Genomic DNA, 144179 nt, shown 5'->3' with positions numbered 1-144179 from the left:
GGAAAATTTGCCTTACCCTAGGAATGGTGCCTACGTCGCTCCCACGACAAATTTGCTCCAATAAAAATGTCAGTGGCGGAGTTAGGAATCCAACGACACTTTTCATTTCCATGATCAGTCGAATATCCTTTGAGAAACGAGGGGAGAGGGAGAGGAGACGGAGGAGTGGATGACTGAGACAGAGAGAGAAGGAGAGAGTTCTGGAGAGGTGCTGAGAGAGACGTAGGTTCAAGGTAAATTTTCTTTATCCTTTTTTTTTTTCCTTTTTACTTACTTTATTATATGATAATAATAATATTATATGTATATATATACACTTTTACCATTACATATGTAATGACCTCAAATTCCTTAACATAAAATGTAACATAATAAATGGAAAAGTCAACCCGAACTCGTGGGTAACGGGGACACCTGTCAATCACAGCGGAAACTTAAGCAGCAGTAAGCATAAAATATCAACCAGCCAACCATAAAACATAATACCAGAGTTTACTACAACATCATAATATTGTGTTTATATACATCCTCCAAAACATCAAAATAACTCTAGGATCAAACACAAAATAATCCTGATCCTAGTACAAAATCTTACCCTCCTAACGGGATAATATCACTGACTCAACGGCGGCCACGACCCGCCGGTCACTCAGGCTCTCTTGAAAAATTAATTACTGTTGGGGGTGAGACACATATCAGTAAGGGCAAATAAACTAAATACAGTTGTGTGACGACATGAACATTTAATGTCATTATACATATATAGTACATTTCATATATCTATAGACATTTATCATAACATACTGAATAATCATATACTTTCATACTTGCTAATAAATCATATCGTACGTAAATCATATGTTATACTGATAATACTGAAAACATACCTAGGATGAATAGCTAGCTAATATCGAGTTGTGCAGCCTGACGGCGGGACCTGACAATGGCTGGCCGACCACTGCCAAGTCAAATATGTTTGTAAGTACGATGGGCCTGCCACACCCTGGTCTAGACAGCCAGGTGGACGTCCACACTCTACTGAAAGCCACATCGACTATCCATCTCCCACCCCCTCGTGGAGTGGTTAGCACTAATTTGAACATAGATATCTGATCTATATAGCTACGGTACCGAGCTCCTGAACTGAACTAAACTAACATCCGGTTTCTGATAACATATAATATAGTATCTTTCATAATTTCATAAATACGGTCTCGCGTCGAACATTTCATAAATACGGCTTGGTGCCGATCGTCTCATAAATACGGTCTCGTGCCGATCGTCTTATAAATATGACCTCGCGCCGAAATCATACATAAATATGGCCTTGTGCCGAAATCATACATAAATATGGCCTCGTGTCGAAATCATACATAAATGTATATCATTCTGAAAATAATCAATCTATTATGTATTTTCAACATCATAAGGTACCATATTCTTTCATAATTTCTCAAAACATATTCCATTCGTATCATTGTCATATCATGATATTCTTCCATGTAAAATAATATTCATGCCACAGATTTGTTGTATAAAACCATACATTGCATTTTAAAATCATATTTTATGGCATCTCATACATACATATATATATATATATATATATATACATTTCAACATATTAATAGTAATTTTTTCTCAAACGTACATTTCCTTCGTAATCTATAAATACATGCTTTCTAGAAAATAAATTTTCTCATAAATAATAATAATAATTTACATGAAAATGACTGCTTTAGTTTATTTTCTTACCTGGCTACTAAGAAAAGCCACTATAAATTCTGATCTCACACTCACAGGATTTCCTAATCAATACCCTGAAAATGAAAATTTCAAGTATTAAACTTCAGTATTTTCACGCGTACATCATTTCCTATAACTATCGTAAGATCAAATTTAGCTTAAAAAGTCTTACCTCAACTTAGGGATGATTTCCAACTTACTTTCACCAACAATCCGCTCTGGCAGATTTAGAGAGAACTTCCCCAGGAGCGTCGTGGTGGCTTCGGATTGTTGAACAGGCGTAAATTCAGCCCAAAATCGAAGAGAGAGAGAGAGAGAGAACCGAACGGAAGAGAGATTGCTTAATGGTGAAGTTAAAAATTCAGATTTTGGTATTTATAGAACAGGGGATTCGTCGACGAGCCACGTCATTCGTCGACGAATCCTTTAATAATTTCGTCGACGAAATTTAGTCCTCGTCGATGAAATTCAGTCGGCTCAAAACCTCTCTCGGTATTTCCTCGTCGACGAATCCTGTCTTCGTCAACGAATTTTCTTATACCCTCGTCGACGAATGTCTTCGTCGACGAGTCCTCTGGTAATTTTCTTTCCTCTTTATTATTTAAATTTCATTTTTATTCGGGTTGTCACAACATATATATATATATAATATTATTTATTCAATAAATCAAATTTAACAATACTTAATTAATTAATTGATTAATAATAAATAATTTTCATTTAATTTAATTTAATTTTTTATTCCTTTTATTTGCTTATTTAATACATTAATTTAATAATGTTTAATTTATTTATTTATTAATAATTTTAATTTATTTATTTTTTAAAATTTTTTCCCCAGTTATTACATTCTTCCCTCTTTTAAGAAATTTCGTCCTCAAAATTTTGCTAGCTAATCAATCATTTCCTTAACCTCTAAAATCAACTAATCTAATCAAGTTCAAATCCTAAGTTCTAATTTCTCTATTCGGAAACACCACCATCGATGGATTTACCATGATTTTCTGAAGCTAGCTACTTCTTCAGAAAAATACAGAAGACCATCAAGGGATTTCTGACCCAAGCTTACGAAACACAACTGAGAATTCCTAACAGTATCTTAATCTACCCATTTCTACCCTTATCGCAACTCAATCCTATACTCTAGTATAAATTATTCCTAACCTAATACTCTAATATTTCCTTAACCAAGCGATGTGAATCTAATCATACTTCCAAGTAGGTTTCCTCTGCCCTAGTACATTATGCAGCTACTACCATATCTGAAGCTACTAGCGCACTCGGATTTCTCAACAAGCCCTCAGGCGAAGAGTACATCTCACCCAATCATAACATGTCCTACGTACATAAGTACTTCTAGTATCATTTTACATTATCCTTTTTGTCATTATTCAATCATACACATCTATTCATGTTCATAACGTATACATTTCATTGCATTTCACTTTACGTGATCTTCTACATTACGTCGTTCACATTTGTCATTTCATTTTATTGTCATTGCATAACATTTTCATTTCATTTCCTTCATACTACAGCTAGTCTTTAGCCATCATCAGTTAGTCTACAACTCATTTTAGCTGTCATTACTACAGCTCCTTTTAACTGTTATCAGTTAGTCTACGTAGAAACGTGTTAGATCTGCTAACATGGCTGTCTTTCAGCTGTCTTACATTTACATGGTTGCATTTAATATACACAGGCAACATAGTCCATATCATGTTTTATTCACAATACTTTACTTACTTAATCTGCATCTTATACATTTAACATAGATTTTCACAGAATCTCATGCCACACAGTTTAGCAATAAAATTCATACATTGCCTGCAAAATAAGTCAACTAACATTTAACATTTATATACCAAAAATACCTTTCATTTCTTAGATAATTATCTTGAAAATATTTTTCACTTTCATCAGTTCATTTTCGCATATACGTATCTAATAAACAGCCCTAAACTCAGAAAAACATAATTTAAATGGTTGGCATTTTAAACCCATACCGAAACTTATACACGTATATATAACACAATTCATTTTTCATTAAATTAAAAAAAATTCTGATTTAATATGTATTTTTTCCCTTACTTGATTTCTTGAATTATGCCAACAAGAATCTCGAAAAATACCTACGGCGCTCACCCGAATCCTAAATCAAAAATCCTAATTTCATTAAATTAATTCTAAATAAAATACTATTTTAATATTTCCTAAGCCCTTAAATACCAAATAAACAGTTATACCCTTAAATATAACCAATTTGTCAAATTTTTTAAATCTCACTCTCGCTTTGGAGTGGGGCTTAGAAAATCCCAATTGGAAATTTACTCATATCAAAATGATGACGATCACGAATAGGACCTCGTGGTGGTGCTTGATCGTCAATTTAACAGCAAATTTAACGAGAAATTGAGAAATTAGGGAAAAACTACCTTACCCCTAAAATGGTGCCTACGCCACTCCCACAACAAATCCACTCCAGTAGAAATGTCGGTGGCGGAGTTAAGAATCCAACGACACTTTTCATTTCCTGGTCGATTGAATATCCATCGAGAAATAAGGGGAGAGTGAGAGGAGACGAAGGAGTGGACAACTGAAACAGAGAGAGAATGAAAGAGTTCTGGAGAGGCGCTGAGAGAGATGCAGGTTCAAGGTAAGTTTTCCTTATCCTTTTTTTCTTCCTTTTTACTAACTTTATCATATGATAATAATAATATTATATATATATATATATCATATTATTTATTCAATAAATCAAATTTAAAAATACTTAATTAATTAATTGATTAATAATAAATAATTTTAATTTAATTTATTTTATTTATTCCTTTTATTTGCTTATTTAATACATTAATTTAATAATGTTTAATTAATTAATTGATTAATAATTTTAATTTATTAATTTTTTAAAAAAATTTTCTTGGATTATTATAGTTTGAGCTGCTACAAGGATGGCCATCTCATATAATTTCCTACGTAGGTAAGTTGGAGCTTGTGAATTTTGTAATTCAAAGTGTTGAATGCTATTGGCTTGCCATTTTCCCAATCCAAAAATCTGTTATGGACCATGTGATTAGACTATGTAGGACCTTTTCTTGGAGTGATAGGAAGAATCCCCCTATTGCGTATAAGGAGATGTGTTCCCTAAAAAGGAAGGGGGTTTGGGGATATTTGATCTTAGCTCTTGGAATAAAGCTCTACTCTTTGAGCTCACTGGAATATCCAAAGTAAAAAAGACTCTCTCTGGGCTAAATGGATACACCAAATCTATTTAAAGGAATCAAATTTCTGGGATGCAGTGGCTAAACATGATGATTCTCCTATATGGAAAAGATAGTAGAACTAAAAGACCAGCTTGTGCAGAATTTTGGGGGTAACATGGCAGTTGAATGTTTGTTAAAGCAATGGGTGGTTGATGGGCAAATTTCTTCATCATTGGCTTATGAACACTAGAGGATTAAGGGGAGAACTGTCCTATGGCACAAAGAAGTATAGAAATGTGGAAGCATCCCTAAACATGCTTTCATTTTATGGATGGGGTTAAAAGGAAGGCTACACACGAATGATAAATTATTTGGTGATGGCATAAACCGGAATTGTGTATTGTGTAATTCAGAGGTGGAGTCCAATAAGCATCTCTTTTTCTCATGTCAATTCACAAGAGAGGTTTGGGGTCAGATCAGGGCTTGGTTAGGCATATCAAGAGAAATGTCCACTATCAAATCTGCACTAAAATGGTTACATAAAGAAGCTATAGGTACTGGGGTCCAACCTAGAAGGAAGAAGGTATGCCTGGCAGGTATTGTGTATATGATATGGCACTTCAGGAATAGGAGAAAGTTCGAGGGAAAAACCATATCCCCACCAGAGATGGTTGAAGTGATCCAAAGGTACACGTTTAGAATAGTTTTTGATAAATTCAATATGTTTCATATTTCATAAATGATGTCATTTATTTTGAAGTTTGTTACTCATGCTGATAGCTAGGCAGGTCTTATGAGCTATCCTACTTTTGTGTATGTTATGATAGTTTTTTTATGAATCTTGTGTATGCCCAGTGTAGTTGTATATTCTCAAGTTTGATCAATACATTTACTTTTTACTGATAAAAAAAAAAAACAACCACCCTTAAGTCCACTAGATGGAGTCGGCTACGTGAATCTTTTTTGTCTATTTATCTAATCAAGAGTGTTTTTGCAACAACTCCAAAAATATATGTACATGATTAATGTAATAAATCGTAAAAAAAATAAACTAAAATTAAATTAAATTAAATTCAAATTCAAAATTAAAATATTAATTAATTGAATAAAAATAAATAAAAATTTAATTTATAATTAAATAATTAAAGAAATAAATAATATAAAATAATATTATATATATAATATAATTTTATTATATAGCATATGGATAGATTCCTTGAAGATCAAATTGAATTTCAAAATTCAATCTAATCCACCCTCTCTCTCTCTCTCTCTCTCTCTCTCTCTCTCTCTCTCTCTCTCTCTCTCTCTCTCTCTCTCTCTCTCTCTCTTTTCCATTAATTAATTAATTAATTAATTTCATTTTTTAATCCTTAAGAAATCTATGAAATTATGAAAATACCCTTTCCTCAATTCCCTATAAATAGAAGATTTTCAGTTCATTTTTTATAGAAAATTTCAAAGAAGAAATTGAAAGAAAAGTGTGGAAAAAGATTTTGTGGTAGACAGAAAATTTTTTTGTACTTAAAATTCTCACTCTTTCACTTTTTCCCAACTCATTTTAGGAATTCATTATTTTATCGAGTTAGCGGAATAGATTAAGGTAAGTGGGTTAGATTATGTCAGATTTTTATAAAATGTATATATATCCAAGCTTATTTGTAAGTGTGGTAGATTATGTCAGATTTTTCATAAATATACCCAATTTAAATTAAGTACGTGAATTTAATTATATCTATTTTATTTAAATATATTCCTGAGTTAAATTAAACTACGTGGATTTGATCATATCCACTCTTTATTTAAATATATCTGAATTAAATTAAAACACGTGGATTTTATCATATCCGTTTTTTATATAAATATACCTAAGTATATTTTGTTAAGAAATATTATAAACTTTCTTAGGTAATTTATTAAATTATAATAATGATTAGCGCATAAATCGTGTGACATGAGCTTATCTTATTGCATAAATGAGAAAGTATGAGATTTTTACGGTGTTATATTTATTACATGTTTTATTACGAATAATGACGAGATTTTAATACAAGTTTTATATTAAGAAATGATGAGATTTTTATAATACTGTTTTTATTACATAAATTATAATTGTATGTTTTAAGAATTCTGATGGCTCGAATGTTATGAATGCTTAGTACCGTAACTTAGAGAGGATTATGCAACCACACTGTTGTGTAAGTGTTAGTAGATAACAATGGATTTCTCCTGATTGCACACTTGGTTTCGGATCAACACTTAATAAGAAAAATCTCACTTACAGATATAGTTTAATTTAGTTTGGTCGGCCAACCAATTGTCGCGACGTCTCGGACCAAACAAACCTGCACGAGTGCGGCTGCGAACTGGGAAAAAAGGTGAATTTTGAAAAGAATGTTTTCATGGAAAATATGGTATAATAGAGTCGTCACTAACCTTTTGAAGTGTGGTTAGAACACTTGATTACTACCCAATTAAGGGTAGAATAGGTATGCATTGCCAAAGTCGGGATCGGAAGTACGATTATACGAAGGGAAGGTACTAGCACCCCCTACACGCCCGTTCTTACGAATAGTATCAGATTAATCGAAAATTATCCCTTAAACTAAATTTAATAAGTTTTTAATATTACTCTTTTCCAAAAATCGAAAAAATGAAAATACTATATAGGTATTCCCTCATAAACGGGGCATATCGTACTGTGAAGAGTTCATGCCTCCCTTTGAAATCATCGGGAATGGAAAATCGAGAAAATAAGATACTAAATACTCTCCCGAGATTTTTGAAATTTGTAGGATTTGTTTAAGTATGGAAATAATATTCCAGAAGGTTTTCAGACTCCTTCGAGACAACACAAATCTCAGGATCTCAAAAATATTTTTTATGGTTTTCCTAAGACTTTTCTAGATTTTTTTGTGATTTTTTCAAGTACAAAGACACTTTGGAAATTTTTTATTTTTGTGATTTTTCAATATTTTTCCTAAAGTAATTAAATACAAAAAAAGAATTAGGGCAAAATCAATGAAAATTGAAATTAAAAGTCTTTTTTTGACTTTTGTGATTTTTTTTGAAATTGTTAAATATAAGATAACATAAAAAGTTAAACCCGTTTCATATCAGTTCAAAGGACCCAAACTGGCTCGAGAGTGAGCTGATCAAAAGTGGGGTTCATAGGCCCGATCAAGGCCAACAAGTCAACACGCGGTGATTTTCCTAAGAGTGCGTGTATTGGGACAAAAGATACCAGAAAGAATCTTCATGCTTCAAAAACATTCTTCCTGATCTTTTTTTTTTTTTTTTTTAAGTCTTTTCTAGCTTCTAGAACCCACTTATTTATACACCATGGAAAAGGTAAATTTCATTTGGGTTGTTTACTCCAATTTCAATGCATAAAGAGTAGCCCTGCATTCAGTAGAGCACATTATAGGTTGCAACTACTTTCAACGTAATTTTATTATTTTTCAAATATGAGAGGGTAATTGTTCTGCAGGGCTATTTCCTGCTTCCGGAAAGAGCTGAGTCTCGACATAACATTCGGACTGTTAACATCAGCATTTCAGCTCGGCATTCTTGCTTTGGGAACAGGTTGATTGCTGTGGTTTGGTCTTGAAAGTGATTGCATCATTTTTCCCTAGTACTATACATTTACAATAATTTACTTCTGCTCTACACTTTGGTGTTTATTTGGATATCATTCTGAATTATTGATTTTCCTGGATTTTACGTGCATGCAATCTGGAATTTGGGCACAAATGAAATATCTTGATAGTGGTTATAATTTGGGTGTTTGGCTGTATTTTATATGATTAAAACAGCTAGACCAATGACATGCTGGAGATAAAATCCTGCTCCTCCACGTTGAATTTCCAAAACTTGTTTCTCAGTGCTTCTATGGGATTATTAAATTTTATGCCTGAACTGTAGTTGTCTTTATTTATTTTATGGGGTTGAGGGGTTTGGCTTGTGTAACTACTAGTATTTCTCACAATCTGACATAAAGGTGCTGGTCAAATTACAAAGGCATTTTTCTTGATATGATCCAATCTTGATGAATAGTTTGCTGAATTCTCCTCGTCAAGGTGGAGTTTTGCAGATGCAGAGCAATGCATGCACACCCCACCCCCCCCCCCCCCAACACACACACACACACACACACACACAATCAAATATATGTTATTATTGTGGTTTGAGAGTTTCTTTTGACCTTTTGATAAACATGCAATTGTTATTTTTCTGGTCACCTGTGCATTGATTTTTGCCAGTGTATGCCTGGCTGGCACAAAATCATGCTAGTCCTTGATCTATCTGTTCATCCATACGCTTTCATTGCTAGCCCTGTCTTCCTTATACATTCGTTTTGAGTGAAGTCCTTCTAACTGGAAAATATCTCTTTTCATTCTTGCCTTTCAAATCTTATTACAACAACCGCATTTTATGTGATGCTGGAGCAAGTGGCATTTGATTTTCAGTTAGATGAGCTCTGTTTTTTTGTTTTTGGTTTTTTTTTTTCTGGGATAGAAAAATAAGATGTTTATTAGAGAAGGAATAATATACAAGAAGGAGAACAAGAAATCCCAACACCTAAGTGAGGCAAAATAATGAATCTGCTCCCATAAAAAAGACAAATTCAGGTTTTTCCACGTAAATATATGAGCATGTAGTTCAAGCCATAAACCCCACAAAACTGCAAAAGCCACACAAATCCTTGAAGCATGTGCATATTTTCTTCTGAAGGACCAAAAAGTTTGTTCCAAACATTCCAAGCAAACGAGTTGTGCAGGAACAGGTGAGACACTGTTTCATTATCACAAAACATGTTCATAGCTTTCCTTATCTTGTAAATTATATGAGCCATAGGTCTGTATTCTGCTTGAGCACCGGATCTTGCCACAGTTTTCAAATTGACAAGATGATCACCGACAAAGTAGTAAATATTTTATCTTCAATCAAACCGGACCAGTCTGCATCAGAGTACCCCACAATAGCAGACATCCAATTATATTTGTACACCAGCCCTTTGCGCCAGCTTTTGAGGTACCGAAGAGTCATACAACAGCATCCTCATGTGGCTTCCTAGGATTCTCCATAAATTGATTAAGAATCCCAAGTGCAGAAGATATGTCAGGCCTGCTGACAATAGCTATATAATCCTTCCAAACAACTTCCTATATCATTGCTGGCCAAAATTGACTATGTTATTTTATAAGCAGCTAAACTACCCAAATTCATCTTAAGCCCTCAAACAAACTAAAAAATCTATAGAATAGTGAGAATGTTGCAAAAAAGAAGTCATATTATCTATAAGAAAAGGTTCCATCACCAGAAAAGAATAAAATAGTGTCATCGTTAAACCCCAAATGTAAGAGTCAACTACAGTGTCCCCTTCGTACAGCTATATGCCCTACTAGTAGCCATTTCAATCATCCTGATCAAAACATTCACGATCAATATAAAGAGAAAAAGTTGGTACAGGATCCCTTCTCTCATGCCCTTAAAAGTAAGAAAAAAGAGACTTGAGTTTTCCATTAAAGACAACCCCTAAGCCAGTCCCTCCATCAAGAGCCAAAACGCTTCCCATCCAACACACTATTCAAAAAATTCGAATTCACCCTAACATAAGTTATCAAAATCAAGCTTAAACATTGAACTGTTCTTCTTGCTCCTCCTACCATCCTTCAAATTCTTATTAGCCACCACAAAAACATCCATTAGGTGGTAATCCTTGTTCAAAGAAAAAAAAAAATTGGAATATGGTCATTGCTAAGGCATCCAAACACTTTGATGGGTAGAAAGGAGCTCTATTTATTTATTTATTGTTGGGGTGGGGGGGGGGGGGGGGGCATTACTTTAGTCCAGGCACTTCTTTCCTTTATTGCCTTTTATTTTTTATGTTTGTTTAAAGGTTCTAGTGGGGATAGCTAATAGGTTGGAGAGGATCATGAGATCTTGTCTTTGGTCCGGGGTTGTTGCAAGGAGGGATTGTCATGTTAGTTGGGAGGCAAATTGGTAGGCCTGAGGATGAGAAGGGCTTGGGTCTTGATAATTTGGTTCTCTAAATACGTTGTTCTCTTGGGTAAGTGGTTAAAATGTTTTGATTTGGAAACTAATTCACTTGCACATGGTTATCAACCCAGTGTTTGGAAGCATGAAAGTGGGACCTTGGATTTGGATTTGTGAGGATTTGGATAAAATAGCACAAAATTGTATTTACTTTCTTCAAAATCCAACCCAAATTCAAGCCCTGAAGTCGATGTTCCCAAACACTTGTTAGGAAGAAGGGGATGAATACAGCAATATAAACACAACACACAATCACGAACACAAAAAAAATACGTGGTTTGGCCAAACTCGGCCTACGTCCACAGGAGAGAGGGAAACACACTGTATGATCAATACGAGAGATACAAAAGAGGAGGAGTAATACAACTCAACTCAACTCTCGGCACTAATCTCTCTACCACACACACTTAGCTCACTCCGTTCTGCTCTCTGTATATTTTTACACACACTCCCAGCTTTACAAAAACCATTCACGCCCAGATCATTCTTAGAACAAGGAAAGTTTAAACAATTGGCAAGAAAAAGAACATAAGCATTATAAATAATATGAGCAAATTGAAAGTATTCTCAGATTTAAGGGATGACTAATGGTCTGCTAGAGGGACGTGCTATTATGTCAGAATAACTGGCCGAGCCAGGCTTGACTGACAACCCTTGAGCAATCTTGAGAAAATAAATCTAAAACAATTTTTCTGATGCACAAGATCGAACAAAGTCGCAAAGGCAAAGCATACTTAAGAAAAGCTTTGAAATAATAATAATACTCACAAATTTTTATTAAAATCTTAAATATTTTACATAGAAAAAATGACTTACAGAAGAGAGAGATAGAAGAGGGAGAAAAGAGAAGTTGAGTGGAGCTCGAAGACTTTGGCTTTCCCTACTGGAAATTAAACCCTCAACTTGGTGTGAGTTGTGAAGAAGGCAGACTACCTTATTTATAGATGGAAGGGCTCGGACTTGAAAATGTTTGGAATCCGGGGAAATTAGTGTGGGTGCTCAATGAGCCCCATCGACCACTAAAGACCTCACAGGTTCCTTACAAGACACTCGAGCCGACACAAACGACAACAGAAAAGTAGGGTTACTGCAGATGGACAGCAGCATTTCAGAGGCAGAGCCACAACCCCAACTTTAACTGATCAGACATAAATAATTATAATAATTACAACCCTGGCCGAAAGGTGGATAGGTGTAAAAGGAAATACAAAGCTGGGCCAAGTGGCTAGACAGCTGTAAAACTTACATGACAAGCTTTGAGAAGATGACAGAAAGATATTTGACAATTTTGAATAAATCGCAACTTTTGACAAGTTTGCAAACTGACAATCTTTATGCTTCTTTTGAGGAGCTTTCAGCTGGATCATGAATAAATTTATACCAGGCATCAATAACTGAATCTAGTAGATTGAGCTTTGGGGCAACTGGTGAGTTGGGCTCGGAACCAGAATCATCCGAGTTGAGCTGAGCAATCATCTTAAGTAATTTCGATTTTGTTGAAGATTTTGATTTTCTTGATGATACTGTTGACATAGTATCATCCTCTTCAAAGGTTTTCTTCTTATCCTTTTGAGCTTGACAAGGAACATCTGGACTGAGGAACTGAGAAAGCCATGCACGGACTTTTCCTTCTGGCATGGAGAATTTATCCCACCATCGGACTTTAAAAATTCTTTGTAATGTTTTCGAGTGTCTAAAAGAACTTTCAGGTGGAGAAACCAGAACATAGTCCCAACAGAAGATCCAAGTAACCATAAAAATTGAACAAAAGAAGAGAAGACTGGTTGAATCTTCTACTCCTTTTGAAAAACCAGGAGGAAGCTTGAAATTCTTTTTGAATAAATCAAAATCATTTCGAATTTGTTCTTGGAACAAATCAACTTCAGGTTCGAAGAAATTGAACCATGTAAGAAAGCATTTTGGAAAATGTTTGATAATTTTTTTATCAAAGTGAATAAACCATGAGTGGATAAAGTTTCTTACAAACAAAGCGTAAAACCAAGCCTTTTGATAATTTTGATAATCATAGGTTTGAGGAACATAAATTCTTTTAAATTTTTTTTAAGTTTGAGGATGTTGACCCCATTCAGAAGGAGAAATAATTTTTAAAATCTTAATTTTTGTGAAATTAATTTTCGTGGCATCTTGAAGATCATAAGTATAATCAATGGCAACAGAATGAGTTTCAATAAGAATTAATTCGTAAAATCGTCTATCTTTGAGAATGTCAGGAGTATCAAAATGACATCCCCTGAAAAAGCATTTTTTGATAATTTCAAAAGGTTGAGATGTCTCCCATTCGGGTTCGACGGGGAACAAATCTTCACATAGATTTTTGGTAAAGTATCCTTTTGATGTAGGTTTTGAAGGATGAGGGGAAGAAACTTGTCCTTCCATAATCTCTCTGAAACTACGGGTTTGAGGTCTTGAAGGTCTAGTGAGGGGAGAATACTTGTTCGAAACAGGAATTCCTTCTGAAGGTTTTGAAGAAGGAGCTTTTGAATAAAAGTCACTGGTGGTTTGTCTTCTGGCCATGATAACCCTGTAAGAATTCTCTTGTTAAAAAATCTGGGATTGAATTTGATGTTCCTTTTATAAATTAAATTTGAAAATCGAAAACTGAAAGTATTGCTTGCCATCTTACAAAAATCTGTTTTGAAATAAGATTTTTAACATCTTTTTCAATAATATTTTTCGTGCTTGCACAATCAATTCAAAGTAAAAATTCTTTATTAATTAAATCATCTTGAAACTTTTGAATGCATAAAACAATTGAAAGCATTTCTTTTTTAATAGTTGAATAATTAATTTGAGGGCTAGACCATGCTCCCGAATGAAACCTAATCAGGGTTTCTTTTGAATCGATTCTTTGTTTGAGGATGCCTCCAAATCCAATATCAAAAGCATCTGTTTCTACTATCACAAAGGCTTTAGGATCTGGAAGACTAAGGCAAGGAAGAGTTTTGACTAAAACTTTGATTTTAATGATAATTTGAGTACATTCATCATTCCAGGTTGGAGGACTCTTTCTAAGTCTTTTAAATAATGGTTTGATTAAAATTCTGATGTTTGGGATGAAATCGGCAACATAGTTGAGACACCCCAAAAATCTTTGTAATTGATTTTTATTGGTAATTTCATTTGGGAATTTATCAGCGAATTCAATAAGTCTTTGTATTGGGGTGATCTTGTTTTGATAAATTTGATGACCAAGAAATCTGATATTGGTTTGAAATAATTTAATTTTGGGTTTAGAAACAACCAAACCATTTTTCTTTACAATATTGTAAAAAATATTAAGATGTTTAAAATGTTGATTAATTAACTCAGAGTATACAAGGACATCGTCAATGTATACAATGGTAAAATTTGTATAATTATTAAAAATTTCATTCATAATATTTTGAAATTCTGAAGGGGCATTTTTAAGTCCAAAAGGCATTACATTCCATTCGTAGTGACCAAATGGCACTGTAAAAGCAGTTTTGTATTTATCCTCTTCAGCAATCTGTATTTGCCAAAATCCAAATTTCATATCAAATTTTGAATATATTGAAGCAGTATTAAGTCTGTTGAGTAAATCTCTTTTATTTGGTATTGGATACCTAATCCATTGCAAAGTTTTATTTAAAGGTTTGTAATTGATAATAAGTCTTAGAGCACCTCTTTCTATTTCAGTTTTATTCTGAACATAAAAAGCAGTACAACTCCAGGGAGATTTACTTTTCCTAATAAGCTTTTTATTGAGTAATTCTTGAATTTCTTTTTTACAATATTCAAGTAGTTCTTTATTCATTTGTATTAGTCTTGCTTTTGTAGGTATTTTTTCTTCATTAAATCTTTTGTATAAGGTAATTTAACAGAATGTCTTTTTCTATCCCAAAAAGCATTTGATAACTCTGAGCACACTTCTTTTTCAAGTTTTTCTTTAAATAAATTAATTTGTTTTTTGATTGCTAGAGTTTGAATTTGTTCTTCTATTTTCTTATGATAAATTTCTCTTGATAGAGATTTAACATGTTTTAGTTTATTTTGGATAAGATTTATTTTACTTATTCCAAGATTTTTGAGTAAATTGATTTCCTTTTCTTGCATTTTAGCAATAAATTCAAACGTAATATCTTGATTACCAATCGAAGTATGAATACCACTTTCATTTACTGTGAAATGGTAGATCATTGTAAAAAAGGGTGTTCCAAGTATGATTTCCTACTGCATATTTTTAACGAGTACTAAAGTAGTTTTGAGATAGATATCTTGTTTGCAAATATGAGCATTCGAAATTTTGTATTGTATTTTAAGCGTAGAATTTGTTGCACTAAATAATTGTACTTTGGTTTTTTCGTAATAACAGGAGGGTATGAGACCTTCTTGGATACAATTAAGATCTGCTCTTGTGTCAAGAAGAGCGCAGGCTTTGAGAACAAAATTTTTATTGATAACAATCTTGATTTCTGAATACCATTATGGATGTTTACTTTGGATAAATAATGAAGAAATCCTTGATTAATTTTAAAATCATCTTCATTATCAGAATTAATTTTCTCCTTTCCTTTATAATTAATTTTATCAATTTTTGAATTTAATTGAAGTATTCCTTGCTTAAATTCTTGACTTTGTTCCTTTTACCTTTTGATTTCTTCTTTAGTTTGATTAACTTCTCTTTGTAGATCTTGAATACTTAATTTTTCTTTTGGTAGAGATTCTTTATCTTTAAATCTATTAAAGATTTCTTCAAGATTGTAACCTTCGTTAATTTTGGGAAATTTTTCTTTTTCTAAATTATTTTTTAATTTTTGCAAGTATTTATTTTTAATTTTTGGTTCTTGAATATGTTCGATCATTTTGAACATAATTTTATTTTCTTTTGAGATAACATTAATAGTTTTTGAACATTTATTGCATGAACAAAATCCTAAGTCTTCTTGGCAAGATTCTTCTGAAGAAATACTTTGTTCTGAAGATTCAAAGTTTGCATCAATTTTATTGATAAATTCTTTATCAGAAGATGAAGATAAGCTTGAATCTTCAGACTCTTCTGATTCACTATTTATGATTAAATTAAGCATTTGCCTTTTTAATTTCTTTCCAATATTAAATTCTTTAATTTCTTGCTTAACTCTGCAGTCTCTTGCATAATGACCTTTCTTTCCACATTTGAAGTAAGTTTTTTGATTTTTAAATTTTTTACGTTTTGAGATTTTTTTCAGATTTCTCTTTCTTATAATGTTTTTTGTTATATTTTTTGTAATAACCTTTCGAAGGTTTATGTTTTTTATTAATTTTCTTTTGATGTTTTCTTGAAGGTGTTTGAATCTTTTCATAACCATATTGGGCACAAAAGTCACCAAATTCACCTTTATTCTTCTTAAATTCAGGTTTCATTTGAGACTGAATATTAAGTTCATTACATAATTTTAATCCTTCATGATTAATTATACAGACAATTTGACCATATGTGATAGATTCGTAATTTGTTCCTAATGTTTCCTTAACACGATCTCTAACCCTTTGAGCAAAACTTTTAGGTAATCCACTAATAAATTTTTCTTTCCAAAAGCCAGATCTTCCATTTGGTCTGCTCATAACTTTAGTAATAAAAACTTCTTTGTACCATTGAAAATCTGATAGTTTTGGACAAGTAAGATTAAGAAGGATAACACTATTTTTCTCATGTTGACTACTTTGTTCTCTAATAAATTGTCTAAAGATTGGCTAAATAAGTGCTGCAACAACATCACTTTCTTGAGTAGGAATTCCATTTTCTTCTTTAACTTTTTTGGATTCGTAAATTTGTCTTTTTTCAAAGGGAGTGAGGTAATGATCCCACCATTCTCTTAGAGTTCCAGTAAACCCATGAATAAGAAGAGAAACAATCTGTTCTTCACTAACTTTGTTTGAATGAAGTTTATAGGCAGTTGCTGCCATAGCCATTTGATGTAAAAATGAATGAAGTTGGTGTTCAGTTAAACCGTCAATTCTCTATTCATGAATTTCATTACCTTGAAAATTTCTTTGTGGAAGTAAATCATTTGATTCTTCTGATAAAAGGCTTGGAGGTGAGGGTTTTTGGTAATAAGTTCTTTGACTTTGACTCTTTCAATCTTTAATCTTATTAATGTCAAAACTTTCTTCTATAAAGTTTGACTCAAGAGTATTAATTGCTTCTTTTGTTATTGTGTTAATTTTGAGATTTGAAGTTTGACTAACTAGTTCATCAATTTTCTTAATGAGTAATTCATTTTGCTTGTCAAAATTAAAATTCTTTAAGTTATGATCTAATATGTTAAATTTAATAGGTTCTTCAAGTGTTTCTTTTAGATTTGCTTGATTCACCTCTCTCATAAGTGCTGTTCTTTTTAATTTCAAGAAGATTTTCAAGTTGTTCTTCAATCCTTGTTGATTGAGTGGCCATTGATCTTAACATTTTATTTGAATAATTATTTTGGCTAATTAATTGATCAATATCTGTTTTTCCTTTTGATTCTTTGAAATGAGAAGCTAAAATTTCTGTTACTTTGTAATTAAACTTTATTGAATTTTCTAGAGGATGAACTGATTTAACAAAATAATTGTCAGTAGTTTTCCAGTTTTTAGAAGGGTCTTGAATAACATTAACCGTTCTTCTTTCTTTGACAAATTTGAAGAAAGGAATATTTTCTTTTAATTGTTCCATCTTTTTAAACCATTCTGATTTAATCTATTCTCTTTCCTCACAACTAAATTTTTTGAGAAATAATTTTCTATTTTTCTCTTTAAGTTTATGATAATAATATCTTTTAATCATTTCCATGTTTGGTATAAATTCCTTACTAATTACTATAATGTTTTTCCTTTGATTTTCTTCATAAAGATTTTCTCTTTGTTCTTCTATTAAAATTTGTGATTCAGATGGAGAGTTTGATTCAGGAATTTCTTAATAATATCCTTGAGGTATTTCAGGACCAAAGTCAACTCCTTTAAGTTTAAGATTTGGTTGATTAGGTTCAATATAAGTGTAGAGACTTGAAATACTTTTTCTTCCTAAATCAATTGATTATTTTGAAGTCTGTCCTAGACTATGACTTCTTGTGAGTAAATGTTGAAAGTTAATTTTAACATTTCCTTCTTGATCTTGAATAACTTTTGTGGCAACTGTTTTTTGTATTTCAGGAATAATTTGATGATCTGTTTCGTTTAAATTTGTGAATTCCCAATCTCCCCCGGCCTGAATCTCATACTATAAAAGTTTCTTGGGATGAGATACAAAGGATTTTCTATTATAATTAGCTTGCAACATAAGAGTTTCTCCTTTTTCACATGTTTGAATTGAATTTGGTAAGATTGTTGAAGTTGTTGCTTTGTCATATTATCTATAAGAAAAGGTTTCATCACCAGAAAAGAATAAAATAGTGTCATCGTTAAACCCCAAATGTAGGAGTCAACTACAGTGTCCCCTTCGTACAGCTATATGCCCTACTAGTAGCCATTTCAATCATGAAGAGACTCGAGTTTTCCATTAAAGACAACCCCTAAGCTAGTCCCTCCATCAAGAGCCAAAACGCTTCCCATCTAACACACTATTTAGAAAATTTGAATTCACCCTAACATAAGTTATCAAAATCAAGCTTAAAAATTGAACTATTCTTCTTGCTCCTCCTATCATCCTTCAAATTCTTATTAGCCACCACAAACATCCATTAGGTGGTAATCCTTGTTCAAAGAAAAAAAAAATTGGAATATGGTCATTGCTAAGGTATCCAAACACTTTGATGGGTAGAAAGGAGCTCTATTTATTTATTTATTGTTGGGGGGGGGGCATTACTTTAGTCCAGGCACTTCTTTCCTTTATTGCCTTTTATTTTTTATGTTTGTTTAAAGGTTCTAGTGGGGATAGCTAATAGGTTGGAGAGGATCATGAGATCTTGTCTTTGGTTCGGGGTTGTTGCAAGGAGGGATTGTCATGTTAGTTGGGAGGCAAATTGGTAGGCCTGAGGATGAGAAGGGCTTGGGTCTTGATAATTTGGTTCTCTAAATACGTTGTTCTCTTGGGTAAGTGGTTAAGATGTTTTGATTTGGAAACTAATTCACTTGCACATGGTTATTATCCCAGCATTTGGAAGCATGAAAGTGAGACCTTGGATTTGGATTTGTGAGGATTTTTATAAAATAGCACAAAATTGTATTTACTTTCTTTAAAATCCAACCTAGATTCAAGCCCTGAAGTCCATGTTCCCAGACACTTGTTAGGAAGAAGGGGATGAATACAGCAATACAAACACAACACACAATCACGAACACAAAAAAAACACGTGGTTTGGCCAAACTCGGCCTACGTCCACAGGAGAGAGGGAAACACACTGTATGATCAATAAGGGAGATACAAAAGAGGAGGAGTAACACAACTCAACTCAACTCTCGGCACTAATCTCTCTGCCACACACACTCATCTCACTCTGTTCTAATCTCTGTATATTTTTACACACACTCTCAGCTTTACAAAGCAGTGTACAAATATATATATATATATATATATATATATATATATTAGAGAGGAGCGTTGAGATGGAGCAACAATAAAGAAAAAATGCATGCTCGAGGTTGCGCATGCTGCACGAGCTACAACTTTCCAAGCAGAAAAATAAATGCACCCACATGGGTGGATCAACAAATTACCCCCTCCAAACATGTGGGGGCAACCGACTGTCCGCTACACTGATATTGCAACACCATGACCTCAACCTAGACTCAAGATGTCTGCACCCCTTCGAAAGAGTGCCCGCACCCCCTTGCTAAGGTGCACATGTAGGGATCAACTTCTGGATGATTTTAGTAGATCTAGGAGACCACTGAATCTGAGCATAACTCCAATTTCTCTCTAGTCACTGTCTTTGTCAACATATCTGCTGGGTTTTGACTACCAAGGATCTTCTTAACTGCTAATACCCCTTCGTCTATAAGAGATCTAATGAAATGATAGTGGAGTCCAATGTGCTTGGTCTTTGAGTGGAATGCTGAATTCTTCACCAAGTGTATAGCGCTCTAGCTATCACTATGCAAAACACTTTTCACCTGCTTGAAACCCAACTTTGTCAACAAACCCTGTAACCAAGTCATTTCTTTGCTAGCTTCTGTCATGGCTACATACTCTGCCTCTATAGTGGATAAAGCAAAAAAAATTTGTATCTGTGATACCCAACTAACAGCAATAGCACCTACTGTGAATACATATCTAGTAGTGCTTCTTCTGTGATCTATCTTACCAGCAAAGTCTGCACCTACGTATCCCTGCAATGTCATATCACTTTTTCCAAAGCATAAACATTTTTTAATTGCACCTCGGAGATATTGAAATATCCATTTTACCGCTTCCCAGTGGATTTTTCCTAGATTCGACATGAATCTACTAATGGTTTCCACTGCATGACTGAGATCTTGTAGAGACCTGGGAAAATGAAATAATAAAAATAATTGGAAAAAATGGATTTTTGGTTGGGGAAAGAGAAAATCGGCGATGGTTTTTTGGAGAGGAAGAAAACTGGCAACGGTCTAGAATTACCACGGGTCAATGACTGGGTAAACGGTAAAATAGCCAGTTAAAGAGAAAATTGGCAATGGTTTTCTGCGTAGAGGGGATATTAAGGAAAGTCCTGTGAGCAGTTTTCAAAGAGAAATCAATTTCTCTCTTTTTCTCTTCGAAACCCTATGGTCCCCCACCCTTCCATCTTCTATTATCGCTCCGTTAAGCCTCGTTTTGACGATCAGGAACCACCACGGGGTTCCTAGGAAAATTCTCTACAACCTACGCAAAGCAGATTTTCAATTTGAGGTTCCGGGGCACCATAATCAAGGCAAGTAGGGTATTTTTAAGTTTTATTCTTAATAGGGAGTATATAGGACCTAGGGAATAATAAAATAACATTTTATTGAAGTTTGGGTTGATAAACTTGGGTTTATGAATTAGGATTCGGGTGAGTGCCGCAGGCGACATTTCGGGGTTTTCGCGAGCGTAATTTAAGAAAATAGGTAAGAGGAATTAATTATAATAGGTTTTTATTAAATTTTAAACCGGTTAATTTGGGTATACAAAATATATATATTCAGGTATGATTTATTTAAACAATGGGCATTTGGAAAATATTGACCTTGAATATAATTTATATATATATATATATATATATATATGGAAAAGAAATTATGTAGCAGGAATACAACTTTTACAATTTAATTGGTTGATGTGAGTACAGAATGATGAAATTTGCTGTTGGATTGTGACCATTGGTTAGCTGTGAGTACAGTTATTGGTGAATACTGATTGTTTGTGAATACTGGCTGCTTGAGATTGTTGTGTGACAAATAATGTGATGTGTGTATATGGGTCATTTTGTGTGGTTATTCTTGTGTATCACAATATAACGTTGGCAGGCTTGAGGAGTTCGTTATATTGCCTAGATGTAATCACGATATACGTTGGCAGGCCTGAAGAGTTCATATATTATCATTATATATTGGGATAGAGCATTAGCAAGCTTGAGGAGGTTGTTCTAATGATATACTACAGGTAAGTCGTAGGATTGGTATAGGTGGTTAGTGGTGCTTGTGTAGGCCACAATATATTTTTTTGTAATGATTAGTCTTGTGTGGACCAGTCTTGTGCGGACAGGGTATTCTGTGAAGATGTTAGTCCTGTGTGGACCATGTATTTCTATGTGGTATTAGTCATGTGTGGACCAGTCTTGTGTGGACTGTGTAATTTGTATGGTTGAGAGTCCTGTGTGGACAGTGTTCTCCTGGGTGGATAATTTATGTGGACTGTAATCTGACAAGATAAATGATATGTGAATTTAATTATATGTATATTTATGGCAAGGTAAAATTTTCTGCCAAAACCTTGCTGAGAAAGGCGAGTGCCCTAGTATTTCCTGTTTGGTACCAAAGTAAAGGGAAGCTACTTGTATGGGCGGGTAACGTTCCCTATTCTTTGAGACTTTGCCTATATACATAACCCGAGGGCTTAACGAGTAAAGTGAGTGCCCTGATATTGGTATTAGAGTAGAGGAAAGCTGCTTGTATGGGTGGGTAATCTTCCCTATTCTTGGGTATTATTATTAAAAGATATTTATGAATGTGTGTATGTTATCAGATGATGGTTTTGTTGTTAATGATGCATTTTCTTAGCTGGTGATGATAGTGTATTACAAATGAATATATGTTAATGCATTACTTAAACTCTCTGCCACACAGTATTATGATTAGTTCTTCCTTATTGAGATGTGTCTCACTCTAGTGGATGATCATATTTTCAGGTCCATTAGGAGATCAAGCTTAGGGCTCTGGCAGGGTAGTGTTTTGGTAATTTTGGGGGAGTTTGTAAAAAACAGCTCATATATAGTTTATGTTTTTTTTTTAATACTGATATAAACAGCTGTTGTTATTTTCGGGGTTTATGGGTATACTCTAGTATTTATTTGAGGTTGTTTATCTTATTTCTACTGCATAATTGTGGTGTTTGGTATTAGAAACAGGTGATTGAAACACGTAACCTTCGAACCCCACTTGGCAGGTTTGGAGCGTTACGGTTGGTATCAGAGCCTAATGGTCTTGCAGACTTTAAGGATTAACTTGGGGCATGTAAGTTTGAACGATAGGTCGGTTGAGCACGTGGTTGTGTTGGTGTTATGATTTTGTAGTAAGACGGAATGAATGAATTGTGGATTAGAACTTATATGTCATAGTAACTTTTCATGTTAAAACTTGTTTTAGATATGATAAATGAGGAATTATATGCTTATTTTTTATTCTATCTTCAGGATGGATCCTAGGGGGAAGGATGTTGATACTAGAGGAGATATACATGTGGATACCTCCAGTGAGGATGACATTGATGTTTCGGCAATGAAATTACTTAACATAGTAAATAGACTCTTCATATTTGGGAAACCAATATTATTATAACATTATTATATTTAAAAACCTTTCATATTACTTAAATAAATATAATCATAATTTTATTTGAGACAACTTATTTATGTCTTACATTCTCCCACTTGGTTAAAGTGAAATTACTTAACATTGTTGATCATAACGCGCATACATTTGTTATCATTAATGTGTAGAAAACTTGTAGGAGTCATGGCGGTTCTATATCATCTTTATTAACATAGTTTCTTCCATGCACTACAATACAAGTTCCACTACATATAATGATTTTTTAGCTGAGAGGCATACATTAGGTCCAACTTTAATCTTGTTATCATTATTCCAAAACAATTATGTATACAAAATGGAAAACAGAAACTACAAAAGCATTTTCATTATCGAGCTCAAATATTAATTGAACAACATACATTAAGATTCAATAATGCCCATCTTTTCAACATGACCAATAAATGTTTTGGGCGGCAATCCTTTTGTCAAAGGATTTGCTATCATACAATCGGTGCTAATATGTTCAATTGACACTTTTTGTTTTTATACGTCTTCTTTAACAGCAAAGTATTTCAATTCCATATGCTTAGCACCCTTGGAATACTTATCATTCTTAGAGAAGAAGACAATTGCGGAATTATCATAATAAATTTTCAGCGGCTTGGCGATACTATCAACTATTCCAAGTTCTGATATAAAGTTCTGCAACCAATTAGCATTTTTTGTAGCCTTAAAGCAAGCTACAAATCCAGCTTCCATAGTGGATGTAGCAATTATTGACTACTTTGCACTCTTCCATGAAATTGCTCCTATGGCTAGCAAGTATACATAACCAAATGTGGACTTTCTTGTAGTCCCACACCCAGAAAAATCAGAATCTGAATATCCAACCACCTCAAGATGATTAGACCTTCGATACATAAGCTTGTAATCTTTCGTTCCTTGTAAGTATCTTAGAACTTTCTTTGTAGCCTTCTAGTGAATCATTCCTGGATTACTTTGATATCTTTTGAGCATTCCAACTGCAAAGCTAATGTCAAGCCTTATGTACGGTTAAGCATACATCAAGCTCCCAACAACAGATGCATAAGGTACATCCTTCATTTGCCTTCGTTCCAGATCATTTTTAGGACGCATAAGACTGGACTTATCTCCTTTCTGAATTGGAATGGGTGATACTGAGCATTTGTTCATGTTAAATCTCTCTAAAACTTTATTTATATAACATTTCAGAGACAAACCAACCAGTCCTTAGGACCGATCTTGAAATATTTCTATTCTGATCACATATTTCACCTCTCCCATATCTTTCATTTCAAAGTTTTTAGAGAGAAATTTTTTAGTCTCATGTAACAGACCAAGATCATTAGTTGCAAGCAAAATGTCATCAATATACAGAATCAGGAATATAAACTTTCTCCCACTAATCTTCAGATATATACACCGATCAATAGTATTTTCTTTAAATCCAAAGGAACCAATGGTATTATTAAACTTAAGATACCATTGTCGGGAAGCTTGTTTAAGTCTGTATATTAACTTCTTAAGTTTACTTTTCCCTTCAATTGTAAAACCCAATGGTTGATCCATATAAACATCTTCATCTAAATATCCATGTAGAAAGGCAGTTTTCACATCCATTTGATGTAACTCTAAATCGTAATGAGCTACTAAAGCCATAAGGATTCTGAAAGAATCTTTCTTAGAGACCGGTGAAAAGGTCTCTTTATAATCAATACCATATTTATGAGTAAAGCCTTTGGCAACAAGTCTGGCCTTGTAACGTTCAAGGTTACCACGAGAATCTCATTTGGTTTTAAAAACCCATTTACATCCAACTCTCTTGCAACCTTTTGGCAATTCTACAAGATCCCAGACTTCATTTTGTTCCATAGACTTCAACTCTTCTTTCATGGCATCCATCCATATATGAGAATTATCATAGCTAATGGCTTGTGAAAACAAAACTAGATCAGCTTTAATTCCTAAGTTAAAATCTGAATCTTGAAGATAAACCACATAATCATCTGAGATAGCAGATCTCTTTTCTTTTTGAGATCACTTTAACGCAACCTCTTGTGGTTTTTCTATAATAGGTTTACTTTGAATAGCGGGAGTTGTAGTTTCCTTAATTTCCATATTTAATGGAACCATACTCCCACTAGTTTCATCATTCTCAATGAACTTAGCATTTCCAGTTTCAACTATTCTTGTGACATGATTAGGACAATAAAATATATACCCTTTTTATTTTTCTGGATAACCAATGAAATTATCACTAATTTTTCTTGCATTCAGCTTCTTTTTTTATGGATTATAAACTTTAATTTCTGCTTGACAACCCCAAACATGCAGGTGTCGCAAACTTGGTTTCCTACCGATCCAAAGCTCAAATGGTGTCTTTGGAATTGCCTTTCTAGGAACACGGTTTAATACATACATGGCAGTTTTTAAAGCATACATCCACAATGAATTGGGCAAAGTCTTTCTACTTATCATGCTCCTAACAATATCTATCAAAGTCATATTACTCCTTTCTGATACACCATTCTATTCTGGTGTACCTGGCATTGTGTATTGAGCACAAATACCATGCTTTTCAAGGAATTTAGCAAATGGACTAGGTAGTTGTCCAATTTCGTTATACCTTCCATAATATTCACCTATTCTATTAGATCTAACAATCTTCACCTTTCTGTCTAATTGCCTTTCAACTTCATTTACATAAATCTCCAAAGCGTTTACCGCTTGAGATTTATCATGTAGCAAGTAGACATATCTGTAACGTGAAAAATCATCGATAAAAGTGATGAAATATCTATTGTTATTGAAGGCATTACATCAAAGGGTCCACATATATCAGTGTGTATAATTTCTAGAAGTTGAGTGCTCCTTGTGGCTCTTTTCTTTGCGTGTCTTGTCTGCTTTCCTCTAATACAATCTACAAAAATGTCAAAGTTAGTGAAATCCAAATCTAGAAGTATTTCACTCTTTACCAATCTTTCCAGTCTTTCTTTGGAAATATGACCTAATCTTTTATGTCACAAGTAAGCAAATCGTTCATTCACTAAACTTTGTTTAGTGCCAATACTATGATGCGAGGTTAAAAGAGTTTCAGCATAATGATTGTAACGACCTGCTATTATTATTTTATTTATTTATTTTTATCAAAAATATACACACACATATACTAAAATTTACACTGCTATGATATCTACTAATTTAAATCTAACCATCCACCTAAGCAGCATGAAGCTGAATACATAAAAGCATATCCACACATATATTACAAAACCTGAGTGTCAGAGCATTCCTCAAACTGTACATACCCAACTGTTCTCCAAAAATACTCCGTACTGAAGCTAGGGACATACAAAATAACTTCCGAGAATACTCACCCTTAGAAAGGGCAGTACTTAGCCCCCTACCTATGAGCCTGATTTGCTCGCCTAACTGGATCACCTAAAAAATATTAAATTACTGGGATGAGACAACGCTCAGTATGGAAAAATATGCTATCACTAGTGTATGGCAAATGAGTTACAATTCTGTAAATATCTGATTTAAAAAAAATATCATGAATAACTAAATTTGATAATATAGGTATAAATGCATACAATATAGCTTCTATCTACGTTGCTTAACATATCTATCTTTATAATTTTCCATTCATAATACTTCTAAGATACGTAGATACATCCACTATAATTGTAAATCTGTATATACATATAATAACTGAGAAAACTTCCCTGTATGGCTGTTTGTTATGATTTAACCCCTTATGACAGGGTTGTGCGGCCCGCAGGCGGGACTTATCACTGGCTGCCCTACGAGGATAAATCACTATTCTACGAAACTCCGACTGGCCTCCTCAACCCTAACTGACGAGGAGTCTTTCCACTTCATAGGCACGATCGACTGCTATAAATCCACATATTATCTAAGTTATGTGGTTGCACTCTAAACTGTAAATAGCTACGGTACCGTGCTTTGTAACCTCATATGTAATGGTCCATCAGGGTATGATACTATATAATACATTTCTATATACAATCTATCTGTTTTACCATAATTCTATATTAACTATATTAACCATGACGCTGTAATAAACTATATCTATACCAACTGTATTTCTGAAATAAATTGTAAATTTGTATGTCATGATACTATAAAACTATATAATCATGGTATTATGAAAAACTGTAAAAGCATTTCCCTGTCTGTATATTTTATAAAACATGATCCTGAAAATACTGTAAAACATGTTTCTGTATACATATTGTAAAACATGATTCTGTACTATATCCATATTCTCATGCCACACAATAATTAAAACATATGAAACATAATTTATAAACTATATAAATTCCTGCTTTGAATAATAATCTAGTAAAAACATATAATTTATACTGAAATCATACTAAGATTTTCTAGCATAACATATTTCTCTTACCTGATATATGCAGAAATCCCCTATTGTGCCTAGTCCTACTCCCGCAAGGTTCCCCACACCCTGAAAACAATATCTTCCAGAATAAAATATCATTATTTCCTTGACTACTACATTTTTTACAACTACTGAAATTCCAAATATTGAATAAAAGGTCTTATCCTGAATTTGAGATGAAGTTCAACTCAGTCCCACCAACGATTCGCTTCGGCAAACTTGGGGAGAACTTTCCCAGGAGCGTCGTGTTGGTTTCAGATCGTCAATCTGGGAAAAAATGGCGAGATTGAAGAGAGAAGAGGGAAGAACCGTAGAAGAGAGAGAGAGAGAAAAGATTTTGCTGATATTTCTGCGTAAAAATCTGAGTTTAAGACTATTTATACTCTAGGCTTCATCGATGAGCTACATCACCTCGTCGGCGAGGCCACGAAGGACATTCGTTGACGAATATCTACTCCTCGTCGACGAATTTTAGGAACTAACATATAGTCTCTTGGTATCTTCTCATCGACGAAACACGTCCTCGTCGACGAGCTCCTCATGTGTTCTCGTCGAGGAACTCGACAAATTCCCTGTGTTCGTCGATGAGACCCTGTTATATTCTTTCTTAAATCCTTCTTTCCTCTCTTCCTTCTATTATTAAATTATGATAATTATTCGGGTCTCTACATTCTCCTCTCTTTATAAAATTTCATCCTTAAAATTTGTTATTTATATGATTTATCATCCTTAAAGATAAATGGTCTACTTATTTTATTACTTGCCCTCACTTATGGTAGAGGAATACCGTGGTTACATAGGTAGTTTTGAGAGATTACAATTATAAAATAAAATTCCCTAAAAACTAAAATACTACCTATCCTATACTCTACATTATAATTACACTGTACAAACAAAATAAAATTATTATTACCTTAACTTATACATCATTGTTGTAGTTCACTAAACAAGTGGGGGTATTTCTGTCTGATTTCATCTTCAAGTTCCCAAGAAGCTTCTTCTATCGCGTGATTCCTCCACAGGACTTTCACTAGTGGTATCTTTTTACTGCGCAATTCCTGTTCTTTTCTATCTAAGACCTGCACTGGAGCTTCCTCATATGCTAAAACATCATTGAGTTCTAATTCTGCGTAGCTGATAATATGAGAAGGATCTGGGACGTATTTCCTTAACATAGAAACATGAAATACATCATGAATTCTAAATAGAGATGGTAGTAAAGATAGCCAATAGGCAATTGACCCAATCTCCTTGAGTATCTCAAATGGGCCAATAAACCTAAGGCTTAACTTACCCTTCTTTCCAAACCTCATGATTCCCTTCAGTGGTGCTATTTTCAGAAATACATGGTCACCCACTTCAAATTTCAATTCCCGGCTGTGAGTATCCGCTTAACTTTTCTGCCGACTCTGTGCAGCGCTGATTCTATTTCGAATAAGTTAGAATTTATCGTATGCTTGCTGTATTATTTCTGACCCCAAAACTCACCTCTCGCCAAGCTCACGCCAGTATAAAGGAGAACGACACCTCCTACCGTAAAACGCTTCATAAGGTGTCATGCCTATGCTAGACTGATAGCTATTATTGTAGGCAAACTCTACTAGTGGCAAATATTGGGTCTAGCTACCCCCAAAATCCAACACACACTCTCGTAGCATATCCTCAAGTACCTGGATTTTTCTCTTTGTCTAACCATTTGTCTGAGGATGAAAAGCGGTGCTGAATGCTAACTGAGTTCCTAAAGCCTCCTGCAAGCTCTTCCAAAAGCATGATGTAAAACGTGGATCATGGTCTGAAACTATAGATATCGGCACTCCATAGGATCGAATAATCTCCTGAATGTAAATCTCTGTCAATCTGTTTATGGGGTAGCTAACTTTAATGGGTAGAAAGTGAGCTGTTTTCGTCAACCTATCAATAACTACCTATATGGCATTCTGACCATACGACGCTGGCGATAGCCCAATAAAAAAATCCATGGATATGTGGTCCCACTTCCACTCAGGGATGAAGAGTGGTTGTAACTGTTCTGCTGCCTTTTGGTGCTCAGCCTTAACCTGCTGGCACGTCAAACACTACTGCACAAATTCTGCAATCTCCCTTTTCATGCCACTCCATCAGAAATACTCTCGCAAATCTCTATACATTTTCATATTGCCAAGATGAACTATGTATAGAGATCTATGAGCCTCTCCTAGAATCGTTCTCCTAATATCATCATCCACAGGCACGCACAATCTAGTGCGAAACCTCAGAGCTCGGTCATCTGAAATGCCGAATTCCTCTCCTTGACCATCTTGTATTCTGGCTATCACTTCTGCTAATTCTAGATCATCTCCTTGAGCAACTTTAATCCTTTCATATAATGTAGGTTGTTCAACCAAGCTGGCAATAAATGCCTGAGGATCATCCTCCACTTACTCCACACCAAGCCTTTCTAAGTCCATATGAATTGAGTGCCGAATTTCTACTGCTAATTACAATGTATCCTCTGATTTATGGCTCAGTGCATCAACCACCACATTTGCTTTACCTAGGTGGTAACTGATGGTGCAATCGTAATCCTTGATGAGTTCTAACCATCTCCTTTGCCGCATATTCAACTCTTTTTGCGTAAAGAAATACTTTAAACTTTTGTCGTTAGAAAATATTTCACATCTCTCACCATGTAAATAATGCCTCCAAATCTTCAGTGCATGTACCATTGCAACCAATTCCAGATCGTGTGTAGGGTAGTTCTTCTCATATTCTTTCAACTTCCTGGAAGCATATGCTACTACCCTACCACGCTGTATCAGTACACAACTAAGTCCTTTCAAAGATGTGTCACTGTAAATTACATGATCATCACCTCTTAATAGAATCGTCAGCACTGGTGCAGTGACGAGCCGCTGCTTTAATTCATGAAAACTTCACTCGAATTCTTCATCCCATACAAATCTGGAATTTTTCCTAGTCAAACGTGTGAGAGGCCCTCATAAGGCTGAAAACCCCTCAACGAACCGACGGTAATAACTTGTCAATCCCAAGAAACTCCTGACTTCCTGCACATTTTTCGGCTTGGCCCAATTTACCATCGCATCAATCTTGCTGGAACCCACTTAAATACCATCTCCCGAGATCACATGGCCCAAAAATGCAACATTCTCAAGCTAGAACTCACACTTTCTAAACTTGGCATAGAACTATTTCTCCCTGAGCGTCTGCAGTACCTATCTCAAATGCACCTTATGATCCTCAAAACTCCTCGAGTAAACCAGTATATCATCAATAAAAACCACTACAAATTGATCTAGATACTGGTGAAAGACTCTATTCATCAAGTCCATGAACACAGCTGGGGCATTCGTTAGACCAAAAGGTATAACGAGGAATTCATAGTGCCCAAAACATCATTTACTTTTACCCTTACTTGATGATAACTTGATCTGAGGTTGATCTTGGAATACACTCGTGTACCCTGGAGCTAATCAAATAGATCGTCTATATGGAGTATAGGATATCTGTTCTTAATAGTAACCTTGTTTATCTCTCTGTAATCAATACACATCCTCATAGACTCGTCTTTATTCTTTACGAATAACACCGGAGCTCCCCACGGCGATACACTGGGTCGTATAAATCCCTTATCCAGAAAGTCTTGCAACTGATATTTTAATTCTCTTAATTCAGCTGGAGTCATACGGTAAGGAATCTTAGAGATTGGCGTTGTCCTTGGAGGTAAATCTATAGAAAAATCCACCTCACGTTCGAGAGGCAACCCAAGTAGCTCCTCTAGAATAACATCTAAAAATTCTCGTACTACTGGTGTACTGTCAAGCTTTGATTCATTTCCTGAAACTTCCTTTACAAAAGCCACAAACCCCTGACTTCCATCCATGAGCAATCTGCTCGCTTGCACGATTGACACTAACTGCTTCGGAGCACGTGCACGTGAACCGACAAACCTGAATTCCTGCTCATCAGGGGGTCTGAAAATTAGTTCTTTCTGATGACAATCAATACTGGTGTGATTAGCTGTCAACCAATCCATACCCAGTATAACATCAAACTCACACATAGCTAACATGATCAGGTCAGCTGGTAGTACCCTCCCTTAAATTTCTATTAGATAGCCTTTGAGTACCCTTTGACACCTCATCACTGACCTTGACGGTGTAGCTACTAACAGTTCTATATCTAATGACTGGGTCTCACTTCCAGATAATTTGACATAGGACACAGAGATAAAGGAATGAGTAGCACCTGAATCAAATAAAACAATAACTGGACATGATAGAACAGTAAAGTACCCATCACCACATCCACGACAGTCTCACCATCACCCGACATCAAAACATAAACTTTTGTTGGGGCTGTATTCCTCTACAGGCCTCCATGAGCCACCTGATAACCTCCCCGATAGGGTTTAGGAGCTAGTTCATGAATCGGTAATCCTGGGCATGCTCGTGCCATGTGGTCGGGTCTCCCACAATGATAGCATACATCTTTCCCTATCTGGCACTCCCCCAAATGTCGTCTCCCCCATGTCTGACATACCGGGTAGGTTTGCATACCCTGATTCTCACAAGGTCTATGTTCTACCTCTGATCTCCCCTATCACGGCCTCCTCTCCATGGGCCTCGACTGGAGCCTGCCTAAAAACCCTAAGGTGCGGATCTCTTCCTCTAACTCTAAGCTGCTATACCTCTCTGTATGCCACTATCAATAACTGAAGCCTTATCTATGACCTCCGCAAATGTCTGAGCCCTAAAACCAATCACTTGCTCAAACAAGTTCTGCCTTAGACCCTCTTCAAACTTTCTTGCCCTTTTATCTTCATATGGTGCCAAATGTGGGGAAAAATGCGACAACTCAATAAATCAAACTACGTATTGAGATACTGTCATCTACCCCTGTACTAGGTGCATAAACTCTACTACCTTCACGCTCCGAATGATAGTAGGGAAATATCGCTCGAAGAATAGCTTATTGAATCAGTCCTACATCACTAGCACTGGAATGGGCCTCTGCTCCTCAATCAGTCGCACTAATCTCCACCAACGTTTCGCCTCTCCTATTAGTTTAAATGCCGCAAATACCACCTTCTGTTCATCCGTACATGGAAGCACAGCCAGCGTCTCCTCAATGTTCCATACCCAATTTTCAGCTATAACCGAGTCATTTCCTCTAGCAAAGGATGGGGGCTTTATCCGCATAAACTGCTCAATCGTGCAGCTACGCTCCCCTGAGCTCCTGGCCATCTCAACCATCACCTGCTGGGTGACGCTGCGCAGTACTGAATCAGTATCTCCACCTCCCATATAGAAAGGTCCTAGCCTATCTTCCCCTTGCCACTACTTCCTGGGTCCATCTTGAAAGACAAGGAACACACTTTAAGGATCGTATCTCCTATACAACCTAATCTATTTCATTCAACTGAAATCCCATATTCACACTTTACTATCTCCCCTGTTCTATATTAAAAATCAGATCCTGTAAACCAGACACATGCCCCGAAAATAGTTTACTATGGCTTTCCTAAAATCGTCACCCAAGAAAGACACAGAAACCACCACAGAAATCCTGTACGCAGACCATAGAACAAAACGTCAATCCTTTCCTATACTCTGGTATTGCTTTCGCTGCATTCTAAAGTCTATAGAACCTAGCAACCTAGGCTCTAATACCAAACTGTAACGACCTGCTATTATTATTTTATTTTATTTTATTTTTATCAAAAATATACATACACATATACTAAAATTTACACTGCTCTAATATCTACTAATTTAAATCTAACCATCCACCTAAGCAGCATGAAGCTAAATACATAAAAGCATATCCACACATATATTACAATACTAGAGTGTCAGAGTATTCCTCAAACTATACATACCCAAATGTTCGCCAAAAATACTCCATACTGAAGCTAGGGACATACAAAATAACTTCCAAGAATACTCACCCTTAGAAAGGGCAGTACTGTTGTCCCTCTACCTGCGAGCCTGATCTGCTCGCCTAGTTGGATCACTTGAAAAATATTAAATCACTGGGATGAGACAACGCTCAGTATGACGAAATATGCTATCTCTAGTGTGTGTGGCAAATAAGTTACAATTCTATAAACATCTGATTTAAAAAAATATCATGAATAACTGAATTTGAGAATACAGGTATAAATGCATACAATATAGCTTCTATCTACGTTGCTTAACATATTTGTCTTTATAATTTTCTATTCATAATACTTCTAAGATACGTAGATACATCCACTGTAATTGTAAATCTGTATATACATATAATAACTGAGAAAACTTCCTTCGATGGTTGTATGTCATGATTTAACCCCTCATGACAGGGTTATGCGGCCCGCGGGGCGGGACTTATCACTGGCTAGCCTACCAGAATAAATCACTATTCTACGAAACTCTGATCGGCCTCCTCAACCCTAATTGACAGAGAGCCTGTCCACTTCATAGGCATGATCGACTACTATAAATCCACATACTATCTAAGTTATGTGGTTACACTCTCAACTGTAAATAGCTACGGTACCATGCTCTGTAACCTGATTTATAATGGTCCATCAGGGTCTGATACTATATAATACATTTCTATATACAATCTTTTTGTTTTACCGTGATTCTATATTAACTGTATTAACCATGACGCTGTAATAAACTATATTTGTATCAACTGTATTTCTGAAATAAACTATAAATCTGTATGTCATGGTACGGTAAAACTGTATAATCATGGTATTATGAAAATCTGTAAAAGCATTTCCCTGTCTGTATATTCTATAAAACATGATCTTGAAAGTACTTTAAAACGTTATTCTGTATACATATTGTAAAACATGATTATGTACTATATCCATATTCTCATGCCACACAATAATTAAAACATCTTAAACATAATTTATAAACTATATAAATTCGTGCTTTGAATAATAATCTGGTAAAAATATATAATTTATACTGAAATCATACTAAGATTTTCTAGCATAGCATATTTCCCTTACCTGATTTTTGCAGAAATCCCCTACTCCGCCTAGTCCTACTCCCGTAGGGTTCCCCACTCAACACCCTGAAAACAACATCTTCCAGAAAAAAATATCATTATTTCCTCGACTACTACATGTTCTACAATTGCTGAAAAGCCAAATATTGAATAAAAGGTCTTACTTTGAATTTGGGATGAAGTTCAACTCAGTCTCACCAACAATCTACTCTAGCAAACTTTGAGAGAACTTTCCCAAGAGTGTCGTGGTGGCTTCAGATCGTCGATCTAGCGAAAAACAGGGTCGAGATCGAAGAGAGAAGAGGTAGGAACCGTAGAGAAGAGAGAGAGAGAGAGAGAGAGAGAGAGAGAGAGAGAGAGAAGATTTTGCTAATATTTCTGTGTAAAAATCCAAGTTTAAGACTATTTATACTCTGGGCTTCGTTGAAGAGCCACGTCACCTCGTCGATGAGGCCACGAAGGACGTTCGTCAACGAATATCTACTCCTCGTCGACGAAGTTCAGGAACTGAAATATAGTCTCTCGGTATCTTCTCATTGATGAAACCCATCCTCGTTGACGAGCTCCTCACGTGTTCTCGTTGACGAATCCCCTATGTTCGTCGACAAGACCCTGTTATATTCTTTCTTAAATATTTCTTTCCTCTCTTCCTTCTGTTATTAAATTATGATAATTATTCGGGTCTCTACAATGATTATCAAGTTTTAACTTATATAATCCATCACAATGCATACCACAACCAACCATACAAGTATCCTTAAATAAACTGAAAAAACCTTTATTAAAATTACAAGTGTACCCGGAAACATTCAATTTAGATAATGAAACTAAATTCCTAGAAATATTAGGAACATTAAAAGTCTCATATAAATCCAAACAATAACCAGTGTCTAGGATTAAATGATAAGTCCCAACAGTTTTAACTAGCACTTTTATTCTGTTCCCCATGAAGATAAACTTCTCATTTAGGTTTATGCTCAAGATTGTAAGAAATCCTTGCATCATATTAGAAACTTGAGTTGTACATCCAGAATCAATCCACCAAGTATTATAAGGAACTTCAGCTAAATTTGATTCGAAACATACATAAGCACTAGGCTTACCCTTCCTTTCGAACCAAGCTTTCTGTTTCAAGCAGTATTTCTGGTAATGTCTAGGTTTTCCACAGAAACGACATTTGTCCTTACTTGATACCTTCTTCTGGATATGAGAAGAAGATTCATTATCATTTAAAGATCCTTTCCCCTTTCCATGGTTCTTTACTTTCTTTTCAGCTCCTTGATTGTTCACATAATGAATAAAGTGAATTCCTTTATTGTTCAGTCGTGTTTCCTCTTGAACTAGCATATTGTGCAACTCATGCACATTCCATTTATCTTTCATGGTGTTATAGTTCATTTGAAATGGTCCATACTTAGTTGGTAATGAGTTTAAAATGAACTGAGCAAGAAAATTTTCATTCACATCCATTCCCAAAGTCTTAAGTTTTGCTGCAATATTTGTCATTTCAATATTATGCTCATGCATAGTACATGAACCATCAAAGTTCATGGTGGTTAACGTACCCATTAATGTCCTAGCAAGAGACTCTACTATTTGGGAACGCTCTCCCACAAACTTTAAAAACTCTTTAGCACTAACAGTTTTGGGAATAACTGTCTTGATGTTATTTACAACACTCATTCGCATAAACATCAAACTTAACTTGTTTGATCTTTCCCAATTATTGTCATAGGTTATTTCTTTAGCACTGCTAGAATCAGTAATAGCAGTAGGCTGGTCACTTAAGAGTGCCAAATCAAGATCCAATACACCGAGGTGAAATTGAACTTTTTCACTCCAATCAGCAAAATTCAACCCATTAAACATTGGAACAAATGAAGTATGCAAGTGTAACGATCCAGGCATAAGTATTGCAAAAATTAACCATACTTAATACTTTGAATGAAACATTTATAAGATCACAAACATAAATATATTAATATTTTCCTTTGGGAAAAACACTAATGAAAGAGCTTTGAAATGATGCTAATTAAATTTTTAATTTTAACATTACTTTGGTAACATTATATGCACTCATTATAAGTATTTATTATCTTTGGAAAAATAGATAAAATAATAATAATAATATTATCAAAACATTATGCTTATATTATAAAAACAATTAATCAACCTTTGGGTGATTCTTGATATCTTATAATAATTTAATATCATTCTAACATCAAACATATGAGTACTTTACTTAATGATTTAATCACTTTGGTGATTAAAATCAAAAACACTTTATAACATTAAAATGTTAAAATATTGTGAGTAACGTAAACATGTTGTCAAAATACTTATATAGACTTATATTAGCATGCATTAACATATATATATTTGCTATCATATCAGACATTCTGAGCCATCATAATTTTTTTTTTAAGAAGTATCATGTAGAACAATTAAACACAGTGCACATAAAATAAATTTGTAGACGTGTTGTATTGTGAAATTTTATTAACCATAAACTAAAATTTAATGAAACATGAACCTTTAATCATAATAAAAAATCATGAGTTTCTAAAACCTAAGCTCTGATACCACATGTAAGTTTAATATAAACATGATTTAATCATTGGATATTTGAAACTCATAATTTTATATAACAAATAAGAAACTCAGACCTTGATCCATGCTTCCTAGTGAGTATCCTTGGACTTGATCCATGCTTCCTAATGAATATCCTTGGCATGTGTTTCTATCTTACAACCTTACGTTTCCTTGTGCTTTTCTTAATTTGATGGAAAAGTAGCACAAGCATCTCAGGATGAGATAGGACCAACCCCAACCACCTTTATATACTAATAACTTCTATCAAGTGATTAATTAATATTCGTAACTTATCATAATTATGACTCCTCAAATTCTGAGAAGTCATTAGAAATCATTATTGTAAATAGACTCTTCATATTTGGGAAACCAATATTATTATAACATTATTATATTTAAAAACCTTTCATATTACTTAAATAAATATAATCATAATTTTATTTGAGGCAATTTATTTATGTCTTACATTTCTATCTTTACTTGCTTCATTACATCCTCGTAAGGATCACGATGGTCCCTTAGGTCATCAACATCATAGTCCTCATCATCCCAATGTTGGGCATATGGCTCATGACGTAGGGGTATCCTAGCAATGCCATCTTGGCAACTCACACGCCTTTGTAGGGGGAGGGAAGGTCTTTCTCTAGGAGTCATAAGTGGTTCTCTCTCAACATGAATCCTACAAATAAGGTGATCTTGGTGTCAAAAGAAAGCTAAGAAAATTTTTCACAACTTTTGTGTTTAACGTTTTTGAAGACGGGAAGGCTTGGATAGTGAAAATTGCACATCAATTTGGTAGATGGAAAATGAAGATGTTGGGACTTAGAGGGTTCACCTAATTCGAACTAGGCTCTGATACCAGGAATGGTCGACCTATGTCCTATGATTCAACCCTCACACAAGCACATAGACTTAAACACTTTAATTTAGTAATTTAATTATTTGAACATAAACACAATAAATCATGTTTTATTTCACATGTTCAAGGATTTTGAAAAGGTGTATGACTTGTCCAGCAATTAAGTCCCAATTGGTTCTTTCACAAAGGAATCAAGTTATATGCTGAAAAATTGTTATTTCAAAGATTCAAGAATAAAAGTTTTATGTTAGTAAACTAATATTCATACAATTGATTTTAACTAACAAGTACCAATATTGCAATCTGTGGATCAAATGGGTTATTCAAAGATGTGAGTTTAATCTACTAGCAAAGGTTCAAAATATATAGCAAAGGATTCAAACACAAGTACTGAAGTTACCAAGGGATTGATTTGGATGACTTGACGTTGTTCCACAAGTAGTTAGGTCACACTGTAGGTCCTTCGTACAAGCTTTGAATCATAAGATAAATGTAGCAATGAAGTGTAGATGATGATCGTCGTGTGGGTGTATGAAGTTGTTGGCTGTGTGGTGTTGATGAGGGCCGTGAGAGTATTAGATGGAGGAGGGGTTGATAGAGTTGTTGGGTAGTTTAGTGGTCTTTCAACACTTGATCTCCGGAGAGAACGCCACATCCTCACACTACTCACTCACAAGGACAGGGACAAACTTTAGAAGTTCAAGTAAAGAAATGTTTCTTCTATATTTAACTTCAACTTCATGTCTTATTCTTACAATAAGAATGCTATTTATAGGCATAGCCTGGGAGACAAAGCATTAAACACTCAACAACTTTCAACAACAACTCTTAATAACTTTCAACAACAACTTTCAACAACTATTAACCTAACACAATTAATACTCACTAAAAACAAAGAACTCCAACTCATAAGCACACAAGTCAAGCTTAGTTGTCTTGCATTATTACAATTCAAATTTGAAATTTAAACACATTCCAAAAGGAAGGCAAAAATCGTGTGGGGCCCACATGAATCTTAGACTCAAACTTGCTTTGACATATGAATTGGGTTTTCATGCACCGAAGGTCCCCAAGTAGTCTTCGAACAACCAATTTGTGTGGTACCCATAAAGTCTTGTGGGGCCCACAAGACTATGTGGGGCCCACATGGGTCTTAAGTTGGACTTTACTTCAATACTTTACATGGGTCTTGCAATAACATATCCAAGAAAATTTATAAAGTCAACATAATAATAACGAAGTTTTCTAGTCTTCCATCCAAATAGTTAGATGGTCTTCAAGTAAGATCTTCAATTAACCTTATATGTTCCTGGAAAACAGATATAAACAATAGTGGACATCTGGAGGTCGTTCATGTGCCACCATGTTAGCAAAGGAATGAACATCGAGAGGTCGTCCATGTGTCACCAAATCAGCAAAAGAAAGGGGTATGACATATTGATCCCCATCATTGCACATTTATCAACAACAAAAGAAGAAACAAGGATGTTGAAAGAAGCTTTGATTAGTAGTAAAGATGAGTTGTAGGCTTCAAGAAACATGTGTATGAAGATGGCTAAGAAAATAAAGCGCGTAGATGAACTTATTTGGTAGCGAAACAAATATTAGCTCTTTGATTGCCACAACAAATGCATCCGACAATAGAGCTTAACCTTTTTTTTTTATTTTTTTTTTTTCAGGAAATAGGGAAATCTAGTAGTTTTCTTATGCTAAGTCTTAAAAGTTAAAAATCATTTATCATACATAAATTTGTTGAAGTTCAGGAGAAGGCTTGTTGTTATAATATATATTTTTATATATTGCTTATTTATTTTATTTTTATCTTAAGTATAATTTTCATTCTAAATTCAAGTCCCAACAACTAAAATCGATAACGCCCAAATCAACTTTATTATTATAATAATATAAATAAACATTTCTTATAGTGTCAACTCCCAACAACTCTATTATTATAATAATATAAATATATTTATGATATTATTTATTTAATTTTTAGTTTTTATCAATAGAGACTCGCTAATATTCCATTTTCTTCCCCTTCTATTCTTTACTTATTTCAAGCCACAACTCTCTATCTAAATTTAGTTGCAGACTTTGCAATTTGTAGATTGCTATGTGATGGTAGGATTATTTGCTGCAGCTCTCTTTCTCTCTCTCTCTCTCTCTCATCTTAATTGTAGACATTGCAATTTTAGAGATTGCCATGTGACAACTTATTTGTTTTAATCTCTCTCTCTCTCTCTCTCCAAACTTTCGCTATAAAAAAATAAAAAAAGATGAATTCTCAAGAATCTGGTCATTTTTAGTTTGCTTGGTTGATTGGTTCATTTGGTTTTTCCGTTTTTGACTAAGTTATTAACTTCTCCAAACTTTGATAAAAGTCAAACCGAATGAGAGTGAGGTCCCAGCTTAATCAGTTTGATTGACTGATCTAACATAATTTTCAAAATACTACTTTTTACTAAGAGAGTTTACATTTAAAAGTCACCCAGCAACTTCTTAAATCTAATACTCCCATAAACACTAGAATTGACAATTTACAGAAAATACCATCTTAGTCAAGACCACACTAAATTACATTTATTAAATGTTGGACTTTTGCCTTGAAAGTTTTTCCTTTAGTGCAATTCAAAATTAAATGTTTCAATTTTTTTTATTATTATAAAAAAATATTAGAAAATACTGTTACACATTGCATTGCATTGCATACCACCATTTTAAGTTGTAAGAGCAATCTTTTTTGGTATTAGATTTTTCATGAAAATAAAATTTTATATTAGGAGCAATGACAAGAATTTTCACCTCTAATTTAACATGGATTAAAATATTTTGAAGAATTGGATAATAATTAATTATTTTCAGAAAAATTAGAGAGAAGAAGTCACTTATGTGACGAAACCTATAAAATCTTTTTTTATTAAAGTTACTTCGTGATAAAAGATTGGCACGGCTAAAATTCGATGCAGACAGGTCCTTCACTTCGACGATTTCTTGTTTCAGGAGCTTTGACCCTTTGAAAATTCACGCCGGGCTAGTTGCAGAAAATCCCTGATTCCATTTCGGAACCTCAGCGCAAATGATTTTCCAAAATAATACGGAGAAAGAGGGGGAGAGGGAGAATTCATGCTGAATTAACCTGAATGAGAGAGAGAGAGAGAGAGAAAGAGAGGGAGGAGGGTGATGTCTCATTGAATTTTCCTTGGTTCTTTCGGGGTATGAAAAGAAAACCCTAGAGTGGGAGAGTGATGGATCCGGAGCAGACCTTCATTCGCGTGCAGGAACGGTTTTCGCAGATGCTGACGCCGAGAGTCCGAGCTTCTCTCGAGTATATCTATCTCTTCATAGCTATCACTTTGTTCTGTATTCTCGTTGTCATGCACGCCAATTACGTTCAACAGGTATTCTGTATCCGCAGTACTCTCCGAGTTTTCCTGTTGAGCTTCTTTTGGGGCGTTCCTTCAAGTTCAAAGTTCTGCGCAAACTGTTTTTGATATTTCAATTTATTTTTTATTTGTATAATAAAAATATAGGAGTATTGTATTCATAAAATCTGATGAGATGCGTGCAGCTTGCTCATCACAAACTGTTTTGGAAATTTCAATTTGTTTTTTATTTCTGTAACTAAAACAAAGGAGTATTGTATTCATAAAATCTGAAGAGCTGCGCGCAGCTTGGTCATCAGCTGGGGTGATGAACAGACAATAATTCATGGCTGCTTTTAGAAGCTATGCACTGCCTGGTAGCAGTCATATGTTTATATGGTTGAGATTCTTTGGTTAGGCCCGTTAAGGGTGTGGCGGCGGCGGCGGTTATTCTTCTGCTAAAAGTAGTTTGATTTTTCTGTAAATTAATCACAAGTCCTTGAAGTTTCACTGAATTGCATTTCAAACTCCCTTGAAGTTTAAAATATAACAGTTTATTTATTTATTTATTTATTTTGATAAACAAAGAACTTTAGTAGAGAGACAATAGGGAAAGAAATACGACAAAAGAAGGGCAAGATCGCACATGAACAGGGTATCCTCCAACATAAGTCAGTCAAACCAACAAATGCAAAAAAAGAAGAAGAAAGGAAACTACAATGCAACTCTAATGAATCAGAGAACTACATTCTCTCTACAACTCTTGTAGAGAAGCCTTCTAAATAGCCATTAGCAGAGCACCGTAGCAACCCAAGAAAGACTACTATGCTCCAAACGAAATGATGAGACGTACCAACACCCTAAAAAGTTTGCATTCCTGTCTAACCAAGCACACCAAATGTAGCAAGAATAATGTTTCACCACAAAATTGTGAGAATTTAATTCATTTCATATTCAAGCAAGTTTAAATCCTTGTTTAGGGATGTCTTCAAAATTGAAATTGAAACTTTCAGGATCATAGTCTTACAAAGTACTACAATTGAAATTTTAGGTAGTGAAGTGCAATTCAGTTAAACTTAAGAGACTTATGATGTAATTACCTTTTATTTTTGAGACAATGAATTCCTAAAAGAGTTTTTATATGTGCTTTTGCTTTTCCTTCATGCATTCTCGCCATAGTTGCAAAGAAGTCATTAAAGCAGGCAATTCCACAATCCTAGAGAGCACTTAAGAAAAAAATCATAAAAATCATGTATGAAAGGTTAAAAACTATTCTAAGTTTCTCAGTGGAAAACTTTTTCCCTTTTCCTTTTGTGATTGTAAGATTAGAGTAAGGGTTGCATGCTTGACTGTGGCCCTCCATATGCTTAGTGAGGTTTATTTAGCTTAATTGTTTGATGCACAAATGTTCTTAATTTATGGTCTTTGCAACTTTTTACTCTTTTTTTTTTTTGATTTGGTATTCCAATTTCCTTTTTTTTTTTGGTTCCATTATCTATTTTTTATTTATATTTTGCTCACATTTTGTGAAATTTCTGTTAAAAATTGATCCTTTCTTTTTTTAATGTGAAGCCTGGATGTTCAAGTGAGCTGTCTGGTGTTGAAACAACAGAAGCGCAACTTATTCAAATTAAGGTATATAATCTTTTTGTTGGTGTTGTAATTTTAGCTTTATTTCTGCTAACTTGCTAGCTGGTTACATAACTCTATAAGTGTGGTTCCTTTGCATTAGGTCAAGTTATCTTGTAGGACCCTCATTTGCTAGCGGATTTGTTACTCATCTGGTAAGTAGTTGAATTTGAAAGCCAGTGGGTATGTTGCTTTGGGTAGAAAGGCAAGCTTTGGATGTTGCACAAGGCCATTTACAGTCTAAAGCAGTCCCTAGGGTCTGGTTTTACAAATTCAATGTAGTGGTATTTTGGTTTCATACATTGTTATGTTAGTTACTGTGTTCTTTGTTTAGTGAAGTGAGACGTGTGGTGCTTTGTTGATGATATCATCCTTACACGTGGTGATCTTACGGATATAAGCATTGGCTGCATGAGCAGTTCAAAATTGAGGATCAAGGGACACTTCACTACTTCCTTGGTATTGAGGATATTAGGATTTGAAGAAGGTTTTAGTATGTGGCAATGTAGGTATACTTTTGACTTACCGATGGGGATTTTGAACAAAAGCATCTGTATGCAAGTTTGGAAAACTAATGTGTGATTGTGACTAGGCTTGACTTATCTTTTGATACTGGGACTTTTAGTCAGTTTGTGGAGGCTCCCAAGTGACCACACTGACTGAGGTGTTGTTTTTAGAATTCTTTAGTTCATGAGCTCTCCAATATAGGGCCAATGCACAAGTTTAATTGCAGCTTTGGTATTATGTGATGCTTTGGGTGTAGGCTTGGCTAGTTTGGTTGAAGATAGGAGTTCGACTAGCAGGTATTGTACCTTGTTAGGTAGTAATCTTGTTACTTGGAGAAGCAAGAAACAAACTACTGTAGCATGTTCTGAAGCACAATACCAAGCTATGGCTCAAACAGTTAACGAATTATTGTTGTTGAGATCTCTTATGTTATAGGAAGGTTTTCTGATGATGAAAATTGATGAATGTGTTTTGTATAATCAGTTTCTGTCTTGTAAGTTATTCTATGTTCCATGAGAGGATCTAACATATTGAGGTCGACTTTCATTTTGTGAGAAATGTTGAGACAATGAAGGTTGTAGCTACAGGGTAAGCTGTGACCAGTCAGGAGATATCGTCACAAAAGGGCTTGCTTAGACCTGCTTACCAAGGTGGGATTGGGTGATATTTATACACCCCGTGTTAGTAGGGAATGTTGGAGTGGTGGCAGCATATGGTTTAGGATATTATTATCTTATCGTTTGTAGGGACAGTTTTGTCATGAGTATTTCATATATAAGATCATTGGATGATTTGTGAGAATTATTCTCTCCAGAGCCAGACCAAACTTTTCTCTTCTCTTCTGTTTTTTAACTCTAATCCAAATTCTCATAATCAAGTTATATCTTTTCAGGGTTGCAACATATACAACCTGTTTGCACTTTGTAGTTGAGTGTAACCCTTTTGTTAATAATTGGATGGAAATGGTTCCTTTGTGATCTCAAGACGGCTATGCTTGGGGTTTCATCTTTCAAGAATTCTGTGGCCCTGTACTAATTTGATTGGATGCCTTGGTATACTTTTGGTCTTAGGGGTTATATTCTCCCATGCTTTCATTCATGTCAGGTCTGGCTACTGCATCATATACTTTATTTATCGGCTGATCTTTGATTTAGGACAAAAATGTGATAAGGGTTGAGTGTACTGTAGTTTACCGTTTTAGTGCTTTGTTCTCTGTTTCCCTTCCTTTTCTTCTTGTGAGCAGGTTGAAGTTGAAGCCAGACTCTGATTGTGCATTGTGGGTCAATTTATTGAATATAGGCTACTTCAAAATGAATGTGGTTGCAACAAAATGGTTTTTTGTGTTAGCATTTACCTTCTTTGGGTGGCTTCTTGCCCCAAATTTCAGATTTATTTTACGTTGGATCATGGTCAATCTTAGTGCTGAAATTCCTTTGATTGATTTGTTAGCATTTAATAGTTATATTATGAATCTGTGATGATCTTGCATGTATCTGGATAGTTTTGGTTGTATTCTATCAGTTTTAGATTTATTTTGGTGTTCTTCTGTGCAGGATGCTTCGGCTAACTTAGAAGTTGCTTAGATTATCATGATTCATGATAGGCGATCTGAAATATGATCATATTTGTGCTTTCCTTTTAAGAACCTGGGTGATTTATCTTCGGAATTGATGTGCATTTTGTTGGAAATTCAGAAGTTCTCGTGGGAACTAAACTGTGAGTAATGTGCCTAATTTTGTCTTTTGCTGTAGATAACAAGTGCTGGTCTTTGGTCACAGAATGAATCTGGATCTAATGTGATAGATATTCCTGAAAAGGGTAGTCTGGCTGAAAATTTTGAAGTTCGAAATGCAGATGGTGATGAATTGACATTCTTGGCTGCAAAGTTTTGGTTGAATTGGATTGGTTCAGGTGCCAGGAGGGGCAAATTGGTATTTAAATTGTGGAAAACTGATAATGAAGTTCTTGAGTCCCAAGCAGAGAGCTCTATCAGTGGCAAAAGCTCTAAGTCAGCAGTTGATGAAGCAGTTGTTAAAATTGATAAAGAGGAGCTGCGGACTGCTTTCCCTATATTGGCCAAGAAATCTTTTAAAGCAGCAATTTTCCATTTTTTCAGCAAGTGGTATAAGCGATTAATGTTTTTCTGGAGACATGCAAAGCAGATCTTTAGTAGTTTCCAGAAGTTGTGGGTGAGTGAATCAGGAAGAAGCTCTTTCGTGTAGTTATTATGGTTGGTTTTATTTATTTTACACAACTGCTCATTTTGCTTACTTTCTACCTTTGCTTTCTAGTGGACTAATTAATATCATGTGATTTGTGTATGATATTTTAGGTCCTCTTGGAGAATATGTTAACCGTTCTATGATTTAGTAACCCTGTTCATGTTCAAATCATATCATTATTATCTTCTTGATGTCATGAGATTATTATGAAACTAGGCAGTTGTGCTGCAGATGCTTAGTCAATGGCTTAGCACACTATTGACTATTGCATCTGGATTTATTGTAGGTTTGCCCCTTGTTTGCTTGCGAACACAATGTGGATTGCTTAGTGTCATTGTGCTGTATAATAGCAGAATGTCTCAACGTATAGAGCTGAATATGAAATACAAACATGGCAATATGGCAGTTCTTGAAATAGTGAGGTACAAATGATAAAAGAAGATATCATTAATAGAAAAAAGAATTTACAAGAGTGAGAATGAGATTTCTCCTGAGACAAACTGAGACACTCCAAGAGAAAACAAAGCATTATAAGTACCCAAGATAAAAAGAGATTATTAGGTCAATGTGTTCCTCCAATCTCTTTGAAACTCCTGAAAGCTCGTCTCTTTAAAAAATCCATAACTGACACACCACGGAGAGGCCAAGTACTTAATTTTTTCCCAAACCAGCATCTGGTTCAATTTTTTCCCAGAAAATATCTGAGTATTATGTTCCATTCATATGCCCCATTATACTGAGAAAAAGCCACGCTTCCATAAAATTGCCCTATCCTTTCTTCTACCAAAGTGAGCAAAGGATATTAGTAAGAAATTTCCACTGAGGGAGGACAAACCCAGCTTTCTTCCATAATGTCAAAAAGCATATTCCATATACTTCAAGCAAATTGAGCTCATATGATTAATAATCCACCTTTTTTAGGAAGAATTAAGCTCATATGTTAATCAAATTGGACTAGGCAAATCAGCCTTTGAAAGCTTTTTTGATAACGAAAGAATTTTATTACTAGAATAGAACGCACAAGAAGGAGAGATTAAAGCATCTCCTTCCAAGGACCAAGAACGACTGTCAGCTTCCAAAGAGACTTGACAATTATTCAGCAAGACTAACAAGGAGGATAAGTCCTCCATCTCCCTATCATTCAATGGTCTCCTAAAATGAAAATACCAAGAAGTAAAAGGACCACCCTTAGATCCATCTTGTTCTAAGCTTAATCGAAATAGGCGAGGAAAAGAGGTGGACAAAACAACATTCCCCGATCATAGTTCTTTCCAAAAGTGAATATTATACCCCCTACCTAGTATAAATTTAGTATGGGGAGTAAAGAGGGAATACATATGAGAAATGGCTTTCCAAGGACTCTCTGAAGAACATCCAAGTCCTGAATTGGCATCCCACCCATTCCCATCAAGTCGAAATTTGCTTTTTATAACTTTAAGCCACAATGAAGAGACCTTTAAAGGAAACCGCCAAAGCCACTTGGCCAAGTGAGTCATGTTTTTAGACACCATCAAGACCCAATCCGCCTTCTTGTTTAGGCCTATAGACCACCCCCCAACTCATCAAATGATCCCTAACATCTCCCACCCCTAACCAAAGGAAATCTCTCATGATTCTCTCAATCCTACTAGCCACACCCGTAGATATTTTGAAAATAGACAAAAAATATAGCGGGATACTAGAAAGACAAGCTTGAATGAGAGTAATCGTACCTCCTAAAGAAAAAAGCGCATCCTTCCAACCATCTAATTAGCCACTCTCTTGATAACAAGGTCCCAAAAGCTAGTGTATCTAGGATTACCCCCTCCCCCCAAAAGGCACTTCTATATAAGATAACGACCAATCCAAAGCAACACAACCTACCCTCCGAGGCTAACACCCTACCTTGCTCCTCCAAAAAATTAATAGTCGCAATATGGCTCTTCCCAAAATTGATTTTAGGCCCTGAAACCCTTTCAAAAATATGAAGAATTCCCAGATATTCTAAATAGATGACCTATGATCCTCTAAGAAGAAGATAGTATCGTTAGCAAACTGAAGATGCAGAACCATGACCTCCGCCCTCCCCACTTGCAAGCCTTTCACTAAACCTCTAGCCATAGATCTATCAACCATCCTACTTAAGGCATCATCCACGAGGACGAACAAAAAATGAGAAAGAGGGTCTCCTTGTCTAATCCCTCTCTTAGTTCTAAACCAAGATTTAGGTTCCTCGTTTACTAACACCGAATAAAACACATCAGACATGCAACCTTTCATCCATCTCTGCCATCTCTCACCAAAACCCTTCTTCATAAAAATCTTGTCCAACAAATTCCAACTCACCCTATCATAGGCTTTCTCAAAATCCAACTTAAATATTAATCTCTTCTTCTTCCTTCTACTAGTATCCTCAACCACTTCATTTGCGATCAAAATTGTGCCCACTATTGTATCCCCCCCATGAAAGCGCTTTGGGCCTTAGTAATAGTCTTATCAAGAACCACAGTCAACCTTGTCGCTAGTACTTAAGTGATTATTTTATAAACATTGGATACTAAACTTATAGGTCTATAATTGGAAATCTTGATAGACCTGCTTTTCTTAGGCACCAAAGTTATGAAGGTAGAGTTAATACTCTTGCATAAAATTCTGTTACAATGAAATTCATTAAAGACCTTCATCAAGTGATCCTTAACCACTGCCCAGCAATCTTTAATAAAAGGCAAATTAAAGCCATCCAGCCCTGGATCTTTATCCCTATTATTGCAAAGACGGTAGATCTTTCTTCCTCTTCCTTGAAAGGTCTCTCTAACCAAGCTAGCTTATCACTAGACAAAGGGTCCCACTCTAGGTCTTCCACCATCGTTCTATAATCGTCTTTCTTAGAAAACTGATTACAATAAGAAACAGTGATCTCCGAAGCTATCCTATTATTATCCGAGATAATTTGCCCCACAACCAACTCTGACTCCGTAATAGAATTTCTCATCAAATTCCTTCTTGCTAACCTATGAAAAAGTCTAGTGTTGCAATTGCCCTCTCTTACCCATTTACGCCTTGTCTTTTGCCTCCAACATCCCATTTCCTTAAAAATCACATTTTCCAACTCTTTCTTTAGGGATATTCTTTTCAGCTCCTCCTCCCTCAAAAGATTAAAAGCTTCTTCCCTACCATCTAGCTTAGCTAGCTCACCTAAAATACGGGTCCTTTTAAGCCTAATGTCCCCGAACAACTCCCTATCCACCTTTTCAATTTTTCTTCAGCCTCTTCAGTTTCCTCATGAATCCGAAACCTTCCCAGCCCTCATCACTCGAAGACTCCTTCACCATAGATTAAAATGTTTCGTCATCCATCCACATATTTTCAAATCTAAAGGGGGTAGGGCCCCAAGACACCTTCCTAGATTCCAACAGAATAGGAAAATGGTTAGAAGTGGCTCTAGGAAGAGTGACTTGTGAAAGATTAGGGAACTCATCCTCCCACTCATTGGAGAAATGGAACCTATCAAGTCTACTAGCCATAGCCCTTGCCCTGCTCACCAACCAAGTAAAGTTTGCGTTACTCAAAGGAATACCCCTCAACCCAATCTCTCTAATAAATAGATCAAAATTATGCATTGTTGGAGTAACCCTACTTTCCCCCTTCTTTTCCCTAGGAAATCTCACTGCATTAAAATCGCCCCCCTCTATCCACTAAGGGGAACAAAAACCTGAGACAAAATATGGCTTGTCCCAAAAGGAGCTCCTTAGAGAAGGCCCAGAAGGACCATAGACTGAAGAAACCCACCGTTGGCCTTGATCCCTCACCTCTAACAAGACAAAAAGAGAAAAGAAACCTGTGAGGCTGTCCACTATGGATATGGTATGGGTATCCCACACCACTAGAATGCCCCTCGCCGATCCACGAGAGGTTAAAAAGACCCAGTCCTTATTGCGCCATTCCCAAATCCCCCTAGCGACCTTCCCATCGACCGATTAAGGCTTAGTCTCCTGAATCAAACAATGTGAGGAGAACTCCTAAGCAAAACCTCCCTAACCTTGCTTCTCTTCCTAACATCCCCCAGAACCCTAACGTGCCAACTTACAAATTTCATAATTAAACTCATTCACCCCCTCTCCCTCTCCCTGTTCCCTTTCCACCCTCAATAATTGATAGAAGAAATCAGATTTTTTAGTTCTTTTTGAACTTTCTTCTTCCTCCTTTCATAAGTTTTAGGACTCAAACCCAATCTAACCTCAAAACGACCAGGACTCACAAGTTTCAAACCCAGGTCATATAGTAGTTTGTTTGGATCTTTGCAGTCTCTCTCACTACCCCCTAGACTGAAAAGCAGAGGCGTTGCCCCTAGCGAGACCTTCCTTGTGGCAAACAACATCAAAAGAAAGAGAGGACTGAGAGGGAAGGGGAAGGTTATCTTTTCTTGATTTGGATGAATTTTGATAGCGTGAAGGAATAACTACCTCTTCATTAATACCCCTCCTAGCATTGTGAAGATTTTCAACTAGGTCCACCTTTTCAAGAGTATGCTCAGGAGTAGGGGGCAAAGGGCCCTTTTCAGTCAACGCCTGCTCTGGTCTAGCTTGTGCTTTATAGTATTAACACCCTCTTGCTCAGTGTCAGAAGAAAAATGAAGTCTCATCTCCTAGATGCTTAGTGTCTTGTGAAGGCAATAAACTTATCTTTGGTTGCTCGTCATCTTCAGTAGAAAAAGTTCTCTCTGAGAATTGGTCCCAATCACACTCTCCTTCCATATCTAAAGCAGTCCGCAGCTGTTCGGCTAACAAACCATTTTCAAAGTCACCGAAACTGCTCAGATCATCCTCTGAATTTGATAACTTTTCCTGAACTTCGTCATCTCCTACTTCTTTTGCTACCTCACGCATGGATGGAAGGAGAAAGCTTGCGGCAACACCACCCTCAAATCCCTTACTGTAGTGTACAACCTCTTCTGGTTGGTTGCTGTCTACCATAAGATCCTTCACTGCCTCTTTCTCTTTGGAATCCCAATCCCCACATGAAGTTGGGAACTCTGTCAAGTTGACCTTTTCATTATGTGGATGGTTCTTCAGGAAACTGTTTAGTTGGTCATCTCCTTCCTTGTCTGCAGCGACTGAAGGAGATGAAGCGTCAATTCTATTCCGACACATTGTTTCTCGCTGGGCTAAGAGTTAGTGGGCCCCCTACCTTAAATCCAGTGGGAGTCTGAGATTCCTTTTTAGTAGTAGTGGGCCCAGTCCCCATATTTTGTTTAACAACTCATTTCGCCATAGTTTTGGGTGATCGGCTGTACCTGCTCCTGAACATTTCCTTCCCATGCCCAAAATTAGAATTAAAGTTCGAACTAGGAAAGGAAGCTGTCTTTTTGCCCCAGAAATCACGGGAATCACCTCTCTCAGTAAATCTCCTCCCCTTCTCTGGTGCTGTTTTGACGATGTCACGAAGGTCAGTTTTTCCGATAAATGCTGTTCCTGACTCCACATCTTTAGATGTGACTCATGACCGATGAGGTTCAAAGAGCTATATTCTGTGCACCGGAATGCAGCTCCCTCAGTAGGTTCAGTCGTAAGCTTCAGAATAGATTTGAAGAATTTTCTCCACCCTTCACTGTTATTACCTTCTGGTATACGTAGTTCTTGACGTCTTTCACCTATTATCCCCTTATCCATCTGTAGTTCTTGTTATGTTGCAGCTCAAAAGATCCTTCCCCCCCCTCCCCCCTTTCCTTTTGCTGAGATTAAGACCTCCTCGAGTGATCTCTTCGGCTTCTCATGAACCCTTGCAGATCACCCCCAGGACCTTAATGATCGATGAGAACTCCTCAATCTTTAGAAGAATGTAAGAGAGGCGTCTTCCAGAGAATTTCGATATCCTGACAGTCAAGGGGTTGAGACGATTAGCGCAGAAGGTTTTGCGCTCCACCTTGACAGCGAATGACCTCCCCACATGAACTCTGGCATTAACTCAAACTTCGCCTGTGCCCCTGTGGTCAGTGCTAGGTACTTTGTACTCCATAGAAGGAAGTCGATTGCACCATGATGACTTAGGATGGCTTCCTGTGTGTGGGTGAGAGATTCTGATACGGAAGGACAACATTGTTTGACAGGAAGATCTGTTCGTTGAGCAAGGTAAGGTTCGTTTCTTACTGGCTTGCTGCAGGTTTTGAGAAAACTATAAAGCCAAGAATGATTTGCCACAGATGCTGCAAGGGTCTGTACAGGGGAGCGCCAGATCTAACTGATGGAAATATGATAAAAAACTAAGGAGGTCTTGATCGGTTACAGGTCTAGGTTAACATAGAAAAATGGCTTTGGCTAGAAGTTTTGGGAGAAAGGTGTTTGGAGGTGCTAGCCTTGCTCCCTGTTGTGAAGGAGGGCGATGCTGATTTAGGTTAACCAAGAAGATTGGTTTCGGCTAACAGATTTGGGGGACTGGTGTTCAGAGGTGCTTGCCATTGCTGTCCTCTCTCCTTTGAAAGTTACAATAGAAAATTTTGATTTCCTCCAGTTTTAGAGTTTATTGTTATTCTTTGTATCAGCTTTATTAGATTGCTCTTTGGTCTCAAGTTGTATTTATTTTGTTTTCTACTGTAAATCTCTCCTTTGAAAGTTACAATAGAAGGTTTTGAATTCCTCCAGTTTTAGATTTTATTGTTATTCTTTGTATCAGCTTTATTAGATTACTCTTTGGTCTCAAGTTGCATTTATGTTGTTTTCTATTGTAAAATCAAAACCTTTGTGCCCTATACATGCAATCTTCACATCCTCCACAGCTTTACCAGTTAACATATTAGGATAAATTTCTGTACCTTTGAAAATTAAGGAATTCCTGGTTATCGAAGAATGATAAACTGCAGCAGTCCGCACCATCTTACAGGCAATAGCTTTCTTTGAATTTTCCATGGCAGCTAGCCTTGCTAAATTTTCATCCCAGTTCATCAATGCTCCTTGTAACTTCAGTTGGTTATTAATTTTTTGATATACCTGCATCATCACAGTGCACTCAAAAAATAAATGATTTCTTGTCTCAGAAGGGCTTCCACAGATTTTACAACTTGGATCAGAGCTTCTTCCCCTAGTTACTACTTTAACCATAGTATTTAGTCTGTTCTACTCTGCTAACCATGCTACAGCTGCATGCTTCAGAATACTATATTTGGTCCAGACAATTTTAGTCCAGAAAACAGCATTTTTCTTCTCTCTTATACGTCCCTATAAAGACTGAAAAGTAAAATATCGCTTGTTTGATAGATCCCAGCTTACTTTATCTTCCTGATCAGGATTTGGAATAAAATTAAGTCACCCCTTGATATCATTTACTTTAGTTGATAATCTTCTTGACCATGTCCCGGAGTTTTTGTTAATCATAGATCCAGTTTTGAATTAGCTTGAATTCCCAGATTAATAGAAAATTGAGGTCCATAGTGCTTGAAGAGAGGACAATAACTGTGCCAATTATCAAATAACAGGTAAATACCTTTCTCATTTCCAATTCGTATTCGGAATTATATGGTTAACTAATTTATTTAATACAATTGTAAAAACTAAGAAAATGCCAGATGAATGGAGGAAAAGTACTTTAATACCTATATACAAAAATAAAGGAGATATTCAAAATTGTAATAACTATTGTGGAATTAAACTTATGAGTCATACGATGAAACTATGGGAAAGAGTAGTTGAACAAAGATTAAGGTTAGAAACGAAGATCTCAGAAAATCAATTTGGTTTTATGCCTGGGAGATCTACCACAGAAGCTATTTATCTTTTAAGAAGATTAATGGAAAAGTTTAGAGAAAAGAAGAGGGACTTGCATATGATATTTATTGACCTTGAGAAAGCATATGATAGGATACCTAGGGAAGTTCTATGGTGGGTTTTAGAAAAAAAGGGTGTATGTTGTAGGTATACCGATGTCATTAAGGATATGTACGATGGAGTAATGACTAGTGTAAAGACTATAGATGGAGAAACTAGAGAATTTCCAATTACCATAGGTGTACATCAAGGATCTGCTTTGAGTCCTTATCTTTTTGCTTTAGTGATGGACCAATTGACTAAGAGTATTCAAAAGGAGGTTCCATGGCGTATGTTGTTTGCAGATGATATTGTATTAATTGACGAAATTAGGGATGGAGTAGAGGCTGAGTTAGAATTATGGAGAGAAGCTTTGGAATCTAGAGGCTTTAAGATAAGTAGAAATAAAACAAAATATATGAAATGTAATTTTAGTAATGATAGGAGGAATATTGGAGACAAAGTTAAACTTGATGATGAAGAAATAAATAGCACTTATAGATTTCGATACCTTGGATCTATTATGCAAGCTGAAGGAGAAATTGAAGATGATGTAATGCATAGAGTTAAAGCAGGTTGGGTAAAATGGAGAAGTTCTTCAAGTGTTCTATGTGATTGTAGAATAGCCTTAAAATTGAAAGGGAAGTTTTATAGGACAGCTATAAGACCAGCTATGCTATATGGATCGAAATGTTGGGCGACGAAGAAACATAATATCCAAAAAGTAAAAGTTGCCGAGATGAGAATGCTTAGATGGATGAGTGGTATAACATTGAAAGATAAATTAAGGAATGAACATATTCGTGGTAAGTTAGGTGTAGCTCCTATAGAAGATAAGATAAGGGAAGGACGACTTAGATGGTATGGACACTTGCAATGTAGGCTTAATAGTGCACCTGTGAGGAAGAGTGACTTAGTTACTGTGGGGGGCAGTAGAAAGGGTAGGGGTAAACCTAAAATAACTTGGGAGGAGATAGTGAGTAAGGATTTAATATCTTTGAATCTATCAAAAGAAATGGTCCATGATCGCATAAATTGGCGGAAAAGGATTCATATAGCCAACCCCACTTAGTGGGACTAAGGCCTGGTTTTGTTATTTCCAATTCGTATTTAATATGGGAATAAGCCAGACTTTAGCTTGAAGAATGGTCTTTCCAAATCCAGGAACTCCCTGGAGTCTCTTTTACTGCCATTAGCAGTAAAGAGAATTATTCTATGGTTGACACTAGATTAATTTCATTAAATTTTTTTGTATGATTAATGTAATAAGTTTTGTAACCTTATTGCTAATTTCTACATAAAAAAATATTTTTTAGGTTTAATGTTTAGGTTATGGTTGGTTCACTGAATGGAATAAGGTAGGAATAGAATAGAAATTGTATAGGAATATAATGATTTACAAAAAAGGTCACTCATGCAAAATAATTTACATCTCCATGTGCAACCAGAGTGCACGTGTGTGAGAATGTTAAGGCTTGACAAACATTGTTGGTCTGTAACCTAATAATTTTTAGGTAAATTTGTGGGTTAACATCCCTCTTTTCATGTTATCCAAAAAATAGCCCTCTTTTTCTGGTTCTATTAATAGATCTATAAACATATTTTGTGTGAGGTGTGGGGGCTTGATGGCAGGCATCTGATTTGTACTTCTGATATTGTAAAAAACAAAAATGTGAATTAATTTCGATTTTCACATAGTGGTGGACGAATGTTCTGATAACATTGCTTTTCTGAGGAAGTGGTTATGGGTTTCCCCACTGGGAAGCCAAGTCTCTTTGGCATTGGATTATCGAAAGTAAATTTGATTTCCAGGAGAATGTGTGAGCTGCTAATATTGGCATTTAGAGTTATGACATCGAAGCTCTATGGAACTCAATTAAAAAATTTCATCCTTTTTTAGTCTGTCAAGTTCAAAGTGGGAGATGGTTCTTGGGTTCCATTTTGCTAGGATTTATGGTTAAGGGAGTAACCTTTTTTATGTTGTTTTTTCTTCTGTTTTTTTGTCTTACTACTATTCATATCGAGTCTGTTTCTTCTTTCTTGGTCTTGATGAGAAATTCTCCTTTTGAAATTGAGGCTGGTGAGCTGTCTTCGGTTCTCAGTTTATTGGGGTCTTTCCAGCCTTCTTCCAGAAGGGATTCAGGGATCTATATTTTGGATGGTTACAAATTTGGGGCATTTTCTTGTAAATCTTTCCACTTCCGATTGATTCTTTTATCTACTATTTTTCCTACTCTTAATCGCATTTAGAAAGCTAAGGTTCTGTCCAAGGTCAAGGATTTTCTTTTGCTACCTGTCCTTGTAGATTTTAAAATCAACAGTTGGCTGCAGATTAGGAGGCCTCTCAAGTCTCAAGGCTCTATATCCTTGTGTGCATGTGATAGTGATGAATCACTTTCTCATCTCTTCACGCATTGTTCTCTGGCTTGGAGCTTATGGAATAAGTTGTTAGGCTTATTTGGTGAATGTTGGATGTATCCGAGCTGCTTGGAGACCTTTTTATTGACTTTTTTTAAGAGGCATTGGGTGGTGTAAGGATACTAGAAAGTAGCGTTGGTGTCCAGTCTATGGAGTGTTCTGGGGAATTTGGTATAGAGGAATGCTTGTGTTTTTAATGGGCACACTATTCCTTTGCAATTGCTTTGGTATATATATTTTTTATTGGATGATGAAGGAAGGTATGTTAGATTGGGAAGAGAAATTACAACTTAAGGGGACAATACGTCCACCTGAAAAAATCAAAACAGAAACAAACAAAAAATAAAAATAAAAATAAAAATAAAATAAATAGTACAATTAACCAAGAAAACCCCTTTTCAATCCCTCCCATTGTAATTCACCGAGCACATTAAATTTGCTAGCTCTCTCTAACCCTTCTTTGCTTTGTACTTACCCCCATCAAAGTGCTCTTCAATACCTCCAGCATCACACATTTTTAAATCCAGTTTATCCATTATATCTTGGACTTCTAGATCCTTCCTAGAAATGACCTCCACTGGTGTAGGTAAAATTCCATCCTTGCACTGCAGTTCATTATCCAACCCATTTTTCTCAAAAATAGGAACTCCCTCCAATCCTTCCAATGGGGCAGGATGTACATATAATAGGTCTGTGAGAACATCGCAGCGATTAGGAACATATCCATATTGTTCCTGAATCTCATCCACAGCAAACCTCAGTCACAGTCAAACACACTAATGTCATGACCATGATCTGAAAAATCTCCCCATTTCTTAGCTTCCTTTCCTTTGCTAAATCCATCACTTTCTATATTCTTAATCTTAGCAAGTGTATCTTCCACAATACTCAACTCTCCTTCAGAATCTCTCCTTATAATCTTTTTCCTTACTCACTAGAATGCTCTTTCTTTGCTTCATTTAGTTTCCTCATTTCCACACCCATCATAGCAGCTTTCTGATGAGTGTACACCGTAGGACCCCTAGATTTTTCAGAATTAAATCCTGAAACATCAGATTTCCTACTTAATCCAGCTTCTTCTTTTTTTATTAATCCTGGAGACACTGGCCTCCAATCCCTCTGCAAAACCAGAATCAGCAGCCAATCTGATACTTGTATTATTATCATCATTTTCTTCACAAACTGTTTTCAAAACCAAGCTAAAATCATCCTGACAATGCTCTGAATGTTGATCCATTCTGTGCTTATCTTTGAGAACTAGGGAGAGATTTTGGATTTTGTTAGCATCTGGCTGAATACCCATCTCTCCTGTATCTGGCTTCTGTGAGTTTTGGCAGGATGGTGGACTTGTTTAGTAACAGGGTCGTACAGGGGAAGGGCCTGATAACCCATATCATTGCACTGGGTCTTTTTAGATACGAGGCCCATCTGTGAAAGCCTGTTTATAAGAGCCTTCTTTCGAATCCAAAGAAAGGCCCATAGCATTCTGTTAAAACATTGGGCCCGTTCTATTAAGTGGCCCAACTTTGTTGAAAAAGAAGCACCACCTTTCTCACATACCTCACCCAAATCCAAGATGAGCACCAGATGATCCAGCCCAGACTTTGTAACCTCATTGTCCTCTATTGCAACCCTAGCCGCCTCTGCAAGACTAGTAGTGACCACTGGAACCCAAAATCCCTGCACCTTATGGACGTTTGCCTCTGATCGAGCAGTGCTGTAATCTGGTAATGGCATGCCCAATTCCTTCAATCGCAGATTACTCCTGCAATGAAGGCACAAATTTTCTGATTGTAGACTACTTGAGCAGCCTTCGCCTTTCTTTTCCTTCCATCATCACCTGATTCCATGATTTTGGAGCTGAATTGCTTGCAATGCCTGCCCTTTCAAAATCATGACGAATATCCTTTGCCAATTCACAGAACTTCTTCGCAAAGCTTTGCCATCCAATTTCTTTTATGCCTCCAAGAATAAACACTGAAAAATTCTTACATTTCCCCCTCGGGCCTAACTCCAAAAACTTCCCCACACTCGTCCGCCCAATCACCATCCATCAGTGGAGGTATCCCTTACGCACACTTCTGGAGCCCTTTTCCAGCTGAACAAAAGTTGATACATTGGCAAGCCAGGAAATTGCCTCCTTTGTGAATTTAACCCACCTATTTTGAGAGATGTTGTTCTTGAGTATTCAAAGTCAAGGGGTCTCCCCCTCCTTGTCCAATCTCAGATAAAAGGATTTCCCTTTGATCTACACCAAGTGCTTTAACATTGCCTCCTGCTAACACAGCCATGGTCGTGTTCATGTGAGAGAGAGTTGTTTCACGAGAGAAACAGAGACCCATGATATATATATATATATATATATATATATATATATATATATATATATATATATTGCGAAAATGAGAACTTGAAGAAAATGCAGAACTTAGGGTTAGAAAGGGAGAAGAGAAGGAAAGTAGAATATATTACAGAAGCAGCACCCAGCTTTGGAAGATAATTGTTTTTCTAGCTTTTTTGTGGGCCTAGTCCACTGGTGGCTTGAACAGATTCTGCTTCTTGGATTTTCAGTGGGGTGGATGGCTTTGCTAGCCCGATTTTCTTGTCCTGCTTTTGGTTATTTATTTATTTATTTAATTTTTTTGAACTTATTTCTCTTTTTCTTTCTTTTCTTTTGCTTTCCCCTTGGATGATGTCTTATCCTCTTCTTTATGTCTCTCTTTTCCTATTAAGTTTATTTTATTTTATTTTTATCATAAAAAAGGTCTGAGAAATGCGTATTTTGTTTGGTGTACATTACACAAGCTTGTTATAGAAAAATTGCCTTGTGTTTACTTTAGGATGTGCTGAAATTAACTTCTCAAACACTTGATGCTTGCAACATTACATGGAGGTTTAAGAAGGAGAATCTTGACTTTTATACTACAAAATATCTCCTAGATATGGCATGTCACTGGCGAGACATGGTTGATGCTCAAGCTCTCCAAGAAAAGGTTAAGGAGATGGCATCTTGTTAATGGACCTTGACTAGAGCCCATTGACCCAAATATCTCTAGGACATCTCAAAAGCCTAGGATTAAATAGGGATTGTGTTATGCCTCCTGTAATTAATCCTTTTCATAATCTCTAATCCTTGCGACATTGCATGTTGACTCATCAATAGCTTGTTCTAAATCTTTAATTGACCATGATGAGTAAGCAGATCTGGGCTATCATATGTGGTTGATGTCAGGTACATGCATCAAAGCAGTCATCAACCAATAGCAATAATAATGGAATCAATGAAAACAAGGATGGTATTCTGCTCATTCTCGTAGAGAAGATTTTTGGGAAGGATCTACGACATTTGTTGGACAATTTGGGTTTACATGTGTCAGATTGCGGAGGAAATGGAATTTGGCTAAATGGTGATAAAACTAAGGTGGAGAAGGGTCAGAGGGAATTAGCTATTCGTCACTGCTTTCTGACTATTTTACTGCTGTAGAAGAATCGGAACCGTATATATATATATTTTCTTGAGATGTCATATCCCAAAGCTAATGGGCAGGCGTGCTTCAACGTGTCTCTAGAGCACAGTTGAATGTAGATATCATTGATGCAAGGTGCAGGATACTGGGCTAAGAAACCCGTGCTAGCTCTTAAAATTTATCATGAGCTATTACAATGCATCAAGTTTGAAGAAGATCTCAATCTATAATGAAGCCAATTAACTGATGCATGAATAATATACGTGCTGTTTCTAGCTAAAAAGACTAAGACTAGCTCAGGATACCTTGCAAGTCATTCATTATCCACGCGTCATTCATCTTGCTAGAAAGAGGGGCAGCAACCTCGTTAAGGCACATTTCGTCCTTCTCGATTACACTCAAAGTTTTCATAGAATGGGGATTTGCATTAATCAACTGATTGGACACAAGCCAACAAAATTCGTTTAGATAAGAATGAATATGCCGGATCATTGAAGAAGGCTGCTGTCTCTATAAGTCACTAAGCCGCCGTTTACTGGGGCTTCCATTCAAAGCTTCTTTACTAGAACAATTTTATTGAACATGGCAATTGAAAATAGTAAAAATATTTTGTAAATGGATTTTATTATTATTATTATTTTGAATTTTTATGAACATTTTTATTTAATTATATTTTAATTTCATACATCATTTTTTTTTAATTTTAGTAAAAAAAATTTGTATAAGATGAATGGTTTAAACCAAAAATAAAGTTAATTTTAGATATTAAAATATTTTGGCAACAGGTTTCCAAAACAATTGAAACCTTAACATTTGGTTTTCAATTTTTTTGCAAATAGATGAAAGTCGGCAAAAACTAGCATCGTAAAAAAACACGTTTTCACAATTTGTTTCTTCACTATACTGAAATGGCAATGGAAAATAGAAACAAGGGGATTTCTTGGATGATTATTGTTAGTTTCCATTTTTATTTTTAATTTGTTTTTATTTTGTTCTTCTTCGGGATTTGTGTCCTTGCCTAGTTTGTAATCTCTCTCTCTCTCTCTCTCTCTCTCTCTCAATATATCTGCTTTTTTTATCAAAAGAAAATTAGTAGTCACGATAATAAGAATATTGTTGGAAGCCAAATGGTAGTGCTACATGTGCGCACTCTATGCAATAATTGTTTTGTAGAAACTTGCATTGGATGGTAATTGAAAATAATCATGTTTTATGAAAATATTAATAGCATCAAATTGGATGATGTACAAGTACAACCGATATTTTTCACTAGTTCTAAAACTTACCTTTCGAGGCAAATAGTTGGCTTAAACCAATCTAGACTAAGAAATCAAGTAATTTTTATATTTTTGAGATGTTTGCCTATGTATCTGTGTTTGAGAGACAGAGAAAAAATCCTTATTGGATGGTGGCACTAAAAGTGAGAAGTGGGATAAAGAAGCCAATAGGGTTGGCGCCTTGGCAGTGGTGATGTAAGTCTTTAATTTTCCATGAAATTGTTGAAATTTCCATCAAAATTTCTTCCTTCCACCACTATCTATTAAAATGGAAATCAATTAAACCATGGCTTTAAATAGCAGTAGTTGCATAACGGTAACAGGTTCAGCGGGAAGCATGAGTTTTTCTTGTTACATATGGGATGCGGGTGTGACAACCGTGAATTTTTTTCAAGTACACACATACACACAAAATATTATGTATATTTGTTTATTTGTATGTTTTAAGCTCTAAACCCTTAAAAAGAGTTTTAGTGCATTTTGGATCCTTTTGTTCAACTTACTAACATTGTTTAGTAAAGGCAATAAATTTTACATTTGTTTCAAATCACTATTGACAGGAAAACTGTATTTTGTTTTTTTTCACTTTTTTCATTAATCACTAATCATGTGTGATAAATTGATCAATAAAACAAAATACATTATACTACAGTACACTAATCTCTTGTGCACAGAAGACATATAAAAACATGTTCTATTATTTTATTTGCTTAAGTAATAAGAATATAATAAATTTAGACCAACAAGTAATATTGTGCAGCTATAACCTAAGCTTTAAAATTATAACGATTATATATTATAAATAAAGTACTAACAACTTGAGCATGACAAAACAATAGATAAGAAAGGATGGTTGAAGTTGAAAACTGTAGAAAAGACGTATCAATTACTAATATTATCAAAATAAATTTTTTGAAAAAATAAAATTGTTAATTAATGCATCTCTTGTGAATATTAATAAAAATAAATAATTTTTGTATCATTATCATCATCATTATAATCATCTTTCCGTCTATCAAGAATGATTTATGAAGAGAAAAAATAAAATGTGAAGATAAAGTAATATATATATTTGCCTTAACAAGCTTTTAGCGGTTATATAACGGCCATAATGGCTGTAGTGGTTGTTACGTAACAGTAGCTAACCGCTGCTACAGCTGTGTAGTCTCTTTCCCCTGATTTAGTGGCGTGTAATGGTATCAGGAACCCCAAAATCCTTTACATAATGGTGTTACGTAAAGGTCGCAGATGCTATTTAAAACCATTTGGCATATACATAATTTCCATGAATCGTCTGAAATTTCGACAATTTTGTGGACATTTAAGATCATGGTACTGGCTTCTTAATTCCACTTGTCAAATCTTGAAATTTTATTGAAGTTTTTACTTTGAAACAAATTTTTTTTTTGTTTGTTTGAGACTGGAAATTTGAGATTCAAAACTAAAAGAACCTATGTATTAACAACAACATTTTATTTGACCTTTTCATAAGAATCTTCACAGATTGGGAAGAATATTTCCAAGGTTACTTAGAATCTCCTCCCAAATCCCATCTAGGATCACTTTCCTATCCTCCTTGATTTGGGAGGAGTTAAGTGGGGCCAACTCTTTTCTGAATTGAAAACAACTGGCTCAAGCATGATTGATTCAGTGATCAGGTTAATTGTTGGTGGTCTACTCTTCATTTCAGGGGGAAAGCAAGCTTTGTTTTTGCTTCAAATTTGAAAGGCCTGAAGGATATATTGAAGTTTGAGAATATTCTCTTGAAAAAACTATGATCTTTAATGGCATTAAGGAGCTGGAAGAGGAGGAACTTAGTCATGGCCTCAATGTCAATGGTAAGGCTAGAAGATATTTTTTTTGTAAAGAGCTTGCTGAGGTCAATAACTTGGAAGAGACTACCCGAAGGCAACAATCAGGGCATTATGGTTTAAAGTGGGACTGAAATGTTAGTTCTTCCACCGAACAGCAAATGCTCATTGAAGATTCAACATGTTGACAAGAATCGAAATTGAGGGAGAGAATTTGGTTGACAAAGAGGATATTAAAAAGTGAATTTGTGACTTCTGTAACAATCCTTACACTGAACCTGAGGCTGAGGCTGAGGCTAGCAGGGGATGGCATCACTGTCAGATCCCTTTGTTACCCCAATTCCCAAGAAAATTGGACTTGCAACATTAAGGATATTCGCTCAACCAGACTTATAGGTATTAGGTAGTGCCTATAGGATTCTGTCTGAAGTCCCATTTACAAGGCTTAGAAAGCTATTTCTGAAGTTATTGGCCTGCAGTAGCATGCCTTTGAAGCACATAGGCAAATCATGGGCACAGCCCCTTATCGCTAACAAGGTTGTGGATGCCTATTGTAAGGATAGGAAAAGGGGGGTGGTTTGTAAGATTGACGTGGCGAAGGCTTTTGATAATGCAAATTGGAATTTTTCTGTATCATATCATGAGAAGAATGTGTTTTGGGGAGCTGTGGTGAGATGGATCGAACAATGCATTACCACACTGACTTTTTGTGCTCATCAATGGCTGCCCTTTAGATTTTTTTTCGTACTTCTAGATGATTGGGACAAGGTGGTTCCCTCCCCCCTTTTGTTTATCTGGGAATGGAAGTTTTGAGCCTTTTGTTGAATAAAGCCAATGAAGGAGGCCTTCTCAAATGTTTAATTATTCGGAATGGAAGTGTTGGAAGTTTCCCATCTTATTTTCATGGATGATACCATCATTTTCTGTGAGAGGATCCTCAAGCTTAGATGCATTCTGCTTGAGGCTGTCTCAGGCTTAAGGTGAATTTGGGTAAAAGCAAAATTATTCAGCACCACTACCTTGGGGGTGGGGGGGAGGAGGGTTTGTGTGTCTTTGCTAGCCCCTTTTGGGTTGCAAAGTGGGAACTACCTTGGTCTCTCTCTTGGAGCCAAATCCAAAACAAAAGGAGTTTGGGATCCCATAATTGAAAATTTGAAAGATTTAAGAAGAAGCTGGCTGGCTGTGAAAGGAACTATTGCCAAAAGGTGGGAGACTTGCCCTTGTCAAAAGCACCTTGACTAATCTCCTAGTCTATTATATGTCCCTCTTCCCTATACCTTGCTAGAGAAGGTGTGAGGGAATTACAATGAGATTTGTGGGAGCTCAATGGAGGAATTTCAATATCATCTAGTCAAATGGAGAGTTGTTAGACAATCTATTCAAAGTGGAGGCTTAGGGCTAACATCCCACTCCACTTTCAACAAAGCCCTCCTTAGGAAATGGCTTTGGACTTTGGAGATTCATGAAAGAAAAGGACCACCTTTGAAGTGGAATCATTACTTATAAATATGGCTTTAGCACAATGGTTGTATCACTAATGTTGGGATAGATAGTGTTGAAGTTTGGAAATACACGAGGAATGGTTGGGATGATTTTTTTCCTCGTCAGTTTTCAAGAGGGGAATGTGAATGACGTTTTCTTTTGGGCACGATATTTGGTGTGACAAATCACCACAGTGCAAAATTCTCTTCCATTTTTCAGTTTGGCTTGCGATAATGATGCCCTTACGAATAATCACCTTCAAGTTTCTGATCAAAGAACTTTTTGGAGTATTCCATAGGTTAGAAATGTCACTGATTGGGAAATCGACCATCTTACAGACTTTAATGGAAGCATGTATAAATTTCATTATCAGAACACTACTAAGGATCCAAAGTGGATCCTGGATAAAAAAGGGTAGATTTTTGGTGGGATCCTATTACAGGAACCTCACTCCAGCTGAATCAACCAGCACCAACTTCACTTGGAAACCCATCTGGAAAACTGCAGCCCCCACAAATGTTGCTTTCTTTGTGTGGGAGGCAGTGCTTGGGAAGATTTTATCCTTGATAGCCTGCAGAAAAGGGGGTTGCCCTTCTTAATGGGTGTTTTTATGTTTGGGAAATGCTGCATCTGTTGACCACATCCCCTTACCCTGCTCCTGGACTCGGAACTTTTGAACTTGGCCACTTTGACCAAGCAGCAGAGGGCTACTGGCAGATCTGTGGAGGAAGAGTTATGGGCCTGGTTAGGTATTTGATCGAGCAAGGAAAGGTTTGCCCCTCATTATTCACTCCCCTTGCCATATTTTGGTTTGTTTGGAGGGAAAGAAATATGAGAGCTTTTGAAGGATTGGCAATGTCCTTACAGATTAGTAAAGAGTCTTGGATTGCTATTGTAATGAGGTAGGTTATTTTTGATTGATTCTAACTTTTTTGAAACCTTCTAGTGTAGGTGATTCTTTTGTTTTTGTTTGTATTTGGGTGGCATCCCCTTGATGCCCTTTAATAAAATTTTCTTTACTGATAAAATAGAACATTTATTCAACCTTTTATGTCTAAAAACAGTTGTAATGTCATAATAACTAATATATAACTGGTTTGTGAATTCATTTATGTTTTTTGATAGAAAAAAAAAATTATTAAAAAGCAGAAGAAGAAGATACAGAAAAGGTGAATAAGGAGTCCTCAAACAGAACAGCAAAAGAAAAAAACTACATCATCTTAATAATGCATTCCCTGAGGGCGAGCCTTGGATAAAAAATAAGGTTGTTCCTTTGTAACCGGTTGGTCATGGCTTTGAATTTAAGGAAACAGCCTACAACAACAACAACAAGCCTTAAGTCCTACTAGGTGGGGTCAGCTACATGAATCCTTTTCCTCCAATTCACCCGATTGAGAGCATTTTCCTCTTCCAAGGAAACAGCCTCTTTGCTTAAAAGCAGGGGTAAGGCTGCATACACTAGGACGACCCTTACCCTACTCTAGCAAACACGGGGAGCCTTGTGGCCTAGGGACATCATTAATAAAGCTTCATGTCTCTGACAACATTTTGAAAATGGCAAACCTTTCACAAGGCTGCACTATTAGCCCAGAGAGAAGCTAAGTATATCTCATAATCTCTTCCCTGTAAGATTTCTAGCATTTCTTTCCAGCCAAATTCCCCACGACAGAGCCCCAATAGCAGATCTCGCACAGCCTTTTAGCATACTTACCTTCCTGAAAACCTGCAAAAGAAATAATGAACACATCTTCCAGTGAATTTGGATAGACTCATAATTGCCAAACACTCCAAAAAGAGACACATGAAACACATTCGATGATAGAGCTTTAGAAGGTCACCTACTCTGCAACAGCAGATTTTTGGTGTTAACTCTATTAAGGACCACTAGCAAGCCTTTATCTTAGAAGGAACTTTAGCTTCCAAACACCCCGATAGAGAGGAATGATCACATTAATATTAGTAATATGAGAAAATAAAGTTTTAGGAGAATAATCCTCGAAGAATCCAATGAAAATTTGTCTACCATCACTCCTATTAGAGAAACGGCAACCCTCCCAATGAGTAAAGACAGCTCCTCTAACTATCTTTCATTTAAATCCCTTCTAAAATGAAAATAAATAGAAATCAACTCAAGAATAAGATAAAAGGAAACCACATCATGATGACAGGAAGAGAGGCGATAGAGCAAAGGAAGAAGATAATGCGGCCTCTACCCTCCCAAGCCCCAATCCAAATGTTACCTCTCCCCAATTGAAATTTTGTCAGAGGTAGGAAAGAAGGATAAACCTGAGAAATGAACTTCCAAGGTCTCCCAGAAGAGTTTATAAAACCCCATTTAGCATCTCACCCATTATTTTTGGAAGCCATATTTACTTTTTGTTACTATGTACCAAAGAGAATTCACGCTCAAGGGAGACCTCCACAACCATTTAGCCAACAGGAAGTGTTTTTAGACACCAAATTACCAAGACCCAACCCCTCTCCTATAGACCTCCAGACCGACTCCCACTGAACCAAATGTTCTTTCTTCACCCCTGCATCTGACCAAAGAAGCTTCCTGCATAAACCTCTTTATCTTATCAGCTACCCCTCCCAGAATCCTAAAAAGATATAAAAAATACAGCTGGATTGTAGAAAGGCTGGTTGATGGTTTGAATAAGAGTAATTCTACCACATAAAGAAAATAAAGCTCCTTTCCACCCATCCAATCTCTTTGGTACCTTGGACACCCCCAGATCCCAAAAGGCTAACAGCGAGGCTTGCCACCCAAAGAAACTCCTATATAGACCAATGTTCACTCTAAAACACTACACCCACTTACAATTCGTTTAAATTAACTGCATATGAATAATATGGTTATCGTATTACAAATATTGCACTTCAAACATCACATACCTGTCATTAATATATTTTATTTACAATTGTAGTTCTCAATCATGCTTCACTACAAAATTTCATCAATTTTTAATATTAAAATTGAAATTGATATTGACATTGAAATTCCCATAATAATTCCTGTGCTTTTGAAGCCTTGATTGGAATTGAAATTTTAGTTAGAACTGAAGTTTGTAACCTTGATTGCAATGATGAGATTAGGGTCTGAAAGTCGGTTGAGATTGAGAACTGTAAGTCTGTGAGATGGGAATGAGAGATGTTCAGCATTGTTTTGTTTGGATTTAGGGTTTAATGGCTTTGTAGGGGTGTTTGCTGTTGCATTATATTGCGTGTAAGTCATTAAATTGTTGATATATATACAAACTTTAATTGTACTTGAGTGCCTTTAGGCTTAGCATATAACTGCACATCTAATTTGTCTTTTAGTATCTCACATTACAGCTTAAATTTTACATTGCTAAAAATTGAAGTTTTAATGCAGAATATTGCAGGCATACGCTTGAATTTTGATATTCCAAAGTGGTTGCGCATACTCCACTTGGATAGACTTAACTCATTTGCAGGTAGATGACTGTCCTACCAGTTCTGCTTCTTCATCTTTTTCACCATTTAAGATCTAATTGTACAACTAATTATCATTGGTTGACCATTTAGCCTTCCATAGTAATCCTAACTTTTATATTCTTCTCCTTTTTTTTTAGCAGATTAAAAAAATTCAATGCACTTTAGCGCCTTTTATTAATTTTGGATTTCTAAGGTTGATGCACTGATTTTTTTTTTTTAATGGGTATTGATTTGAGTTATTTTGTACAAGGTGTGATTATATTTAGATTTTATTAATGGTTTATTTGGTCTAGCAAGTGTGATTTGAATATATATATATTTTAATTTTTTTATGTTAAATATTTTTATTTTTTTGGTAAATTAATTAGAGCTTTATTATGAATTTAGTTAAGAATCTTTTCCATTGCATCAGCACCATGTTGCATGAATTATAATAAAAAGAAAGATGACTTCGACATTCATGTTGCAGGCAAAACAACAACAACAAAGCCTTATCCATACAAATGTAGAATATGAACCTTTTTCAGTCATTCTGCCCAATCCTGGCATCATCCTCCAAAAGTTGGAGAGCTGTGAAATCATTTATTACTGCGTCAATCATTATAGTTGATAATGGCATAAAAATCAGTATAAAATTGGATTGTAAAAGATGCATACTGATGAACAAATTTATTTAGAGGTACATGGGAGTAATATTATGTAAAATATGGAAATATAACGCAAGAATAATATATTTTGTGGGTTTCCTATCACTAAATTGATAATTTTTAGCTATCATTGGGTTTCCATAATAAAATGTTCTATGCAGATGACATGCATTATTTTGTGCTGCTTAGGTAAGAATACTGATATTTAGAATTGTTCATATTTTGGAAGCTGGAAGATGGGGAAAATATTTACAGCTTCTGGACTCAAATGCAATGGGCTATACATATATGAGAAAATATTTCCATGTGTTAGCTTCCTGGCTTAAGTTTTTGCTTGATGTTTCAGTGCAGTGGCTTGAAAAAAGGAGCAAAGCATTTGAACCAACTTATTTATACACCATGGAAAAGGTAAATTTCATTTGGGTTGTTTACTCCTATTTCAATGCATAAAGAGTAGCCCTGCATTCAGTATAGCACATTATAGGTTGCAACTACTTTTAACGTAATTTTATTATTTTTCAAATATGAGAGGGTAATTGTTCTGCAGGGGTATTTCTTGCTTCCGGAAGGAGCTAAGTCTCGACATAACATTCGGACTGTTAACATCAGCATTTCAGCTCGGCATTCTTGCTTTGGGAACAGGTTGATTGCTATGGTTTGGTCTTGAAAGTGATTGCGTCTTTTTTCCCTAGTACATATACATTTACAATAATTTACTTCTGCTCTACATTTTGGTGTTTATTTGGATATCATTCTGAATTATTGATTTTCCTGGAGTTTACGTGAATGCAATCTGGAATTTGGGCACAAATGAAATATCTTGATAGTGGTTACAATTTGGGTGTTTGGCTGTATTTTATATGATTAAAACAGCTAGACCAATGATATGCTGGAGATAAAATCCTGTTTCTCCATGTTGAATTTCCAAAACTTGTTTCTCAGTGCTTCTATGGTTTTATTAAATTTTATGCCTGAACTGTAGTTGTTTTTATTTATTTTATGGGGTTGGGGGGTTTGGCTTGTGTAACTACTAGTATTTCTGACAATCTGCTAGACCAATGATATGCTGGAGATAAAAATCCTGTTTCTCCACGTTGAATTTCCAAAACTTGTTTCTCAGTGCTTCTGTGGGATTATTAAATTTTATGCCTGAACTGTAGTTGTTTTATTTATTTTATGGGGTTGGGGGGTTTGGCTTGTGTAACTACTTAGTATTTTTGACAATCTGACATAAAGGTGCTGGTCAAATTACAAAGGCATTTTTCTTGTATCAATTTGTTGGAAGTACACTAGAAATGATATTGTTTAATGCTGCTTGTCAAGGAAGATAATTCTTTTTTCCTCTGTTATTATTATTTTTATTTATTTATTTATTTATTTTTTTACAGAGTGTTATCAATGTTTGTTTTTTGTTTGGTATTGGCATCAGTTTTGAGCCCGATTGAAAGCAAAATTAGATCTGAATTCATTGAACTTTCTTTCAAAATTCTGTGTGAACATGTGCACAGGTGCGTCCATACTTGTGCCTGCACGTGCATGATGCATGTTTATGCATACTGTGCTAACGACCTTGGAATTTTTTTATTTCCAGGTGGCAGCAACTTCTCATAAACAGATTTGTGGGATATGATACAATCTTGATGAATAGTTTGCTGAATTCTCCTGGTCAAGGTGGAGTTTTGCAGATGGAGAGCAGTGCATGTTCCCCCCCCCCCCCCCCCCCCCCCCACACACACAATCAAATATATGTTATTATTGTGGTTTGAGAGTTTCTTTTGACCTTTTGATAAACATGCAATTGTTATTTTTCTGGTCATCTGTGCATTGATTTTTGCCAGTGTATGCCTGGCTGGCACAAAATCATGCTAGTCCTTGATCCTTGTTTGTGGCAGAGAGGACCATTTTCTGTTCATCCATACACTTTCATTGCTAGCCCTGTCTTCCTTATACATTCGTTTTGAGTGAAGTCCTTCTAACTGGAAAATATCTCTTTTCATTCTTGCCTTTTAAATCTTATTACAAGAACCACATTTTATGTGATGCTGGAGCAAGTGGCATTTGATTTTCAGTTAGATGAGCTCGGTTTTTTTGATTTTGTTTTTTTTTTTCCGGGATAGTAAAATAAGATGTTTATTAGAGAAGGAATAATATACAAGAAGGAGAACAAGAAATCCAAACACCTAAGTGAGGCAAAATAATGAATCTGCTCCCATAAAAAAGATAAATTCATGTTTTTTCACATAAATATATGAGCATTTAGTTAAAGCCATAAACCCCACAAAACTGCAAAAGCCACACAAATCCTTGAAGCATATGCATATTTTCTTCTGAAGGACCTAAAAGTTTGTTCCCAACATTCCAAGGAAACAAGTTGTGCAGGAACAGGTGAGACTGTTTCTTAGTTCTGAACCATCAGGACAGAGAGCACAGATATCAGGAGAAATTGCCTTTGTAGATCTCTTACTCTGCAACAGATTGTTGGTGTTAACTCTATTAAGAATGACCAACTGAATAAATGCCTTAATCTTTGAGGGAACCTCTGCCTTGCAAATAATTTATAGTGGAAAGGAAATATGAGCATTAATCAAGTAAATGAGCTTATCTATAATTTAAAAAAAAAAAAAAAATAACTATGAAATAATTGTAACTCTTGTTGTGTATGATTCACCCAACAGCATGTTGGCTGCTTCTGTTCCATTTATTTGTTTCTGATGATGGACAATATTATTGCAAAGTTCATATTTTTCAACCTAATATATTGTATGAGAAGCTTGAGCTATTTCACTGTTCTGATTTATCTAAGTAATGTTAATGCAGGTTATCTTTATAATTATCAAACAAAGGAGTTCTATAATCTTAGTTATGCACATGAGCCACCAGAAGTGTTGAGATTTGGAGGTCTGTGAGCTAACCCTTCTGTCTACATTCCTCTTCCCCCCCCCCCCCCCTTTCTCTCTTTGTTGTATATATAACAAGTATATTGATCTATAGGGAAGAAATGTGCATGCTGTTCATGCATGACTTTTGTTGTGAACTTGAGATATTCAACTTAATTATCTAAGGTATGTGGATTTATGTTAGGGCAAGGAAGAGTGAAGAAATTACGAAAGAAGCTCAAGGCTGAGGGAAAAATTTGTCATAGATCAGCAAACAATTTTCAATACGGTCTTATGAAGTACTGATGACAAAAACACCTCAAAACATTCAGATGAAATAATACCCACCCCAAAAGCTGCCCCCACTCTAATACTCTCCCTTAAGCTAGGGCTTTATAAATATCACCCAATCTCTACTTGGTACAAAAATTAGGGAAAGCAGGTACAAACAAGTCCTTTTTTTTAAGTAATCTCTGAGCAGTTACAGAACTTCATAGGCAAGGTGACCACAACCTTCTTCATCATAACATTGCTCGTAGAATGACTGTCAACCTCAATATGTTTCATCCTCTCGGCTCTCACAGAATGTGTGATTCTTGCAGTATAGATAGCTGCGTCATTATCACAAAACATGTTCATAGCTTTCCTTAACTTGTAGATTATATGTGCCATAGGTCTGTATTCTGCTTGAGCACTGGATCTTGCCACAGTTTTCAAATTGACAAGATGATCGCCAACAAAGTACTAAATATTTTATCTTCAATCAAACCGGACCAGTCTGCATCAGAGTACCTCACAATAGCAGACATCCATTTATATTTGTACATCAGCCCTTTGCGCCAGCTTTTGAGGTACCGAAGAATCATACAACAGCATCCTCATGTGGCTTCCTAGGATTCTCCATAAAGTGACTAAGAATCCCAAGTGCAGAAGATATGTCAGGCCTTTTGGCAATAGCTATATAATCCTTCCAACCAACTTCCTGTATCATTGCTGGCCAAAATTGACTATGTTAGTTTATAAGCAGCTAAACTACCCAAATTCATCTTAAGCCCTCAAACAAACTAAAAAATCTGTAGCATAGTAAGAATGTTGCAAAAAAGAAGTCATATTATCTATAAGAAAAAGTTCCATCACTAGAAAAGAATGAAATAGTGTCATCATTAAACCCCAAATGTGGGAGTCAACTACAGTGTCCCCTTCGTACAGCTATATGCCCTACTAGTAGCCATTTCAAACATCCTGCTCAAAACATTCACGATCAATATAAAGAGAAAAAATTTGTACAGGATCCCTTGTCTCATACCCTTAATAGTCCGAAAAAAGAGACTTGAGTTTTCCATTAAAGACAACCCCTAAGCCAGCTTCTCCATCAAGATCCAAAACGCTTCCCATCTAACACACTATTCAAAAAATTCTAATTCACCCTAACATAAGTTATCAAAATCAAGTTTAAAAATTGAACTGTTCTTCTTGCTTCTCCTACCATCCTTCAAATTCTTATTAGCCACCACAAAAACAACCATTAGGTGGTAATCCTTGTTCAAATAAAAAAAAAATTGGAATATGGTCATTGCTAAGGTATCCAAACATTTTGATGGGTAGAAAGGAGCTCTATTTATTTATTTATTGTTGGGGTGGGGTGAAGTGGGGTGGTAGGCATTACTTTAGTCTAGGCATTTCTTTCCTTTATTGCCCTTGATTTTTTATCTTTGTTTAAAGGTTCTAGTCGGGATAGCTAATAGGTTGGAGAGGATCATGAAATCTTGTCTTTGGTCTGGGGTTGTTGCAAGGAGGGATTGTCATGTTAGTTGGGAGGCAAATTGGTAGGTTTGAGGATGAGAAGGGCTTGGGTCTTGATAATTTGCTTCTCTAAATACTTTGTTCTCGTGGGTAAGTGGTTAAGATGTTTTGGTTTGGAAACTAATTCACTTGCACATGGTTATGAACACAGCGTTTGGAAGCATGAAAGTGGGACCTTGGATTTGGATTTATGAGGATTTGGATAAAATAGCACAAAATTGTATTTACTTTCTTCAAAATCCAACCCAGATTCAAGCCCAGAAGTCGATGTTCCCAAACACTACCTAAGAGTTGATTTGGTCTGCAAGCAAATGGTAGGGTGATAATATTAAAGCTAGCTAGAATTTTGCATGAAGGCACATGGAAATTCATTGTTTTTTATCTGCAAAAGTCAAATTCATTTAAGGGCATTAAGGGAGTGCCACTCAATTACAAAAAAAGGAGCCAAAAGGGTAAGCTGACCTTTGAGGCAAGATATCTTTTTTTGATTGAATATGATGCAACAAATCTAATGAATTGTGTAAGTTTCGAATGGGTTGAAGCCACAAACCCAATGGTAAGGGTGGTGACTGGTGAGCCATCTCTGAGGATTGTGAGTGACTTGGTTGATCCATCGAAAACTATTCTATTTTTTTCCCTCCGTACAATCCAAAAAATGGTCAGAGGGATCAGATATTCAGATTAGAAGAATTTTTTTTTTTGCTTCTTTCTTTGGTTGAGCAAATGTTGCTCCAAGTAAGGATCTCAAGGGCCCACTTGGGCTCATGCAGGGTTACTTTGATAAGGAACTCTATGAAAACCAAGGTTTAGTCCCAAGAGGGGGGGTGAATTGGGTTATTAAAATTTTCTTTTAAACCTTTTATGAATTCTTAACCTCTTTTAATTCTTTTAATGAATTTTTGACGTCTTGTTGATTTATCCAATACACAACAAATACTTAAGTCCTTATTCAATTCTCAAAAACAATATTCAATCCACAACCATTCACCAACAAAGTAACCAATTGATTAACCAAACTTTAAACCATTCAACTACAATATATTTAATCAATCAAATATTCAATCAAGAAAGCTTTATAGCAATTCTTAGCTTTTGTTAACAACCGATATATAAATTTGATTTAAGCCCTGTAGTAATGAAATTTGTTTCTTCAATGCGAACCACAACTCAAATTCCCAACAACTCAGAATTCAAAGAAACTCTTAGTTAATTTATCTTTGGGTGTTAACCAATCAACGTACTCCCTTTGAGGTTACCGCAAAGTATTGATCAGCCAAAGTACTCCCTTTCGGTTTCCACAATCCCAAAACCAAATTAAAGTTCAGTTTACTTAATTTCCAAATTACGCTATATTTATGATAAAGAAATTAAATCATCCACGCAGTTTATATGTTTGCTGGAAATTAAAGAGAGTAAGGAAAAGAGAGTGACACCGGGTTTTGACGAGATTCGGCTTATCCCCAACCTACGTCCTCGCTTTAGGCAAACTACCTAAGGATTCCACTATACCAGTTCCTTTCCGAGCGGAACAAAACCATTATACACTCCTTCAATAGGCTAGAGCACCGCCTCTCCAAGTGATACCCCACACTAGGTCACTCCTTCAGTAGGCTAGAGCTGCACCTCTCCAAGTGATACCCTACACTTGGCCAACGATCCAACAACCTAGAATCGTCAAAGAAGTAAGAAACAAGAGTTGCGTACAATAATGCTTTCACACAAAGCAGATTAGTACAATTTCAATCACTATGCACTTCAATATTCAAATATCAATATGAAATAGAATTGAAGCTCAAGTATAGAATTCACCAATTCCTTCTCTAGATGAGGATTAGCAATAAAGACCAGAGGAGCATGAATTCAGCACTTCAGATTATCTTAGCAAATCAGTTTTGCAATGAGTGAGGAAGAGAAGATTGAAATTAGAGAGCTTGAATGCTAATATTATGCTTGGGTGATTTGATTCCTTGGGTTAAAGGAGTATTTATAGACTTTTTAGAGTGAGTTTCCTTGTTTCCCAAGTTACTTGGAGTGTCCACCAAGTTTTTATAACGTTCACATTTGAAAAACTAATTTTTAGAATTTTCCCGTTGAAGTTCAAAATTTAAATTCCCGTAGGGTCAGTCGGCTGGACAGGCGATTAGGTAAGCATTTTATACAGGGTCAGTCGGTTGGATAGGCAGCTGAGACCTTTCTGTCTGACAGAAATTAATTCCATTAAATTGTTAGTCGGCTGATTGAACACAGTTCAAAAAGTGTCAGTCGGCTGATTGATCATAGGTCAAAATGGTCAGTTATTCAACGATTATATTTGTCAGTTGGCTGAGAAAATTTAGAGCATTTTGGTTAGTCGGCTGACCAGTCAATTTTTTCAAAACTTTAATTTTATTTTTTTACGATTTTAAGTCTTTTGTTATTTGAAAAACTTAAATGTGACCTTTCAAAAACATTTTCCAGGGTTTTTAAAAACTGGTCTCTAAGTCTTTGTTGCATCCTAATGAGCTTCAACATATTTCAAAAGATATTTAAAATATGAAGCACTTACATAAAGACTTCTTAGGACATTTGACATTCTAAGTGCTTGAGTCTTCATGCTTGTTTTTCTTTGAGCTCTCTTGCTTTGCTTTTCTTTGGCTCTCTTGCTTTTCTTGAAGCTTTGATATACTTTAAGCTCTTTAACATCCATGCTCTCATATTCTTCAAGCTTTGATAAATCATCCTTGAATCCATGCTTTAAGTTTCATATGATCATCCTTCTTTGAAATATAAGCTTTCATGAATCCTTCTGAACACTTGACCTTGCTTTCTCATAGTTGAGTCCTGAAATGTCATTACTTAACCAAATATGTTAAGTTCCACTTGTTTGTTAGCATCAAAATAGGCTGTTAAGCCTTGTAAGGCCAACACCCTATATAACCAACCAAAAAATTCTGTGAAGTTGTCAAGCTCCCAATGGTGGGCATTCCTCACAAAGCGAATGGCCCAAGTTACTTGATTTTTTGCCATTTGAAATCGAAAGTGTGTACCACCCAGAGCATCCTTATTGCGGGCCAAACTTCAGCTAGGAGATTTAATGCTAAGGGTAATGAAGTTTTCATTGTGGTCAAGGATGTAGTTTGAAGCAATGATCTTTCTCCAATTCACATTTTTTATTCATGAATCTCTAAAGCCATTTTTCCGAGGAGTGATTTGTTGAACGTTGTCAGAGATTTGTGATTCAGGCACCAGTTTGAATAGGTTTCTTGACAACTCCCGAATTTTGCTTAGTGGTACTTGGAACTTGGAAGTCTTGAACTCCTCAATAGTGTTTCCCCATGTGATCATTTCTAATATCTTCAAGTTGTTTTGCCACTGAGCATGGTATAGGGAAGACCGGAAGAGGGACATGGTACTCATGATGAGGGTGAGTCTTTTTGTACTTGTGTTGAGGGTGAATCTTTTCTTTTCCAGCTAGCAAGTTTTTCTCAAATATCTCAATAATGGGTTTTTCAAATATTTCTATGTTTAAACTTGGCTTTGAAGGGGAGGCCTAAATAATTCATCAGAAAGATCCTCACTTGCAACCCAAAATATCAACCAGGAAAGTGCTATCAATTCCCTCACCACAGGAATAAACTCACCTTTTCCCAAGTTGACTTTCAATCCTGAAATTGTTTCCAAACAGAGAAGCGTACAACTTAAATTGACAATTTGTTGAGTTTCTGCCTCACAATATAATGTTTCATATGCAAACAGGAAGTGAGAAACTTCCATTTTACTATCTCTCTCTCTTTTGAACTCTATGGCCTTTAAAAAGACCTGCTTCTGTGGCTTTTTGCTGCAAAGATTCAATACTTCTATTACCATGGTAAATAACAAAGAAGAGAGGGAATCACTTTGCTGCAGACCTCTAGAGGAGTGGAAGAACTCTAAGGGGAACCTGTTAATGAGAACTGAGAAGGAATAAATAATTCATCAGAAAGATCCTCACTTGCAACCCAAAATATCAACCAGGAAAGTGCTATCAATTCCCTCGCCTCAGGAATAAGCTCACCTTTTCCCAAGTTGACTTTCAATCCTGAAATTGTTTCCAAACAGAGATGCATACAACTTAAATTGACAATTTGTTGAGTTTCTGCTTCACAATATAACGTTTCATATGCAAACAGGATGTGAGAAGCTTTCATTTCACTATCTATCTTCTTCGAACCCTATGGCCTTTAAAAAGACCTGCTTCTGTGAGTTTCAGCTGCAAAGATTCAAGACTTCCATTACCATAATAAATAACAAAGAAGAGAGGGGATCACTTGGCTGAGGAGTGGAAGAACTCTAAGGGGTAGCTATTAATGAGAACCGAGAAGGAATGCTGGCCATACATTGTTGGATCTACTTGCACCATAAATCTGAAAAACATTTTTTAATAACGTAGATAAGAAAATCCCAACACGCTTGATCAAAGGCTTTTCCCTTGTCAAGTTTACTAACTACCTCTCTTCTGCTAGGCCTAGAATGTGAATCCTCAATTTCAGACGTGACGAGGGCTGCATCTATTATCTGATTAAATATGGACAGATTTTCCCTGTAGATATCTCTTCTTTTCTTTCCTTGCATTAAGCTTTAAAGTGGGAGATGGTTGTCCATTTCATTTGTGGGAGGATCTTTGCTTGGGAAATTTTGTTGGTGTGTATTTCTTTCTTGTCCGTTTGAATTTTGCATCTTGTGGAATCTGTTTTTTAGGGATGGGAGTCTTGCAGTTGGATCTTCTTTGGTGCTGAGGATAATGCAGAAGACATTCTTTTTTAATGGAATCTTAATGTTGTCGAGATGCTAGATCATTCCACCAACTCTTACTTTGTATCGCGTTTGTTCAAAAACCTGGATTTTCTATGGGTTCTTTCTGGGGTCTATGGTCCTAGTGAGGAGCTCATAGACACCTTTTTTGAACTGAGCTTTTGGAGATTAAAAGCTGAGGGGATATTCCATGAGTTATTGGAGAAGATCTCAACATGGTTATTACCCATATGAAAGAAGTGGAGAACCATTGCATGAGAGATTTTTTCGACTTCATCAATGTGAATGCCCTCATTGATCTTCCACTCATGGCTTTCACTTTGTCCCACACTATAGAGCTTCCTTCCTTCTTGAGGATTGATAGATTCCTAATTTTGGTGGATTGGGAAAACACTTCCCCAAAGCTACTTGGGGCCTCCTTCCCAAGTCCACTTTGGACCAATTCCCTATTCTCATTGACATGGGAGGAGTCAATGGGGCCCAACACTTTTCCACTTTGAGAACATGTGGTTAAAGAAATAGGGCTTTAGATACCTTGTTAAGTTCTGGTGGTCCATGCTTTAGATTGAGGGGAAAAGCTAGCTTTGTACTAGCATCAAAATTGAAGGGGTTGAAACAAAAGGCCAACATGTGAAACATAAGCACATTTGGAAATATTTAAGCCAAAAAGATCACAGTTGTTAGTGATATCAAGGATCTTGACGAGCAAGATCTAGGACAAGGGCTCAGTGCTGATGGAAAGGCTAGTTTTTCTGGAGAAGGAATCGATTCAGATTATTAGCTTTGAAGAGATCTCTTGGTGGCAAAAATCTAGAGCCATAAGGCTCAAGAAGGGAGATTGGAACACTAGATTCTTTCACCGGACAGTGAATGCTTACTGCTGATTGAACACTATTTCCAGAATTGAAGTCGGGGCAAACACCTTGATAGTGGAAGAGGTAATTAAAAGCGGCTGATATCAACTATCAATTTTAGATCTGTTACCTCCTCCTCCGCAAAGTAGCTAGAGAGACCTTTTGAAGAAGCAGAAATCCTCCAAGCCATCAAAGATTGCAATAGCAATAGAGACAAAGTATCTGGTCCGATGGGTTCTCCTTATCTTTCTTTCTGTCAAATTGGGGTGTTCTCAAGTAGGACTTTATCAACACCTTTGAGGGATTCTTCAGATCAAGTAGATTTGTGAGTAGCATCACTGCCACTTTACTAACTTTGATTTTGAAGAAATTCTGGGTCCATATAAAGGACTTTTGTCCAATCAGCCTGGTGGGAAGTATTTGTAAGATCCTTGCTTAAGTCCTAGCTACAGCCATGCTGGAAGTCATTACTCACTAGACAACACTAACATGCTTTTGTGGCCAAAAGATAGATCATGGATACGGCCCTCATCGCTAATGAAGTTGTAGATACCTATCGGAGGGAAAGGAAAAGTGATGCTGTCTGCAGGTTTGTCATGGAGAAAGTCTTTGATCATGTCAACTAGAACTTCCTTCTCTATCTTCTAAGAATTATGTTGCTTTACTGTTTATTACAGCTCTTGTTTGCACTTATGTTTACTCAGTAAATGCGCATTGCATCTGTCGCTAAACGCACATTGCATCTGTCACTACATGCACAGTGCATATCTCATTAAATTCGCATTGTATCTGTCACTAAATGGATCTTGTTTATACTCATGTTTGCTTACTACCGATTACTCTGTATTCGAAGGTTGTGAATTTGTTCATGTGGTGAAACTGCGATTTAATTTAGTGCAGTACAACTAGTGCTGCAAGGAATGAAGTGTCTGGTCCATGACCCTTGTGTATGTGCATTATTGCGACAGATGCATCTTAGGTTGAACCATTTTTCGAAAGGGACATTAAACTAAGCTACCTTGAAGGTTTGGGCCGTTTGGTGCTATTGCAAAGACCTCGCTTAAGATTCAAAAAATTGCACTAATCTCCCTTGAAATTTGCGGATGCATCTTAGGTTGAACCTTTTTTATTATAGGATTAATTACACCAGCTGCCCTTGAAATTTGTTGCTGTTGCAAAAACCTTGCCTTAGATTCCAAAAATTACTCTATCCTCACTTGAATTTTCTTAATCCTCACTACCATCATCAACATCAACAACAACAACAACTATCACCACCACCACCATCACCATCACCACCAAGCTTTTAAGTCCTGATAGGTGGGATCAGAATCAGCAGCCCTTATTAGACTTCTGTTAATTAACTGTCAAGTATGACCAGGAAATTGTTTACCTTCAAAATTAATTGGTGGCTTTTCCCTTTAATGATCATTTGACAGAATAATTATTCAATTTTCCCTTCCTCTCTCTCAATTTTGCCTGCTGCAGTTTTATTATTATCACCTTAGCTTTGCACCTGTCCACTCACTATATCACTCTGCAAAACCCTTGGTTGTGGTCTCAATCATCAGCTTTTATTTATATTTAGACAGTTGAGGAAGGAAACTTATAAACAAGCCCACTGCATCATTTAATTTTCTGATGTCCTCTTTTTGAGAGAAGGGAGTAGCCATAACACATGGATGACACCCACCTACTTCATTGTTTTATTTTTTCAGACATTTTTTAGGGCATCCAGAAAATGGAGAAAACTATTGCATGCTGAATAATACACACACATGGGAACAAGAGTCTACTGCCTGAGGGGGATATACTGTGAGTTACCATTGCTGGTACTACATTATGCCTCACCTTCCCTATTGGCACCATTGATTCGGTATTCTGTGTGGGTTACCAAAGCTAGCATTTTTGCTACTGTGTTTAGCATCATCTTCATCTCCACTGTAATCATTTTTTGCAACCTTCTGCCATTAAACCCAAATCCAACACATTATCACTCTTATGCCACTTGATCCATATTCAGCTAAATACTGCTGCTGCTCACATCAGCTTCTTCATCTGATTGATTTTTTTTTTCATTTATTTATTTAAGGCAAATGAGAGTGTTTTCCTTGGCTTGCTTCCACTATCTCAATGAATGGAGTTTATATGTTACTTCCTTCTTGATCCTCTTTGACATTATTATCTTCTTGTCATTCAGCTACTTATTTCAATGAAGATAGTTCATTTTTCTGTGTGGGTAACTAATATATCTATTAGGGAGTGGGGAGCACCTTTTTCTCTAAATGCTTGAAGGAATCTCAGGTTCATTTGATGCCTGCACATATTGATATCTGAAGCATCAATTGTGGATCTTCATAGTGGCTACCAAAGGCAACAAAAGTTGAAGTCTTCCTATTGATGGTCACATGAGTTTATTTTAACATCTAGGAATTCTAATTAGATTCAGTTTAAGTGACATGTGGTAGTCTTAATGTCTAGGAATTCAAGATTGATTCAGTTTTAGAGATGTGGTTGTGCTTTCCACAACTTACTGACAACTTTGCATCAGATTAATAGTTATGTGCAAATGCTGATGAGTGGGTTTGGAGAAAAAAAGAAAAGAGGGTATCATTTTATTAAGAGCACTGCTATATCACCACTCTGGCCAAACTTTATAGTGGGACTACTCAGTTTGTTGACACATAACCTACCCTTTCTGAATGTATAATGTGTCAATATTTTAGGTAGTCTAGCTATAAAATTGGGCTATCCAGTGTGGTTGACCGGTGCTTCCCTTTTATTACAGACGAAAATTTCCAAAATCGTACCCAAGCGAAACCATATACCCAGCTTGCTAGCTTCAGTGATGAGGAAGTCAAAATAAAAATTCTCACTCAAGGGATGTTTCTTTAGCACTAAAGCTTGGGGAAGTTTGGTTTAATTTACACCCCCCCTCCCCCCCAATAACCAAAGAAAAAAAGTTCAGGCGGAAGTACATTAAGCATAAATAATATAATCATGATCACATGATTCTGGTGCATAGCAAGAGGAACCTTTTCTTTTATCTATTTTCTCAATGACAAACCCTCTCAGATAAGTTCTTTGTTTTTTTCACTTTTAATGCAGATTACCTTGTGACGAAGTGTGGTGTGCTCATGATGTCGCTGTTCGTTTTTTTCACAACCACAATGTCGGTTTCATTTACATTGAGAGAGACTCAGACTCGCATGCTCAAGTTCACAGGTTTGTCTTATTTCATTGTTTCATTTGGGATTTGATATGTTGCATGTGGTAATCACAGGTAGTGTATGCTTCTATCATTGAGTTCTGTTTGTTCAATTTGCTAGTGGAATGAAATCGTTAAATTGAAATTTTAACTGCTACTGCTAACTTCCTTAAGGGTCATCTAGAACATTTCTTTTGGGCCCATGGTTGATTGACAGTGAGAGTTTAACCTATAAGAGGATAATCCTCTGTTGAATGGTGGGGATTGATGGGTTAACCAGCGAGTTGCAATCAGAGTGGGAGGCAGCAAATTATTGAGGTGCCACAATGCATCAAGCTGCTTCTATTATTCTCCATTGATTAATGTTCTTCTCTCAACTTATTTCAGTGCAGCTTCAACATCATGCTCGCCATAGGCTTCCAACTTTCCAGCTGATCTTTGTGCACGTGATTGAATCACTTGTCTTTGTACCAGTGAGAATATGTGCTTTGTCTTGCTTATAAATTCTACCAAACAAGTCTCAGAATTTTTTAGTACTATTTTTTATGTATTATTTTTGTAAACTGATAGAATTTGTCTTCATATGCAGATTATGATCGGTATTCTGTTTTTCCTGTTTGAGTTTTATGATGATCAACTTCTGGCTTTTATGGTCTTAATTCTTGTTTGGCTGTGCGAACTATTTACGCTGATCAGGTCTCTCATCCCTTGCCTCTCTCTTTCTCTCTCTCTCTCTACATATATATATAGAATATCTCATAAAATGCCAGGATATGACTTTTTCTTGTTATTGATTAACATGTGATGTGTATGAGTGGTCACAGCTTACCCTTCTTTTGGGCTCCAAAATCATCTTTTTGACCACCATAGTCGCTTATATGTGGGATTTTTGTATCAGAAATAATGTAGTGATTAAAGTTGAATTATGATGATCAACATTTTTATCTTCACTTTTAAGTGGGACCCTTGTGTCGGTTTCTTTGGTGTTTTTCCCCCATCAATACTTTTTGTGTGTGTTGTGCTGTTTTGGGGGGGGGGGGTGTTGAGGACATGGAATGGTTGTTGCATACTTATTTGACCAAAAGTCTATCTCATGTCTTTGGCAAAATTACACCTGCTTAGGACACAACTTTGGCAGAGTTGGTAGGTGGAGTTTGTGAACTGCCTTGAGCAATTATCAGTGCAAGGAACACAATTTGCCAGTAGTGCTCCACCGATACACTGCATGTTGATTGAATGAAAGTAATGCAAAGTTGCCTTTAAAAGCATTCTCCTTGAAACCCACAAATCTGATGTGTCAATGGCATTTTTTGTATTTTGATTAGTGGATAATCTCTGCAGTTTGTGGTTTTGATGAAGAATGATCTGCTTCTCCTCTCTCTCTCTCTCTCACGCGTGCACACACACACACACATGTGCGCACACACCCCATTTCTCATACCCTTTCTCATATGACATTATTACTTTGCATCTGTTTGTAGTGTTCGGACGCCAATATCAATGAAGTTCTTTCCTCGCTTCTTTCTGCTCTACTTCCTGGTTTTTCACATCTATTTCTTTTCCTATGCTTATGGTATGGCTCATACCCTATTTGCTCATGTATAAAATTTAAATGAGAACTCGTTGTATAGTTTTATTAATCTGTCTTCAAGTAATTGTTTTCAGGCTTTTCATACTTGGCTCTCTCTACAACTGCGGCATTTATGCAACACCTCATTCTATACTTCTGGAACCGTTTTGAGGTAAATTTTTTGTGACTTAGCTTTCTAGGCTACTACACTTCAGTGATTATGATATATTTTTGCTGCTACCAAACACTCACAATAAGCTTGCAATTGTATGCTAGTGAGAGTACTCCTGCATTGTATACCAAACACTCACAACAAGCTTGCAAATGTATGCTAGTGAGAGTACTCCTGCATTGTATATCAATTTTCATTTGACTTTTATCCTTAGTTTATTAAGAGTGTCCAACTCAGTTTATGGTCAAAGTTGGGGAAATGTGTATGTTAATTATGGTGCCATTTTTTATAATTATTTGTTTCCCATTTTTTTTTGGTCCAGAGTCAGTTTTATATGCATTAAGACTGAATATTTTTTTTGAGAAAGGAAAAATGATTATTAAAGATAGAAGAAGCACAAAGTGGAGGATAATGAATCCTCAAAAGAATTAAACAAAGAAAAAAGAAAAAATCAATGTAGCATAACCTTCAACCACGCAGCAAAGTTTAGTCTAAGGTGCTGGAAGCATGAACCCACAAAGAAGCTATGAAATAATTCTATGCCAAAGCAACTGTGTAGTAAGAACGCAACTTTGAAAATCCATGCATTTCTTCCTATAATCAACACCCTCAACCACAATATAAATTGCACTGAACCACAATTTTTCTTTCTCCTTCCTGTCAGACCCCTTAAAGTAATATAGTAGAAAAGCCCCAACAAATCTAGACAAACCCATAGGGTTCTCCTGAAAAACCAAAAACCTCAGACTTCACAAGCTGCTGAGCAATGCGAGGAAAGATAAGACTGAGGCTAAACATTACTAAAGCACGACACGCACTCGTAGGGGGGGAGATCCTTATTAGGTCTCCTCACTTGCAATAGATCATTGGTGTTAACTCTCTTATTGATTGCTTATGAAACAAAAGATCTGATCTTGGATATAACTTTAGGAGCTGTTTGGTATCACTATAAAAAGTTATGAAAACGAAAACTAGAATAGAAAACTAAAAAACCAGAAATTAAAAATTGAAAACCAAAAATTTGTTTGGTTAATATTTTACAAAACTAAAACAGATTAAAAATTTGATTAAACAAATGCTCATTTTTGTCCCGAATTAAATAATAATTTGAAAATATTATTCAAATAATAAAAGCACAAAATAATACAAATTAAATATATTATAATAAGAATAAAAATTATTATAATTGTTTTACTTAATTATTATATTTTAGAATTCACTTTATAAGAACAATCTTATTGTACATGACAATCGAAAAGTAGTAAAAATATTTTGCAAATGGCTGCTATTATTTTTCTAATATTTTGAAATTTTATTTACATTTCTACTTTAATAATGTTTTAAGTTTGTGCGATCATTTTATTTTAGTTTGATTTAAAAAGTATATGTATAAAATGAATGATGTAATCCAAAAAAATTGGCTATTAAAGTATTTTGGCAACATGTCGCCAAAACAGGTAGGAACCATAAAATCTGGTCTTTAGTTTTTTTTTTTCAAATAGCTAAAAACTAGTGATGGAATTAGAAAATTGAAAATGTAAATCTATTTATTTACCATACAAAATGAAAACAAAAACAAAAATAGGAAAGATACCAAGCTAACACTTGGGGGCCATCTGGTATCACTATTAAAAATTATGAAAATAAAAATTAGACACAAAAACTAAAGACTAAAAACACAAATTTAAAACTAGAAACCAACAACCTGTTTGGTTAATAATTGTAAAACTAAAACAAATTTAAAACTTAATTAAAAAATGCTCATTTTCATGCTTAAATCAAATAGTATTATAAAAATATGATTAAAATAATAAAATTTCAAAATAATACACATTGCAAAATATTATAATAAAAAGAAAAATTATTATAATTATTTTACTTAATTCTTACAATAAACATTTTATAGTACATGGCAATTGAAAAATAGTAAAAAATATTTTGCAATTGACTTTATTATTTTTTTTTAAAAATTTATTCATATTTTATTTTAATTATATTTAGATTCAGATGATCATTTTATTTTTATTTTAATTTATAAAGTGTATAAAATGAATGATTTAATCCAAACAAATACTGGATATTAAAATTTATGGCAACACGCTGCAAACAATTTAAAATCATAAAATCTAATTTTCAGTTTTTCTGCAAACAATTGAAAATTGCTGATAGAAATAGAAAACTGGCAACATAAACAAAAGCATTTTTATAAGTTGTTTCTTCACTGTGTAGAAAGAGAAATAGAAGACAGAAAATAGCAACAACACCAAATGGGCACTTAATACCTTTCTTCCTCTCTTGATACCTTATTCAAGAAAGCGAGCCATAACATTCGTAAACTGACATTAACTGAGTCCTATTCTCCCTTCTTTTACCAGAAAACCTTTCTGGTAGAATTTTGAACTCCCCTCCAGCAAATCATCCTTGGCTTTCAGAGAGCGATCGATTCGTTTACCATTTTATGGCGCCTTCAAAGAACATTCATTTGTGACTCTGACTCCTTGGAGTGTTGTGTGAGTTTGTTTATCTGGAAAATCTGATTTCATGACTCTGCATCGTTAAAGTCCATATTGAAGAAAGGGGGAGACTATCTGCTTGTCCGGCAAGAAGCTGTTTGCGTGGGGAGGACATTCTCCTGTCCAAGTTGGCCGTAAAACCTTTTATGCTAATCATCTTGAGCCCTTAGTCTTCCAAATTACGAAATTTTTTGGGAGAAGTTTTCTTATATTCTACTTAAGAAAGAGGAATTCCTCTAGATCATAAGTTACTGTGGGTGAACTGTGAAGGAAATCAAGGAGTAGAGAGCTCAATTGAGAAGGCTTATATCTAAACGGAGAAGGCACTTGAGCCTCAATCAAATTGTGATCCAATGGTAAGGGGAAATTCCTTCGCTTAGAAAAGGTGATTGTAGGAGGAAAACGAAGCATTCTTTGTGTTTCTGAGAGTAAGAACAACAAATGTTGGAGGAATCCTTTCGAAGCTCTACTGCAGCTTTCTTTTGAACACCAACACGGATATTGCCAGTAGATGCCCAAACTGTGGTTTTTTTAGCATAATAAGACACAAGAGGTCGGTGAGCAAAATGGGGCTCGAGACTATTGGAGAAACGCATCTTTGCAGAAGTCGTCGGCAATGTGCCAGCAAAGGGGAAGAACGATTTGGGAAGGAACGATTTGTGAATCCTGTGATCTTAGGGAAGGTTCTTTAACTTCCCTACCCATCCCAAATTTTAAAATTGCTTCCAAATAAAATACTAGGCTTAGGAGAGGGAAGCTTGGGCCTAATACCAATGGGCCTCTTAGATTAGAAATTAAATGGGTATTTTAAAAAGTGATAGTGGGCCAAGCCTTGTTCATAAGGGTGTTGGGCCTATCACAGAAGTTAAGAAAATAGATGCATATATCTAGACCTGAGAGAACACTGAAGAAAACAACGATGAAGTCCCCGAGGGCAGAGCTGTGGCAGAAACTAAAGTGAGTCTTACAGAAACCAGTCCACAGGCAGATGGTTCCAGCAAGCATACACAAAAGAATATAACCTTGAGGATAAGATTGAGCTTCCTAAAGACCCTATTTTGGAATTAAGGGGGGAGAAGGGTATTATAGCTAAAGGGGATGCAGAGTGTCATGGACCCCCAAATAATCACCCTAATAAGGATCGTGCGACACTCATTGACAGCTCTTCCCCAACGGAGTCAGCCAATGACCACACATGCGATCCTGCAGGCATGAGCATCACATAAGTCTCTTTAATCACATGGTAACTATGAAAGTAATATTTCAGGCAACCATAGTTCACATGGGCAATAGTCGTTTATATAGAAAGCATTCATAGATCAACAAAGTACATCAAAATCCATCGTAATGAAATACAATGATGAATGAACTACTTGTTTTTGCAAACAACAATATCAGCATCAACGCAAAAAGTTTGATTGTCAATATTAACCCATGGAGAGTACATATGGAATCATTATCTCCCCCTTGTTACCCCATTACATTGTTACTCCTTAATACAAAACTTTTAGATGACGTCCCTTTGCAAAGGGACAGAGTAGAGGATTAAGTATATATCAACTCAGCAGAAAGAGGGTAGTTCCTTTTCTGAGGCTGATCCAAGTTGCAGCAAAAGGTCGCATTCAGTTGAATCTGAAGGTACACTTATTGACAAGTTCAGATTTCTCCCTAAAATCTGCCAATGAATCTAACCTCTTGATCACTAATTAGGCTCTACAAGGCTCCCCTACTCCACCGCATGCTTGAAGGAAAACTGTGATGTCTTTTCTGAAGAACATGGCTTTGAAATGGGCACAAAGGTCGCATACTTTGAGAAATGATCAATCACCACCAGAATTGTATCGTGCTCCTTCACTTTTGGTGAGATAATGAAATCTAGGGAAACACTCTCCCACAGTCTTGTCGGTACTGGCAAAGGCTCTAGTAGCCTTGGGGTCTTCTTCCTCTTAACCTTGTCTTACTGACAAATCAACTAGATTTTTGTTTACCCTATTGCATCATCTTCCATTTGAGGCCAATAGTACCCTTGTGATTAGTGCATGAGTTCGTCACCATTTTGGATGTTTTGCCCATAAAGTGTCATGGCATTCTTTTAATAATGTCTTTCATAATTTTCCAGCTTTAGGCACATATAGTCGCCATCCTTTTATCATTAAGAGGCCGTCTTCCATTCAAAATTGTCGTGTTTTCCCTTCTTCCACTAGTTTTATTAATGCCCTGGCCTTAAGGTCCTCTACCAAGTGTTTCCTGATAAGTTCTTTCATGGATAGGATAGACCTGCTAGTTGATAGATGACACAAATTTCAATGCTGCTAGTTCTATTTTTCTACTTGAGGCATCCGCCAACTAATTTGTTCTCCCCACCTTATATTCGAAGTGGAAATCAAGCTAGGCTAGTTTTTCTTGCCAGTAGGTTTGCTTCGAAGATAGTCATGGTTGTGATAAGAAGTGAAGGACAACCATGTTATCTGTTTTTACCACGAACCAATACCCTAAGAGATAGTGTCTCCAAACTTGGAGTCACTGTACCATGGCTAGGAATTCCTTCTATTGGGCCTTATAGTTCCACTTAATGCCCGTTAATTTTTGACTTTCAAAAGTAATCAGATGACCTTCTTGCAAAAGAACTCCTAATGTGAAATCAGTTGTGTCAGCTTGGACTTCAAATGACTTCATCAAATCTGGAAGGACTAACACTGAATCCCTTGCAATTTTCTTCTTCAGTTCGTCTAATGTAGATTGGTGATCTTCGACCACCACCACTTAACCACCTTTTTCAACAAGTCTGTCATCGGTACTATTCTTATAGAATATCCCTTTATGAACTTCCTGTAGTAGTTGGCCTGCCCAAGGAATGAACATAACTTGTTGAAGATGTTGGTTGCTTCCACTTGTAAATAGTTTGAACCTTAGATGGATCCATTTGTATCCGCCCCTCTTTGAGCCCTAAGAACTTGACAGGTTAATGAGTGAAAACACACATTTTTCCCCTTTTAGGTAAAGCTGGTTTTCCCTGAGCTTCTGGAAGACTTGATGCAGATGTTCTTTGTGTTCTGTTCGAGTTGAACTAAACACCACAATGTCATTGAGGTGGACAACTACAATTTGTCGAGGTAGTCTTGTAAAACCTGACTTATTAAAGTATAAAAAGTGCAGGTGCATTTGTTCGTTCGAAAGGCATAACAAGAAATTCAAATGTTCCATACCAAGTAACAAAAGTGGTCTTTGGTTCATCCCCTTCGGTGATACGCACTTGGTGGTACCCTAATATCAAATCTAGCTTAGTGAAATATATGGCAGTGCTTAACTGCGCACTTTGTTACTAATAGTCAGCTTGTTGAGGGCTTGATAGTCCACACACAATCGTAGGCCCCCATCTTGTTTCTTCCGGAATAAGACAAGGGCCCCCAAAGGGGTGCTTTAGATGGCCGAATAAGCCCTGCTTCTAGTAGCTTGTTTAACTATGTTTGAAGTTCTACCAATTTGGGCAGTGCAATTCGGTAAGGGGCATGAGATGGTGGTTCAAGAAGGACTTCAATTTCATGATCTACCTGTAGTCGGGGTAGCAAATCCTTGGGGAGCTATTCTAGAATAACTTCTTTAAATTCTTCTATCACTTCTATGATTTTAGTTGGGCACGCGTCTAGCTCTTCACCAATTGGATCTACAGGAAACACTATGAATGAGGGTTCTCTCTTCAACTCTTCTTCAAATTGGAGGGCTAAAAGCAATTTGTTTTCTTTTGTGGTGTTGTGAGCTACTAACATAGTATAAAGGGTACCTCTTATCATCAAAAGGCAATCAGTAGCAGGCATTAGAACTGATCAGGTAATCTTTTGAGGAAATCAATCCCTAATACCACATCAAAATCATTGAGGGGTGCCATTGTGAAGTTTGTTATTCTCGACCACGAACCTATTCGACAAGAAACTTTACAGGCAACTCCTACAGTGGACTAAGCTTAGGAATTCACCACTTTCAATTTTCTTGAATCCCTATCAACTTGCAATTTCATTTATCAAGCTTCTGTATTGATAATAAAGTTGTGAGTGGCGCCATGATGCCCCTAGTATTCTCTTCACTTAGTAATAGATCCACATACATGAGGCACTTCTCCTGGGAATTATTAATATTTGCTTAACATTCCAGGGCCCCCAGAAACCTTAAGGTTCCCAACTTGCTTCTCCCTTGTGTCTTCTTTTGGGGTTTCTCTTCCCTCTCGTAAGGCTTTCAAAGCGTTTATGGCCTTTTTTTTGGGACATTCTGCTACTTGATGAGGTCCCATGCAAACAAGAAATTGGTGGTCGACTCTCCCCACTCCTTGTATATTCCCCTCTTGGCTCTCTCGTTGTGAAGGGTCTCCTATCTCTTCCAAAATTACCAAGCCCTCTGCCCTCCCCCCATCGCTTGTAGGTTTATTCACTTTATTGGGCCACTGTTCATTATTGGTAGGAGTTGGGTTCTTCTTCAGAGAGCTTTTTCAGTAATCATCTAGCCATTCTGCCACATTGAAAGTAGAGGGAAGGTCACGAACTCCTAACCTCCTCATCTCATTCTTTGTCCATGTCTTGAGCCCCCGAAGGAACTGAAGTAGTCTATATGATTCAGTCATATCTTTGATATCGAGCATCAAAGGCCTGAAACTCCCATATATAACCCCTTATTGAGCTTGTTTGTTGTAGGTCATACACCTTGCAATGAGTGATGTAGTTCACATTTTTTTGGATAAAATTGTGACTTTAGAGCTTGTTTCAATTCTTTTAAAGTATTAATGGTGCACCGATTGTTTTGGATTTCTTCACATTTGGTTCTCCCCAACTTTGTGTCGTTGGAGAAGTATACCGTAGCAATGTCTACTTTGTCCTCATCTAGTTGATTCAAGAACTCTTAAAATAATGTTCCAGGTCAAAGACGGAATTATCCAATTCCTTGGCATCTTGAGTACCACAGTAACATTTTGGCTCTGGTGCTTTTATTCAAGATCCTTCAACAATATCTAATTATCTATTGTTAGTCTCCATCACATCTGTGCCACCACATTCAACTTGGCGCTCACCTCCTATTGTTGGTTCTAGAATTGATCCATTGTGTTTTGAAACCTGCGCATTTCCTTTAGATCTTCCTTCAAGGCACTAATGGACTCTTTAACATTTTTTGCAAGCAAGTAAAAATTATTAATTAGTTCCTATAGGGAGACCTCAAGCTCTATTGGCTCTCGCCCTTGGGATGTTCAGGATGGCAACATGCCCCTCAATCTTTTTTAGCCTACTCTCGATGGCTTCCAACTACTCAATGTTCCTTTGGAAGGCCTCAAGCTCTGTTGGCCTAATCTCCAGGGATTTTATACGTGGAATAAAATTCTTCTAGGGTTTTCTCGGGCGTCCTCAAGCTTTATTGACACGCCTTTCTCTTTTGACAATTTAACCACAAATGCTTGGAGTTCCAAGAACTTTGTCTCCAAGGCTTCCAATTATGCTACTCTTGCCTTAAGTGCCTCAATGCTCTCTGCCTTAGCAAACTTAGAAGTTCTCTGCCTTAGCAAACTTAGAAGTTCTCATGTTATGACTCATGGTGCCTACGCACTGTGCTCTGATACCAATTGTCACGGACCTCCAAATAATGATTGTAATAAGGGCCACACAGCACTTGTCAAGAGCTCTTCCCCAACTGAGTGAGCCAATGTCTACATATTCAAGCTTGCAGGCTTGCATCACATAAGTCTCTTTACCCACATGGTAACTATGGAAGTAATAGTAAAGGCGACCATATTCATATATGCAAGAGTTATTCATATAGAAAGCATTCATAGATCAACAAAGTACATCACAATCCCACCATAGTGAAATATAACGATGGAAAGGACTATTTGTTTTATTCTATTAGGATACCAACAATACAAACATCAACAAAACAATTTGATCGTCAAAATAAATCCCTAGAGAGTACATATGGAATCATTATCACCCCCTTGTTACCCCATTAAACTACTCCCTAACACAAAGCGTTTAGAGGATGTTCCTCCGCAGAGGGACAAATTAGAGGATTAGGTATTTCTTTCAACTCTACAAAAAGAGGGTAGTTCCTCTTCTGAAACTGATCCAAGTGCAAAGGACTGTGTTCAGTAGAATCTGAAGGTACACATATACACAAGTTTAGTTAGGACAAGAGGTGCTCAGAAGTAGATGATGATCTAAATAATTTTTGTGATTTTGATTTCGACTTGATATTCAATTAGTTGAGAAGTGAGATAGAGATGGTGGGAGAAGACAATTGGGAGGAACTTGCTTGAGATCTGTGCTTTACTGAAAGAGCGGAAGAGATATTTTAGAGTAAATTACATATACTTCAACTTACACAAGAAGTGAGTTATTTATTTTCCTTTGATGTCGGGCAAGGGTTAGAAGGTTCTGTTAAGCACAAGTCTGATGAAAGTAAAACGTTGATTGATAAAGGGTTTTTGCCCCTTGCTTTTGATCCTATTCTTAATAAGGTGGATGTTGTTGCTACTTTCTAGTCTTTTAGGTGTTGGGAGGGGTAATGGCGAGGCGAAAACGGCTCTAGTGGGTGATTGGAATTCTTCGAAACCTCAGAAGGTATTCTTTCTCTTCTTGTTCAGTCTTTTTTTCCTTCTAATTCTTTATGCGACAATGAGGGAACTGATGGGGGAAATGACTTTGGTGTTGGATGAGTGGTTAGTGAGAGGGACTATAGAGACCCAAACGAGCTCTTAAATGATATAGGGTTGAAGTTAATAAATTCTGCAGGAGTTGAGGTTAAGTTGGGGATGAGTCCTAAAACTTTTGAGAGGGAAAAAAAAAGGAGCCAAAAGAATTAAAGAATTTGGTTTCATCCATCAATTATGGGGAAGGGAGGGGATAGGGAAAGGGGGTAAGCATGTTAGATTATGAAGATTATTAGTTGGAATGTTAGGGGTCTAGGGGATGTTGGGAAGAAAAGTTTAATTAGGGAGGTTTGGCTAAGGAATTCCCTCAATATTATCTTAATCCAAGAGACTAAGGATGAGTTAGTTGATGGGAAGGTAGCTAGAGGGATTTAGGAAGGGCAGTGCAAGGATTAGGTTTTTGTACTTTATCGGGGATTAGTGGGCGGCATTCTAGTATTGTGGAACACTAGGTCTATTATCAAAATGGACAATTTAGTGGATTTTTTTCCTTCTTTCTGTCTTGCTTGAAATAAAAGATAGGGGTCAATGATGGGTTTCCTCTATGTACGGTCCTTCTAGGCCTACTGTAAAGGGATTGTTTTGGGACAAGCTTTATTTTTTTTGTGGGTTTTGCTCACGTAGGTGGATTGTGGATGGTGATTTTAACGTAGTTAGGTTCCCTCAGGAAAAGAAGGGGGGATGCATGGTTAATAAATCTATGCAAAAATTTGATTTAGTTATTAGGGGGTGTGGGTTGAGGGATCTTCGCTTGGACAATGCCAATTTTACGTGGTTAGTGGGTGGAGGTAGAGAGGTGGCTAGTAGAAGTTCTTGTTTTCAAACGAATGGGAGATGGGGTTTCCTAATCTTTCTTTAGTAGTATTAGCTAGACCCACTTTTGATCATTTTCCTAGCTTATTGGAATCTAGGAAGGTTCCTTGAGGTCCCACCCCTTTTAGGTTCGAGAATATGTAGTTAGATCATAGCTTCTTCCAAACCTTGATTAGGGATTCATTGAGTGAGGATCTAGAAAGGGTTAGGAGGGGTTTAGATTTATGAAGAAATTGAAGAGGTTGAAAGAAAAACTGAAAGTGTGGAATGGGGAGGTGTTTGGGGATATTAGGTTTAAAAAGTATATTATTTTAGGAGCATTGGAAGAGTTAGAACGGAAGAAAGCGTGACCTTTCAAGGGAGGAAAAGGCTAAAAAGGTTTCTTTGAAAAAACAAATTGGAAGAGCTAATCTTTATGGAAATGAGAAGTTGGAGGCAGAAGACGAAGTTTAAATGGGCTAGAGATGGTGATTATAGTTCTAAATTTTTTCATATGATATCTAATAGAAAAATGAGAAAGACTTTGATGAGGGAGATGGAGGTGGATAGGGGGGTTATTATATCAGATTTTTGTAGAATTGCCTCTGGGATCACTGATTTTTGTTATAATTTGTAAATTGAGGAGGATGAGAGTAGCCCGATGGTGGAAGATTAAAGTGGGAGTCTTTGCTTATTTGGGATGGAGAGGGATAAAGCTCTTGGGTTGGATGGTTTTAATTTAGCTTTTTATCAGGATTGTTGTGCGGTAGTGAAGAATGACCTGATGAAGGTTTTCAATGAATTCTATTGGGATGGGGGGTTTTAAGAGTGTTAATTCTACTTTTATCACTTTGGTGCCAAAGTAGGGTATACATTGTTGGCCCATAACCTAATAACTTGAGCTTTTAGGTGAAATGGTAATCTAACACTCTATTTTTTCCTGGAGGATCATAAGCCTTCTTTCTTAAATATATTGGGGCTTCTCCAAATTTTTGAAAGGGTTTCAGGCTTAAGATAAATATATAGTGGGGTAGGCTATTGACGTGCCTACAAAGAGTGTTAGGAAATTAACTTTGGAAGTTGGGTGTGTTGAGTGTGGTGGCAGTTGTCCTATCTAGGGGTTCATTTGGGGGGGGGGGGGTAATCCTAAGATTAGTTAGTTTTTGGGATCCGATGGTGGAGAGTGTCTAAGAGTTTAGATGGGTGGAAGGGAGCCTTTTTATCTTGAGGAAGGATTACTCTAATTCAACCTTGTCTTTCTTGTATCGCGTTGTATTTTCTTTCTATTTACAAAATTCCAATGAGGTCACTAGTAAGATTGAGAGAATTATGAGAGATTTTCTTTGGTTAGGGGTAGGGGTTTTTAGGGACCATTTGGTGAGATGGGAGATGGTTTATAGGAATAAGAGGGAGGGTGGTTTGGGTCTTGAAATTTTAGTGTCTAAAAACAAAGCTCGTTTGGCTTAAATTGGTTTGTTGGTTCCCGCTAAAGGTTTCTTCCTTGTGGCATAAAGTTATTAAAAGCAAGTTTGAACTTGATGGGAATGGATGGGATACTAATTTGGATTCTAGATGTTCTTTGGAAAGATTGTGGAAAGCTATTTCCTAGATGTACCCTCTCGTTATTCTCCATACCAAAGATTTTTTGGGTAAGGGCTGTAATATTTGTTCATGGAAAGACCTTTGGCTGGGGAATGTTGTTTTGTCCATCTCTTTGCCTCGCCTATTTCGCTTGAGTTCAGTGAAAAAATGATCCCATTTCTTCTTTTATTGTAGACCTGGGTGGTCCTTTACCTTCTTGGGATTTTCATTTCAGGAGATCCTTGAATAATAGGGAAACTATTGAGTTGTCTTCTTTGTTGGTTATGTTGAATAATTTTAGGATATCTTCTGAAGATAGTCAATCTTGGTTGTTGGATTCTTCGGGTGTGTATTCTTGTAAATCTTTTTTGTGAATTCTTTGTTGGTACCAATTTCTCCTTTTCACTTTACAAAGTTATTTGGAGGTCAAAATTCCCCTAAAATCAAAGTGTTTCTTCGGTTGGTTGTGCTTCATAGGGTAAATACTAGTGACTTGTTGCAGATTAGGAGACTTTTAAAGGCTCTCTCCTGATATATGTAAGCTTTGTTTTGATTGTTCAGAATCTGTTTCACATCTTTTTTTGCATTGCGAGTTTGCAAGGAAGGTTTGGAACAAGCTATTCAATTATTTTGGAGAAAGATGCGTTTGTTCAAGTACAGTGGATTTGTTAGCAATATATTTTGTGGGGTTTGGTAGGAAGAAAGAATGAACTGCATTAGGGAATTGTGCTTTATTTGCAGTGTTATGGGGTTTATGGAAGGAATGTAACTTGTGTATATTTTTAGGGATGAAGTTATCATATTTGTTGGTGTTGGAGAAGGTTCATTTTATGGTTTCTTTATGGTGTGTTGGCAATGGAAATTTCAAGGGGATGTGTTGTTTAGATGTTCAACATGATTGGTAGTCTCTTCTTAGGGCGTGCTGATTTCCTTTTGTTGTCTTTTACATTTTGTATTCCCCCCCCCCCTCCCCCGGCGGGAGGATTCCTAGATTTCGTGAAGATGTCTTCTCTCCTTATTCTACAATTTTTTTTTTTTATCTAATGAATTTCTTTTTCTATAAAGGAAAAAAAAAAAAAAAAATGGGTATTCTAATCCTACCTCTTTCTCTGGTAAATTTGGACCACCATTGGAATCCATATTGATTGGTTTTGGACTAGATTGTATTTTCTTGTTCATTACGATTAGTATATATTGTTTTAGTTTATTTATTATGATTACTATTAAAAGATATTATTAAAAGTTGTTGTTATGATTATGATTATCCTTATCATTATGAAGATGATGATGTACATTTGCACATTATCTTATATATTCTCTTGGGATTACATTATCTTATATTCTTAGGGAATCCCGATGATGTACATTTGCACATTATCTTATATTCTCTTGGGATTACGTTATCGTATATTCTCAGGGAATTCCAATGAATAGATGAAAAAAAAAATATTTTTGTGAGATAATAGTCCTATTGTTGGGCATAAGATGCCTAGGAAAGTGATTCCAAAAGGGCATCTAGGATAACCTAAGACAAATGCCCCTTGAAGAGCTTGAAATCAAAGCATTAGGAGGACTATAAAAAATGAGAAAAAGCAACTACAACAGGAGCATATCATTTCCAAAAATCTTTACAAATATGAACATGGGAACCATCACTTTGAACATAACTAGAAGGGGAAAAAAACAAAAAAAAGGGAAACTTGTGAGATACGTAGATAAGCTTTCATGGACTTGCATTGGTAACATTTACCCACAAACCGCCTCCTCCCATCTTACCGTAAGATCACTCTTACCCCTACACCTCCCCAACCCCCCCGCAGTGGGGCCGCGGAAAAAAACAGATTAAAGAATGTCCCTCACCAATCTTTGTAGCCTTTGTGCTACCCATGTTAATATGAAATAATGGAAAAATATGTAGGAATAGCATAAGAAGCCTAAATCAAGGAAATTTTTGGAAATCCCATATTAACTTTTGACATGACTAGGTGTCATGAGCCAAGCTTGTTCATGGCATTATGCTTGCTTGTGATAGCTTGCCTTGTGTGCATGGGATGGGTTATCATCATGTAAATACTAGTATAGGTTTTATGCTTTGTGTGTGTTTATATGCTAGTGTAAAATAGGAGTCTAACTCCTCGGATAATTTAATGTTTCCTAGTGTTAGAGTTAAAATAGCGTATAAAGCTCTTTAGGTGAGAGTGAGATTTCATCAGTCTTGTAAAACTCACTAGCATTGTTAATCATGTTTAGCCTACTTGCCTTCAACACACGTTGCTTACCTATGTTAATGAATTACGTTGCTTCAATGCTTACCGCTTGCTTGCTTTTTGTTTTTATGAATTGGTTACTAGTTTTGCTTACTTTACATTCAATTGTTATGAATGTGTTCTTGTGATAAACTACAGCAATCTTTGGTTGACTAGTTAAACAAGAGTGCTTTAGTTAGTGTTGCATGACCTTTCAAAAGGTGTGAAATACTCGACCCATGATAGTTGTTTTTAGATCTTTGGCTACGTGAATTTAGTTTTTTCCGTTGTGGGATTGTGTCAAGCATTGGTAAGAGACCATGCCAACTAATACTAGGAGAAATAGAGCGCTAGAGGCATAAATTGATACAACCAACAATGTGGCCATGGAGAGGTCAAACTTGCTGAAGATGTTGATGCTTTGGAAGGATCACAAAAACATCAACAAAGTTTTGTGGTGGAAATGTCAAAGGACTTCCACCATTTAGTAGAAACTTTGTAGGCTCAAATGGTGAATCTAAACTGCAAAGATGAACTTGATGGTTCATGCTCTGGGAAAGTAATCGTTGCAACAATGTACTTTGTGACGCTAAGTTGTGGTGGCATACCAAGTACGATGAAATTGAGAATGGGTGCTGTGTAGTTGATTGTTGGGTAGACTTGAAGAGAGAGCTCAAGGTCCACTTTTTTCCTGAGAATGTTGTGTAAAATGCTCAACATAAATTAAGAGACCTTAAAGCACAATGGGTCAGTGAGAGAGTATGTGAAACATTTTTCTACTTTGATGTTGGACATTTGAGATATGTCGAATGATAAGTTCTATTTTCTTGAGAGGTTGAAACCATGGGAGAGGACAAAACTTTATCGACAAAGATTTCAAGACTTGCGAACTGCACAAATTGTTGTAGAACGCTTAATGGACTATGCTGGAGAGAGATCCATAGCATCCAAAGAGAGCCCACCTCCCAAAATTGGTGGAGCAGATACCAAGGCATCAACTTAAAAAAAGGTTTTGTCATCGTGATCATTCAACACACTCGGAGGTAAGGTAACATGCTTCTTATGTTGAAGCCCTCATAGAGTTGTTGAGTGCCCTCACAAGTCATCACTCAATGCTTTACATGCTTCCATTGTGGAGGGGGCAATGTAAGAGGATGAGGATGAGGAGGAAACCCTTAGGATGGGTGGAATGCGGTTAGTCAACATGTTGAAGAGGCGGACAAGAGATGAAAGATATCCAAGCTAAAGGGTTAATGTTTATAGACTTGCGGATTAATGGGAAGAGCACTAGTGCTATGATTGATATTAAGGCTATTTGTAATTTTGTTTCATAGGTAGAAGCGCAGAGACAACTTATCCTTGGAGAAGGATTCGCATGAATGCGGTTAACTCCACAACTCAGCTTACTCAGCAAGTAGCCAAGTGTCATGGGTCGAATATTTCACACTTTTGTGAAAGGACTGTGCAACGTTAGCTAAAGCACTCTTGTTTAACTAGCTAGCCTGGCGTTTACCACAATTCATCAACAAAACACTTTCATTGTCCTTCAAGTGAATATAAGTGGAAGCAATAAGCAACTTATGAAAGCAATGGTACATAAGCAGTAAACATTGAAGCAATGTAATTCATTATCAGTACCTCCGTTAACAATGTGTATCTAGCGAGGGAGGGAAGTAGGCTAAACACGTTTACAATAGCTAGTGAGTTTTACAAGTTGATGAACACTTACCCTTCCTTAAAGAGTTTTCTATGCTATTTTTGGTCTGAGACTAGAAACTTCAATATGACCGAGGAGTCATACTCCCCCTTTTAGCCTAGAGAAAAACTATCTCTGAATAATAACCTTATACTAGTATTTACATGATAGGAACCCATTCCAAACGCATGAGACAAGTGGTCACAGCCAAGTATAATACCCTAAACAAAGCTCGGCTCCTGACGCTCCCCCACTTATGCGGTCAACGTCCTCGTAGACTTTGATGCTAGGTACACTTCAACGTTGTCCATGAACAGTTGCCTATCTTCCACAAAAACCTAGTTGATTTCTTTGTCACCAAGGCCTTTCCACTTTATTAAGAACTCCTATTGCTTCTTCCTTGAGGATGTGAACTCTCTGTCTGCAATGATGTCTTCAACTTCTCTTTTTCTGGGTTGCACTGTCTTCAATTCTGCTCTAGTTGACTGACTTTTGCTTGGATCTTTGGTGTCGGCGTTGAACGACTTGAGGTAGTTAGCGTGAAACACGGGATGCACTTTTATCCAAGCCGGAGGGTCAATTTTATAATAGGTTTACTTGACTTTGGCCAAGATGGGGATTGTTCCTTCATATTAACGAAGTAATCTCCCATCTTGTCCTCATATTGACTTGATTTGTTGAGGATTAAGCTTAAGAAGCACCAAGTCACCTACATTGAAGTGCTGCGGTCTTCTCCATTGATCTACCCACTTCGTCATCCGCTTAGAAGCTTTTTCTAGGTGGAATCGAGCAATTTCTACATTCTGTCTCCATTCTTTGGTGAAGATGTACACTCAGGGACTCTTTCCTTTGTATGGATCATCTATTGTGTGAGGTAATAGCGGCTATTGGCTTGTATCAAGATCAAAAGGATTTTTGTTGGTTCTTTAGCACTTTTGGGCATTGAAACAAAATTGAGGCACATTAAGTAGTTGCACCCAATTTTTTTGGTTGGCATTGACGAAATGGAGCACATACTCTTCTAGTAGTCCATTGAATCTTTGCGCCTATCCATTTGTTTGTGGGCTATAGCTCAAAGAGATGTCAAACTGTGAACCAAGAATGGACAAGAAATATCACCCACAGACAAATGGACAAACAGATAAATTCAACAAGTGACTAGAAGAGTACTTGCACCATTTTGTCAACGTCAATAAGAAAAGATGAGTATGACTACTTGCTATGGCTTGGTCATGTTTCAACGCCCCAAAAGTGCTCAACAACCAACAAGAGTCCTTTTGAGCTTGTTATAGGTCAACAACCATTGATACCTCACATAGTGGATGAGTTGTACATAGGAAAGAGTCTAAGAGCATACATCTTCACCAAAGAATCGAGATAAAATGTAGAGATTGTCAAAGCCTACTTGGAGAAAGCTTCAAAGCAAATGAAGAAGTGGTTAGATCAGGGGAGATGACCATTGCACTTCAATGTCGATGATTGGGTGCTTGTTAAGCTCCATCCTGAATAGATTAGGTTACTACAGGGTTGAGATAGGAGACTACTTTACCAATATGGGCCAGTCCTCATCTTGGCTAAGGTTGGGAAGGCCTCTTACAAGGTTGATCATTTGATTTGGATGAAAGTGTATCCTATGTTTCACGTCAGCTGCCTCAAGCCATTCAACATTGACACTGAAGATCCCAGCAAAAGTTAGTCAACCATAGCACTACTGAAGACAACTTGACAAAAGAGAAGTTGAAGTTATCCTTCCAAAGAATGATTTCACATCATCAAGGAAGAAGCAAAAGTTAGTCAATCATAGCACTACTGAAGACAACTTGATAGAAGAAAAGTTGAAGTTATCCTTCCAAAGAATGATTTCACATCATCAAGGAAGAAGCAAATCGAGTTTTTAGTGAAGTAGGAAGGCATTGGATACTAAGAAATCAACTGAATTTCAGCAGAAGATGTGGACCAAGTTGATGAGTAGCTAGAATTCAAGTCTACGTGTCATGTGTAAGTGGGGGAGTATGTCACGAGTCAAGGTTGTTTAGGGCATTATGCTTGCTTTTGATTGCTTGCCTTGTGTGCATGGTATGGGTTACCATCATGTAGATTATAGTCCAGGTTTTATGCCGAGTATTTTTATTTTTATTTTTATTTTTTTTTATGTTTTTGTGTAAAATGGGAATATGACTCCTTGGATAATTTGATGTTTCTTAGTGCCATTGTTAAAATAGCATATAGAGCATTTTAAGGGAGGGCGAGTGTTCATCATTCTTGTAAAACTCATTAGCATTGTTAACCATGTTTAGCCTACTTGCCTCGCTTAAAAGACATTGCTTACGGAACTGTTTGTTAATGAATTACGTTGATCGCTTTCTTGCCAGTTGTTTTCATGAATTAGTCATTGCTTTGGCTTACTTTGCATTCAACTGTTGTGAATGCGTTATTTTTGGCTGACTAGTTAAAAAAGAGTGCTTGAAGTAGTGCTGCACGACCCTTCACAAGGTGTGAAATACTCGACCTTTGATGCTTAAGGAGCTCTTTGGGAAAAATCCTAAATCTTCTAATTTTTAGAATCTAATAGTGGAAAGGGTGGCAAAGCATCTTGATGGTTTGAAGGGGGCTCTTTCCTGGCAGAATCACTCTTAGTCTGGTTTCTCTGTCTAGCATCCTGCTATATTGCTCATCAATTTTTAAGATTCCAATGAAGATTGCTAATAAGTTTGAGAAAATTAAGAGATATTTCTTGTGGTCTAGTTGGGGGTCAATTGGGATAATTTGGTGAGTTGGGATGTTGTTTGCAAGACAAAATTGAATGGCAGGTTGGGTCTTGGAAATTTGGTGTGTAAAAACATTTCTCTTAGCTAAATGGCTTTGGCAATTTTCCTCCATTTGACATAGAATCATTAGAAGCCCGTTTGGATTGAATGAGAATGGGTGGAATAACAATTTTAGTTTTACAAGTTCTTATAGAGCCTGTGAAGAAATCTCTCAAATTTATCCCTTTCATACTAAATTTGTCGAGGAGGCCATCATATTCATTTTTAGAAAGATCTTTGGTTTGGGATCATTGTTTTGTCCACCTCTTTCGGTATTTGGTTGATTCTAGTCCTTTGTTTTCTTGGGATTTTCATTTTAGATCTTGTAATGATAGGAAGTTGGAAGAGTTGTCCTTCTTATTGATTTTGTTGAATAATTGTCACATTTCTTTGCAAATGGATTCTATTTCTTGGTGCTTGGATCCTTTGTCGGTGCATTCATGTAAATCATTTTATGAATTCTTGGCCCGTTCTAATTCTTCTTTTCCTCTTTATTCTATTATTTCCCTCCAAAAATTTATCTGGTAGTCATGCTTAATAAAACCAACACCAATAACTTGCTGTAGATTTGGAGACCATTGAAAGCACTTTCTCCAAATGTTTGCTAGCATCTTGCATTCTCATTAAATGTTTCTCCAATGCCCCCACATGTTTTTTTTTTTTAAAATATTTATTTATTTATTTTTATTGTTGTGTTTTTTTTGTTTTGGTTTTTTTTGTTTTTTTATTTTTATTTTTTATTTGTGCATTCTCCAAATGCTAGCAGCATTTGATGGCTTGATTTTGGAAGATGAAATTTTTTTGTTTGTTTCCTTTTCTTTCTTTTGCTGTTTTTTTGTATTTTCATTCTAGTGTCCCCCCAGATTTTCTACAGGGAGATGTCTTATATCAATGAAATTTCTTCTTTTGCTACCCAATAAATAAATAAAGAAACCGAAATCAAGGTAACAGGAAAAGAAAGTTCCCCTACCCTATTTTAGACTATCCCAATGCTTAGAAATCTCTGCTTCCGACTCCATGGTAACCAAAATGCATCTGATTGAGGATTACCTCCTCTCACGGAACCCTTACTAGTGTCTAGCAAAGCAAAATCGGTGCCTCATAACTCAAATTAGTAGTAGACATGTAAAAGAGAGGCTTCTTCATCAGACTCGCCTGTAAACTGAAACTAGGACAACCACCTGATGCATTCCAATGGGGAGCACTTGCACAAAACTCCTGTACAGCTCATAAATCACTCGATGGGCCAAAAAACAAGCCTTAATTCTTTAAGCTGCTTATAACTAATACCAAAAAGAATGCATGAGACAAGCCTTGCTTGATCCACTCATTCACTTCCTCCTCCTTTCCTCGCCCTTTTTCATTACTGTTGCAGTAGCAGCACTTGAATTATAATTACAAACAATGAATTGTTTGGCTTGCATATGTATGGCATGCCAAATGTACATCCACGGTCATCATCTTTAGCCACACTAGGTTGTGTCTTGATGATATTCAGAGGGGTTGACATGTCTATTGTGAATTAGTCATCTAAATGCTTTTAGGTAGTGTTTGGGAGCATAAATTTTAGACTTTTGATTTGGATTTCGATGGATTTGAACAAATTTCAAAAAAAATTATATATCATCTTTTCCAAATCTAATACAACTCCAAGTCCGAGGCCTCTCCAAACATAGAGTTACGGTATTTTACTGTGATACATGTTTTTTTCCTGAAAATTTCTTAAGTTTTCAAATGAATTAGGCAAATATCTCAGTTGAAATATAATTTATTTTCAAAAAATTTAGAGAGAAGATTACTCCCGCTCTCTTAGTTTTCTGACAATTAAGAAGACCTCTCTTAAGGTTTCTCACTGAAAAAATAAAAATAAAAGTAGTAATAATACCTCTCTTCAACTGTCAAGTTAGCTGTATAAACAGGTAACTTTGAATTTTTGAGCACAATGATTTTGCTACTTGATTAATTGACCAATGAAAGGACAAATATACCCTTATTTCCTTGCAGTTTGTAAGAGTCATTTTGAAGTCTTGAACCCTTATTAGTGATCAGGAATATAGGGAAGTTTTCGAGTAATTGTCAAGGCTGAAGCAAGGTTAGCATTATTTAAGGAAAATTAGGGAGTTCTCTTGAATTGCTAAAAGGTCCAGCAAGGCAACAGGTACTTTTCAATAAATAATACAATATTTAAATATTAAGAAAATAATATTTTTATCATAAACTGACTTGTTTGAAAAATCTATGCATCTAATACAGTAAATTTTTTTGCTGGAAAAAGCAGAGTTTTAATCGAAGTTCATGGACTTTTTAACATGAAGCTTGTCAAAAATATTTAGGTCAAAGAGGTCTCAGGTCCTTTTGGTCTTTTTGGCTGTTTAGGAAGAAGTTATTTTTTTAATATTGTTTTTCTGTTTATTTTGGGTGCTTTATTGGGAAAAATTTCCACTCAAAACCAGGGAAAACAAGTTCATATATGACTGAATTCTCTCCTAAAATGGCCATAGCTGCAGCTCTTGGGATGTTTTTAGTTTGCCTCAGCTTTATTGTTAGTATAAGATCTGTCCATCTTGAAATTTAAGTTCTGTCACTTATAATTGTATTTCTTAGCTTGGAAAATTTGTCATTTATTCATGTGCTGCTGCCATGTCAGGTCCCAGCTCTTCAGAGGTTTATGCAAAACCGGCGGTCGCAGCTTCAGCAGCACCCTGACTTCCACATAACCTCTTCTACCATACTAGCGTCAACTTTACACATCACAAGGTTAAACAATAGAAATCCTGGTCCTCTTAATACAGATCTGACCGCTGGGCCTGCTGCGTTGAGACCTGGATCCAATTTAGAAGTGCCAGGAAATGGTGCTGCTGAAGTTACTGAGCCACAGGAACAATCAGAAAACTACAACCCAAATAGAGCTGGAAACCCGCGTCAGATCCCGGGACGACCTGGCATACAGCAGCCTGAAACTGATCCCAACCCTGGGACTATGAATTCGTTCAGTTCCCTGTTGCTATGGATCTTGGGAGGGGCGTCTTCTGAAGGCCTAAACTCATTTCTTTCCATATTTAGGGATGTAAGAGATCAGGGACAAGTTTATGCAGAATCTCCTGGACAAGAAAACCGGGATAATCAGGCTATCTGATAGTGGAGGAACATCAATATACAAATTGAGTTTTGTTTGTTTTTCTGTTGGTTGGGTAGCACTAAATCTTCGTGTATGTTATGGTCGTCTGAGTATAGTTGTATAGAAATGAAATATGTGAATACTTTGGATATACTCTCTTCATCTGCCCACGGTGGGAAGAAGAGGAATAGAGAAAATCAAGAGGGAAACAACTAAGAGGAAAATAATGAAACAATTCTTAAAATGGGGTAGAATTAACGTTTGAGAGTGGATATTGTACTTCAGATTTGAATTTGGGTAGATTTGAATAAATTTTAATATGATTTTGTATTACAACTTTTTCAAATTCTATATAAATCCAAATCCAAGGTGTCTTCAAATATGAGATGAGCGAAAATGCGAAAACTTTGTGAATAACACCATTTTGTTAACGAGCATGGAATTGATGTATACTCGCTTTTGTACCTGTAAACCGCTTCCCACTTCGACATTTCAGTCATTAATGTAAAATTGCTCAAAAACCCTAGAGGCTTCTGGTTTTTAAGGCATGATAAAATCAGGACCTGCTATATGACCTCTGGTTAAAGAAATTTGCAGTATGTTCATTTCTAATGAGAATTCTTTGAAAACTGACTAGTTTTTTGTGGCGATGGGGCGGAATGAAACCTGCTCTTCTTCCCAACCTGCTCTTTTAGAGATTCCTAGGGAGTACTGCTCCATTTAGAATACAAACTCATATAATTAGTCCGGGTTAGCTCCGAACTTCGTTCTGAATCTTTGTAGTTGACATGCTCTTGTGAGTTTCAAGGTCAAATGTACCCTAATATTTGTAACTTACGTTGAATGCGAGCCCCACAAAAAAAAAAAAAAAAATACTCTCGTGATGGGTTTCTAGTCAAGAATATAGCGAAATTGTCTTTTCATTTTTTTTTCTTCCCCAAACCTTGCTACTGAGGAAGATGTTCACTTGTTAAAATCCCATAAGTCTAGGATTCTTTTATTTTGACAAATTAATAAAAATATTGCATGTTAAGGGTATTTCAAAAGGCTTAGGGTCCTGTTTAATTACGGAAAATATTTTTAGTTTTCTATTTTTTTTAGTTTTCCAAAAAATTATAAAAATTTTAGTTTATTTTTAAGTTTTTCAAGATTCAATTAAAAAATGTAGAAAACAAAAAGTGTTTAAATGTGCTAAAACATTTTTCATTGTTTATAATACTTTATAAATTTCAAAATAATTATAAAAAAGACACCTTTTCTAATTTTTTAAAAGTTACATAAATTTTTGAATCATGGATTGCAAAACTTGAATTTAAATTTATGTAGATTCAAAATAAACTTTATACATAATTAAAACAAATTAAAGTTCAAGATTCTAATTTCATATTTTCATACAGAAGTAAAAGTTAGAAATCTTTAAAAAATAATAAAAAAATATTTTTCAACTTTTCTACATTCATGGAGGTCATTCTACCTTGGATTCTTCTTCTTCTTCCTTCTATTTTTAATACTGTATTTATAGAAAATTTTTAGGAAAAGGGGAATGGGCGTGAGTGTGACAAGATTTATAATAAACTAATTATAAATATATACTTCATAGTTTTGATATAGTAGAATTTTAAGAATTGCACCACTCAACATGTGGTTTAAGTCTAAATAAAAAAGATTTAGGAGACTAATTTCATTTTTTTTTAATATTTTTTATTTGGGGTCTAATTTGATTGAATAAGATTAAATTTCAAGATTCCTATAAATATTTTTTGAAAATTTTGTTAAATATTTTAGAACATAATTTTGTGTTTTAAAAAAAAGGTCTTTGATTTGAATTTGTGTAAGTTCGGACATTGGACTATAAAATTGAATTGAGTTTTTTTTTTTTTTTTTTCAAATCTAAATTCAAAACCTAAAATCCACTCCATAATGTAATCTGAGTTGTTATATTATGAGTACTAATTGTTATTTCTTTTCATATTGAATCCTAAATTATTTATTATTGTATTTGTATGTGTGGCTCTTATACTTGGGGCTCATAAACAGAAGATGAAAAACATATGGGTTGAATTCTTGAGGAGTGCAGCAGTGACTCATTGACGAGTGTCTTGTTCTCATCGATGAGTGCTCACAGTGACTCGTCGACGAGTGTCTTATTTTCATCGACAAGTAGATATCGAGAGGTTGGAAATTGTAGAATCTCTGAGATAATGAAATCAGACTCGTTGACGAGTGGTCATACTAGTTGACAAGTGGTCTTCTCTCTCACGTCGAAGAGTGTCTTGTTCTCGTCGACGAGTGCTCCTAGGTTGCGAGGAAGAATTCAAATTTTGAATTGGAACGTTGGGTCGGTTGGGTATTTGGAGGAAAACCTTCGAGGGGTTGTTAAATAGGTCCTTCTGGGCATATTTTGAAATAAAGAGATCATTGTGTGAAGTGTATTGTGTACTTCCATATTTCTTAGTGAAATTCTTGTGCCGATTACTCCCATGGGTGTAGGCTTTGCCAAACCACGTATATTGTCGTGTTGTTCTCTTTATTTGCTTTCAAATTTACTAGTTGTGTATAAATTGTGTCTTGTGGTGCTTTATCATTTGCTGCAAGTTTAATTATTCTGTTGTGTATCTTATACTCGATTTCCACAACAAATTGGTATCAGAGCATTGTTATCGTGGCGTCGGGTACATCTTCTGTAGGATTTGATGTCGTCAAATTCGATGGAACCAAGAATTTTGGTTTATGGGAGAAGAGAGTTAAGGATATACTCGTGCAAAAAGGGATGCTGAAGGCTTTACATGGTGTTCAACTGGATAATATGGATAAGGCAACTTGGACAGAATTGGAAGCAAATGTTGTATCTACAATACGCTTGTGTTTGGCTAATGAAATGCTCTATCATGCGATGGAGGAGGATTCTCCAACGATTGTGTGGTGAAAGTTAGAAAGCCGGTACATGTACAAATCATTCTCTAATAAACGTTTTCTTAAGCAGCGTCTATATTGGCTTAAGATGGTTGAAGGTTTGAACTTAAATCAACATATCAATGCATTTAATCAAATCATAAGTGATTTGATGCGTGTTGATGTTAAGTTTGATGAAGATGATAAGACTTTGATGTTACTAAACTCCTTACCAGCGACTCATACTTATGAGAATTTACATACCACTCTTACATAGGGAAAATAGTCTCTTAATCTAGAAGAGGTGACAAGTGCCTTACTGAATTTTCATCAAAAGCTGAAAATATGTAATGAAGGAGAAGGACTTGTGGTGAAAGGTAACAATGAGTATGGAAAAGGAAAATCCAAATATGGATCGAGTTAGAAATCCCGTACTCAATCCAAGAATGAAAAGGATATTCAGTGTTATAAATGTGAAAGAGGGACATGCTAAACCAGAGTGTCCGGATTGGAAGAAAGGAAATGCTGAATAGCATGAGGGTACTTCAAAATCCGTGAATGTGGTTCAAAAAGTAGATTCAGTTTGTAGTGACGGTGTAATGCCCCGACTCGCCACGTGGGGCCGGGGTGGCTACTTTAGTAACATCTGTATTCCTGATACCATAGTTATCATATAAAAGCAGCGAAAATAATTTAAACATTCTCCAAAACATTACCAGAGTTCTAAACTACCATTAACATAGAAGTCTCCAACACCCATATTACAAACCAACATAGAAGACATAATCAAACTTTGTCTATACAATCCACGTACATAAACTATACGACTAAACTCAGCCCCTCTAACCTGCTAAGCACGATCCCTGGTATTTCCTGAAAATTCAAATGATTATTGGGGTGAGACACCTCTCAGTAAGACGGATTAAGTTAATATCAATGTGTGGCCAGTATGAGTTTTAATAGATTTAAAGACTATTCATTTCCCTATTTAACCCAATATAGCATTTCTGTATTGTACTCACACCAACACAGTTGAAATACACCTTCCTTTCCACATTATAAACCAGTTTAATAAATAGATAATACCATTTACATAAATTAACATATATACGTAAAAGACACCCCCTAGGACTAACGACATGATTAACCCCCATGACAGGTTGTGCAACCCGAAGGCTGGATGTAGCCTGGGTGATCAACCCAAACTAAATCAAAGTAACCATCTGCAAGTACGTCTGCAGGCATGTGCAAATTCATCTGCAGGTCCGATTGCCTTACCACTTCCTGGTCAAACCCCAAGGAAGGTACCACAACTCTTCGTAGGGCAACCGGATGAAACCCCCTACACTTCCACTACAGTGTGAGTGCACCTAGCCAAACAAATCACTAGCAACCGTACCGTGCTCTCAACACAACTGCTCCTTAGGGTTCTTAAACCATATCATGCAATTTAGGTAATAAAAACTGTAATATATTATCACTATTATTATTTCATATAAAATCTGCCATTTTATATCACACCATGGCATTCAGCCGTTATATAAAAACTCGGCTCTCAGCCATCATATAAAAATTCGGCTCTTAGCCATCATATCAAAACTCGGCTCTTAGCCATCATATCAAAATTGGCTCTCTGCCGTCATATCAAATCCTAGTATTTTACACAAGCAATTCCAGTATTTTTCACAACTAGGGAAAATCACTATTCTAAGATATATTTTCACAACCATACTCAGATTTGGTTATATAATAAACCATATAGATTATTTTCATGCCACACGAGTTTAGTATTAAAACATAATCAATTAAATAATCAGGAAAATACAGTATATTTAGTTCGTGTGACAAAACCAAGCTTTCCACCATTCATTTTATTCAATCACTGTATAATAAACCCACTATTTTTAAAGTCCATTTGAACGGTTGGTTTTTGAAATAACCTTTGAAATCATAAGTATACATACATATAATTCAGTTTAATCGGTTCAATTTCGATAAAAACCTGACTTAATTTAATCCCTTTACATGTTCATGAAAATTGACCGATAATGTTCTGAAAACTAAAACCCTGGCTTTTCGAACTCGCCACCGAAAGTAAGCCGACAAGCCGAGAGAGGAGGGAGAGATGATCGAAGACCGATGACGAGCTCTGGGTGAGCCTACATGAGAGAGAGAGAGAGTGACGAGAGAGTGAGAGTAAAGAGAGAGAGAGAGAGAGTCCAAAACCTAATTTTAGAGAGACAGAGAAATGAAACTTATGATTTAAAGTTACATTGCTTACTACTTAAGTAAGCTTGCCCGCAGGAAAACCATTGACGGTTTTCCCTGTGCTTACAAAATCGTCGACGGTTTGGTAGTCCCATGCTCTCTACTGACTGTAGCCATTGACTATTTTTCCTAAGCTCAGTGAAACCTTCGACGGTTTGGGGTCCTACCAAACCAATTTCCTCTTTTTCTTTTCTTTTCCCTTATTTCTCTCTTCTTTTATTTATTTTTCTTTTCTTTTTCAGGTTCGGGTTCCTACAATCTCCCTCTCTTATAAAAATTTCGTCCTTGAAATTTGCTAACTGTTACCGATCACATCCTTAAATAACAATCCATCTCTATAGAAGAGTCGGTAGCCACCCACATAGTGGCCCCATCCCAAGTTTATTAGATACCCTCGCTTATGGTGGAGGAATACCGTGGTTACACATAATGTCTCAAGGGATTGTAATACCATACAAAATTCTCCCAAAGACCATCCATATACTAACATCGTAAACAAGCTAATAAAATTAAACAAACCTACTTTACACAACTCGTATACAGAACCCATACACTTACCTATGCTGTCATACCGACCTGTCTAGTGCCGAGCCTCTCTGAAAAGTTGTGGGTACTAGGGGTGAGCAAATGGTCGGTTCGGCCAAATTCGGTTAATTAACCGAATTAACCAAAAATTTTGGTTAAAGAATACTGTTAACCGAACCGTTTGGCCTCACCGAACCGAACCCGACCGAATTTATTTTTCAGGTAATTCGATTAACCGGTTTTAATTGTGAAACGAGGAACTAGGAAGGGGGCAAGGTGTACTAGTGTATGTGTATGTGTATCCAAACTGAAACGAGGGAAGGTGGGGGAAGGTTGAAGCCCTGAAGTCCTGAGTCACTGAGTGTAGATCCATCACCACGCCCACACGAGGGAAAAGCCAATCGAAGAAGGATTCGGGATCAGGACGGGTCACGAACTGGGAAGACTGGAAGATGGGCTTAAGCTAAGCTGCGAAGCCAAGAAGAGGTGATTCACGAAGAGGGAGAATCGGAGAATTGAGAAGTGGAGATTGATTTGGAGGAGAGGTGGTTGGTTAGGGAGACAATCGGGCTCAGGTGAGCTTGATGCCAGTGAGGAGGAGCCGGGGTGGTTCTCGGTGAATTGCTCTGTGCGCGAGGCTGTAAGAGAATAAAAATGAGAATGAGAGGGAGCTTGTGTGCTGGTGACGATGGCCAGCGACGACGATGGCGATGGACATAGGTGATAGCATCGCTTGAAGATGGTGGTGCGAACTGTGGTGGATTGAGCTCGGGTGAGCGAGAGAGAGGCAGTGAGGGAGGGCCTTCCAACTTCTGAGTTTTTGAGAGCACTGAGAGTGCAAGACTAAGAGTGAGAGGGAATAGAAATATAGAATAACAGAATTTTCATTTACTAATTTAAATTTAAAATTTAATTAATTATTAATTTGGTTAATCGGTTAACTGAATTAATATTTTCTATTCACCGAACCAAAACCCAATTTCCCAAAATATTGGAATGCATAACCGAACCGACCAATTTCAGTCGGTTAATTCAGTTAATTCGATTTTCCCCGAATTATGCTCCGCTTAGTGGGTACTTCTAACGTATTTCCATCTCCAACTCCCAAGAAGCTTCCTCAACTGCATGATTCCACCACAACACCTTCACTAATAGAATTTCCTTACTACGTAGTTCCTGTATTTTATGATCTAGGATCTGAACTGGTACCTCTTCGTAGGATAAGGTATCTCCAACTTCCAAGAATTCATAGCTTATCAGGTGCGAAGGGTCTGGGACATACTTTCTCAACACTGACACATGAAAAACATCATGAACTCTAGACAAAGCTGGGGGTAACGCCACTTGGTAGGCAATTGGACCAATCCTTTCCAGAATCTCGAATGGAATGTACCTAGAGCTCAACTTACCCTTCTTTCCAAATCTTATCACCCCTTTCATCGAAACAATTTTCAAAAATATCATATCACCAATCTTGAACTCCAGCTCTCACTGGCGTGTATCCGCATAACTCTTCTGCCGACTCCGTGCTTTTTAATCCTTTCCCTGATGAGCTTGACCTTCCCAAAAATTTTTTGAACAAGTTCCAGCCCCAAAATCTGCCGCTCGTCTACCTCATCCTAGTACAATGGAGATAGGAACTGATGACCATACAAAGCTTCATATGGTACGATCTCGATTCTGACCTGATAACTGTTATTATACCCAAACTCAACTAGTGGTAGATATCGAATCCAACCATCATCAAAATCCAGAACACACGGCCACAACATATCCTCTAGAATCTGAATGGTCCTCTCAGATTGTCCATCAATCTGAGGGTGAAATGCGGTATTGAAAGAGAGTTGAGATCCCAAGGCGTCCTGCAAACTCTTCCAGAATCGAGAGGTGAACCGCGGATATCAATGTGAAACAATGGATACCAGGACACCATAAAGTCGTACAATCTTGTGCACATAAAGCTCTACTAGCTTATTCATAGAATAATTGATTCTGATTGGAACGAAGTGCTCAGTCTTCGTCAGCCGATCTACTATTACCCATATAGCATTCTGTCCGTGCACTGCTGAAAGCAACCCCGATACGAAGTCCATAGAGATATGCTCCCACTTCCATTTAGGGATATCAAGTGGTTGAAGTGATCCCACTAGGCTCTGGTACTCTGATTTCACTTGCTGACATGTCAGACACTGTTCTATAAATCTGAAAATCTTCCTCTTCATGTTACTCCACCAAAAGGATTCTTGCAGATCTTTATAGATCTTTGTGCTTTCCTGATGAACAGTATAGAGAGAGGGATGAGCCTCCTCTAGAATCGCCCTTTTAATCTCTGCGTCGTTAGATATACACAATCTGGAGTGAAATTTGAGAATTCCATCATCAGAGACATTAAAGTCTGTTTGTTGCTTACTCTGTACTTTCTCCACAATTTTTATCAATTCTTCGTCTCTCGTTTGAGTGGCATTAATTCTTTCCTACAAGGTCGATTGGATAACCAGACTAGCCATGAACGCCTGGTGATTCCCTTCTACTAACTCCACACCCAACATTTCTAGGTCCATCCTGATCTGATGCTGAGCTACAACTACTGAAACTGACGCACCCACTGATTTCCGGATCAAAGCATCAGCTACCACATTAGCCTTTCCTGGGTGGAGCTAATGGTACAGTCGTAGTCCTTTATCAACTTAAGCCGTCTACGTTGCCTCATGTTCAACTCCTTTTAAGTGAAAAAGTATTTAAGAATCTTATGATCAGTAAAGATCATGCACCTTTCACCGTATAGGTAGTACTTCCAGATCTTTAATGCAAAAACTACCGTTGCTAGCTCCAAGTCGTGCATAGGATAATTCTTATCGTACTCTTTGAGTTGGTGAGAAGCATACGCGATAACCTTTCCCTGCTACATTAGGACACACCCGAGTCCTTTATGAGATGCGTCACTGTAGATCACGAATCCATCATCTCCTAATGGAATGGTCAACACTGGGGTAGTGACTAATCGCTGCTTCAAATTCTGAAAGCTTTGCTCACACTCACCAGATCATTCAAACTTCATGTTCTTCCTTGTAAGCTATATTAGAGGACCTAATAGCCTCTAAAATCCCTCTACGAACCGGCGGTAGTATCCTACCAGACCCAAGAAATTTCTAACCTCATGCACTTTCTTCAGTCTCACCCAATCAACTACCGCCTCTACTTTTCCTGGGTCCACTGAAATTCCCTCCCTGGACATTATATGTCCTAGAAATGCTACTTGTTCTGGCCAGAATTTGCATTTCTTAAATTTAGCAAACAACTTATTTTCTCTAAGTACCTGAAGTACCAGTATTAAATGAACTTCATGCTTGTTGACCTGATTGGTCACGCCCTATTTTGATAATGAAAAATACTCTTGGTACTAATGGTTGCATTGAGAACTGCATGCAGGTTTACCTTGTGTGCGTTTCAGGACTAAAAGACTTATCGTGATGGCGTGTGGTGTTCGTGCCGATGAATGAAGAATCTTGTGATGCATTTGTATTTATTATTTAGTTTCTTCATTCTGGGATGTAATTTTCATATGGACTGTACACTCATATGGCTTGTAATAATTTGCATTATGCATGATAGGTAGGTATGCTCAAATCGACCTTAGTTGGACATTAGGTACCTACACGGACCATAGAAAGACCTTAGGGTTTTCTAAAGGTCGACCTTTGGTCGACCGACACCGGACTTTTTCGGTGTCTTCAAATTGGACTTCAAGTGCCCCTAGGACATACACACTTTCACATATATTTGTTAGGCACTTCAATAGGGCTTATATGTTTTGAAAAGGGACCGAAATGCACACACGATGCACTTTCGGTCGACCAGCCAAGCCAGTTCATTTTGGCCTGGTCGACCGAGACACACTAGGTCAAAGTTTGACCACCTGGTTAACCAGCAAAGGTAGTTCAAAAGGCCCTGGTCGACCGAAACTCCCTGAGGTCAAAAGTTTGACCGCCTGGTCGACCGAAACTGGTAGTTCAAAAGTCCCTGGTCGACCGAAACCCTCCTGGGTCAACAATTGACCATCTGGTCGACCGAGATCTTTTGTACTACAACTAACTGGTCGACCGAGAGTCCTCGGGAGCTGGCCCAACGGTCTGGTCGACCGAACCATTTAGTTCAAAATCTCCTAGTCGACCGAACCGCGCTAATTTGAAAAATTGCCTATCCTAGTCGACCGACCATTTAGTTCATTTTTCTCCTAGTCGACCGAACCTAGAAAAATTGCCCTTGACACATATATATGGTCGACCGAGCCTTCAGTTCAAAATCCTCTTGGTCGACCGAACCGTTTGTGTCCTGGTCAACCGAAACCTTTCTGGTCGATCGGACCTCTCGGGTTGCCCTGATTTTTTCCACGGTTAAACATATTTTAAACAGGGTTAATTATTTAAAATGATTTAAAACTTTCTTAATAATGCCCAATAGGTCCCCAACGGTCAAAAATACCTCCTTGCCTATATATACCTATTCATTTATCATTATTAGTTGGGATTTAGCAAACTTGATTAGGGCAAAACTCTCTCAACTCTCAAAACCCTATATTAGCCAAAAACTTCTTGAAAACACTCACATACTCTTCAATCTTTATTTCTCTAAGCATTGTGAGTATTTCTATAAGGCTATAGTGTGTAATCTCTCTAGCTAATACTCTTTTTTGGTATAAAGTTTGATTGATTTTACTTGAGAGTATAGCTTAAAGTTCTTCCACGGATTTCATTTGATAAATCTTGTGTGAGAAGACTTTGAGGGTTGTGATTCTTGTATTGTTGTTGCAAGATACCTAAACCTAGATTTTGTGTGCAAAAATCCTTTTGTGAAAAGCTAATCTTTCAAACAACTCCATTGCGCTTTAGACATTGAAATATCGTATTGAGTTTGTTTGATCTATCTTGCTTAGCATATTTGAAACCCTGATATGATTTTGTGATATTCGAATATTGTGTTTCAAATCTTGCTTAGATACACACTCTAGATCTTGATTGATTATCATACTTGATTGAGTGTTTAGCACACATTAGAGCACTGAGCATATCTACACATCATTAGTGCTTGCTTTATTGATTAAGCTGTATTGGTGCACACATCTGCTTTTCTATAAGCATATTTCCGTGTACAAATTTTATACACATTTGTTATATTTCCAGGCACGGGCCTGAAGAGGGAGATTAGCCCTGAAATAGTCCCGGATTGGCTTAGACCCGGTTAGGAAAGCTAGGTGCGTCGTCCTGTTAAGGCGTGTAGGTTGAGGTCAGCCCCACTAATTGACCTGGTTAAGGTTGAGGTCAGCCTTGTGTTAATTTGACCTGGTTGTAAACGGTGCCGCTCCACCCTTAAGTGAGCTATTAGTGGAATCCTCTGGCTTGCGAGTTAGAGGCGGGGACGTAGGCACTGCTGGCCGAACCTCAATAACATATCGTGCGTGTTCACTTACATTTCCGCAATTTACTTACTGCACGTGTATGTTATATTGTAAATGATTAGGTTTACATTTGCATAAACAAACCCTAGGTTAAGTACTACTGTTTATCTAGTTTAACCTAGGCGATAAATTTTAAATATCCAATTCACCCCCCCTTTTGGGATTGCACCAAAGCTAAGAATTGGTATCAGAGCCTCGTAACTTAGATTTAAACATTATTTAGTAAAAGATCTTGATGGCTTATGTTAGTGCATCCTATGCATGTGAGGGTAGGTTAGTCACACACCCTCTAGTATTCTGTGGTGATAATTTTGTTGTATGGAAATTCCAAATGACTGTGTATGTGAAAGCTTTAAATTGGAAATTTTGGAATGTCATTGATCAGGGTGATAGTGTACCTGTTAAATTCATTGGTTGTACTAGTGTTCCTAAATCTGAGTGTGAACTGAATGATCATGATAGGAACTTAGTGCAAATAAATTTTGATGCCATGAATACTTTACTGCACGCTTTAGATTCTAATGTTTTATGTGAGGTTATGGTGTGTAGTAATGCTAAGCAGATCTGGGATGAACTTGAGAGAAGATATGGAGCACCTATGCAAAACAATGTGATCTCTCCATGTGACTCAAGCCCTTCTAATCTTGAAGGAGGTAACTACTGCTTTGTTGCCTTAATAGAAAATGAGATTATCTCTGTTCCTTCTGCTTTTGTAGATAAATCTGGTAGTGATTCATGTGATGAATTAAATGATGCATCTGATACTGAATCATGTGATAGTACTGATAATGAAAGCATGCCTACTTATGAGGAATTGCAAGTTGAATATGTTAGAACTCATAAGTCACTTGTTAAAGCTAATAAAAGATATACTGCTTTGAAAAACAAGTATAAGGCATGTGAGAAAGAATGTGACTCAAAAATTCTTGCTGAAAGAGAAAACGATTTGAAAATTAAAAGATTGGAAAGCAAGAATGAATCATTAGAAAAAGAATTGACTATTTTGAAATCTAAAGTTTCTAATGATGATAAAAAGGATCACTTGATTGCAGATCTTGAATATAAAGCAAACAATATGTCTAAAGAATTTATGAAACCTCAAAATGTATGCAAAGAATTGAAAAACTAAAAAATTCAAGATCTAGAAAAGAAAATAGAAGACTAATCTAAGATCATCTATACATTCACTAGAGGCAAAGAAAATTTTGATAAACTGCTAGGTGCACAAAAGATGACCTTAGATAAGGAAGGTATAGGTTTTAATGGAATTGAAAATAAGAAAAAGAAGAACCTATACATGGGGTACTTTGTAAAAGAATCAAAACATTATGCTAGTACCTCCTCCGGTCCATACACTCACACCATATGCATTCTATGTAAAAAGAAGGGGCACACAAAATTTGATTGCCCATTTAAAAGAAAAGGTGTGAAACCCAAACAAGTTTGAAGAGTCAAAGTACCACCTAGTCCTAACCCATCGAGAATAAAAGGTAGAAAAATGATATGGGTTGTTAAGAGAGAAAACTCCTTGATATTCAAGGAAGAATTTGCTCAAACAGGAATTACATAATCACATAATTCTTCTTTATCGTTTAGGATTAGCCATAGGGGGTAGTATCTTCTAAAGGCTTAGGAAATGGTTCGGGACTGAAAATGTAAAATCTTAGTATATACCAACTATTTAAAATCTTACATACTAAGTATTTTGAAAAATCAAGCCAATCTGCAAATCCAAGCATATAACCAATCTGAACTTAATGCATACATTCCTTGGTTGAAATATGAAATTATTGGTTGCTTGAATGAAAATCCACTTCCAAATGGACATGACATTTTTGCCTTGTATTAAAATTTCAAATTGCTTAACTCATGCGTAAATATGAATATCTAAAGTTAAGCATACATTTTGTCCATTGCCTAGCTTGTGGTTTAGGGAATCCATCTCATACTATATATCATTTAATCCTAAACCCTTCATTGAACTTAAATGCCTAATAAAATGTTTAGTCATCACTCTAGGCTTGTAGCACTATTAATCACCAACTCCAAATATTTATGGTGCTCATTAAAAGATATCCTTCCATAATTAAAATTAGAGGCAATCACTAAGGGATTCAAGTTTCACTGTTAAATCAAAAATTCCCTTTGAGCTTATATTATAAATCCTCTAATGTTGGTTTATGTCCTCCATAGGAAATCTTTACCTTACCACGATCATATCAGGTAAAGATCCATCCTTCTCATTGGTTCGTATCCTTGCTCTAAAATTATGATCATATCTAAAGGATACATTCCAATCACCAAAGAGCATCAGTTCCTAGTTATTCATATCCTCCACAATGCTCTTTGCCAAAATAAGTTAGGACATATTCTTTAAAATGCTTATCTTGTACAATGTCCTACTTTTGAATACCCTATTAAACTTAAATAAAATGTTTAATCTTTAAGAGTATTCAATTATCTTCCAAGCTCTCAAAGTTTATATAAAATCATTTAAGAGCTTCATCCTCATGAATTAAGTTAAAATGGCTAATTTAATTGATATAGGTTTCAATCTAGATGATAGAACAAAAATTCAAAGAAACCTATGCATGAACTTTAAAAAGAAAAGTCATTAAACTTGAGCCTCTCACATATTGTAAACCATAAGAAAAGAGGCAAATATTGGCTTAGCTTATTAAAGATATATATCTTGTGACCTTTTGGTCCTCTAAGCCTATTCATCCAAAGCCAAGCATATAACATTGAATATCTCAATACACTTGGCCTAAAGAACCTGAAAAATAAGAAAAGGCATAAAATGAATTAGCACATTATTGAGGGGGAGCATTCATCTTTCATATTCTTTAAAATGCTCTCAAATTTTTATTTATGCTTATATGTTTGTATACCTTTATGAGAACAACTCTGCATTAATCTCATAACTATCCATTGTTAAGTTGTTGGTCATGTCATATGTTGGATAGTTCATCTCTATTATGAGTTGTTGATTGAAATACTGGAAAGCATGCTTGTATTGAATGCCTCCTGCATGGCGGATGCAGTGATATATTGTGCATGCTAGTTGTGGATATTAGGTTGTTGCTTGCTTTATGTAATTTATCTGTTGAAAGCAACCTACTATCAGGTACAAGTTTTTATAGGAAAATGTCCTATATACAAACGGCATGCTGCCGAAATTTTGCCAGGATTTTCCCATATAAAATCTTGTATTAAAGATGATTATGATATTTTTGAAAGGATGAGTGAAAAATATTTGAAAATTAAGTTTCATCCTTGCATAATCATCAAGCACTTAGAGAGCTAAGAACCGATCCTATAGAAAGAACTTATAGGTCTCACGTGCATCACTATTGTTTATTGAAATATTAAGGCTCTTCTGATATCCCTGAACATTATATACTGCACGTAAAGTCTCATGTTTTGATATAAAATGTTTTTGGATCAAGAGTTGCATTGAGTGCCTTAATATCTATTTTCGATGCACTTGTTATTTATAGGTATGACTATACTGATTTGAGATAAATGTTGTTAATAGACATCCAGTATAGTTGTCGAAGAATGGTTTGTGTGCTCACTTATACTTTGGCATATTCAATGAAATCAATCCCTTGCAAAGTATAAGTAATTTATAGTATCTAAGCAATGATTCAAATTGATAGGGGCAACATCTAAAATTGAAATGCCTATCATATTATGCTCACCAATATTTTAGCTTAGATCTGTTTTAAAATCATGTGAGGCGTGTGCTTGAATGCATTGTTCTTATTGAAAATCATATTCTGAAATATGTTGCTTTACCACATGCTGTTTGTGTTTGCCATGCGATCCTTGCTTTAAATTGTTTGACATATTGAGGATCATCATGGTTGTGGCTTTTCTGGTTATTTTTCAGTATGTGCTTTATTGACAAACCAGAAAATTTGTTGCTTGCGTACATGATATTTAAATTATTTTTGGCAAGTAACCCCCTAGTATTTTGATCAAACATTAAAAGGGGGATATATGTGTATATTTATATACATATGTATTTATTATAATACTTTATGACAAGAACTATTTTCAAAACTCAAACTTTTTCTCTTGCCTCATTATTACTATTATATACATGCATGTTTTAAAGTCATAAAACTAGTAACTTCACATAAAAATGCATGTGAACTTGTTAGACTATTTTTATACTCAAACCTTCTATTTGGTGTCATATGCCGTGCGTTCTTAACTCTAATCTTTCACGGGTCTAATGATATGTTTCAATTGTAAGGGTTTGTGTATGTTTATGGTCTAACCTTGTTTTCATGTCATTTAAATCATTTAAATGAACAGTTATATAGCTTGTGTGATCAAATTGTTATATGTCATCCTTTGTCATTCATTGTGCATTATATGATTATATTATCTTTTTGGATGCTAAAAGTTATAACTCTTGATCATACTGTACTGGTTGAGTTGAATTGATGCATATGTGCTACATACTTTTGATTGAAACTCAACACAAGTCACTTAGGTACAAAGGTATGATTGGGAATGGTCTATTTTCAAACAGCATGCTGCCGAATTTTCAAAAAAAATTCCTCCTAATATACCTTTTGTATCTAAATGACATCCTTTGCCTTCGAGCTTTATTCCTTAACCCTTTTTGCTGTTGCCAAAAGGGGAAGAAAAGGAAAAAGTGGGTAAAATAATGCTTAATCATGCTAAATCTTTAATTACCCATTACTTTAATTATCTTTATGCACAAAGTCAGGGGGAGCCTTTCTTGGCTGTACCCACTTTTGCATAAAGTATTTGTCATCATCAAAAAGGGGGAGAATGTTGACCTGATTGGTCACGCCCTGTTTTGATAATGACAAATACTCTTGGTACTAATGGTTGCACTGAGAACTGCATGCAGGTTCACCTTGTGTGCGGTTCAGGACTAAAAGACTTATCATGATGGCGTGCGGTGTTCGTGCCGATGAATGAAGAATTTTGTGATGCATTTGTATTTATTATTTAGTTTCTTCATTCTGGGATGTAATTTCATTATGGACTGTACACTCATATGGCTTGTAATAATTTGCATCATGCATGATAGGTAGGTATGCTCAAATCGACCTTAGTTGGACATTAGGTACTTACACGGACCATAGAAAGACCTTAGGGTTTTCCAAAGGTCGACCGACATCAGACTTTTTCGGTGTCTTCAAATTGGACTTAAGTACTCTTAGGACACACACACTTTTACATATATTTGTTAGGCACTTCAATAGGGCTTATATGTTTTGAAAAGGGACCGAAATGCACACACGATGCACTTTCGGTCGACCAGCCAAGCCAGTTCATTTTGGCCTAGTCGACCGAGACACACTGGGTCAAAGTTTGACCACCCGGTCGACCATAAAAGGTAGTTCAAAAGGCCCTGGTCGACCGAAACTCCCTGAGGTCAAAAGTTTGACCGCCTGGTCGACCGAAACTAGTAGTTCAAAAGTCCCTGGTCGACCGAAACCCTCCAAGGTCAACAATTGACCATCTGGTCGATCGAGATCTTTTGTAGTACAACTAACTGGTCGACCGAGGGTCCTCGGGAGCTGGCCCAACGGTCTGGTCGACCGAACCATTTAGTTCAAAATCTCGTGGTCGACCGAACCGAGCTAATTTGAAAAATCACCTGTCCCGGTCGACCGACCATTTAGTTCATTTTTCTCCTGGTCGACCGAACCTAGAAAAATTGCCCTTGACACATATATATGGTTGACCGAGCCTTCATTTCAAAATCCTCCTGGTCGACCGAACCGTTTGTGTCCTGGTCGACCGAAGCCTTTCTGGTCGACCGAACCTCTCGGGTTGCCCTGATTTTTTCCGCGGTTAAACATATTTTAAACAGGGTTAATTATTTTAAAATAATTTAAAACTTTCTTAAGAATGCCCAATAGGTCCCCAACGGTCAAAAATACCTCCTTGCCTATATATACCCATTCATTTATCATTATTAGTTGGGATTTAGCAAACTTGATTAGGGCAAAACTCTCTCAACTCTCAAAACCCTATATTAGCCAAAAACTTCTTGAAAACACTCACATACTCTTCAATCTTTATTTCTCTAAGCATTGTGAGTATTTCTATAAGACTATAGTGTGTAATCTCTGTAGCTAATACTCTCTTTTGGTATAAAGTTTGATTGATTTTACTTGAGAGTATAGCCTAAAGTTCTTCCATGGATTTCATTTGATAAATCTTGTGTGAGAAGACTTTGAGGGTTGTGATTCTTGTATTGTTATTGCAAGATACCTAAACCTAGATTTTGTGTGCAAAAATCCTTTTGTGAAAAGATAATCTTTCAAACAACTCCATTGCGCTTTAGACATTGAAATATCGTATTGAGTTTGTTTGATCTATCTTGCTTAGCATATTTGAAACCCTGATATGATTTTGTGATATTTGAATATTGTGTTACAAATCTTGCTTAGATACACACTCTAGATCTTGATTGATTATCATACTTGATTGAGTGTTTAGCACACATTAGAGCACTGAGCATATCTACACATCATTAGTGCTTGCTTTATTGATTGAGCTGTATTGGTGCACACATCTGCTTTTTTATAAGCATATTTCCGTGTACAAATTTTATACACATTTGTTGTATTTCCAGGCACGGGCCTGAAGAGGGAGACTAGCCCTGGAATAGTCCCGGATTGGCTTAGACTCGGTTAGGAAAGCTAGGTGCGTCGTCCTGTTAAGGCGTGTAGGTTGAGGTCAGCCCCACTAATTGACCTGGTTAAGGTTGAGGTCAGCCCTGTGTTAATTTGACCTGGTTGTAAACGGTGCTGCTCCACCCTTAAGTGAGCTATTAATGGAATCCTCTGGCTTGCGAGTTAGAGGCGGGGACGTAGGCACTGTTGGCCGAACCTCGATAACATATCGTGCGTGTTCACTTACATTTCCGCAATTTACTTACTGCACGTGTATGTTATATTGTAAATGATTAGGTTTACATTTGCATAAACAAACCCTAGGTTAAGTAATACTATTTATCTGGTTTAACCTAGGCGATAAATTTTAAATATCCAATTCACCCCCCCTCTTGGGATAGCACCAAAGCTAACAATGCTCTACAAGGCTCTTCGAATAAACCAGGATGTCATCGATGAACATAACCACAAACCGATCTAAGTACTCGCAGAACACCCTGTTCATCAGGTCCATGAATGCCGCAGGTGCATTGGTCAATCCGAAAGGCATAACTAGAAATTTGTAATGCCATACCTAGTATAGAAAGTCGTCTTTGGTACATCCTTTGATTTAACCTTCACCTAATGATACTCGGATCACAGATCGATCTTGGAGAAAACTTGTGTGCCCTGTAGCTGGTCGAAGAGGTCGTCAAAACGGGGTAACAGGTACTTATTCTTTACTATAACTTTATTGATTTCCCTATAGTTGATGCACATTCTCATCGACCCATCTTTCTTCTTTACAAACAACACTGGCGCTCCCCAGGGTGATATGCTCGGTCTAATAAATCCCTTGTCAAGTAGTTCCTATAGTTGCTCTTTTAACTCCTTTAGTTTAGTCGAAGCCGTTCTGTATGGAGCCTTAGAAATTGATGTCATTCCTGGAGTTAAATCAATGGAAAACTCCACCTCATGATCAAGAGGCAATCCCGGTAAGTCCTCAGGAAAAACATTCGAGAACTCCCTCACCATGGGAATATCCTCCAGCTTAAGTTCCTCTCTCGGTGCTTCTTTCACAATTGGCAGGTACCCCTAGCATCCCTTCAGCAGTAGTTTCTTTGTCTAAATGGCTGAAAGGATTGGTGGTGTAGCGCACACACGAGACCCTACAAAATTAAATTCCTGCTCCCTAGGAGATCTAAACACTACCTCCTTATTGTGGCAATCAATACTCGCGTAACTGGATGCTAGCCAGACCATACATATTAAAAACAATCAAACTAGTAGGCAACATCCTCCCCTGTATTTTCACTGGGTAGTCTCTAATCACCTTACTACACACTACATAACTGACCCTGTCGATATGACCACCACTAACTCGACATCTAACAACTAAGTCTCTACCTCGCACAATTTAACCAATCCATGAGATACGAAAGAGTGTGTCTCACCTAAGTCAAACAACACAACAGAACTATTTGAAAAATTGAAAATGGTACTTGTCACCAAATTTCTAGCGTTCTCCGCGTCAATTGGAAAAAGTGAGTACACCCAAGCTTGGGCGGTGCCCCTCTGGTGACCACCTTGGGATGTCTAGTTACCTCTCCGATACTGATGTTGTAGGGGTGCGTTATTCAACATTGCTCGGCAGTCCTGCGCCATATGTCCAGCCCTACCGCACTGAAAATAGACAACTGATCTACCTCTGCACTCACCCCAATGCCTCTAATGGCACCTGGGAAGGTAGAGCATGATGAATCCCTTAGATAGGCTCGATATCTCATCTCCTGTAACTAGCCCGTGAAATTACCAGGCCTCCTCCATGAAACTTGGCTGGCGCCGGTCTGAAACCCTTGAGGCAAGGGCTTCTTCTTCAAGTTTGCTACTCTCTCGCCATCATGAATACTACCCTTAACTACCATGTCCTTGTCCACTAGTTCGGAAAATTTCTGGGTTGACAACGCAACCACCTGCGCGCGTATTCCCTGCCTCAAACTTGTAACGACCCCAAAATTATTACGATTTTTTTAATATTATATTTACATACTCTTATATAAAATATCATTACTCTGATACTCATAATACTATTCACTATGACGTCTCGGACCAAAGTGGGTACTGAGAACACCTGTACATCAAAACCAACCATCTAAGAAGCGGAAACATAAAATGTCTAACCATATATATATATATATATATACACAAACACACAATACCAGAGTCTACTACATCACCAAATAAATATGTACATTATCTCCCAAAATTCACAAAACACTGAAGACTACTCAAAACCACTCCTCAGCTAAAAAAATCACCCCGAGTCTATGTTGTTTCCCCTGTCTATTCTATCTTCGAGCCTGATCTGCTCGTCTAACTAGGTCACTTGAAATGTTTGGAATTCTAGGGTGAGACACATCTCATTAATAGGAAATATGTTCTTACTAGTGCGTGACAATGAGTTTATATGAATAATAAAATTATCAATCAAGCTATATCTGAGATAACATAATGGTAACTCATATCATAACTCACACCTATGTCACTTAAAAAACTAGTGTTTCTGAATTTTATCGGTACTCATACTTTTAGCTATTATATATAATTTCTATTTTTTGTATATATATTAGCTATTATATAAATTTTTTTTTTGTATATATAAAACTGTGAAAATTTCCCTGGATGGATAACTGTATGCATGAATTAACCGCGCATGCTTGGGTTGTGCGGCCCATGGGTGGGACTTAACTTTGGCTGGTCTATCAGGCTAAGTCAAACTGTAAACCTCTATAGTCCGATTGGCCTCCTCAACTTGGACTACCAAGGAGCCTTCATCTCTCCTCTAGGCACAATTGACTGATCAAATTCTACACTATATCTGAGATGTGTGGTTGCACTCTATAATCTGTATTAGCTATGATACTGTGCTTTATAATCTGATCTGGTCCATAAGGGATCTAATACCATATAATAATGTTTTTGTATATTACTATTTTACCATGATTTTGTATAAACTGAAATAACCATGATTCTGTAATAACTGTAATAACTGTGCTAACTGTAATACCATGATTCTGTAATCTGTATTCTTTGTATATCATGGTTCTGTAATGTCCGAATAATCATGGTTCCGTAAAAACTGTATAATCATAGTTCTGTATAATTGTAAATCATAGTTCTATAATAACTATAAATCATATTTCTGTAATAACTGTAAATCATGGTACCATAAAAGCTGTATAAAACTCTGTACTAAATTGTTATTTCTCATGTCACACAATTAAATAAATAAAACTCATGTACTATAATATGTATTTTTCTGCTGTATAAAAATAACTTATAATCTATAGATTTTTTCCTGAAATCTAGATTTCTAAATTCTTCTAAAAAATGCTTAATTCCATACCCCCAATTTCATACCTTGAATTATCTAGAATCATACTCCCAAAACACATAGATATATGTTTTATTTTACTGATAAAAATTTCTAAAATATCTGGAATAACATATTTCCTTTACCTAATTCCCTGAGGAAACACTCACAAGGAACCTATCCCAGTGCTTGCGGCACTTGCGCAAAACCTTGCATTCATAAACCCTAATCTAGTCAGATTTAACACGAGAACATTCTCTATTCACACGCCTTAGCCCATACACCTCAAATAACCAATTAAATGCTAAAATACCTTACTTACCCTGGTTTTGGAGTGATGCTCAAGTACCCCAAATCAACAATTAGTTTCGATTAACTTGTAGAGAATCTTCCCTAGATCCTTGTGGTGGTTTTTGATCATCAAAACGGGCTAAAATTGGGCTGAAAATGAAGAGAGAAGGAGGGAGAGCTGAAGGTTAGAGAGAGAGAGAGAGAGAGAGAGAGAGAGAGAGAGAGAGAGTAAAAGAAACTTGATTTTCACACTGAAAATGTAATTTTTGGCTATATATAGGCAACTGTCCACATGTCCTCGTTGACGAGACACGTGGATTCGTCGACGAACCGAAGAAGGAGTTCGTTGATGAAACTAGTGAGTTCGTCGATGAACATTTTAGGGTATGAAATGCGCTTGTCGACGAGGCCCTACTGATTCCCCTTTTAAATTCCTTTTCTTTGTTTCTATTTTTATTTTTCCCTCATTTTCTCATAAATTAAATTTTTATAGGTCTTTACATTCTCCCCTCCTTATAAAATTTGTCCTCGAAATTTGCTATGTATCTCATGTATCAAACTTTGAGGAAAATCCACTATTATTTTATCAATTACCTTAACTTTTGGTGGAGGAATACTGTGGTTACAGGGGAGAGTTATGAGAGATTACAACCATACACCTAAAAGAAAACTCTCCCAAAACCATTTATAACCTAAAACCAAATCACTATCTATCCTACCCTACACTATACAAGTCAAAATATCTACACTGTCATTTACTCTACTCTTAATATTTCATCTCTAATCTCTACTGAACAGGTATGGAGTATCGCTGGTGTATTTGTTCTTCTAATTCCCATGAAGCCTCCTCCACTGCATGGTTGTGCTATAGCACCTTTACCAATGGAATTCTTTTTGTACGCAGTTCTTGTTCCTTTCGATCCAAAATCTGCACTGGTATCTCTTCATAAGATAAGGCATTACCAACCTCCAGTGAATTATAGTTGATCACATAGGAGGGGTCTGAGATGTCTTTCCTCAACATCGATGTGTGGAATACATCATGAATCCTGGATAGAACCTGTGGTAAGGCAAATCGGTAGGCAACTAGACCTACTCTCTCAAGTATTTCAAATGGTCCAATGCACCTAGGACTCAGCTTACCCTTCCTCCCGAACCTTATCACCCCTTTCATCGATGTAACTTTCAAAAATACATGGTCTTCTGAACCAAACTCCAACTTTCATCGATGAGTATCTGCATAGCTCTTCTGCCGACTTTGTGCTACCTTGATTCTGTCTCTTGTAAGTATGACTTTATCATGAGTTTAATGTACCAAATTTGACCCCAAAATCTGTTTTTTCCTGATCTCATCCTAGTATAGTGGGGATTAGCATCCCTTGCCATATAATGCCTCATATAGTGCCATCCTAATGCTGACTTGATAGCTATTATTATAGGCAAACTCAATCAGTGGCATAAACTGTATCCAACTGCCCCTGAAGTCCATCACACAAGCTCGTAGCATATTCTCTATTATCTGTATTGTCCTCTCTTTCTGGCCATCTATTTGAGGATGAAATTTTTTGCTGAACATCAATTGAGAACCCATAGCCTTCTGCAAACTCTTCCAAAACTGAGATGTAAACTGTGGGTCACGGTTTGATACTATGGACACCGGTACGCCATGCAGTGTAACTATCTCCTGAAGTCCATCACACAAGCTCGTAGCATATTCTCTATTATTTGTATTGTCCTCTCCGTCTGGCCATCTATTTGAGGATGAAATTTTGTGCTGAACATCAATTGAGAACCCATGGCCTTTTGCAAACTCTTCCAAAACTGAGATGTAAACTGTGGGTCACGGTCCGATACTATGGACACCGGTACGCCATGCAATGTAACTATCTCCTGAATATACAAATTCACTAGTCTGCTCATGGGATAGTTAATTCTGATAGGCACGAAATGGACAGTCTTCATCAATCAATCAGCAACTACCCAAATGGCGTCTTGTCCATGTAGTGTCGGCGGTAATCCTGTGACAAAATCCATCGCGATATGTTCCTGCTACCACTCAGGGATGTGAAGTGGCTGCAATGACCCCACCAATCTCTGATGCTTAGGTTTCACCTGCTGGCATGTCAGACACTACGCTACAAACTCAACGATCTCTCTTTTCATATTACTCCACCAAAAAGACTCCCGAAGATCCCTATATATTTTAGTGCTACCAGGGTGTACAATATACAGGGATCGGTGTGCTTCCTCTATAATAACTTTCTTAATCTCCAGGTCGGCAGGTACACACAACCTAGTACGGAACCTCAATGCTCCATCATTTGAGATACAAAAATTTACCTCCTGACCATCCTTTACTTTATCCATAATTTTCATTAATTTCGCGTCTTTCAGTTGAGCAACTTTAATTCTTCCCTATAGGGTCGGATGCAATACTAGATTGGCAATCAATGCCTGGTGATCGCCCTCTACGAATTCCACCCCAAGTCTTTTCAAATCCATCTGAATTGGATGCTGAATCATCCCCGCTGACACTGCTGCTCCCACTGATTTTCGGCTCAGAGCATCAGCTACCACATTAGCCTTTCCCGAGTGATAACTGATGGTGCAGTCATAATCTTTTATCAGCTCCAGCCATCTCCTCTACCTCATGTTTAATTCTTTTTGTGTGAAAAAGTATTTCAAATTCTTATGATCAATAAAAATTTCACACCTACCCCCATATAGATAGTGTCTCCAAATTTTTAACGTATAAACCTTCGCATCAAGCTCCTAATCATGGGTAGGGTAATTCTTCTCATCTTCTTTCAGCTATCAGGAGACATATGCTACCACTCTTCCCTGCTGCATCAACACACACTCGAGCCCTTTATGCGACACATTACTATAAATTATGAAACCCTTTTCTCCTGAAGGAATCGTCAACACTGGTGTAGTGATGAGCTGCCGCTTTAACTCCTGAAAGCTCCATTCACATTCGTTGGTCCATTCAAATTTCACACCTTTCTTGGTCAATCTCGTCAAAGGACCCGACAATTTAGAGAAACCCTTAACAAATCTACGGTAATACCCAGCCAAACCCAAGAAGCTTCTAATTTCATGCACATTCTTCGGTCGTACCCAGTCCACCACCGCCTTGTTCTTACTTGGATCCATTGAGATACTACCCTTGGATACCACATGTCTAAGGAAGGTAACTTGCCTAAGCCAGAACTCGCACTTCTTGAATTTTGCATACAACTTTCTTTTTCTTAGCACCTGAAGCATTATCTTCAGATGTTCCTTATGCTCCTCTGGGTTCTTTGAATACACCAGTATGTCGTTAATGAATACCACCACAAACTGATCTTGATACTGGTGGAAGACCCTGTTCATCAGATCCATAAACACTGCCGGAGCATTTGTCAACCCAAACGGCATAACCAGAAATTCATAATGGCCATACCAAGTCCTGAATGCTATCTTCGGAACATCTTCTACCCTAATCTTCACCTGATGGTACCCAGACCGCAGATCTATCTTCAAGAAAATATGTGTCCCCTGTAATTGATCAAACAAATCATCGATGAGGGGAAGCGAGTACTTATTCTTGATGGTCACTTTATTAATTTCTCTGTAGTTGATGCACATTTTCATCGACCCATCTTACTTCTTCACAAACAATACCAGCGCTCCCCAGGGCGATACGCTGGGCCGAATAAACCCCTTGTTCAGTTCCTGCAATCGTTCCTTCAATTCTTTCAATTCTTCCAGTGCCATTTTGTATGGCGCTGTCCTTGGAATTAGATAAATTGTAAATTCTACCTCACGATCAGGAGGTAGTCTCTGCAAATCCTCGGGAAATACATTTGGAAAATCCCTCACTATTGGAACATCCTCTAACCTCAACTCCCCTTCCAACGCCTCCTTCACATAGGCCAAATATCCTTAACAGCCTTCCAGCAACAATCTCTGCGCCTGAATAGTGGATAGCAACTGTGGTGGTGCATGCACACATGATCCCACAAATTTGAACTCCTATCCCTCTAGAGGTCTGAACACTCCCTCTCTCTGATGGTAGTCAATATTAGCATAGTAGGCGGCTAGCCAGTCCATCCCCAGAATTACTTCGAACCCAAACATATCTAAGACCACCAAGTTAGCTGATAAAGACCTCCTCTGAATATAGATTGGACAATTTATGAGTACCTTCTTACCTAACATTATAACCCCAGCCGACATAGAAATGGACAAACTGATATCTAGCGACTGAGTTTCTATCCCACAAAATTTAACAAACTCTCGAGCGATAAAGGAGTGAGTCGCCCCTGAATCAAACAAAGCAATAGTTATATGTGACAGAATTGAAACAGTACCTGTCACGACATCTCCTTCCGCCTTAGCATCTCCTGGTGTCAGCGCATAGACTCGTGCTGGGGCGGTATTCCTCTGCTGACTGCCTCGGGGTGCCTGGTAACTTCCTCGATATGGTCTAGGAATTGGTGTGTGGATCAACGGTCATGATATGCTTGTGCTATATGACCGGGTCTCCCACACAGATAGCAAACATTCTCTCCCATCCGAAATTCACCAACGTGCTTGTATCCATATCTAGGGCAGCTGGAATAAGTCTGCTCGCTCGGATACCCACGATTCCCCATCACCTACCTCTGACCTCCGCTGTACCAGTCTCCCCTCCATGGGCTCCGGCTAGAACCCGCCTAAAATCCTGGAGGCGTGGGCCTCTTCCTCTATCTTTACATCCCAACTCCCCTCCACCGGATCTTCTCTAGTACAATGGCCCTGTCTACCAGTTTTGAGAAATCCTACACCTTTAAGACTGCCACCTATTTGTAGATTTCTTGCCTCAAGCTTCTCTCAAACTTCCTTACTTTTTTAGCCTCATCTGGGACAATGAAGAGGGCACATCGTGACAGTTCAATAAACTTTGTCGCAGACTATTGCACCGTAAGATGTCCTTGGGTCAAATTCAGGAACTCTTCCATCTTGGCCTCTCTGATGGTGGCAGGAAAGTAACAATGAAAGAAATTTTTTTAAAATCGGCTCCATCTCATGACTTCTGGTGCCGGCCTCTATCCCTCCAATAATCTCACAGCTGTCCATCACCTCTCAGCCTCTCCTGTCAACCTATACGTGGCATAGACGACCCTCTGCTCATCAGTGTAATGAAGCACCGTCAGTATTTTCTCAATTTCCTAGATCCAGTTTTCAGCAACTGCGGGATCGACTCCCCCTGAGAATGCTGGAGGCTTCATTTTGGTGAACTGCTTAATAGTGTAGCCCTGATTTGCTGATGGGCCTCCCTGCTCTCTAGAATTTCATGCAATCTCAGCCATAACCTATTAAGCTACACTACACAGAACTGCATCTGAATCCCCGTCACCTATGCTAGAGGGCCCTGCACCATTATCACCACTAGCATGAGCACCGTACCCCCAAGGTCCATCCTAAAAGAAAAATTAAACACAGTCTGAGGACCCTATCTTTATAACATAACTAATACATTCATCCAATTGAAATCTCATATCATCAATTTACCCAACGTACTTATTCTCAATTTAAAATTCAGTCCTACAATTTGGAAACACAACCCGACAATAGTTTACTATGACTTTCCTAAAATCGTCACCTCAGGAAAGACACAAAAACCACTATGAAAATCCTACTTCTAGACTGCGGAACATAACCCTAAATTCTTATCTTAACTTCCCAATATTGACTCACTATAATCCTGATCTACCCATTTATTATCCTTTTTAGGTTTTATTCCTATACTTTGGTATTGTTTCCATTGTACTCTAAATTCTACAAAACCTAACAACCTTGCCTCTGATACCAAACTTATAACGACCCCAAAATTATTTCTATTTTTTTATATTATATTTATATACTCTGCTATAAAATAACATTACTTTGATACTCATAATACTATTCACTATGACGTCTCGGACCAAAGTGGGTACCGAGAACACCTATACATCAAAACCAACCATCTAAGTAGTGGACACATAAAATGTCTAACCATATATATATATATATATACACACACACAATACCAAAGTCTACTGTATCCTAAATAAATATATACATTATCTCCTAAGATTCACAAAACCCTAAAGACTACTCAAAACCACTCCTCACCTAAAAAACTCACCCCAAGTCTATGCTTTTTCCCCTGTTTCCTCTATCTCTGAGCCTGCTCTGCTCGTGTAACTGGGTCACCTGAAATGTTTGGAATTCTAAGGTGAGACACATCTTAGTAAGATGAAATATGTTATTACCAGTGTGTGTCAATGAGTTTATATGAAAAATACAATTATCAATCAAGCTATATCTGAGATAACATAATGGTGAAAATCATATCATAACTCGCACCTATATCACTTAAAATACCAGTGTTTCTAAATTTTATCAGTAATCATACTTTTAGCTATTATATATAATTTCTATTTTCTACATATATATATATATATATATATATATATATATATAACTGTGAAAATTTCCCTAGATGGATAATTGTATGCATGAACTAACCCTGCATGCTCTGGTTGTGTGGCCCGTGGGCAGGACTTAACTCTGATTGGCCTACTTGACTAAGTCAAATTGTAAACCTTTGTAGTCCGATTAGCCTCCTCAACCTGGACTACCAGGGAGTCTTCGTCTCTCCTTTAGGCACAATCGACTGATCAAATTCTATATTCTATCTGAGATGTGTGGTTGTACTCTGTAAACTGTCATGCTCTGTAATCTGATCTGGTCCATTAGGGATCAAATACCATATAATACTATTTCTGTATAGTACTATTTTTCCATGATTCTGTATAAACTGAAATAACCATGATTCTGTAATAATTGTGCTAACTATAATACCATGATTCTGTAATATCTGTATATTATGGTTCTGTATTCTCTGTATATCATGGTTCTGTAATGTCCGAATAATCATGGTTCCATAAAACCTGTATAATCATGATTCTGTATAACTGTAAATCATAGTTCTATAATAATTATAAATCATATTTTTGTAATAATTGTAAATCATGGTACTATAAAAGTTGTATAAAACTCTGTACTAAACTGTCATTTCTCATGCCACATAATTAAATAAATAAAACTCATGTACTATAAACTGTATTTTTCTGTTGTATAAAAATAACTTATAATCTGTAGAATTTTTCCTAAAATCCAGGTTTTTAAATTATTCTGAAAAATGCTTAATTCCATACCCACAATTTCATACTCTAAATTATCCAGAATCATATTCCCAAAACACATAAACATATGTATTATTTTACTGATAAAAATTTCAAAAATATCTAGCATAACATATTTCCCTTACCTGATTCCTTGAGGAACACTCACAAGGATCCTATCCCAGTGTCTGTGGCACTCGTGCAAAACCTTGCATTCATAAACCTTAGTCTAGTTAGATTTAACCCCAGAACATTCTCTATTCACATGCCTTAGCCTATACACCTCAAATAACCAATTAAATGCTAAAATACCTTACTTACCCTGGTTTTGGAGTGATGCCCAAGTACCCCAAATCAAAATCAGCTTTGATCAACTTACAGAGAATCTTCCCTAGATCCTCATGGTGGTTTCTGATCGTCGAAACAGACTAAAATCGGGTCGAAAATGAAGAGAGAAGGACGGAGAGCCGAAGGTTAAAGAGAGAGCGAGTGAAAGAAACCTAATTTTCATGTTGAAAATGTAATTTTTGGCTATATATAGGCAACTGTCCACATGTCCTCGTCGATGAGACACATGGATTCTTCGACGAACGGAAGAAGGGAGTTCATCGGTGAAACCAGTGAGTTCGTCGATGAACATTTTAAGGTCTGAAATTTTCCCCTCTTAGTATCTCCTCGTCGACGAGCGTAAGGCTCTCGTCAATGAGGCTCTGCTGATTCCCCTTTTAAATTCCTTTTCTTTATTTCTCTTTTCCTTTTTCCCTTGTTTTCTCATAAATTAAATTTTTTCAGGTCATTACAAAACCTCTCTCAAACCTTCAGGCCTTCGTCGGCTCGTCTGTGATCATGTATGGGGTGAAGCGAGATAGCTTCACAAACTTGGCCGTGTATTGTTGTACGGTTAAGGGCCCCTGAGTTAGGTTTAGAAATTCCTCCGCCTTAGCCTCCCGGGTGGTAGCGAGGAAATACCTATCGAAGAAAACCTCCCTAAAATGGCTCTAGGTAATAACCGCAGGTCCTGGCCACTATTCCTCCACTAGTTTTACCGCTCTCCACCATCGTTTAGCCTCCCCCACAAATTTAAAAGTAGCGTACATGACCTTTTGCTCCTCTGTGCACTACAGCACACCCAACAGTTCCTTTATCTCTTGAACCCAATCTTCAGCTGCGAACGGGTTCACTCCTCCTGCAAATTTTGGTGGGCTTGTCTAGGTGAATTGCTCAAATGTGCAGCCGCGATCAACCGGTGGCTAATCTTGCTCTCTAGTCCCTCCGGATCTCCTTCCTAACCTATCGCGCTATACCTCGTAGCTTTGTTGAGGCATCAACATTCTCGTCACTAGAAGTCTCCACGTGATTGTCCCCTCTAGCATCAATGTCCTTTCCCCTAGAATCCATCCTGAAGATAGGATAGAAACTAACTTAGAAATTCTACATCTATCATGGTTGATGCAAGTATTGAATGAAAAAGTTAATATAATGTATGAATTCTCAATTTAAAGATTCATTCACACAGTCCTGTCATAAAACCGTCGACGGTTTCATAGATAGTCCAAAAATCGTCAAAGGAAAACCAAAAATACAAAGAGCATATTTTGGAGAAAAGCGTCGATGGTTTATATTTCCCCTAGGAAACCGTCGACGGTTTGCCTCCTACAAACCATACTACCCTCTGTTGCTCGCATTCACTTAGTCATTTCAAAGTATCGACCTCTAACCACAACAACGACACTACACATATACTCAATCGACCCAATGTTCCAGCTTAAGTTCACAAGTTTCAATTTCTTAACCGAGAAATGAAACCATCGATGGATTTACCATAGTTTTCTTGAAATCATCATTCTAGGAAAGACATAGAATACCGTCAGAGGATTACTGCCACTAAGCTTCTAGACCCAAAACTCAACCTAACCTACCCATTCTTATCCTTATCTTATCTCAACCTATACTCTTGTAATCATCCACTATCAAAGCATGTAGAACCTAGCGAACCTAGGCTCTAATACCACCTATAACGCCCCGACCCACCATGTGGGAACCGTGGTGCTACTTTAGTAACATCTGCATTTTTGATACCATAATTATTATATAAAAGTAGCGAAAATAATTTAAACATTCTCCAAAACATTACTAGAGTTCTAAACTACCATCATACATAGAAGTCTTCAACACCCATATTACAAACCAACATAGAAGACATAATCAACTTTGTCCATACAATCCATGTACATAAACTATATGACTAAACTCAGCCCCTCTAGCCTGCTAAGCACGATCCCTAGTATTTCTTGAAAATTCAAATGATCATTGGGGTGAGACACTTCTCAGTAAGACGAATTAAGTTAATATCAGTGTGTGGCCAGTATGAGTTTTAGTAGATTTAGAGACTATTCATTTTTCTATTTAACCCAATATAGCATTTGTGTATTGTACTCACACCAACATAGTTGAAATACACCTTCCTTTCTATAGTATAAACCAATTTAATAAATAGATAACACCATTTACATAAATTAACATATATGCGTAAAAGACACCCCCTGGGACTAACGACATTATTAACCCCTATGACGGGTTGTGCGGCCATAAAACAGGACATAGTTTGGGTGATCAACCTAAGCTAAATCAAAGTAACCATCTGCAAGTATGTCAGTAGGCATTTGCAAGTTCATCTGTAGGTCTGATTGCCTTACCACTTCCCGGTCCGGACCCTAGGGAAGGTACAATAACTCTTTGCAGGCCAACTAGCTAAAACCCCCCTACACTTCCACTATAGTGTGGGTCCACCTGACAAAAAAAATAACTAGCAACGGTTCTGCCCTCCCAACACAACTGGTCCTCAGGGTTCTTAAACCATATTATGCAATTTAAGTAATAAAAACTATAATATATTCTCACTATTATTATTTCATATAAAACCTGTCATTTTATATCATACACCGGCATTTGGAAGTCGTATAAAAACCCAGCTCTCAGTCGTCATATAAAAACCCAGCTCTCGGCCTTCATATCAAAACCTGGCTCTCAGCTGTCATATCAAATCCCAGTATTTTACACAAGCAATTCCAGTATTTTTCACAACCATGGTAAATCACTATTCTACGATATATTTTCACAACCATACTCAGATTTGGTTATATAATAAACCATATAGATTCTTCTCATGCCACACGAGTTTAGTATTAAAACATAATCAATTAAACAACTAGGAAAATATAGTATATTTAGTTCGTATGACAAAACCAAGCTTTCCACCGTTCATTTTATTCAATCATCGTATAATAAACCCAATATTTGTAAAGTTCATTTGAACGGCTGGTTTCCGAAATAACCTTTGAAATCATAAGTATACATATATATAATGCAGTTTAATTGGTTCAATTTTGATAAAAATCTAACTTAACTTAATCCCCTTACCTATTCGTGAAAATAGACCGATAAAGTTTCGAAAATGAAAACCCTAGCTTTCCGAACTCGCCACCGAAAGTGAGCCGACAAGCCTAGAGAGGAGGGAGAGATGATCGGAGACCGATTACAGGCTCTGGGTGAGCCTACGGGAGAGAGAGAGTCACGAGAGAGTGAGAGTAGAGAGAGAGAGAGAGAGAGAGAGAGAGAGAGAGTCCAAAACCTAATTTTTGAGAGAGAGAGAAATGAAACTTATGATTTAAAATTACATTGCTTACTACTTAAGTAAGCTTGCCCGCAGGAAAACCGTTGACGGTTTTCCCTGTGCTTACAAAATCGTCGATAGTTTGGCAGTCCCATGCTCTCTATTGATTGTAGTCGTCAACGGTTTTTCCTGAGCTCAGTGAAACCGTCGACAGTTTGGGGTGTCAAACCAATTTCCTCTTTTTATTTTCTTTTCCCTTATTTCTCTCTTATTTTATTTATTTTTCTTTTCTTTACCAGGTTCAAGTTCCTACAAATGGTGAATTTCTTTGTGTTTCGTCAAGTTCAGATAAGCTTACGGACTTACGGATACTTAACTCAGCATGTTCTTACCATATGACTCCAAACAAGGAGTGGTTCAGTACCTATAGTTTGGTAAACTCAAATTTAGTTCTTATGGATAATGATGTTTCTTGTAAGATCATTGGCATAGAAAACATTAAGATAAAAATGTTTGACGATGTTGTGAGAACCTTGAGTAATGTGAAACACATACTGGAGTTAAGAAAAAAGTTTGATTTCACTTGGCACCTTAGATTGTAATGGTTTCAATTACAAGTATGAAGGTGCGGTTTTGAAAGTATGGAAAGGAAATATGACAGTGATGAAAGGGCAAAAGCTAGATGGGAATATCTACACATTGCAGGGAACTACTTTTGTAGCTGGAGCTACAGCCGTAGATGTTGAATATGATGAAACAGTTTTGTGGCATATGCATCTTGGGCATATGGGGTTACATGGTATGAAGGAACTGCACAAGAGAAAACTCTTGAAAGGTATAAAATCATGTCAGCTAGACTTTTGTAAGATTTGTGTTCTTGGAAAACAAAATAGGGCAAAATTCAAGTTAGCTATTCACAAAACGAAAGGTATTCTTGATTATATACATTCCAATGTTTGGGACCTGGTTAGAGTAGCATCAAGGGGTGGACATGTGTATTATGTGAGTTTTTTTTATGATTACTCATGGAAAGTCTGGGTATACTTCATGCCGCACAAGTCTGAGACGTTTGCTAGGTTCAAGTTATGGAAGGTTGAAGTGGAAAACCAGACAGGCAGGAGAATCAAATATCTAAGGTTGGACAATGGGACCGAGTATGCTGATATTTGGTTTATGGAGTTTTGTGAGCAGCAGGGCATTAAGAGACACTTTATCATTCACTAGACACCTCAGCAAAATAGTGTGGCTGAAAGGATGAAACGAACTCTAGCTGAAAAAGCTCGGTGTCTCAGACTTAATGTAGAGCTACCAAAGAACTTCTAGGCTGAGGTAGTTAGTATAGCTTTTTTTTTTTTTATAAACCGATCGCCACGGGCATCACTAGAGGGTAAAGTGGCAGAAGAGATATGGACGGGAAATGCAGTAGACTACTATGAATTGAAGGTATTCAGGTGAGCCTATGTTCACATGTCTAGTGAGGAGAGATCAAAGTTTGACCTAAAATCTCTACGTTGCATCTTTTTGGGATATCAAAAGGGTGTGAAGGGGTACAAGTTGTGGGATTTAGTGGCAAACAAGGTGGGGATTAGTAAGGATGTAGTCTTTGATGAGAAGACTATGGCGAGGCGTACTCAAGATTGTGATGAACAAAAATAGAAGCTAGAAAGTTGGGGCAGTGATGAACATGTTGGGTAGGTGGAGTTGGAAACTCAAGGCAATGAAAATAATCATGGTCATTTGGTTGCAAGGAGTTCTAACTTGGGTAACTAGCAAGTCGAATATCTTCCTATACGGAGATCCAGACACACTATTAGACCTCCGCCAAAGTATGGATTTGAAGAGTTAGTATCTTATGTTTTTCTTACTAGTTGCAATGATCCAATTACATTTCAAGAGGCAGTGCACAGTGAGGAGAAAAGTAGGTGGATGGGTGCAATGATTGAAGAGATGGAATCACTACATAAGAATCAAACTTGGGATTTGTTGGAGCTTCCATATGGGAAGAGACTGATGGGTTGCAAATGGGTATATAGGAAGAAGGAAGCAATTTTAGAAAAGGAAGGAGAAAAATTTAAGGCACGGTTAGTGGCAAAAGTGTACTCACAGAAGAAGGGAATAAACTATGATGAGATCTTTTCACTTATGGTCCGACACACTTCTATCAAGATTGGGGTTGGTAGCTCATTATGATCTTCATTTGAAACAAATGGATGTGAAGACAACATTTCTTCACGGCGACTTGGAGGAATAGATTTATATGGTGCAGCCGGAGGGATTGAGTGAACCAGGAAAGGAAAACTTAGTTTGCAAGTTGAATAAATCACTTTAGGAGTTGAAACAGTCTCCAAGGCAATGGTATAAAATATTTGATTCCTATATGATGAAAATTGGCTACAAAAGGTGTGAGTATGACTGTTGCATGTATGTGAACAAGCTTGATGATGGTTCTCTTATTTTCTTGTTATTCTATGTCAATGACATGTTGATAGCCGCAAAAGATTTAACTAAGGTAAATCGGCTAAAGGAACTGTTGCATAAAGAGTTTGACATGAAAGATCTTGGTTCAGCCAAGAAGATACTTGGGATGGAGGTTCGTTGGGACAGAACTGCAGGGAAGTTATGGTTATCTCAGGGCGGTTATGTACAGAAAGCATTGGAGCGGTTTAGCATGGTTAATGCAAAACCGGTGTGTACACCTCTAGCAAGTCATTTTAAGTTGTCTACTGCAGATTGCCCAAGTACGGATGAGGATTTCTAGGATATGTCAAAGGTCCCCTATGTAAGCGTCGTGGGGAGTCTAATGTATGTCATGGTGTGTATGAGGCCTGACTTGGCACATACTATGAGTGTGGTGAGTAAGTTTCTCTCTAATCCAGGAAGACATCATTGGGAAGCCGTCAAATGAATATTCATATACTTACAGGGTACATCGGGTTATGGCATCATGTTCGGCAAGCAACGGGGTAGTCCTTTAGTTATGGGGTTCGTTGATGCTGATTATGCAAGAGATATGGATGATTGAAGGTTTACAATGGGTTATGTTTTTACCCTTGTAGGTGGATCTATATGTTGGAGATCCATGGTTCAATCTCTGGTGGCATTATCTACAACTGAAGCTGAATATATGGTAGTTGCCGAAGCTGCAAAGGAAGCCTTACGGCTAATTGGTTTGGTCAAAGAGCTAGGCTTACAGCAAAATGGGGTTGTGTTGCGTTGTGACAATCAGAGTGCTATTTACTTAGAAAATAATTAAATGTTCCATGTTAGAACCAAACATATTGATGTAAGGTTCCACAGGGTTCAGGAGTTGATTACTTCCGGTGAGCTTGTATTGGAGAAGGTTCACACATCTAAAAATGCAGTGGATATTTTGACAAAGTCGGTCACTAGTGAAAAGTTCAAGCATTGCTTGAACTTACTCCATGTCTCCAAGTGATAGAACAGAGACAAACCCAACCAAGCGGTCCAAGTTCAAGGTGGAGCAGTTAGTTATGTTTTTCGAGTTCTCCTAAGGGGCGTATAATCGCCAAGGTGGAGATTTTTGTATTTTTATGTGTGGGTCTTATACTTAGGGCTCATCAACAGAAGATGAAAAGCATATGGGTTGAATTCTTGAAGAGTGCAGCATTGACTCATCGACGAGTGTCCTATTCTCATCGACGAGTGCTCACAGTGACTCATCAACGAGTGTCTTGTTCTCGTCGACAAGTAGATACCGAGAGGCTGGAAATTGCAGAGTCTTTGAGATACTGAGAGCATGAAATCAGACTCGTTGACGAGTGGTCTTCTCTCTCTTGTCGAAGAGTGTCCTATTCTCGTCGACGAGTGCTCCTGTGCTGTGAGGAAGAATTCAAATTTTGAATTGGAACATTGGGATGGTTGGGTATTTGGAGGGAAACCTCAGAGAAGTTGTTAAAAAGGTCCTTCTAGGAATATTTTGAAATAAAGAGATCATTGTGTGAAGTGTATTGTGTACTTATTTCTTAGTGAAATTCTTGTGCCAATTGCTCTCATGGATGTAGGCTTTGCCGAACCACGTATATTGTCATGTTGTTCTCTTTATTTGCTTTCAGATTTACTGGTGTATGAATTGTGTCTTATGATGCTTTATCATTTGCTATAAGTTTAATTATTCTTCTGTGCATCCTATACTCGATTTCCACAACATTTAGTCACTTATATGAATGTTTTTAATAGCATATTACAAATAAGTTGATTATAGTGCAATTTCAAAACATGAAAATCCGTTAATGGTAACTGTAAGTCATATTTTATTATTATTATTTTTTATACTGATGTAGAGGAAAATTGACTTTTTTTATTTTATTTTTTTATTTTGACTATTTCTCCTATGTTAAGCCTAAATTTATAATATAATCGTTCATGATAAAAATTAAATCTTATGAAATATATGAAAATTTTAAAATATGTGAGAGTTTTAGCCTCCACTGACAGTCGGTCCTAGAAAAACTAATTATTATTATTATTATTATGTGTCCTCTATTTACCATTAAAGGTATAAAAATTATTAAAATTAAAAGTTTAATAAATATTAAAAGCTTTAACCTTAGTTTCTTTATTTTCACTACGAAATCTCTATGTTTGACTATGATAAGCATTAGAGTTTCAATCTTGGTTTTATGTTCTCTTTTATTTCATTGATCTTGTTTTCATAGGGTAATTCTCGATCACTAGCTTTGCTATTTTGACCTAGTATTGTGCTTTATTTATTTTTTTCTAATTATATGATCTCATTAGCATCTGAATTTTTTTTCTTGCTTGATTGGTAAGTTTTGTTTCCTCATATGGTTTTTTTCTAATGAGATTATGCTTTTTAAACTTTGATTTCCCTAATTAATTAATTCAATAATGAAATCCTAAAGTGACGTGACAATATTCTTTTAAGATTTTAGATATCGAAAGTCTTGTGTACCTGACTAGGATACCACATGATCTTAGGGTGGACCAATATTTAATGGTAGGGAACCTAAAATTAAAAGTGAAGAATTAAAATGAAGAATCTAAGTCTATGTTTGATCAATGTTTGAACATTATAAAGTTACTATGGTACCATTTATGTGATGGGTGTGTAGGGGAAATAGTAGCTTCTTCTTGCATAACCGTACTTCCGAACTTTATTTTAATTATCAATTCCTTGACCCTAGTTTAGCTTAGAGACCGACTTGCCTGTGCCTACTTTCTTATTTCACTTTGATTTATGAGCTTGTGGGGACATGAGGTTCTCTTGATAGAAATTTTTACTTCACATTCATTATAGACAAGGAAGAAAGGAGAGAAAAGGGGCTTAGGATCTTTCCATATTGTGTTTTATTCTAGGTGCTAATTAGGGTTTTTTCTTTCTTGTATTTATGTTTTTGATTTTTTTTTCTTCTCTCTTTCTTCTAGTGGCTAATTATGATACCCTAATGGCTCGTTGGTTTGACGGAACAACTATTCATTGAAATAAGATGAAATAAAGTTTATATTTTGGGAATCAAGAGAATAATTATTCTTTATATATTTTTAATTATTTCATTAAACAAGTTATAAGAAAAGAATAGACATTCTCATGAAAAATTTGGGAATAGTTATTTCTTATCTATTCCTTATTACATACCCATAAAATATTTCATATTGTTATTTGTTTTATAGTAACAACATAATTTTTTATATAACTAACTGTAACTAACATACTAAAACTAATCTATTCCTAGGAGTAGGCATTCTGCAAACCAAGTGTAACCTAAGTTTTGTTTTTTTTTAGCTATTTTCAAGTTACCAAATTCAATGTTTCCTCCTTAAAAAAAATTGTATTCAAGTTTCCCTCATTTTAAATTTCAAATCTAAGATCATAGCTAACTTTCCTTTTTGAAATTAAAATTAGGAGCTTTTTCCAAATCATATTCAATCTTTCCTTTTATTTTAAATTTCAAATTCAAATCTTTAAAAAATCAAATCTTACCATTTCTCTTAGAAATTCTAAATCTACTTTCTTTTTCAATTTTATTCCTTCCTTTCTAAAAACCTCACAGTTATCTAAAATTAAATTAATGGCTTCCATCACGCCACATTTTTGGTGTTTGATTTGGGCGATCAAGGGAAGCACCTTTTATCTTTCTTGAATCATTTTCATTTTAAAACTTTAGGCTAACATGGATGACCTTGTGGACCAATCTTTCGATCTTGAAACCACACCATCATTGGTGCTCGAGGAAAATATTTCATCCATCCATCTTTTAATTTCCTTTCTAATTTAGACATCGTTTGGTATCACTATAAAATATTATGAAAGCAAAAAACAAGAAATGAAAAATGAAAAATCAGAAACATAAACTTAAAATCAAAATCAACAACCTATATAGTTAATATTAATAAAGTTAAAATAAATTAAAAACTTAATGAAAAAATTCTCATTTTCATCTTTAAATCAAATAATATTATAAAAATATGATCAAATAATAAAATTGAAAAATAATACAAATTTAAAATACTATATTAAGCCTAAAAATTATAATAATTATTTTACTTAATTGTTATATTTTCAATTTTTCTTCTACAATAACAATCTTATTGTACATGAAAATTGAAAAATAGTAAATATTTTATATTGAATTTTATTATTTTTATGTTTTTAGAATGCGTATATTTTATTTTAATTATATTTAAATTCATATGATCATTTTTTTTATTTTAATTAAAAAATTATGTATAAAATGAATTATTGATCCAAGAAAAAAAAATTTTAGATACGAAAATTTTTTAAAAACCATAAAATTTGATTTTTAGATTTTTTGCAAATAACTAAAAATCATCAATAGGATAAAAAATTTGACAACATGATCAAAAACTTTTTTATAGTTCGTTTCTTAACACTTAGTGACTCTACAAGTGGTTTTGAAGGGTGCCAAGGGCTTCATTGGTTCGCACGAGGTACGTGTACTTGGTCCTATTAGCCAAGTTGTTACTTTCAATGTTCTCCCATGGCCCTTCTATCAAGTTAGTGAGTCAGTTGTGGGAACAAACTACTTTTTTTTCGTGGCTATCGTACTATCTACTAAATTGATTATTAGGATTGAGCTACTTTATTTTCTTTGCTATTTTGCAACATTAGCAAATTGGTTATTGCGATCAAACCACCCTATGTTCTTGGCCATCTGCCAATTTAGCACACTAATTCTTGTCATGGAGATGTCCTATCTTGACGATTCTACCATGTTAGTTAGTCAATTATTAGGACTGAGCAACTCTATTAGTTTTGCTCATTCTTATAAGTTTAATAGGTTGATTATTGGGATTGAGTTGTTTTATTTTATTGGTCATTTCGCTAAGTTAGTGAGTCAATTATTG

At 36.5% G+C, this 144179-nt stretch overlaps 1 protein-coding gene across 2 annotated transcripts; it reads left to right on the top strand.

Annotated features, from left to right (window-relative positions):
• Window positions 1–40705: 40705 nt before the first annotated feature.
• Window positions 40706–104946, top strand: LOC131164195 (membralin-like protein At1g60995). 2 transcript variants are annotated; one of them, XM_058121206.1, is made up of 14 exons: window positions 40706–41220; window positions 42757–42819; window positions 45072–45509; window positions 67149–67230; window positions 68225–68286; window positions 68426–68520; window positions 69470–69549; window positions 70696–70776; window positions 81290–81406; window positions 81777–81862; window positions 81979–82085; window positions 82871–82962; window positions 83055–83131; window positions 104096–104946. In XM_058121206.1, exons 1-14 carry the CDS (start codon window positions 41068–41070, stop codon window positions 104582–104584), a joined length of 2022 nt encoding a protein of 673 aa, XP_057977189.1. In that variant the 5' UTR covers window positions 40706–41067; the 3' UTR covers window positions 104585–104946. The 2 variants fall into 2 exon arrangements, with proteins under 2 accessions (XP_057977189.1, XP_057977190.1); XM_058121207.1 differs by lacking the exon at window positions 45072–45509 and having other exon boundaries at window positions 40753–41220.
• The last annotated feature ends 39233 nt before the right edge of the window (window positions 104947–144179 follow it).

Source organism: Malania oleifera, chromosome 9, assembly GCF_029873635.1.
Source record: "Malania oleifera isolate guangnan ecotype guangnan chromosome 9, ASM2987363v1, whole genome shotgun sequence".
Taxonomy (NCBI): Eukaryota; Viridiplantae; Streptophyta; class Magnoliopsida; order Santalales; family Ximeniaceae; genus Malania; species Malania oleifera.
The sequence above is the reverse complement of the archived record's forward strand: the minus strand, read 5'-3'. Positions and strand labels throughout refer to the sequence as shown.

What these genes read in the sequence shown, in the direction of transcription:
- LOC131164195 (XM_058121206.1), top strand. Translation starts at nt 41,068, where the DNA reads ATGGATCCGGAGCAGACCTTCATTCGCGTGCAGGAACGGTTTTCGCAG. An exon ending in ACGCCAATTACGTTCAACAG is followed by an intron (nt 41,221 to 42,756) that starts GTATTCTGTATC and finishes TTTAATGTGAAG; the next exon opens with CCTGGATGTTCAAGTGAGCT. An exon ending in CGCAACTTATTCAAATTAAG is followed by an intron (nt 42,820 to 45,071) that starts GTATATAATCTT and finishes CTTTTGCTGTAG; the next exon opens with ATAACAAGTGCTGGTCTTTG.